Source organism: Sebastes umbrosus, chromosome 8 (genome assembly GCF_015220745.1).
Source record: "Sebastes umbrosus isolate fSebUmb1 chromosome 8, fSebUmb1.pri, whole genome shotgun sequence".
In the NCBI taxonomy this organism is placed as follows: Eukaryota; Metazoa; Chordata; class Actinopteri; order Perciformes; family Sebastidae; genus Sebastes; species Sebastes umbrosus.
In genome coordinates, this window is record NC_051276.1 from 21,278,334 (window position 1) to 21,410,285 (window position 131,952).

General features: G+C 40.9%; 5 protein-coding genes and 1 long non-coding RNA gene across 8 annotated transcripts; 3 read left to right on the plus strand and 3 right to left on the minus strand.

The window, feature by feature from the left end:
- The first annotated feature begins 1,220 nt into the window (after positions 1 to 1,220).
- adgra2 (adhesion G protein-coupled receptor A2) lies at positions 1,221 to 43,051 on the plus strand. The gene is given in 21 exon segments (XM_037776704.1): positions 1,221 to 1,568; positions 1,862 to 1,918; positions 1,920 to 2,179; positions 21,937 to 22,008; positions 33,082 to 33,153; positions 34,125 to 34,196; positions 34,294 to 34,365; positions 34,777 to 34,940; positions 35,449 to 35,662; positions 35,852 to 36,016; positions 36,097 to 36,295; positions 36,388 to 36,537; positions 36,641 to 36,802; positions 37,047 to 37,247; positions 37,384 to 37,573; positions 38,235 to 38,443; positions 38,538 to 38,665; positions 38,748 to 38,871; positions 38,954 to 39,099; positions 39,842 to 39,931; positions 40,087 to 43,051. Coding segments are annotated over 20 exon segments (4,146 nt in total). The 5' UTR covers positions 1,221 to 1,568; positions 1,862 to 1,882; the 3' UTR covers positions 41,507 to 43,051.
- Positions 43,052 to 44,616: 1,565 nt separating this feature from the next.
- Positions 44,617 to 65,701, plus strand: rab11fip1a (RAB11 family interacting protein 1 (class I) a). Of its 2 annotated transcripts, XM_037776705.1 has the most exons (6): positions 44,617 to 45,321; positions 57,186 to 57,628; positions 57,774 to 58,638; positions 60,148 to 61,782; positions 62,138 to 62,240; positions 64,090 to 65,701. In XM_037776705.1, exons 1-6 carry the CDS (start codon positions 44,972 to 44,974, stop codon positions 64,288 to 64,290), a joined length of 3,597 nt encoding a protein of 1,198 aa, XP_037632633.1. In that variant the 5' UTR covers positions 44,617 to 44,971; the 3' UTR covers positions 64,291 to 65,701. The 2 variants fall into 2 exon arrangements, with proteins under 2 accessions (XP_037632633.1, XP_037632634.1); XM_037776706.1 differs by lacking the exon at positions 60,148 to 61,782.
- Positions 65,702 to 66,772: 1,071 nt separating this feature from the next.
- Positions 66,773 to 70,483, minus strand: prlhr2a (prolactin releasing hormone receptor 2a). The gene is made up of 2 exons (XM_037778408.1): positions 69,987 to 70,483; positions 66,773 to 68,296 (listed from the first exon to the last, which is right to left on the minus strand). Exons 1-2 carry the CDS (start codon positions 70,448 to 70,450, stop codon positions 67,660 to 67,662), a joined length of 1,101 nt encoding a protein of 366 aa, XP_037634336.1. The 5' UTR covers positions 70,451 to 70,483; the 3' UTR covers positions 66,773 to 67,659.
- A 6,456-nt stretch (positions 70,484 to 76,939) lies between these two features.
- Positions 76,940 to 127,999, plus strand: LOC119493413. The gene is made up of 3 exons (XR_005207963.1): positions 76,940 to 77,273; positions 77,369 to 77,452; positions 127,886 to 127,999. It is a non-coding gene; the product is annotated as an uncharacterized LOC119493413 (long non-coding RNA).
- got1l1 (glutamic-oxaloacetic transaminase 1 like 1) lies at positions 84,632 to 95,966 on the minus strand. 2 transcript variants are annotated; one of them, XM_037778666.1, is made up of 9 exons: positions 94,349 to 95,966; positions 92,230 to 93,112; positions 91,166 to 91,347; positions 90,770 to 90,893; positions 89,133 to 89,350; positions 88,873 to 89,023; positions 87,116 to 87,281; positions 86,699 to 86,841; positions 84,632 to 85,618 (listed from the first exon to the last, which is right to left on the minus strand). In XM_037778666.1, the coding sequence occupies exons 2-9, from the start codon at positions 92,399 to 92,401 to the stop codon at positions 85,479 to 85,481; spliced, it is 1,296 nt and encodes a 431-aa protein (XP_037634594.1). In that variant the 5' UTR covers positions 92,402 to 93,112; positions 94,349 to 95,966; the 3' UTR covers positions 84,632 to 85,478. The 2 variants fall into 2 exon arrangements, with proteins under 2 accessions (XP_037634594.1, XP_037634595.1); XM_037778667.1 differs by having other exon boundaries at positions 92,230 to 93,419.
- adrb3a (adrenoceptor beta 3a) lies at positions 97,279 to 105,701 on the minus strand. Its single transcript, XM_037778664.1, has 2 exons — positions 103,841 to 105,701; positions 97,279 to 97,643 (listed from the first exon to the last, which is right to left on the minus strand). The coding sequence occupies exons 1-2, from the start codon at positions 105,142 to 105,144 to the stop codon at positions 97,616 to 97,618; spliced, it is 1,332 nt and encodes a 443-aa protein (XP_037634592.1). The 5' UTR covers positions 105,145 to 105,701; the 3' UTR covers positions 97,279 to 97,615.
- Positions 128,000 to 131,952: the final 3,953 nt, after the last annotated feature.

Consider the following 131,952-nt stretch of genomic DNA (forward strand, 5'->3'; position numbering starts at 1 on the left):
CAGTGGGAAGAATTAGAGCAAATACGATTAAAAAAAGTTATTTTTATAAAACGGTTACTATGTCCTGACAGTACTGCATGAGACAGGTAATCTGAAACAAATCATGTGCCTCTGTGTCCTCCAGTTTCCTCCAGTGCTCCTAATGGCATCTGCAAGATTTCACAGACCGGAGGAAAACAACCAATCAGAGCCGAGCTGGAGCCTGCCGTCTCTGAGCAGCTGTCAATCACTCGCGAACTCCGATCAAACGGTCAGACTAAGCAGCGCTGATCAAGTATGAATCATAATTCTGTTACTGTAATGCCTATTTCTCACCTCAAATGTTTTCAGAAACATCTTGTAGTGTACTGTTTAGCTGTGAAATGAGAAAGTTTGTGTCAGCCATGTTGAGATCAGTTGAGGAAATACTAAGCACCGCCCATCAGCCGGAGCACAGCCAATAGGAACACTCAATAGGAACGCTGTCTCTCTCAATGAAATGACTTGTGATTGGTCAAAGTCTCCTGTCGCGGGCTAGATTTTCTAAAGCCTGAAAACAGCCATGAGGAGGTGCAGAAGTCTAGTTATCTCTCAGAGCACTTGAATTACAATATGCTGAAAGGTTATTATGGATTTTTATGGAAAAATTATGCCAAAAATATACTGCCTACGGCCACTTTAAAGAGACCATTCATTTTCTAACATATGTAACACAAGTATAATTTATTATCCCTTGTCACTGACGTGCCCTCAGCTCATAAGTGACTCTGAGATGAGGCTGTTTGGTTGAGGCCAGCTCCGTGTCTGTGAGGTTAAACTGCAGCGTAATGTTTTGTGATCTATTAGACCTGGCATTTGGATGGAGTAAGCAGGCACGGAAAACCTGGTAACAGCCATATTTTGTTGATCCACTACGTCTGTCCTCATTACACCAAGCGTGATGTGTGCAAAAACGTTCTGACTACTGAAGCTTTAAAAAAAAAAAAGCCTATAAAGAAACATCATGATGATGAGGTAATAAGTTTTTATTCCCTTACAAAAGAGGAGATGTAAGGGAATAACTAAAGTACATAAAAATAGCCAACTGGACTGTGATGGAGTTTGATGTAGATGTGTGGAGTGACTTCAGGTGGTCCCATCATGTGAAACCTCCTCTCTTGTCTCTTACTGGTCTGGAGGCGCTAGGACCTTGGGGAGCAGAGCGCAGAGCGCAGACTGAACGGACGCTCTTTGGGTTGTAACTGAGTCTGAGTGTGACAGAGAGGCGAGCAGCGAAAACCGCTAGATGTTTGGGAATTAAAACAGGAGCCGATCAAGACCAGCTCACAGTCTTGTCCGAACACTTTTTTCCTGTTTTAAATTAGTCTAAATTTGCCCTTGAGAGAACGGAGACCTTTGGGATCTGGAAAAACACTGAGGAAAACTTAAAAAGCAGCGAAACAACTGAGAAAAGTTTGAGGATGTACTTTTTTTTTTCTTTTCTTTGCTTCTTCATATAGATGATCTGGATCCCCTGGATTAATTTTTGGAGTGGGAGATTGGGGAGAGTAATCCGGGCACTCCCAAAAGTGATGTAAATCTCTCTATAGGTAATTAACACAACTTTTAAAGTCAGAAAAAAAGAGGGATTGTTTATTATAGGGCTTGTTTATTATAGGAGTTGAAGACGTTTTGGATGAAACTCAACACATCCCTTGAATTTATCTGGACCAAAAGGAGTTTGGGCATGCCATGACATAACGGGACACTCTTTGGAAAACATCTGAATATTTCTGAAATGACCGGATGATGCGTGTCCATTGTTAAGGATCTCTTTAAGTTTCATTCAAAAAAAAGCTCATTCAAGATCCTTTCTGTTTCCTCTTCCCACCCACTCCTGAAGGCTTCATGGTGGAGATATGGGATGACTGGAGGCGGGGGTGCAGCTGAGGTGACATCCACCAGCCCAATTGACAATGTTTGCTGCCGGCGTTGGCATCCTCCGGCGTGTGGTCCTGATGCTGCTCCTGCTGGCCGCCTCCGTGCCGCGGCTCTCCCAGGGCTGCCCCGGCCTGCTCGCCTCCACCAGCGGCTGCAGCTGCACGGACGAGCGTTCCAAAGCGCACAGCGTCCAGGCGCTGGGGAAACGGATCAGCTGCAGCAAAGAGGAGCTCACTGAACCTCCGGATGGCAGCCTGCTGCCCAACAGGACCGTCACTCTGTGAGTCTGGAAACACTTTACTGCTGTTATCACTATATTACACTGTAAACAATTGCTGTTAATTTACAGCAGGATTTCAACAGTATTAACCTGTTATTCCTAAAAACAGTGCTTCACTGTTAATACAAAAGAAAACCTGTTAAATAGGCTGTTTTTTAACTGAACTATAATGCATTCTTTAAAAACAGCACTTTACTGCTGATCAACTGTCTAAAGTATCATAAGTAACAGTTTCATGCAGTATTTCTTGAATTCTGGGACCTGATGTGCTCATGTGAGGCTTGTACATTGTGCATGATTGGAAAATCAGTGAATAGCTTTACTGTTCTTCAATCACATTTTGTTATGGTTTGCACATACTGCTGTATCACTATATTATGATCATCCTGTTGTGGCCTGTACTGCAAAGCTGTGTGTGGGGGGCACTGAGTGGTCAGGTCACATGTGTCCTCTTGGTATGACAGCAGTATTCCTATAATATCCCATAAATAGTTATATCATGCTCCATTTCAAGCTGGCATAGTTTAAAGTGAAAGTAAGTGTGAACTATAATTGGCTGATGATCCACAGTGTTTCCATGTTACTTAACTGGGTGAATGTTTAGTTTTGATGGTGCAATTTGCATGAATGCATAATGGAAAAAGCAAAGTGAGGGTACAGTGTTGGGATCAGGCCAATTGCAAGCTGTGTGTGGGGGCACTGAGTGGTGAGATCACATGTGTCCTCTTGGTATGACATCAGTATTCCTATAATATCCCATAAATAGTTCTATGAGAAAAATGTATCATGCTCCATTTGAAGCTGGCATAGTTTATAGTGACAAAGTCATTTTCACATATATAAAATAACAGATTTTAAAGTTTCTGGTAGATGTGTTCTACCACTCAGTTTTGCTTTTAGGCACATAAACAAGTCTATACTATAATTTAAGTACCAAATAAACTACATTAACAGACGGAAATCCGTAATATTTGCAGTTTTACGCATCAATAAGAAGATCAGGTTCCCAACAAACAACGCAAGCGCATGTTTTTTAATATCTTTACACATTTTTTTGTCTTCCAAAACGAAGATCATCATAAGAGCATTGAACATATCTTTGGCATCAAACACTAAAAAAAGACAAATATATAAAAACAATGCAGTGAACGTACTTCCACGATACAAATCTTATTTCAATATGAACTTTACTCCTTGTAAGTGTGACCTATAATTGGCTGATGATCCATAGTGTTTCCATGTTACTTAACTGGGTGAGTGTTTAGTTTTGATGGTGCAATTAGCATGAATGCATAATGAGAAAGCAAAGTGAGGGTACAGTGTTGGAGATCAGGCCCACACACCCATGACTGTGAACCCATGACCTCAGGTTTAACTGTATTGAGGACTCGCTGCAGTAATAAGGCTTGTTAGGTCAGAAGTTTACATCTTGATCTAGTTTAACTGTGCAGTGGGGGGCTGCGCGTCGCCTCTCTGTGATGCATTACGAAGATCAGTGAGAGGGCAGGCTGACTGTAGCCATCATGCGGCCCTGCCTCTTTGACACAACTCTGTCACTTTAAATTTGACTCTGATCCAGCCAGGCAGCTCCGAGCTGAGCTCCTTCTTCATCCCACCCCCGCCACCACCGCCCTGCGCACATGGTCCAGCTGACTTGACTTTGCAAAAACTACAATAAACAGAAACACATTCTGGGTATTTCTTATCGGACCCTGTGCTTCACTGGTGGGTTGGCTCCCTACTTTTAATACCGTAACACCCTGTCTCACAATGGTGAGGAAAGAAAACACTGAAACTATTTGGTGAGTCTGGACAGCTATGATTCTGGGCCAGTTTAGTGTGATATATATTATAATTACAGTTATTTGTCTCTGGACAAACCTTAAAAGGGGCCACATCATGGGCCAAAAGACACTATCTTTCATGACGGATGGACTACCAATCTATCAGTGACACATCTTTTGGGGGTTGTTTTGTGTTCACTTTCTTCACAGCTGCTCAGACTTTCTGGGCTCGTTCCCACAGTATGTTACTGTCTCTAGTCTGGACTCATGACCCAGTAGAAGAAATCATAGCTGCACATGGGCACAGTAAAAAAAAAAACATGTTCAACTGCCCCACTGCAGCGATCATTTGAGGTAAAGTATGGGGATTTTCGCCCCAGGAGAGCTAAAACCAGCCAGCAGTCCATTTATAGGGCCTCATGTTTCTTGCTTAATAAAGGCAGAATAAACATCTGGGGAACACATTGCTGGAAACCGTAGGGGGAAAAAAAAGAGGCTAGGGTGGCAGTGGTCGAGGTGATTGAAGATAATCTTCCGTCCCACGCCACCATCTACTAATTTTGGTTGAGTTGTTTTTGTGCAGATGTTTAGCATTCTGATACAGTTTTTACGAGGCCGTGTACGAGGAGCAAACAATTCCGCCCGCCATTTTACCGTATACCTTTTCCTGCCCGGGAACTCTGTGGTGTCTGGAAAGTTCATTTTCCTGAAGGTTTTTTGGTGAGTTCCTCAAGTGCCCATGCTCCCATCGTTGCTCATGACATTAGCTCCAGATGTGGAATGTGAGAAGTTGTGTTGATATTCGTGTTATTCCTGACATTCCTCAGTCCGTCCGGAGACTGCAGACAGTATCCCAGGTGCAGCAGGGGAGCCTTCCCCCGTGCCCTACGCCACCTCGGTCTCTCCCTGCATCGGACGGCCTGACAGCCAGCCCTCGCCGCCCCGTCTCCTGGGGCAGCCTGGAGGAATGCTCTCCTCCATGCTGGGCAGGCAAGGGCTGGAGGACACCAGGCCCAGGGCTTCCGGGGCCGGCTGCTACGTGTAATGCACAACAGCTGGCCCCTGTGAACATTCCAGCTGAGGCCCCTCAGACTCATGGGAAATCCCAACGGGGATTTGTTTATTAAAACTATTAGTTGGCTGTTTGTTGTTCCTGCCAGCCATAAAGGAGCAACCAGTCGTCCTAATATTATCACCTCCTCCTTTGGCTCGTCGAGGCTGTCTGCGCTGCGCTTTGATTACATTACTGCGTGTCAGATTATACACTGCACCATTTCTATAAACTCACACTTATCACGCGTTTAATGATGCATCATGCTATTCTCAGCCTTCCGCCATGAGTCTTCTTGTCCCACTTTCCCTCTTTTTTCTTTATCTCCAGCTCCCCATTCCTCTCCCCTTTCCCGCCCCCTCTATCATGAGTTCATCCACACGCAGTAACTCTCAACCTAAATATTTAGTCGTCTTGGTAGGAAACTGCCATGTCCAAACTCCTTCCAGATGTGAGCCTGCGCAGGCTTGTGTTTAGGCCCTAATTATGCACGGCTGCAAAGGAGCTGGATCACTGGAAGAGGAAGAGGAGCGGAAGGGTAGAGAAGGGGAAAAGAGATAAGAGTGTGAAAGCGAAAAGTGCCGTCGTCGAGGGGCGAGCGAGGAATAAATGACGGAAGTTGAAAGGAGGCCGAAGTGGAGGACAAAGTTGAGCGTGAAGGAGTAGAAGAAGTGGGAAGAGGGAACCAAGAGGGGGAACAAAGAAGGAGAGCAGAGGATGGAGGAGGGAGAGGAGAAGCTTGGCAGGCGGTTCAGAGGGATGTGCCCCTGGAGACTGAAATCTCCCCAGCCCCTGACTAACAGATCTTCGACACTGGGGTGAGAGGGAGGAGGAGGAGGGAGCAGTGTAGCGGCATAGCTTCACTTCCAAAGCATTGCTCCATGTCTCTATTATTATTAGTCTTTTCTGTGTAAAAGAGCAACTTTTGTCATTTTGGTGGTTGAAAAAAATGGATACATATCATACACATTCAGCCTAAAGCCCCTGAACACACAGAGCAGTAATTCCTTTCCTCAGCGCTGTGTGGTGGCAGCTGGGTTTTAATGGGTAACAGGCAAATGAAGAGAATGTACAGTGGCAGTCTATGTGTGAACGTGCTGGTGTCTCATAGCTTGTGGTTTTTACCCAAGTCAAAACCGTACTCCTCCCTCAGCGTATTTTTGTTGTCATCGTTGTCAGTGACTGATGGCTTCGGCTCAGCGGTGGGTGCCAGTCTGAATGCGTGGGCACAGATGCTCAGGGTGGGGGGTCAGCATGGCCCGTCCTTGGCCTGATGCCCCCTCACCCAACACAGCTGCGATGCAAGACAGTTGCTCCCTGCGCGGATGCACTTGATCCCAGTATTTGCAAGTTGCTGGCTGGTAGTCAGGGGTTCAAGATAAAAATATTCCAACTAGGGCAGTAATATTTTTATCAGTAAAGGTCACCGTTGTTAATGAACAGTTGTGAAAGTTCCAGTTTGTACTGGGGAGGTTGTTGCTGAACGAGCTTGCTCTCTAAAGCAACAGTTACTGGCTGCAATTATTTGCTTTCCTGCCAAGAGTCAGACGAGAGGATTGATACCACTATGTCTCACTCTCATTATATCTTGTCTGTTTAATACATACAAAAAAACAAGAGTTTCACCTGTTTCCCCTCCTTCAAGTCTTTATGTAGCTTCATATTGATTGGACAGATTTAGTTACAGTTACTATGATTATGACTATAAACATGGATGATAGTAAAAGATTATTGCAAATTGTTTAATTTTGCCATCTTCGCAGTTTAGGCTGATTTTGGACAAAGCCAGGCCAGCTGTTCCCCTTGTTTCCAGTCTTTGTGCTAAGCTAAGCGTCTCCTGGCTGTAAGCTTTATATGTAGAGCTGGATGGACTGTATAAGAGGTGGTCGTAGTCACCGTGACGTCACCCATTAGTTTGTGGACTACATTTAGAGGCCTTGAGTTCGGCATTTTGGCCATCGCCTTCTTGGTTTGTGGCCATCGCCATCTTGTTTTTTTGCAACCATAAGTGACACGAGAGGGTGGAGCTTAGTACAACCCAACGCTGAATAAGGCATTTCTAGGCAACCGAAAAGGTTACAAGTAACGTTCGTGAACTGAAAACACACTGTGAAAGGGTTAAAGCTCTAAGACAAAAACGTGGACAACTCCCAGACCGGACAACGTCGTGGTAGCAACCTGTCACTCACAAGGTAGCCACGCCCTAAAGCATCCCCTGCTTTATGGTCTATTTGACTCAAACTGGGACCAAAATTCACTAAATGAACATCATGCTGTATTGGAGAAGACTTGAAACTAGCGATTGAGACCATAAACTCATGTTTACAATGTTTACTGAGGTAATAAATCAAGTGAGAAGTTCATTTTCTCATAGACTTCTATACAATTAGACTTCTTTTTGCAACCAGAGGAGTCGCCCCCTGCTGGCTATTAGAAAGAATGCAAATTTAAGGCACTTCTACATTGGCTTCACTTTTCAGACCCAGAGTTGCCCACTGCATGTGAAAGTGGTATCTATCTTCTCATCTCTCTCTCATTAAGATTGCAAAATGTCAAACTACTCCTTCAGCATGTTTGATGAGGTTATTTAGGAGCCTCAAACAACAAAATGAATCCTGAGAATGTGCTTATTCAAGGCATCCTAACAGGAGCTTTTGATGGAGAGGACAGCCTTTTTTAACCCCCCATTTGTCAGTTTTATTTGTATAAGCTTTTGGTTCCATATAACCAACCATCACACAAAGTCTGTTATCATTTACTGAAGTTTATGAGTCTTCTGTGACTCCGTTCACTCAAAGGCAACTCACCTCATCAGTATCATCGATTGGGTACAGTTTGAATCCGCGTTTCCTTTTAATCCTCATTTTATTTTCTGAGTCACATCTTCGAAGTCTTACTTGTGGCCCATGTGCGGACAGATACCAAAGGGCCAGCAGATGTGTTGGTGGTTTATGTTGGGTCTGTGAGTCAGTATGTGTTGAGATGGGAGTATGTCGATGAAACATCCTAAACAGTCATCTTATCAGCACAGGGAGAATTCCAATAGCGAAGTATAGTATAGAGCGTTGGACATCAAGCATTCCTGCAGCGATAGGGTTTATTTATGTGGAGAAAAGTGTTGAGAGGAGGGGGAGCGGCTTCTCCTCTGCACATGTTAGGTGGGGCAGCGGTCAGCAATAAATCAAAAAAGCAAACAAAGGCCCGACACTGGATACTCGGAGCCTCATACTCAGCTGCAGCACCTGCCAATGCCACACAAGCCCTGGGTTTTATCGTGCCCTCGGAGGTCAAGGTAACATGAGCGGAGTGGGACATCTCCGCACACCTACTGTAGCTGCCCACCCGCCCGTCTGGATGATGAATGTGTATTTCACTCATCACCTCGTTGTGTTTCTTGATTATAAAAGGCTGCGATATTTCAAAACCTGGCAAAAACAGAGAGAAAGTGTTGTCATAGTAATCTCATACCCCCAAGTGGCTTTTTGTTATTTTAGTTTTTCCTTTCGCACCGCTCTCTTCTTATCTTACTCCAAAAATGCCTGACTTTGACTTTTCTTTGCCAGCGCTAACTTCCCTCTCCCTGCGTCCGACCACAGCGGCCCCCAAAGTTCCTGCTCCGGGTCGACAACACATGGATACAGACGGAGATAATGGGTGTCTATAGTGGGAATGCCTGTGGCTTCTGTGTGTGTGTGTGTGTGTGTGTGTGTGAGTGTGTTTCGGATATGCTTTCTTTTGAGAACCATGACAATAGTGCAGTCATCTACTGGATTTACAGAACACACTAATGTAATCTGAGTACTCTTGAGTGACTTTTTGATTACTCTTGGGTTAAGATAATTCACGTACAAAAACATATCCACTTATATCAATATGAATAATACAACTTTACTTACAGAGGTAGAAGGTGGGTAGAGATGCATAAAATGATTGAAACAACAATAGAAAGCCCAGACTGAACAAGAGCAATCTCTTATTCAGCATTTCTCTAATAGGTCTTTCTGAAAAAAAGTGAACCTGGAGATTAGTATTCATATTTTAGGACAACTTGGCATCCTAGATTTAGCTGCAATCTCTGCTGTTTTAAAATTTCTTCACCATCATGTCCCGCCGTTATTACAGACACGTCTGAGGGAACAGCGACTCCTCGACTCGCTCATTTCGAGCCATGACGTTTAACCCACAAAGGTCTCGGGCTTATGGGAAATGGTTTGTTAAAGGAATACTTCACCCCCAAAATGATCATTTGTGTATCAATTACTCAACCCGTTACCTTGATATCTTGCAGAAAACTTTGTTTTCCTTCCAGTGAACGAACCTCCACAGTGAACGAAGAATACAAAAACAGAGAAAATTCTTGATGAATTTAAGTAAGAGGGGGCAGCGTTTAAAAACAGCAATACTATATCAAAACATCCGTTTATAAACTCTCACACAACCCATGCAGTATAATCAAAGTCTCATGTATCCAGTTGTATGCTCACTACTTCCCAAACACAAGCATTTCCGCTAAAACAGGCAACAACAAGCAGGCGCGCTACTCGTCTGGATTGTTTTTTTTGCGTTATAACAAAATGGGATTTTAAATGAGGTCTGGAACAGAACCCAGAAGTTTTGGTTTCACTTTGGCTCGCTCGAGCAGTGGTTCTCAACCTTTTGTGTGTCAAGGACGCCTCAATTGATACACATTAGGTCACGGAACCATTATGATAAGATTTTGCTTCAGGAACCTCCATCTGAAAAGATTTTGATTGTTAGACATGATCAAGACCAGAGTTTTATAGTTAGGAAGTGACACCTATGATCAGAATACTCACTCTTATGAGTCTTATTCACACTGGGCTAACTTCTATATTGAATTAAATAGTGAAAATAAACCATTCCCCATTTTTCTGGGGACCCCTGAAACTCCCTCCCTGGTTGAGAACCATTGCTCTATAGGATATAGTTTGACATTTTTAGAAATATCCTTTATTTGCTTTTTTTTTTTGCCAAGAGTTAGATGAGAAGATCAATATCACTCTTCTATCTGTCAGAAGCCTGAGCCAGGAGACAGTTAGCTTAGCTTAACATAAAGACAGGAGGAAACCACAACATATTGTTTTTACATTTTGGTTTGTGTTCTTATGAAACAAACGAGATGTTACAAAGTACTTTCTAGAGATGTTGGTAGATATGTTTTATTTTGGGACAGAGCCACGCTAGCGGTTTCCCCGTTTCTAGTCTTTATGCTAAGCTTATCGTTCATCTTTCTTTAGACGTCCATAGAAAGGAACTTCTTTTTCAAACATTTCTCAGCTGTATCATAAAACAAACGCTCAAGTCAATCACACATATTTTTAGCTACCAGTTTCACATTTACTGTCAGATTTCTGAGCTTAAACGGACAAATAAATGAACACAAAGGCACTCACATATCCAATTTTTAGTATTTAGTTTATCAATATAGATTGTGGCTACTTCTCTTAATTATCTGAGTACATGTAAACCAACCAACAACAAATTATCTTTGTAATTTCTCTGTCATCACTCCAAAACCATTTTAATGTTGAGTATGCTATTAATGTCACATAGAACCACAAGATATTAAAAATCTGTCACCACACTTGTGTTATCCATCACTCCTCCTGTAAGTACGAGTTGGTTTACCACCACGATCAAAGAGACGGAGCCAGTTGTGAAATAAAGCAATAAGCTTTTATTAAAATGTGCGTTGATGGAGTAAACCGCTGTTTAAAGATACAGTGTGAATTAATCCTTCAGCTGAAATCAAGTCAATGTTTGGAAAGCATGTTGGTCTACCATATTGTTTTCTATAATACATGCCTTAATATGATTGTTTAATAAATTCAGAACTGGTTGACGTGCAGTAACGAAGATCGGGAACGCTCGATCAAAACACTGCGGCCACACAGAAAACACAAAAACACAACCTTTCACACAGATGCCTCTGAAGACACCGTGAGAGTATCTGGGGCAGAGAGATTTTAGCCAAGCCCTTTGTAAAAAAGCAGCCTGATTTCCCAGCAGTGCAGAAAACAGAGGCTGGTTATGAGACAGAACAATGAGACAATGTTAGCCAGGCATACACCGCATTCCTCTCACTGTCTGAAACGGCTAAATTCACTCAATTGCCTCATTAAATGTGTAAAAACACTTTAGACGGCGATTAAACTGACTATTGTGTTCCTGCTCTGCAGCCATAAACTTTCCAATTTGGTTTGTCTTGACTTGTCTTTGACTCTAAATATTACAATAATTTATTGCAAACTTTACAGTAAGGCGGCGGTATTTCAACTCGAGCTCTCTGGCTGTTAATATTCATGGCAGCTACTTGTTTACGTCTTTAAAGTTCACTGGTTGCCCGGCTTCAGTAAACTGTGTATAGACGGCACAAGAAACACACTTCATGGACGGGTTCCTGTTAGCAGAACTCGATGAATTGTCTAATAAGAAGTGGGGGACCTTCCTCTCCAGAGTGTGTATTGTGTGTGTGTGTTGCCCTGTTTGCCTATGCACACACACACATATGGGAAGGGCGTGCATGGCCACAGCTCTCAAAATAGGCCTCAGTCCTCCCCTCTCTAATTAGAGACATTTCAAAAACCCAGATTTTAATTTTAGACTAGTAGCTTTTGGACCACTTGCACACACACACATACACACGTCGAACTAAACGTACACACTTTCCGTATAAATAAATCTGATAGGTCACACACTTGGGCATCTAAATCTGCACACACACACACACACATGGCCACAAACCACAAAGCCTTACTCCCTGGCCCAGCCTGGTAACCCAAGCACAATGCAGTATACTCTATAATAAGTGGTTGCACATATCAGATGCAGGAGCTCACTCCCCATATCTAGCCTCAAGGCGAGGAAAGTATGATGATAAAAGCAAAGTAATGCAAGATTCTCCACATACTATAAATCACTGAACTCATTTATTTGTTGCTTTAACATGTAAGACAAGAATCCGTTCCACTCCCTTTAATGTGGCTTCTCTCGCCCTCCTCTCCCTGCACGACGAGTGATTTACTCAATCAGGGGTTCGCAAAAATGATTTCACAAAAAAAATATTTTGCATGCAATTACACGGATGCTCCTTTCCATGACAGGCGGTAAATGGGGCTTGTAGCTTGGCAGCGTTCCCTGGTGGCTGCTACAAGCCCTCCGGTGGGTCAGGCACAATGGGCACATTCACATCTTGACATGCATTTGCCGCTAAAGTGCCTGTTGTGCTCGAGGGCGTTTAGTCCCTCTGTTGCACTCAGTGCCGCGACTCTCGGAGGACAGGCTCAGGGTGCAAGGGGGCTCCACTGGGACCGCCGGCTTCGGTGGCTCTCCGTCTTTTTACAACGAAAGGGTTAAGCTATTTGGACGGACCCGAGCGCTGAATAGTGCAGCGCGCAGTCTGGAGGCCTCTTATAAAGCACTTATTGCAACAAAGATGACACAGCCACCTCCCAGTCTGAGAGATCTCTCTGCTTATGCTCTCTTTTCATTCCTCCTCCCTGAACCTTCCTCTTCTTGTCTCTGCAGAAGTGTCCATTAGCAAGAGAGGGACTGAGAGACTGTGGTTGGGTTTCAACTGAAGCCTGACACCAAAACTGCCACCAGTCAAAAATGTACGGTCACTGAAAATTAATTTTCATACCATAAAATGAAACATAATCTAATTTATAATGTCACGCACAGCCAGCACAGTAGCAAACATATAATATACAATCCAAACACAATCAAACCATCCGCCCCATATTCATTATATTGGGGTTGGTTGACACAGACTGGCCAATATGAATTTTATACTGTTTTATTTTTTTTCCACAGCCCACTTACACACATTTCCTGAAATGAAAATTTACTTTCCCAAAACTATAAACACACAAAAAAGCCACACTTAGTCTGGCCAAACCTCAGACATCAGAGACAAAATTAAACACTCGACTGAAAACATGTTATCTTGCATCTAAATTAAACTGCAGAACACTTCTTGCCTTTGGATTATATACAGATGCTGCCAACTACAGAAACGCCACTGAAATAAGCGAAAAACTACCATAACCAACCACAATTTCACACATTTAACAATTTCAAACAACCTAATATACAAATAATGTAAAAGAGTGTGAGATATGCCAATATTTGGTTTTGGTTGTTTCCATGGTTTTCCGTGGTTTTTATATAGTCCACCAACTTTTATTACAACGGAAACAGACATTCAATAGTAGACTAGAAAAGGTGGAAAAACAGTCACTAAAATGTTATTTTGATAAAAAATCTGAATAAACACAATTCATAATAACATCGTCTTTCATTTTCATCTTTAATTTTTAAATTGGAAATAGAAATCTGTTGTGCATTCAGGTTAAAACATCGACAGCGACAACAACCAGTAACATACAGTCATGGATAGAGAAAGATGAGAAGATAATGATACTTTCGTAGTGTTGTACAGTTCTTGTAGGTTATAATAACAGCAACAGCATCAGCAGTGAAAAGCTTTGGACAGCTCTACAACACAGGATGCTTTCTGTATAAAAACATGTGTTATGTGTGTTGGCCGTCGAAACAATAGGCCTTTTTCTGGGAACACATTTTTGACGGTAGCAAAAGCACAAGTTTAAATAATGAAGTCAATGATGGTTTAATCCCTTTTAGCTGCTTCAGTTTCAGGGTCCTGGTATTGTGCCTCACTAAGTCACACTGTCCTGGATTACTGGAACACTTAAATGGAAAATAAATGTCATTAGTAACTCCTGTGTTTTACCTTCTATGTCAAGTCAAAAGGTCTATTTGTGTGAAAACGTGTAAATAATGTACCCTGATTTGTTGAAAGTCCTGAGTAAGGGATTGTGAAAACCTGTAATAAAAGGTAGGCATAGTATATAACCAGCGAACCTACTGCATGTACCAGTGACACACACACACACACACGTACACACACATCCTGTGACATGTCATGACCGAGAATTCTCTGCCACTAATGACGGTCCACACTAATTACTGCTGCAAGTCTGTCGCCACAGGAGCCCCGACTCAGCAAGGGGTTGTGTGTACGTGTTAGACTGCTGTCTATCATAAAGAGGTCGCACACAATTGATCTCTTAACTCAATTTGAAGACACTTTATATTGCAGGCTGCACTGAGTTGTTCATTTTGAAGCCAGTTTACCTTTAGACTTGGGTCAAATATACAGTATGTATATCACACATATCATATGTGATATATTTGACCCCAGACCCCGTTACGTTAATGCCTATTTCTCGCCTCAGATGTTTTCAGAATCATCTTGTAGTGTACTGTTTAGCTGTAAAATGAGAAAGTTTGTGACGCTGCCGCCATTGTGAAATCTGGTGAAGCCGATAGGAACGGTCTCTCGATGAGATGACCTGTGATTGGTCAAAGTCTCCCGTCACGGGCTAGATTTTCTAAAGCCTGAAAACAGAGCCATGAGGAGGTGCAGAAGTCTAGTTATCTCTTAGAACACCTGAATTACAATATGTTGAAAGGTTATTATGGAATTTCTTGCCCAATGATGCCAAAAATATACTGCCCACTGCCACTTTAAAGAGACCATTCATTTTCTAGCATATGTAACACAAGTATGATTATATTATCCCTTGTCACTGACGTGCCCTCAGCTCATAAGTGACTCTGAGATGAGACTGTTTGGTTGAGGCCAGCTCCGTGTCTGTGAGGTTAAACTGCAGCGTAATGTCTTGTGATCTATTAGACCTGGCATTTGGATGGAGTAAGCAGGCACGGAAAACCTGGTAACAGCCAGATTAAGTAATACTGTTTTTAATCCATGCTTTTGGTTCAACCACAATATTTTGTTGATCCACTACGTCTGTCCTCATTACACCAAGTGTGATGTGTGTGATGTGTATATAAAGAGAAATGCTGCCATGTCCACTTAGTTCTCCTCTGTGAACCGCCAGTACACTCCAAATGCAACTCTGGCAAGCAGAGCGCCGCTCAAATGGAAAGCGAAGAGGGGAAAAAGCAGTAAAACACACTGATGGTTTTTGTATAGAATGTTCTCGGCTGTAACATACACACATTAAAGTGCTCTCACACACACAAAGCTGCGCTGTTTGTGTAAAAGTGGATAATCGTATTGCTTTCAGCAGAATTTAATTACCTCTAAGGAAAATTCCCTCAAGGCTACATTATTTTCTTTTCTATTTATATGAACTTAGGTACTGCTGTGACACACACCAGCGTGTGCATTATCAAGTCAGCATTCTAATTAAACCAGGCTTAATTCAATAATGACGCTCCGAGGCTCTCATTGAAAATCGCTCTCATTATCTGGCTCCCATTGGTCTCCGGATCGGCACTGGATTTATGGCACGTTACCAATCTCTTTCAAGGGTTCTTGTCTTTCACCTCGCGTGTGGTCCTTGAGGGTAAGAGACCTATCCAAAGTTAAATGATGTTTACACAGTGGCCCGCCGGCTTGTTTTGACTCTCTTTATTACGCTGAACCTGCGTCTCTACGTCTCCGTTGGCCTTGTAGCGCTGGATCAACGCTCATGGTGGGGCGTCTAATCAGCACTCTTCACCGCTGTTTCATCAGTGACCGACATCCAACAGCAGATCCAGGTGTTTTGCTGGTGATGCTGCAGAAATGCTCTGTATTCAAAATGAAATAGTAACTATTATTAAAAGGAGTAATAATGAGCGCAGGCAGCAGATGAAGTCTTATTGAATATAAATCCCTCCTTAAGACTCTTACTCTGTGGTTTGCTGTAGAGGCCTGCAGCTACATAGAGCTCACTGTCTGACTCCAGCATGCCTGAATATTTAGAGGGCAACAGAGGCCAATTGGAATCAGAGCGTTTTACTCAAATGCATCTCATGTCCTGGATGAAATGCCAAACCAGGAAGGAGCATTTCCTGTATGTGAAACCCCCCAAAAGATTTAAGTGTTTTCTATCAGGAAGACGGGATGAAGGGTGCAAAGATATTAACACCAAGCCTTCAGTGGTAGCCGACTGCAAACAGGACATCCTGTTGAGTTTAGGTTTGCAGCATTCTCGCTGTGGTTAGGACAGGACGGTTTTCCCCTCACTGTCCCTCCGCACCAGGTTGCGATCTGGAAAGCTGAAAGGACTCCGTTCAGCTGCTCTCCGTCGGTGCCGTTCCACCGCACAGCGAGCCTCCCCAGCTCCACCACAGAGACGACTCCTCAGTGAAAATGATTGGTTGACAATGACCCAAAACCAAAAGCAGCTGTAGGAAGCATGCTGCTTCTTGACAGACAGCTACAGTTTACAACACAACGCAGGTACACATGTGTGCAACACGCACACATTATCAGGCCTTTCTCCCCTCCCCAGACCTGAGGCGATGCGCTGCTACAGCGAGACTGCCTTGCTTCCAGAGTCAGGGGGAAGAGCGGAAGTAAATCAGTGAGCAAATAGGATTTGCGACATGCTGTCATGCCCCTGTGTGGCCCTCAAAGGCTTTGTGGGTTTAGGAAGCAAATTGAGCAAACCAACAAAGTGAGTGGCACGGTGCAGGGAGGAGCTGCTGCGGTTTACTAGACAAGACTCTTTGTATGGTTTTTACTTTTTCACACTCCGCTGCGCACCAAAGAAACCATGAGCTAACACTGAGCCACGGTACTTGATACTGACACATCAGGCATACTAGTAGCAGTCATACATTTTTATTTTATAAATGATGAATTTAAATAACTTTTTACTAATTTCTTATATGCATGTTTGCACCAATAGTTAAAGTTTGTTTTGACAACAGCATATTTGTTTGGATGGATCTCTGCCAGCATCTTTAGTTAAGCTGGGGATGCAGAGGATTTTTCATCAATTTATATTACTATACTATACTTTGGATATATAGTCATTTTAAAAGATATTCCTTAGTTGGCACACAATCGCACTCTGACATTTCTAAAGATAGAGTTTTTTTCATCCCGACCGCTTCACTGTACCAGATTACCTGCTGTTGTCTCAAGGATACAAGGTTTTTTTTATTATTTCTCTCCTAATCATAACCTTTCTACAGTGACCATAATTTATTCAGAAATGTGCCGGAGAGCTCAACAGAATTAACTTTGAAGTCAGCTAATCATGGAAAGTGTGGGCCATAATTAATCTAGCAGATGCTGCTTTTTTGATATTTGCTTATTTGAACTATTTTGAGTGGACTGTTTTGGCCCAGGTTAATATGAAATTGTTGCACAAAAATATGTATGTACAAAGTTTTTTTCATAGCATTCCTTGAGCACAGGATAATATTGCAGGTGATATATTGCAATACTGTAAGCAAGGTGATATATTGTGATTTTTTTTAAATTTAGTTTTAGGAAAGCTGTCATAGTATAAAGAACACACCAGAAATAAACCATTTTAAAATATGCAAAAATAACCCATTTATACTGCATGCACAAAACTGCATGGTTTTTGCCTCAAACTGCATGTGATTATGATAAGGTGGGCATGTCTGTAAAGGGGAGACTCGTGGGTACCCATAGAACCCATTTTCATTCACATATCTTGAGGTCAGAGGTCAAGGGACCCCTTTGAAAATGGCCATGCCAGTTTTTCTTGCCAAAATTTAGCACAACTTTGGAGCATTATTTAACCTCCTTCTCGAGAAGCTAGTATGACGTGGTTGTTACCGATGGATTACTTAGGTTTTTTAGTTTCATATGATGCCAGCAACTTAAAATAATTTTAATCAAAAATCGATACAGTGTTTTGGAGAATCAATACAGTATCGCACAATATAATATCGCAATACTCGTGTATCGATATTTTCTTCCACCCCTAATATATAATATATAATTTTATGCAATATAAAACACAGCAGCACATGAAGTGGAGTGGTGATAGTACATACAGTATGTGCTTTCCATGTGTTTTTACTGACCCTGTTTAACCCCTCGACTACGAGTACACCACACGAGGGAGGGGCTGGTGTCTGCTTCTGTTTGACCTGCCTCTTTTCATATGACCTCCTCGCTTTTTGATCTTCGTGTAAATGAATTAGATGAACTGGGTGAATGGGATCCTGGAGCCTGACATGTGGCCCTGGTTGTTGTTGTTTTTTTTACGTAGATTAGAATGGATTCAATTAGCCCGTCTGATTTCTTAGAGGCCTTTTGTGGTCTGAAAGGGTTAAGTGAATGACAGATACCATCCATAGTCTGGAGTCATCACGCTGTCGTGCCATGTACCATGCAGCTTATTGCTCTTGAAAGCAGATTAACTCAATCTGCCATCTGATCTGTCACTTAGAGGGAAGAGAAGCCGCTGTGTACAGTGAGGCCTCAGTAGCAACACAGAGCAGACGCTAGGCCTCCGAGCAGCGTGGACTTCTATGATTAAGAAGCTACTCATCTTCTTTGCTTGCAAAGCTCTGTTAACCTTTGTATACTCCACTGATGAAGTGATACACTCCCATGTGCCTCAGCTGTCACCTGCCTCCGGACACTGCTCCATCTGTCTGATGGCTGTCCGGGAAGTGCTCTCTCCACAACCCCTGACCCTTGAAACCGGGTTCTGAATAAACAGCTAATTGGCTGGGTTTCCTGTTTAGCCTGATGGGAACGGCGACTATTTCTGTCTGTTTACAGAGTTCTGCCTCTCTCTCTCTCTTTCTCAGAGTTGTACTCTCTGTATTGTTTATGAAAGAACAATGTCCTTCACTTACAACTGCGCTCCAAACATGCCGTCTTTGGGGGATTATACAGTAGTGTCCAGCCTCTGCAGCTCCCCCGCGTTCCTGGAAATCTGCGCCTTTTGTTGTCTGTGGGAGGGTTTCAGTTAGCTCATTTTGTGGTCTTTGTTTATTTGTGAAAGTCAGCTTTCAAGTCCCGGTGTACAGAGTAGCAGGCAAATTGAAATATTGTGTGTTGAAATGTCTTAACTTGAGACAAATGTGGGTTTTTGTGACAGAATGATACATGTGAATTTCATTTTTTTTTTCTCCAAAAGTGCGTGGACACAACACACAAAAAAAACACATCTGTATATTTGTTAAGAATTAATTCATCCATATCAGCACATGTGCACATTCAAGCACACAAAAATCAAACATGTGCGCACTGTTCTCTACGTTTTTTTCTGTATAATAAGCTTAGTCAAAAAGAAACTATCTGTATCTAAACTGTCTGCGTTGAATTAAATGGCTTGCTTGTCTTCCAGATGTGACTTTCTCCTCTCCTATCTGTATTGAATTATTCAGGCAGTTCCGGATCTTCTGCAGCTTTCATCTCGGGCCTGCATCCAGTTTATAGGAGAGATACTGTGTGCCCAAAGTCAAGTGAGAGACCTTAAGGTCCGGGAGTCACTGGTTCAAATTCAGGCTACGCCACGAGAGGCCTGACTCAGCTTTCGTCTAACAACCGCCCCCCCAAAAAAAGTCTTGATTTAATAACCGTGATTTATTTCAATAATTCAGTGTGGATGTGTGAACATGACATGTTTTTAATTTTGTTTTCTAAAGCTAAAAATAAGGCTCTCAATTTCTGAGGCTCTCAAGTTTGGAAATGAGTTTGGATGATTTTACTTTAAATGCTAAGTAAAGCAGTCTGGTTTCAGTATTATAGTCATTATCAATGGAGCAGCTCTCGTCTCCTGATTGCAGCCCGGTTTAAAAATACATTTTTCTGGTTTCTAATTTTAGTGGATAATTGTAGGAAGATATTGACTGAGGTGTCCAGGATCACTGGAGCAGAAGACTCTCCATGTTGGCTTTCCTTTTGTTAGCTCCTTTTCTATCTTCAAATCGTCGTGGTGTTGTGGCTGTCAGTGAAGTTACTGAAGTGAAGAAGTAAGTCTGGCCGGTTTGTCCGTCCCTGTATACCAAGACTGGATGATTAAATCTGGTCATTAAGTGAGTTGGAAGGTGCAGCGCTGAAGGCGGTGTTTTTATTGATGTGGCAGGAAGCGGGGGGTGGGGGGACGGCTGACTGCTGCTGCTGAATCTGTAAATCTCACAGACTGTTCACAGTCCGCTCCCACTTTTAAAGGCGCTCACACTGCTCCACTCTCTCGATTAAGAGCACACTTAATGTTGCAAACAGCCCATTAAGCTCCATGTGGTGGAGGCGGAGATGATGTGAAACTGAAGGGTGTGTTAATGATGGCGGGCCGACGCCAGAGCGGGGCTCCTGCTGCACCCTGAGCTCTCGCTGAGGAGGTCTTGGGCAGGTCTGGGGATCCACTGGGACGGTAGAGTAAACATTGAACACTCCCTCCTGAAAATTATGCTCATGTACAACAAATCTGCAATAACAAATGGTCTTGGTTGAATATTGAAAAAGTCAATACTGACTTGAAGCATGAGACAGGATGCATTGGCTTTTTCAATATTTAAGCAAAACCACAATCTTTCCCAAACCTCTCCCAAGTGCTTTAGTGGTCTAAACTTAACAACACATTGTATTCACAATGCAAAGCCCAGTCTGGTGTTTTATGCTTTGTAGGCCTGACCATCCAAACCCGACCTCCTCCCTTCCAACGTCACTCACACCGCCTGAATTTGAAATTAAACATCTCCAGTGAACGTAATCCAGGCAGCAATTATGTTTTCTTCAAAGAGCATTTGGCAAAGCAAATCAGTATGCAGTATAAACATATTTTGTAGGAGACTGGGTTGGAAAATGATGACAACCGCCCACAAGGTTTCAAACACAGGGATGGATGCTGTTTTCTTAACATGTCAGTCATAACATCTGTCACCGTGCGTCCAGTAAGGCTTGGGCAGTCGTGAAAAGAGTAGGGCTGCCCCCGTCTTAGTCAATTAGTCGACTAATTGGTCGTTTAGGTATTAGTCCACTAAGATTTCTTCATTTTTTATGCTTTTTTCATGCTGAATGACATTTGTGAGAAACTTATGAGCACATCTCTGGTAGACACAATATTTAAAGTGGTACTTTTGTGGGATTCTTTGTGGAGAAACTTATAGATCTGTCGATCAAATCAACTAATCGTAGTGTTTAAGTTCTTTGGTCGAGGGCAGACCTACATGTATTAAAGAGTAACTTAACACCAGGCTGAAACACAGCAACCACTCCCAACAGTGATGTCACGGTGTCCCAGAGTGCACCTCTACATCACTGGAGGTCATCAAAAGGGTGTTAAGTTACTCTTTAATATATCAGTATGTTTTTTTATGTGTGTGTGGTTATTTTTGTTACTTGTGGACAGAGCCAGGCGAGCTGTTGACCCCCCCTCTGGTTTCAGTCTTCGTGTTAAGCTAAACACCTGCTGGCTGTTGCTTCATATTTAGCATACAGACATGAGAGTGGTATCGACCTTCTTATCTAACTCTCAGCACGAAAGCATGATGAGCGTAAGTCCCAAAAAATTCAAGCTATTCCTTTAAAAATCTATACAAAGGTCTGACTTTTACAATGACAAGTCCCTCAGAGCAAAGTGATTACTGTAAATATCCATTTCCCATGATCCCCTGCCAGACAAAGCAATCTCAACGTTACTTCCAGTGTGTCCCGTGGCCCTCTGCCCTCAGGTCTGATAAGAGCCCTATAAGCCAAGTGATTCACCAGTAGGGAAAGGGCTAATTAACATGGCCTGTGCCGCCATTCGTTTGATGTGGAAAGACATCCTTTTGATGTAAAAAAAACAAAAATGTATGCAAAATGATTATCAAGATTACAGCTTCCCTCCTAATCTTGATGTGCTTCTCCGTCTTTAACATTAATTGGAAACATCTTAAGCTAATGTCTCTGGTCAAGCTAATGGCGTGTGACTGCAGCGCCAAGTGGACATTTCACTTGGCTCTCATCCTCCTCGTGTGACCCCCTTCGCCTTAGCCGTGAAGCTGATGTCCAAGATAGTAACTCAGCATCATAAAATATGCTTCAGTTTATTCTCAGTGGGAATATTTCTAACAAAACTGTTTCTTTTTTTTCACAGGATACTGAGCCACAACAAAATCCGAGTTCTAAGAAATGGATCCTTCTTTGGACTTTACGCGTTGGAGAAGCTGTGAGTAGCCTAATGTACATCATCCTTTACTTCTGCTACGATGTCATGTTTATGGTGTACATGAGATATATATCTTATGTGTGAGCTGTTGTTTTAGCTTGCCTCAGCGTCTTTGTGGAGAAATACAGACAGCGTATCAGTGAGATCTGAGCAGCTCTGTGCGCTTCTATCCAATCGTGGGCTTCTGTCCAGCAGGGAGGATGATACACTCAGACTGGCTATCAGAGTTATGTCGAAATGATCACATAATTACACTTCAGTCCTTCATTATCAGGTAAGCCCCACTCCACAGGACGAGATAAGGGAGATCTCTGGGAGGAGGTGTTTGTTGGCAGCTCTGCAGACAGTCTAGCCCTCCTTAGTAGAAGCAGCGTAATCTCTCTGAATGGGGTGTGAGACAAGTGATAGACAGGTTCGTTCCTGGGGAAATATGAATGAATGGCAGTCCTGGTGACAAACAGGAAAGGAACCATAGCCGGAACTGCTGCCCAGTATGAGTAGAGAGTACAGATTAGCTCTTTGCCTTAGGTTGGTCCGTCCACCACTTTGGTCCAGACTGAAATATTTCCACAACTGTGAGATGGATTGCCATGAAATTGGGTTCAAACATTCATAATCCATAGATGATGATTCCCTGACTTTTCCCCCAGCGCCACCATGACGTTGACATTTTTGGTTTTCAATGAAGTGCCTCAACAACTAGTGGATGGATCTATTTTGTACAGACATTCATGGTCCCCAGAGGATGGATTACAATCAAGTTGAATTATAATTGACTTTGGTAATCTCCTAACTTTCCATCCAGCGCCATCGTCAGGTCAAAATTTCAATTTGTCCAGTTCTTTGTATTCTGAGTGGTAATTAGCAAATGTTTGCATGCAAAGAAACATACTTAGCGTCAGCATTTTAGCATTGTCTTTGTGAGCATGTTAGTGTTTAACTCAAACCACTTCCAAACCAAACGTCAACCTCCGGTGCTGATAAATGAAGCCAACTATAATGCCCAAATTTACAGCAGAAATAAACATGTTTACAGCCTGGTACAGAAAAGCAGTTATATCCCTGTTCATAAAAAACTATAACCCATCCGTTCAAATTATATTAAGGCTTACAGTAGGGCATAATTGAGGGCGTGGCCGCTTTGAGTGAGTCGTCACCCGGGCCACCTCAGCTCCGCCGACGATCCACCTCTTTGCTTATTTCTGGATTAACCGTGACCGTGTTGTCACTGCCAAGATAGCGACGGCCAGAGCCACCCACTCTGAGCTTCTCAACGGCGCCTCAGCAACCTAAGGGTGACGTCACGGAGACCACGTCCATATTTCATACAGTCTATGGTCCAAACAAGGAAAATTGCTACAGTAGCTTGTTGACATTTGACTTGTGTGATTGAAATAACAGGCGATGATGAGTCAGCTGGCAGTGTGAACTGATGATTAACGATACAGTATGTATGGTATGACATGTGTTTTGGTCAAAATTAGTCAAGACTGGCATTTACCGGCTACAGGCTCCTGGCTCCTAACTCGTGAGAATTCCATCTAGTATGTGTTTCCCACCAGACAAGGTGTTGTTTTAAAGAGCATCCCAGTAAAGCTTTATAGCGTCCTGGTAGCTCACAACACACATGGAGCCGCTTCGGTCTGGATACTGTAGTCTGGCAGACATACTTATTTTGTTAGTGAGGGGGTGGGTATGTTGAAGGGATATTAGTTCCACATGCCACTCAGAGCTGCCACCCATGAAGCTAACAGGCTTCTCACAAAACGTTGAAAGAAAGAAAAATATGGTAATTTGCTGCAGTTGTTAGCTTGTTAGTACCTACCTGCTGGAGATCACAGCAGACGTGCCAGCCGACAACAGAATTTGCTGAAATCGCTGTTTTTTTTATTGTCTGGCATGTGAACGCCGTGGGTGAATAGTTCCAAGGCCTTGACTGAGATCTCGCCTTGACTGTCTGGCACCGAAGACGCTGATAAAGCTGTTGACAGGAAGACACTACTACCGAGGCTCTGTGACTAATACTACTCGCGAGAACAATTGATAGTAAAGTAAAGCGAAAGTAGACCTGTAGCTTGAAGTGTTTGATGTAAAACGAGCTGATGTTGCTTGTTTTTGTAAGTGCGGACAGGGTTCCCCGTAGCGCCGCAGGGTCGGTGGGTCGGGTAACCTGAGCTTACCCACTAACTCCTTGTAGCTGGAGCGGTGATAAAACTAGCAGGGGGCAACAGGGTGGAGCTTTTCCTGCAGCTAAAAGACCTGTGAGAAAGACACAGAACAGGCACACACACACACAGAGGGAGACGTGGGCGTCTGGTGTGAGGAGAGGACACAACGTTAATCATGCAGGCCTCATTTCACTCCTCTGCCTCAACCTCCGCTGGCTCTCTGACACACAGCAGTGGAGGTCTGCTCACTCACTCTGACGTCTCCAACCTTTAATTGAGCGCCGCACAGCTTATAATTACATCTGAGCTCATGGTTAAAATTGCTGTCTGATGCGAAAAAGGCCACACCGTTGCCGTGATGGAAGGGTTTGAAGGGGATGAAGTAAGTTTAAGGTTTGGATGTGAGTTTTTGTTCATACTGTGAGATCTCAGTTTTGTTTTGGCTCCTCAGACCGCCATCTCTCCTCAGGTCCCTCTCATTGTTTCCAGTTTGTCGTCTACATGTGCTTGTCATTTAAAGCAGTAGTGAACAGTTACTCATATTATGTGGTCAGTGCTGTAATCAAAGGCCAGCCCACTAAGGCTGAATAAACACACATCAGGGAATAACACTGCATCTCTTCCCCTACGTGCCACAGATAAACACAGTCTGCTCCCTCTCACTCTCACTCTCGGACCGTCTCTGTTGTGACTCCGAGTGAAGCTCTGAGTGTGTTTCCTAGTATGGGCACCCTCGTTTCTTGTCCAGTCGTCTCAAACGGGTCTGGTAACTCTCTCGGCAGACACACTCACACCAGACATCCATTCAGAGTTGAATGCAGTCTGATCTTGCTGTTGTTAGTTGGAGAATACAGCTCCAGGGCAGGCCACCCTCCTCCAGGCCCGGGCCAGACAGTGCAGCAATCTACACAGTTAGCCCTTTCATTGGGACAAACCTCCTCAAAGCCACTATTGCCTTCATAACCTGCCAAACCACCCAAGTGCAGAGGAGCAATTTAGCCTTGTTTGTTTTTGCCCTCTTACTGGACTACTGTGTTTTTCTAGCTCTTTTAAATAAGGCTTGCCATCCAACAGCTACATTTGGATCTTGGAATACCTCATTTTGTTTCCAGCTTTTGGGATGAAGCACCAGTTGAATCATACCTGGCTTCTTTTGCTTATGCAAAATAAGTCACAGTGAAAACGTTTACATGCACAAAATATTCTGGATTTTGCCCTTATTCCGTAAAATGACAATATTCTTACTACGCTGTTTACATGGCTAATATAAAGGAATATTCCACTAACATTCCCGTTTACATGCTGCTGTGCATGCTCTGTTTAACGTAACTGGAGGAGGACTTTGGGCATGCATCTCTGTAAACTGTCGGCTACAGTTGATTTGTGTACAACGCACAGAGCTGTCCGCAACATGCGAGACGCCGTGTGTTGCAAACTGCCGTAAAACCCCCAATTGAAACACATATCCTAAATGCGGTGTATACATGTCCAAAGAATGCTCCTAAAACCTGAATACTATCGGCATGTAATACTTCATAATCCGAAAATGCTCCATTCAGAATAAAGCCTAATTCAGAATATCCAAACAGAATATGCTTTTTAGGGTATTAAATTCTGAATATTGTCATATAGTGAAATATTAGCATGCATGCAAACGTAGTCAGTGTTACACACCATCAGGCCTTCGACACTGTACCTATTTGAGCACCTCCACCTCTGTGCACGCCCTCTCTGATGGGAGCCGACGCTGGCAGCCCCGCTAACGAGCCGGGACCTTTATGAGTTGTGGACAGATCCCAGCAGCCTGTCCTGCGCTGATTTGATGCGAGGTAATGAGAATAATGAGCAAAGAGAGGGTCGAGGCAGCCTGGCTCTTGTCCAACTGGGCCCCACTGCACCATGGGACACAGGACAGGCAGGCAGGGGCACAAGGGGCCCTCATTACCAGGTCTGCTCACCCTACTGGGAGAGAGGGAGCAGAGAGGGAGAGCAGAGGGCAGCGATGATGATGGATGAGGGAGCAGCAGGGCGCTTGCAGCGAAAAGGTCTGAAAGGCAGGAGTGAGGCTTGTGGTTAGGAGTACCGGTTAGAGGCTCAGAGGTGTTGGCAGCATGATAGACTTTGTCAACAAGAGAGTCTGAAATGATCCCTGCAGTATGAGCCTACCTGGCATGACTGTACTTTTGCTGCTGTTGACTGTACTTTGAGTACGCACGGGCATGCAAGATTATTAAAAAAGCTTCCTGTTGACGTATAACAGCTTCATTCAACAGCAGGAAAGAAGGAGTTGCTTGTGATTTATGCTTGTACAGCAACAAGAATTAAGGGAAGTTTGCACTGAAACCTGTGACCAGTAAGTCACACGGGGCATGAGAACGTGCAGATTTTGCACGTCTGCATGATAGAAAATATATACACTATTATCACATCACTTTTTTGACTTTATCTGTTTTGCAAAGAGGGGAGACGACGGGCCGCTCAGTCTTTGCCTGAGCCTCTCTGAAACCGACCTTGAAATCGCCTCTGCCATTCTGAGCAGCTGGGGTTAGGAAGTTGTCCAACTTAAACAATTTTACCATCTGACACAGGGGAAGTGGAGCCGAGATGGCTAAAGATGGTATGGTGGCTGGAGAGAGAGAGAGAGAGAGGGAAAGAGAGGGAGACGGAGGGAGGGAGAGGAGGAAAGAAAGCACACTCCTGCAGTTTGTCTTATATAAATCTGAGGTTGTTTTTCTTAGTGGGAGATTAACATTATTTCCACACAGGCTAAGCAAATTACCTTGATGGGTGGGAACAAAGCAGAGGTGGGGGCAGCGCTATATAGCATGTAAAAACAGTGGAGAATGTGCGGACATGGTGAGGAGCCCTTGTGTCTAGACCCGTCTGGGTAGGACAAGGTTCAGATTGTACCAGCCCACCACTCTAAGGCCAGCTGTGGAGGCTGCACACGGGAGTCTCATTTCTCCCTCACAGAAAATTTGTGTTAGCATGTTTGCCCGCACACGCCATCAAGTGGCCCCCGGTTATAGGCAACAGTCACCTAATGAGAGTGCATGACATTAAGGGGTGGAGCGGGTGAGGAAGGGGTTAAGCGTGCTGGAGAGTGGAAACAGAAAGGAGGTGGGGGGGGGGGTGCTGCTGGAGTTGATAGACTCCAGATGTGTCTTTCAGATAAACTGGAGGAACGGGGTGTGTTTGTATTGCAAGCCTAGCTCAGTCGTGGCTCTGGGGGTTTATTGAAACAGCGAGCGAGCCCCCTCATAAGCCCATTACCAAATCGTACGCTTTATACGCCAGTAACTCTCTCTCGTTCGGCTAACTTGATATGGTTTCAATGGCATTTTTCCTCCAGAGGAACTTGAGCTTTCCCTGGACTTACTTCCCCCCACTTCCGTTTCTGTTCCTTTTCTGCTTTATTTTTGCATCTCCCCTCTCCCAGCTCACTGGGTCTCTCGCCGTTCCTCCCCCTTCCCACTCTCTCCACGCTGTAGTCCACCTACTGGCTGAAAAGTCACTCGCAGACATGAGTCTCCCTTTTCATTGATAATTTGAATGAAAGGCGTTTCCTTGCAAGTTATAATTTGCACATTGTTTCAACTCTTTGTCTATTAACTTATTGGTAAAGATATTCAACTTGTTGATGTTCGACTTGTGGGTCTTTCAGATCGAATGACTCAATTTGAATAAAAATAACAATATTTCATACATTATTATTAAGATCAGTAGGTGGAAAAACTGAAAACAAAATAGCATTTTGCCGCCTTTTCTCTCTTCACCTCTGACCGTGAAAACTTTGACTTTACATCATCTGACAAATATTAGGATCTACTGTATGTCCCATTAAAACCATAAACCTTTCATTGTATCTGACTGCTGTGCATGCTGCTGAAATTCAACGGAGCTGCCAAAGCGGGCATCGCCCCCTTCTCTCGGCCGCTCCAAAAGCCAGAAGTGAAGTCAATAACAGTCCGTGGTTCCAGAGTTTTCCTTGGCAGAATAATCTCCAGCTCGTCTTGCTGCAGACTATAGCAACATATAATCAACTTAGGACGTTTTACACTTCAAATAAAAGTGTATATTGCTATTTCTGTGCAGTTGGATCCACAGTGTGTGTTACTGTCAGTCACGAGCAGAACTGAGGGGCCTTATTCGTTTCAACCATAGCACAGTAATGGCAGTGGATGATCAGGTGGTGATTGTCAAGGAAATATCTTAAGTATGTGTCCAATGGTAATCCAAATGGCAACTGTTTTATGAATATAATATTTGGTTTCCACATGAACACAGATTCAAAGTTGATTAGGTATATCCAATCTGAGAGGAACCAGGAGAAAAAATAAAGAAAATAATCTGGGGAAGGGGTAGCAAAGCAGGAAATTAGTAGAAAAACAAGAGCTCGGCAGATCCCGGTTTCCTGTTTTGGGGGGAAGGCAGGAGTACGTTTGGGGCCGGCATGTTACAGAGCCCCCATTGTGAGCAAGTGTGTTGAGGAGTAGGGAGGTGGGGTCTGCGGGGCCATACACAGGGACGACTCTGCTCAGCGCTGAATCCCCTAACCCACCTGCCCCTCCCTACAGGGGAAAGCTAGCTAGTAAAAAAAGGAGAAAAAGGAAACTGTAAAAATAAACGAGCAAGGGCCTCTGTGAGAGACGCCAACTAGACAGGAAATGACACGCGGCACAAAAATGGTCTCCACCGACCTCTGTCAGGAACCAAGGTGCCCGTTATCCCCCCCCCCTCGCTTTTTTTCCCAACAAAACTTGTATATATTAGTTTTTGTCTTCAGGCAGTTGCTTATATTAGTTTGCAACGAGATATAAATACAATTAAAGTATAGAAATCTGCCCCGTAATGTCTTTCCATTAATAATTCCAGGAACAGGAAATTCTTGATTCCAGTCGGGCGATAATGAGTGGCCATTCCCTGGCTTCAGTCATTTTCCCAGCTCCCTCCGGGGCCTAAACAATGTCAGTGGAGCACTCCAGTCCCTGCTGCTGTGCTCCTGATAATGGAGCACTCCACGTCTGGAGCGCTTTACAGCCCATGTCTTCATTATTACCCTCTCGCTGCCCTTACAAGCACGTCGCTCCTCTCCAGCCTGCTGCATGGGGCCCAGGTGCTCATCCCATCTACCCACAGAGAAATGACTCTCCAGAATGGCAGAGGACCAGCCCCATTGATCAGGAGGAGTTTGTGGAGGGGGGGGTTAAAAAAAAGACATTCTTAATGGCAGCCACTGGTTTTAGGCCCAGCGGCAGCAGACAATGGTCCGTTCTGGGCTGGGAGTGAGCTCGAGATCTGTCGCAACCCCATCACACAGGCCGCATGTGGCGAAGCGGATAAAGTGCTGCACTCCCAAGGTTACAAAGCATAACTCTCAAAGGGGAATAATGACGTGTCAACACCAATCATGTAGCTTTTTGAAGAAGTCCATACTGCTACTGAAGATAATGAAAAAGTAACCGCGACGCGTTGCGACTTTTAACCTTTTTAACTATGATATTTTCATGCTCAGCAAGCGTGAGGCTTTGAAGTCTCTGCTATTATCCTCTCGCTTGGTGACAGCTGTTGTCATCGGCGTCGAGGCCGCCGAGCTGTGAAGTTGTTGTCAGGGAGGGCGCAGGCTACTTCAGAGGGCACACAGACGAGTCATCGCCTGAGTATGAGGCCTGCTGGAGCTACCGTACTGTAGCTTTGAGATAAATCTGGAAATAAATCTGAGAGGGTGGGCAAGTGGCGAGGGGCTGCAGCACAGATTTAGCCTGGATTAAGGTGTGGGGTTTAAAGCGCCTGGCTAGTGCTTCAAGTCCTGTTGACTCTGGTGAGCTCCTCCACATTCCCCAGCTTGGTGATAAGAGAGTGTATCACAAGTAGTGGACTGCTGATACTCTTCAGGCCAGAGCACACACAGCGCTGTGACCTCTCGAGCTGGGTATAAAGGAGCAGACTGGAGGAAATACAGATGTTTGATGTGTGTTTTTCTATTGCTAGTTGATGGCTGGTTTTATCACACTGGGCAAAAGGTGTATCTTCAGAAAGCTTGAGGTGCTTATAAACTACACACTGTCTGTGTCATGGGCCAATGTGTCTGTTTCATTAGCATAAAATCTCTGCAGCTCAGTGATGGTCATGCATGTACGCTTTAGATCAGAGAACTTTTTGTGGCCAGGGACCCCTTAATGGGGGGAACATTTTCCAAGGACCCCTCTTAATCGTAACACCGATTAAGCATATGCTTACTACCATTTGTTTTGTAGTGTCATGTACAATATACATGAAGGTCAGTGTTACACATTGAAAGCATGTGTGTGTTTGTGTGAGTGTGAAAAGGACAGACAGGGAGGGAGAGACGGTCATCAGAGAGAGGAAATAGTGGGCAGTGCCTCGTCTTTCATCGCCGCACTAATGAGCCCCGGGACACACAGGCTGGAAACAGCAGCATTGTTCTCTGGTCAACAAATCCTATACAGCTACTGACACGCAGAAATACATGAACATTCAGAGCGGGACGCATATAGGAACACAAAGATTACCATGTACATTGTGACAGGCCCACACACACATACTGGAGAGTGTTCTAGTTCTCTGTCAAACACACATTTGATTTGATTGGTGAAGTTTATTTAGTACCAAGCAATTCTTTTTGTCAGAATCATAGAGGTGGAAACGTTTCCACCTTTTTAAAAAGCTGTGAAGTGACAAGCTGGCGTGCACTCAAAGAGCTGGGCTGAGCTCTCCGAGGCTTTGAGACAAACACAGACCTCAGCCATTTGGTCCGAGGCCAGGTAGCCTTTGCTCCATCATTATAACCTGTCTCTATAATCCAGATAAGAGCGATGGCTCAGCGAGAGCGTGGACCAACAGCGAAACCCCTGATCTCTGACTCCATCCCAGCCATGCCATACCGCACCGTCTAATTTTTTACTGGAAGCTATTTTCTAAAACAGTTTTCCTGCCCCAGTTTGATCAAAATAGCTCATCTCTTGGAGAGCGGACAAGACAATGGTTAAGAGATGCCTGAGGTTGTACATGGTGTGAGGCAGCGTGGTCGAGAACAGCGGCGACAGATAATCTTGGTGGAAAAAAAAGGACCAGAAAGTCCCATGAGGTCTTGCCTACCGCAGTGGCTTCTAGCGTAGAAGTGAATTAGACAAAAATGCAGCCACAGCGTTGATGGTTTTGAGCTCCTGGAAGGAAATCCTCTTCTGCGAGCGGTCCTATGGGAGCAGGCATTTTTCATGCTGCAGCAACACAGATCGCATTCCAACCCACATCGGCCTTGTCCTGCCGATAGCCATCCGTCTCCTGACCTGCTTTAACCTCGCTATTCCCACCTGGGCAATAAAAAACGTCTTGTATTCAAAGTCTAATGCAGGTTAGCTGATGGAGAGGGGCATCTGGCTGAAGAGTTAAACACATGGGCGTGGGTGCGGAATGGGAAGAGGGTGGAGAAAAGTGCAGCGGATAGTATGAAATTAGATCTTCAAAGTAAGTTTAAGGAATTAATATTTATGGTTTTCAATGGCCAACTTTATCACAAGAGGAGTCATTTTGAAACAGCAGTTTTCAGATTCCACTATTATTTTATTTGGTCAAGTATGGGACGAGATTTCCTATAGGTGTGCAGAAATGCCCTGCGGTGTCCTACTGGAGGAGCCAGGTTTAGGAAATGTGTCGCTTCATTTTAAACTTAAAGGTGCTCTTTATGATATCCAGAGCATTAATATATGTTACGTTCCCCTCCGTTTAAGGTCCAGGGAATGGAGGGAGTAACAAAATTAATTTGTAAACCCAGGAACGAGAGAGGCTGGTAACACGATTGTGTGAAAATAATCTTAAAATGTATTAACAAAAAGTATGGTCACAAAAATGTACAAAAACCAAATGAAAACTACTCTTATAGAAAACGGGAGGTAAATACACAACTAAATAATTAGGGCCGTAACCAATAATAAAACAGTCAAATTAAAGCTACTGCTTAACAAATGCAGCGACCAACAACCCAGAAGTACTTCACTTAAATCTACTGCTCCACAGAGACAGTGAACAATCAGGTGCTAAACAAGTTAACACTACTTTCTAACAATATAGCACTAAAGACTTAACAATAAACCACTGCCGACTCCGACACACCCGTCAACCACTGACGTAACACACAGTCTCTGATACTGCAGATTTGGAACTGGACAACTTCTCCTCCATTCTCCTGCTCTTTTAAACTCTCCTCCTTGATTACTGATCAGCTGCAGCCGTGTGCTTCCACGGACTGCAGCTGCACAGGGGAGGAGGCCAGCACCTGAGGAGACAGAGAATAGGGCACAGAAACACAACATACATGCAACAAAGCAAGGCACGTAACAATATAGCGTCAAACAACTATTAGCTAAGTAAAGATATAGAAGAGTAATGTCTACCTGAGCAGAGAATGAAGTTGCTCTCCCTCTGTGTGTGTTGTAATCCAAGCTTCTCGCCTTCATTTAGCACTTTTAAAGAAGCCTTCTCTTGAAGTCTCGGTGTTATGGGAATAGTTCAACATTTCGGCAAATATCTTAATTCGAGAAAAGAGTTAGATGAGAAGATCAATACCACTCTCGCTATAGCCAGCAGCCTGTCTTTGTATTGCAAAGTAACTGGATATTGTGGTCATTCACTTGTAGATTGTGTATTTGGATGCTTGTATTGTTTGTGTTCATTGTTGTAACAATGTTTCTGAACATTGAAAAAGAGATTTTAATCTCAATAAGACTTTTACCTGGTTAAATAAAGGATATATATAAAGGATATATTGTCATCTAACTGTTGGCAAGAGGAGGCAAACAAGTCATCTATCAAAAATGTTAGAACTATTCATTTAAGATATATTATAGCATTTTCTCATCGACCTGATAATGTTCTCTCTCCTCAGGGACCTCAAGCACAACTTAATCAGCACCATCACGCCCGGAGCCTTCCAGGGCCTGTCTGAGCTTCGGAAACTGTAAGTAGACATTAACATGATTCACATTCCCTTCAGGTTCAAGGCAGCAAACATATTAACAGAATCATAAATGCAGACATTGACATTTTGAATTCAATTGTTTGGTATGAGACCAATGAAAGGAGTCAGGGTATGCAGCATTCACAGAAAGAGACAGACCCACGTATCCCCTCACAGCAGATAGTGTTATGGCAGCTCATGGCAGATGTCATGTGTTATATTGAGCTCCTGGTGTTAGTGTGACAATAAAGGCTTCCTTCACTAAGTGTTTCTGCCGATCCTTCTGCGATGTCATCTCTGGTGCCGCTCTCCCACCACCGTGGAAACCTCAGGGCCACGCACATTCTCCTCACAAGTCATTGGATGTGACAGGGCGGCTGTTTGCAGCAACTCATCGTGTCTTTCTTTGGACACCGAAGGTCTGGTTGTGGCGTGGGTCGGAGCTGGTCGTCTGTGCTGCGCCGCGTGACTCCCCTTCCCTCCTCCCCCTACTTGTGTTTTCCCTGCAAGGTCTGGGGCTTCTCAAAACAAACAGGGCGAGATAAACACATGCTCTGGACGGCTCTCTGCTGGGTAGTGTCAGAGGTGCAACAGAGCAGATCCCTCTCTGGCTGCGGCTATACATCACACTCAGAGGTGGACGGCAGAACAGGGGCCCTGCTTTTACCCCATCAGTGATAAACCTTTACTGGAGCAGAGATAAGGGAAAGTGGCAGGAACTGTGGGCATGCTTATTTACATGTTTAACATTCTAAGCTTCCTCGTAGTGGAAATCCCTATATATTTTATTATAAACAAGACCAGGAAGGAGGTCCTGCACAGCTTTACCTGTATGTCGGATTTGTAGTGTGTGATCTGATATCACAAAAACAACACAGGCATTGAAAGAGTCAAGATATCACAATCTGTGACAATTCCTCCCCCTGATTCAAAAATAACTGACACATTCCTTTGTCTTTCCACACTTTCAGAGACCTATCCAACAACCGCATTGGCTGCCTGACTGCAGACATGTTCCAGGGGTTGACTAATCTCACTAAACTGTAAGAGACAGATAAACTGGTCCCATAAAAATATTGTGCTTTTCTGCTTTTTGGGAAGCAATGGTGTTAACTTTTTTCATTTCTTGTGTGCTGCTAGGAACCTCTCTGGCAACATCATATCCACCATGGATCCAGGAGTGTTTCAGGAACTGCCGTCCCTCAAGCTAGTGTGAGTGTTAGACACTGTAACCACAACAAATTCACTCTCACAGCATACCATTCCATATATGAATAAAACAATACAAGACAAAAATAGTTTATTTTCAGTTAATATTTATTTAGCCTAGGGTTTGCTTTAACGACGACTTCAAGTCTGCACATAAGCTCAAATAAGCAATGAAGATCTATTTGACACGTAGTTATTTGAATTTGTTATTATTTGTCAATGTATTATTTGTAGATGAAAAACATATGTGAACCTAGTCAACCATAAATCCGAAGATTAGTGAATATACGGTACCGCCAGTTCTTGCATAATACAGTCAATTAATTTCAGAGTGAAAAAAATAAAACTGTGTTATGTAACAGATATAGTGTTGGGGTAGCTGTAATTCAACATGACCATCACTTCTCTCTCCAGGAACTTCAACTCTGACTACCTGTCATGTGACTGCGGCTTGCGTTGGGTCCCGGGATTCTTTCGAGGCAGTTCGGCCCGGCTGGGGGACGAGACCCTTTGTGCCTACCCCATGAGCCTGAAGGGAAAGCCCCTGCGTGGACTGAAGGAAAGTCAGCTGAGCTGTGGTGAGAGCCTGGCTAGAATGAGGCATATGAATGAGGCGGTTCACCGCTTTGTTTCAGAGAACATCAGCTCGGGAATGACAACGACAGTGCACTCATAAGATCATCCCAGAATTTTTTGAGGATTGCTGCACCAAAAAGGGGTTGAAAGAGATCCATCCCAGCAGCTCAGAAGGGACGTATTTCTGAAACTATCAGTGAGCCGTGTTGACAACTAATCCTGTGGGCTGCATTTACGAATTGCTGCTGTCTGCATCCAATCTGCTCCAGAACGGCAGACTCGTAATGGCTTCTGTGGAAACATTTAGCTGAGGTTGAGGGTAATGAGAGAGCAGCAGAAATAATTCAGAGTGATGTGTAACGGTCGTATCTGCATCTTTTCCCACCATGTCTTGTCAAGTATTTGTTTTAAAGCACTGACCAGAAGTGGCAACTGTGAATCTCGTTGTATTTAATACAATGACGATAAAACTTTCTATTCTATTCTATTCTATTCTATGTTGTCGCTCAGACGGCCCTCTGGAGCTGCACACCTTGTCGCTGCTGCCGTCCCAACGTCAGGTGGTCTTCAAAGGCGATCGGCTGCCCTTCCATTGCACCGCCGCCTTAGTGGACAAGATCACCACCTTGCACTGGCGTCACAACGGTCACCTGGTGACCTCTGACCCAGACATGGGTGTCCAGCTGGAGAGCAGCGCGCTGCACGACTGCACCTTCATCACCAGGTACAGAAACTTTAGTTACTCAGGCAATCTGACTGCTATCCTCTAAAGATGCTGTCTAAATTCAAATGTTTATAACCTTTTTGAATGGTCTGATAAACTTAAAGATGAATATTTAACCAGTTCAGACACACATTGAAGCATGTGGCGATAATGTGTTATAACGAGCTGTCTCTATCCCTCTTTATCCAGCGAGCTTATTCTATTCAACGTACATGTGGAGGCCAGGGGAGAGTGGGAGTGTGTGGTTTCTACCGGGCGGGGCAACTCGTCTCGCAGTGTTGAAATAGTGGTGCTGGAGAACAGCGCCTCCTTCTGTCCTGAGGATAAAGTTGTCAACAACCGTGGAGAGTTCAGGTCAGTTACTGTTACAGTGATTTATTATTACATACCTAAAGATTCAGCCGTCTCACTCTTCTCTGGTTCTTAATCCCCAGGTGGCCAAGGACTCTGGCAGGCATCACCTCACATCAGTACTGCCTGCAGCTACGCTACCCCTCCCTGACTGTGGAGGGAGGTATCGAGCAGAAAAAAGCCTCTCGGTACTGCGACCGCTCTGGAAACTGGCAGGAGGGTGATTATTCAGACTGTCACTACACTAATGGCATCACCCGTGTCCTGCACACCTTCATCCTGGTCAGTAGTTCTTAGGTTTACTACAATACATGCTTCTTGTTCACTAAATATTGGATTTTGTTTCATGACATCACCCTATTTATGCTTCACAGCGGCCCATCAACGCGTCCAATGCCGTCACTGTGGCGCATCAGGTGCGCACGTACACCCTGGAGGCTGCCGGCTTCACGGACTCTGTGGATGTGTTGTACGTGGCGCAAATGATGGAGAAGTTCATGGATTATGTCAGACAGCTGCGAGAGGTGAGAACAATTTAATTGCATATTTACAATGGTTATATGCGGGTATGTGTATATGACATTATTACTATCCCTTTAATGTAAAATGTCTGCGTGTGTGTTCCAGTTGTCAGAGGTGTTGGTGGAGATGGGCAGTAACCTGATGCAAGTGGATGACCAGATCCTCGCTCTCGCCCAGAGAGAGAAGAAAGCCTGCAGCTCCATAGTCTACTCTCTAGAGACGTTGGCCTGGCCTCAGCTGCACGGTCATGCTCAGGACTTCTCCATGGTAGGGACCATCATCCTAAGTTTTGTAACTTTTTTTTTTAATTTCATCACAAGCTTTTTTAACAGAGCAAGTAGAGCCTCTAGAAACTCCCACTGAATATATTTATAGTTCATTATGACAACAGGAAATACATGCATGTGTAGTTTATGAAATTTGGGAGTAATAAGTTATATTTTCATGACAATTTTGATGACAATACATGGACACAATCTTTACCATTTAGATTTGATTTTGATACGTGCAGGTGTCGAGGAACATTGTGATGGAGGCTCACTTCATTCGACCAGCCTACTTCACTGGAATAACCTGCACTGCGTATCAGCGCCGCGAGGTCTTAACGGGCAGCCCGGGAATGGAAACGTCAGAGTCCGTTCACGAGCAGCAGCTTCGTTTTCGCTGCAGCACCGGCTCCCATAACACCTCCCTCAGCAATTTTCCCCTAAAGGTGAGGCGTGAGCAACCCTTCTGTTACTACATACTGTGCCATCAGTAACCTGTTTTATCTACATTCACAGTTATCAAGGTGTACTGGTGGATTTCGGCATTAAATACAAAATTTGCATGTGTTTTTTTTCCTCCAGAACTCAGTAGCCCTGGCCTCCGTGACTCTCCCGGCCACTCTGTTTCCTCCTGATGCTCCCGCAGACTGTAAGCTGCAGTTTGTAGCCTTCAGAACCGGCAGCTTTTTCCCTCTGTCTGGGAACTCAAGCAACGCCGGGGAACACTCTCGCCGACGTAGCGTCAACACTCCTGTCATCTTTGTTGGACTAGGTGAGGAACCCTCTCAGCCTATTTAGTGATACTGCCTTTGTTTTCTCACATTTAAAGGAAAAGTGCACCCTAAAATACAGTTTGAAAGACATGTACTGTAGCATTTCTTGACATTTTGTTATTGTTATTCTTGTAGATGGCAGAGTATGATATGACATCATGTTAAAATATTTCAATTGCTGTGACACTGTAGCATAATTTCTAAACAAAAGATCAGCTATCTATAACATCCACAATAAGGTCTTGGGGTCAAACAAACACCCAACATTTTGGATTGATTTTCAAATATTTGAATCTAGAGAGAAATCCATTGAGAAGAAGAAGCAGGAAGCCACTTTCTCTACCAACAGCAGCACTAGTTGTATTTTTGCAAATGATGGAATTTACTTCTATACTATCTGAGCTACTAGACCTGACAAACCACTCACTTTTTCTTGACATTGATAATCTTTGCTATCATTTTAGCTCTTTCCACCTACATATAGAAAGCACAGTTAGTCCCAGTCGGATGTTGAGAGTCACTCGTCAAGCAATACAAAAGAACGTGAGACAAGCTGAGGGAGCACACAGTAGAATGGGCATCACAAACTGACTTATATCAAACAATATAAAAGTATCCGTGACCGAGTCCTCAGTTTAATTTCCTCCCTTTCTGTGACAGACGGCTGCAGCATGCGGAACCACTCGGAGCCCATCTGGGTGTCGCTCCGCCACTTGTCCCCCGGTACTGATGCTGTGGCAGCCCAGTGGAGCCTGAGGGCTTTGGAGAAACCGGGAAGCTGGAGCCATGAGGGCTGTCGGCTGGTCCACAGTGACAGCAGCACCTCAACAATGCGCTGCTCTATTCTCAGCAACTATGCTGTGCTGCAGGTGAGATAACCTTGAGTATTTAATTCATCACCCATCCAGGATCAGTGAGGCTTTCATTTGACCTGTGTGTGAATTTTCTTCTTTTTTTTTCTAGGAGGTGCCTGACTTCCCCAACTCCACACCCATCTCTGTAAGGGTGCTCCACCCTGTGGTCTATGCCTGTACTGCAGTGCTCCTACTTTGCCTCTTCACCATCATCATCACACACATACTACACCACAGGTACTACAGTGTATGTGCATGAACAGACTTCTCGCTGCTATTTGCGTCTTTTGCTGATTATTTTTTCTCCGCGCCCCTACAGTTCTATTCACATATCAAGAAAAAGCTGGCACACGTTACTGAACACCTGCTTCCACATCGCCATGACGACAGCCATCTACGCAGGAGGCATAAGCCTGACCAGCTACCCGGTGGTCTGTCAAGCAGTAAGTCATGAATTTACACAGTCGTTTTGTTTTGATTAGTGTGTAAGTGTGATGTCTTACCCGACTGTGACTTGTGCGACAGGTGGGCATCGCCCTGCACTACTCCTCGCTGTCGACCCTGCTGTGGATCGGAGTCAGTGCCAGGGTCATCTACAAAGAGACTGTGTGGAGAATGCCGCGGCAGCCGGAGGGAGAGCCTGCTCCACCTACTCAGCGACCTATGCTCAGGTCAGCAAGCAAGCTCACCTTCACCCACTTCCTGTACTGTGAGATTGTTGTTTGCTGTCAATACGGGTTAAGTTTTAGACAGACACAGGAGTTCTTGGCATTTCTTCTGCATGGCCACCCAAACTGAGCACCGTCAAAGTGAGTCATTGTGCCCGACAACCAAAGTCCCTCCGTTTTTGAGGAAACCTTGGAGGGACATAATAAGAGTATTGCTATAAGGCACAAAAAAGCTATAAGCCTATATGAGCTGAGGGTGGGGGAGGGGAGGAATGTATGAAACCAACATAACAGAAGCAGAGGGGGGTCGTCATAAATCTGAGCAGGGTGATTCAGGGGGTGCACTGTCTTTCCAAATATTCCTTTCTTTCTCCTTCCCTTGCCCCTGTGATCCTGAAGCTGCGATCATACACTGACCTCGCTGACCCTCCCGCCACCCCTTTTGTTGCCCACTCAGCCACGAGGGATTGGGCCGCAATAAATCAGAGACTTCTGGAGCCTATACTGACCCTCGTAACACTCTGCCCACTATGAGGGTGAAGGATCACACAGCTCTGCTCAGATTATAGACAGCCAGAGAGGCATAAAAACTGAAAAAAGGAAAATGACACCGACACGCATACTTTAAAAACATCGTAGCAGCCAAAGGTCATACAGCATCCTGTCGCACAAACAAGAACTGCTCTTTATTTCTCAAACTGCAGCTGGGAGCTTTTGTTTGATATGTTTTTCTGTGTTATTCAAGGTTCTATTTGATAGCTGGTGGAGTTCCTCTTATCATTTGTGGGATCACTGCAGCTGTCAATGTCAACAACTACGGCGACAACAGCCCTTAGTAAGAGCTTCTCTTTTCATCCTTGAGCCATTTGGCCCGTCACTTTGTGTTGTTTTGTTTGGTGCTGAAACAAATAAATCTGTGTGATATGTCGAACACACAGACGTGTCCTTGTTTCGCACTGACCCTCCTGACTTCTTCTCTGCCTCTTGCAGCTGCTGGCTGGTGTGGCGCCCCAGTCTGGGGTCTTTCTTTGTCCCTGCTGGCCTGGTGGTGTTGGTGACCTGGATCTATTTCCTGTGCACTGTGTTTCGCCTGAGGCACCGTGTGGCCAAAGAATGCACAGGAACCAGCCTGTCCTCTCCTGTGACCGAGAGCCAGCCCGCGCTGGCAGGAAGCACCAGCCTCCTCTCCACAGACTCAGCGGTGGGACCTATAAACCCTGTCGCGGTGCCAGAGGACCAGTACTCGCTGAAGACACAGTTCTTGGTGCTGGTGGCAACCCACTTCCTGTTTGTGGTTCTGTGGTGTTGTGGAGCCATGGCGATGTGGCTGACGGGGCACACTAGCTTGTTGTTTAGCTGTCTCTATGGGATGGCTGCCATGGTTCTGGGGGTGTTTCTGGTGGTGCACCACTGCTTTCGACGTCTGGACGTGCAAGCCTCGTGGCTGGCATGTTGCCCAGGCTACCGCCGCTCCCATCCTATGTCTACTTACACGCACACCTGCACTACTGGGAGTGGAGTGCAGACCTCTGAGCAGGGATCACAACTTTTCATTAACTGCCATCCACCGGGTGAATCTCATAACTCCTCATCAGCTCGGTCATCATCCACGCCAAGTGGAATCAGCAGCGTGGGTCCTGGGCCCTGCAAGCTCACCAACCTGTTACAGGTGGCACAAGACAATCCAAACAACACCTCACGTGCCCCTGTGGGCAACCACACCAGCACCAGTACTGACAACACCACCAAGCCAACAAACAATGTTCTGCCCATCATTAACTCTGCAGCCCCAGTGCATCCCCAGAGAAGGAAAGTGAGTAGCAGAACTAAACAAGGAAGCAGCCAGTATCACCATCGGGGTGAGGGCAGAGGTCACTATCGTCTCAAAGCTCTAAGGACTGCTGGAGGTGGGGGCAGCCTGGGAGCTTTAGGACCCACAGGTTTAGAGAACCTCAGTACTTCACACGTGGTTAACAAACAGGCCACGAGTGAGAACGGCAGCATCCACCACAGCCTTTCAGAAAACCAGGCCAGCCCGCTCACCAACGGGAAGCGCATTGGGGAGTCGTTGGCGACCAGCCCCTCAGAGGGAAGCGACGGGGGCAGCAGCGGGAGTCGCAAACCCTTCCCCCTGCTGCCTTCCGTGGCCAGCAGAGCGGCTATGCACGGCGCTCAGAGACGATGCGCCAGCAAAGACAATCTGAAACTGGCTGCAGCTGTGGAGCGAGACACCAAGCGCTGCTCCTACCCTTTGAACAGCGTCACCACCACTGTGCCCGGGGCCGCCGCCCCAAATGGCACCCTCAAAAACTCAGTGCTGGAGCTGGAGCAGGACATGAGCGGCACGGACCAATCCCAGAGCTCCGTCGGAATGAAGAGTGGTTTGTGGAAAAGTGAAACCACAGTGTAACCTATACTTATATGTGAACTTCTATGCATGACCTTAATGGACTAAAATGATTGGGTTATGTTTTAATGGTCTCTTGATTATAATAATTATATAATTTAAGATATGAAATCATGAGGCATCCAGGACCCTAAACTGGTACTTTTTGCCTCTGTAGCATTGTAAGAATTTGCTGTGAAATGGTAAAAAAAAAAATAATAAGGCAGGTTTTTTATTGTCATTTTCAAACATAAGATACTCATTTATTTTATTCATTTCACACACAAAAAAAAAGTACAAGATATCTCTGAAATTGGCATATGATGTTGATTTTGGATGTCTAATGAAAGCTTTACTGTTTTAGTTGTGATTTTTCTATGCATATCAACTATAGCATGAAATGGAACACACGATGGTCCATTTCCAAAGTACAGCTACATGCATTTAATCTGTGGACAACCTTTCACCTTTGTATGCTTCAAGTAATTGTTTGCGTGTGCTCATGTATGCTTTTGTATGTTCTGTGTGAGTGTGTGTATGTGTGTATGGGTGTGTGTGTATGTATGCACATACATTAGGAGAGTAATTGCATGACTGTGGCTGTACAGAATCTCTGAGTGAATTAAAAAAAAAAGCTATGCGAGACTTTTGAATATATGATAAAAGTGTTTCATTTTTATTTCTATGCTCCCACCAGCACTGACAGAGCTCTCCTTTTCTATTCAGAAAGAATAAAAACCAGGGGGAAAAACAATTGGCTTCCTTCTACCCAGTCACTTTATTCCATTTTCATTTCCAACAGAAGTCATTTTCTGGTTCTAATGCAGGAATGACTGCCCCCTCCTGGGTGGCGGAGAAACTTTTCAGTCATTGTCAGGGATCTGAAATGTGGTAGCATTACAAATCGGGCAAATCTCGCAGGTTTTGCAATGACAAACTTGTCCAACTCATGCTGACATAACCGTAATCCTTCACACTATAATTCTAGAGGTGTTGGAACTAAAAATGTCTCAAAGGATTATCCACAAAATACTTTTCACGCATCAGGGGCCTGACCAAAAAACATCACAGCATGCATAAGCTTTCTGAATAAATTCAATCAGAATGTTGCCTTCACTTTTGAGATAAAATTGCCTAAGCTGTACTTCTGCTTTTTAGTCAGTGATACACAATTCAGGAAATTACATTATCAGGAAATAGTGTTTCTATATGCAGCTCATTGTCACTGCTTTTTCCTATTGTTCTTCAGGAGGAAGTCTTCATGAAATCCAGAGAATCACATACTGTTTATTGATGTTGTTGTTAGAGGTGTTAATATGGTCAGTCTGTTGTGCATATATTCTGTGTGCAATGTGAGCTTTTTTTGATCAGCCCCAAGTAGGATGTACTCAGGATGTAAAACATGAATCATCTATTCCATCCATGTGACCGTGACTCACCTCTCGTGGAAAACAAATATAAACATTAAGATAGACTTGTCTTGTTCATGATTCAGTATGAATCTCAATGTCATCATGTTCAGGTACTTCATGCAGCTGGTGTCATTAAAGTCATCTCTGTGCACACCTTCTTTCATTGCCACGGCTTCAGTTATAGCTTTAATCTTCGCTCTCTGTATCAGTATCTATGATTTTGCTAATAATTCCAGGTTATAGGATGTATGCAAGACAAACCAAATGTTTATCTAAACATTAAAATACACTTTAAAAATACTAATGATTAAATTTAAAAGTTTTTTTTGTAATGTGTGCCAAAATGCCTGCTGTGTTGCTGAAGAATAGAGCGACTGTCAATCACATTCACATTTCTAATTATAGCTGCATGTTATTCTACTGAAACATTCAATCCGTGGAGTGTAGGCTACTTCTTCACATTACACAAGCCTACAAAAACCCATGAAAATGTGGTGATGTGAAATATTATTGTCTTAACTTCAGCCCCAGTCATGATCAACTATTAAAGGAATATTGCTTGAAATCAATTTGCACAGATAAAGTCGTGCATACTAAGATGTTAGTGAGCGATAAAAGATAAAGAGATTTCATCCTGCTCTGTTCTGGATGACTCAGCACATTCATAGCTTCACAATTAGGCCATCTGACATTAATTTCATCAGTCCCTCCCTGAACATGCTGCTCCTTGAGCTTCTGCAAGCAAACAACACTATCATATTAGCAGTTCTGGTGCACCAAAACATTCCTCTTAATAAGGAAAAGGACGTTTTTATAAGATAAGATGAACCTTTATTAATCCCCGGGGGGAAATTCAGGTGTCAAAGCAGCAAAGCGCAGGTACAGAGGTACAGGTGTACAAAAAGATTCTAAAACAATAAATAGAAATACAGAATATACATAGTGAATGAACATAGTGAATGGAGATAACGTGTACCGTCCATCAATAAAAAATGTAGAGTACAATAAATAGATGTAATATGTATAAAATGGTATATGGGATGTAGTGTAAAGTAAGTTTAAAGTTTAAAGTGCACCAGTGGTTAGAAGAGGTGGTTGCAGGTAGTGCAGATAGATACAGATAGTCCAGATAGTCCAGATAAGATTATACTTGCATATCTACCTTATTTGCCTATTGTAATTTAATTTCCTGAAATTACATATGAAGTAAACTGATTTCTGATCAGTGGCTGACTTCTACTTATTTATATAATGTTTTTATATTATTATTATATATTTTGTATACATTATTTTATTATGTATTATATTATTTTTGTATATTATATTATATTATTTTTATATTATAATTATTATATTATTTTTTATATTATTATCATATTATATTATATTATTATATTATTTATTACATTATTTTTTATAATACAATATTATTATTATTAGTATTAGTAGTAGTATATTATTTTTTATATTATTATATTATATTATTATATTATTTATTATATATTATTTATATATTATTATTATTATTATTATTATTATTATTATTATTATTATTATTATTATTATTATTATTATTATATGGTATATATATATATATTTTTTTATATTATATTAATAGTCCGGACGTCTCAACGCCCTCCTCCTCCTCCTCCACCGTCCAATCACAGACGACCTTTAAAAAGCCTGATAGAACTATCAACCAATCAGGGAGCAGTATGAAGAGTATGGGCGGGACCTCAAAACATCAGGGAAGTGTTTTCACGTAGCAGACACAAACAGAGAGGCACAAAACAAGGCAACTGTTTCTATTAAAGCCTCTTAAAGGAGTTAGTCGCACCTCGGTTATGATCCTGGACTGGTTACACAGGCTAGTTGTAACGTTAAGTTGGTTTTAAAGTGTTAAATCAACTCATATCTACTCAGAAGAGGAGGGAGAAGTACTTCAACCTGAGCTTCCTGAAGTGAAGTCAAGCTAGGAGGTAACCTGAACCCAGCAGCCACAGAGGACGGAGAAGGTGACAAACTAAGTTCAGGAACAAGTAGTAAGCTATCTAATAAGACTATTTAACTTCCCGTGATGTCTCTGGCCGACCAGAGCCAGCAGTGGTTCCCTACCAGCGTCCAGGTAACGGTTCACCAGGCTCGCAACCTGCGACCAAAGGGCAAGAATGGCACCAACGACGCCTACGCCATCATGCAGGTGGCCAAAGACAAGTTCTCCACCTCGGTGTCGGAGAAATGTCTCGACCCGGTGTGGAAAGAAGAGGCTTCCTTCGACCTGCCGCTCTTCCACCCGGGAAACGGGGACCGCTGCACGCTGTACATCATCGTGATGCACCGGGCTCATGTGGGGCTCGACAAGTTCCTGGGTCAGGCTGTGGTCAACCTGCTGGAGCAGCACGACAACGACCTCCGCAAGAAGACTGAGTAAGTGACTACTGCTGCTGCTGTCTCAACATCACTCATATAACATAACTTAACACTGTTTCACAAGAAGACATAGAAAGTGACTACTGCTGCTGCTTCAAACTCACTCATATAACATAACTTAACACTGTTTCACAAGAAGACTGAGTAAGTGACTACTGCTGCTGTCTCAAACTCACTCATATAACATAACTTAACACTGTTTCACAAGAAGACTGAGTAAGTGACTACTGCTGCTGCTGTCTCAACATCACTCATATAACATAACTTAACACTGTTTCACAAGAAGACATAGAAAGTGACTACTGCTGCTGCTTCAAACTCACTCATATAACATAACTTAACACTGTTTCACAAGAAGACTGAGTAAGTGACTACTGCTGCTGCTGTTTCAACATCACTCATATAACATAACTTAACACTGTTTCACAAGAAGACTGAGTAAGTGACTACTGCTGCTGCTTCAAACTCACTCATATAACATAACTTAACACTGTTTCACAAGAAGACTGAGTAAGTGACTACTGCTGCTGCTGCTTCAACACCACTCATATAACATAACTTAACACTGTTTCACAAGAAGACTGAGTAAGTGACTACTACTGCTGCTGCTGTTTCAACATCACTCTGAGCTTATAACTTAACACTGTTTCACAAGAAGACTGAGTAAGTGAATACTGCTGCTGTCTCAAACTCACTCATGACATAACTTACACTGTATTAGATGTTTTCCCTGGGTTTATTATTATTATTATTATTTTATATAGTACTTTATAGTATTTTTCCCCTCTTCAACCTTAATTCCAGTTTATTTATAGTGCAGCATCATCATAACATTACTTACACTGTTTCACAAGAAGACTTAGTAAGTGACTACTGCTGCTGCTGCTGTTTCAAAATCACTCTGAGCTTATAACTTAACACTGTTTCACAAGAAGACTGAGTAAGTGACTACTACTGCTGCTGCTGTTTCAACATCACTCTGAGCTTATAACTTAACACTGTTTCACAAGAAGACTGAGTAAGTGAATACTGCTGCTGTCTCAAACTCACTCATGACATAACTTACACTGTATTAGATGTTTTCCCTGGGTTTATTATTATTATTATTATTTTATATAGTACTTTATAGTATTTTTCCCCTCTTCAACCTTAATTCCAGTTTATTTATAGTGCAGCATCATCATAACATTACTTACACTGTTTCACAAGAAGACTTAGTAAGTGACTACTGCTGCTGCTGCTGTTTCAAAATCACTCTGAGCTTATAACTTAACACTGTTTCACAAGAAGACTGAGTAAGTGACTACTACTGCTGCTGCTGTTTCAACATCACTCTGAGCTTATAACTTAACACTGTTTCACAAGAAGACTGAGTAAGTGAATACTGCTGCTGTCTCAAACTCACTCATGACATAACTTACACTGTATTAGATGTTTTCCCTGGGTTTATTATTATTATTATTATTTTATATAGTACTTTATAGTATTTTTCCCCTCTTCAACCTTAATTCCAGTTTATTTATAGTGCAGCATCATCATAACATTACTTACACTGTTTCACAAGAAGACTTAGTAAGTGACTACTGCTGCTGCTGCTGTTTCAAAATCACTCTGAGCTTATAACTTAACACTGTTTCACAAGAAGACTGAGTAAGTGAATACTGCTGCTGTCTCAAACTCACACATGACATAACTTACACTGTATTAGATGTTTTCCCTGGGTTTATTATTATTATTATTATTTTATATAGTACTTTATAGTACTAGTATTTTCCCCCTCTTCAACCTTAATTCCAGTTTATTTATAGTGCAGCATCATCATAACATTACTTACACTGTTTCACAAGAAGACATAGAAAGTGACTACTGCTGCTGTCTCAAACTCACACATATAACATAACTTAACACTGTTTCACAAGAAGACTTAGTAAGTGACTACTGCTGCTGCTGCTGTTTCAAAATCACTCTGAGCTTATAACTTAACACTGTTTCACAAGAAGACTGAGTAAGTGACTACTACTGCTGCTGCTGTTTCAACATCACTCTGAGCTTATAACTTAACACTGTTTCACAAGAAGACTGAGTAAGTGAATACTGCTGCTGTCTCAAACTCACTCATGACATAACTTACACTGTATTAGATGTTTTCCCTGGGTTTATTATTATTATTATTATTTTATATAGTACTTTATAGTATTTTTCCCCTCTTCAACCTTAATTCCAGTTTATTTATAGTGCAGCATCATCATAACATTACTTACACTGTTTCACAAGAAGACTTAGTAAGTGACTACTGCTGCTGCTGCTGTTTCAAAATCACTCTGAGCTTATAACTTAACACTGTTTCACAAGAAGACTGAGTAAGTGAATACTGCTGCTGTCTCAAACTCACACATGACATAACTTACACTGTATTAGATGTTTTCCCTGGGTTTATTATTATTATTATTATTTTATATAGTACTTTATAGTACTAGTATTTTCCCCCTCTTCAACCTTAATTCCAGTTTATTTATAGTGCAGCATCATCATAACATTACTTACACTGTTTCACAAGAAGACATAGAAAGTGACTACTGCTGCTGTCTCAAACTCACACATATAACATAACTTAACACTGTTTCACAAGAAGACTGAGTAAGTGACTACTGCTGCTGTTTAAAACTCACTCTGAGCTTATAACTTAACACTGTTTCACAAGAAGACATAGAAAGTGACTACTGCTGCTGATGTTTCAAACTCACTCATATAACATAACTTAACACTGTTTCACAAGAAGACTTAGTAAGTGACTACTGCTGCTGTCTCAAACTCACACATGACATAACTTACACTGTATTAGATGTTTTCCCTGGGTTTATTATTATTATTTTATATAGTACTTTATAGTACTAGTATTTTCCCCCTCTTCAACCTTAATTCCAGTTTATTTATAGTGCAGCATCATCATAACATTACTTACACTGTTTCACAAGAAGACTGAGTAAGTGACTACTGCTGCTGTTTAAAACTCACTCATATAACATATAACTTGCGCTGTTTCACAAAATGCTGGGAACTCATTTAGATGTTTTATATAGTACTTATGAGTTACACAAAGGTATCCACTAGTTCAGACAAACAAAGCCTCTTATTTTTCCTCTCTTCAACCTTAATTCCAGTTTATTTATAGTGCAGCATCATCATAACATTACTTACACTGTTTCACAAGAGGACATAGTAAGTGTCTGCTGCTGTCTCAAACTCACTCATGACATAACTTACACTGTATTAGATGTTTTCCCTGGGTTTATTATTATTATTTTATATAGTACTTTATAGTATTTCTCCCCTCTTCAACCTTAATTCCAGTTTATTTATAGTGCAGCATCATCATAACATTACTTACACTGTTTCACAAGAAGACTGAGTAAGTGACTACTGCTGCTGTCTCAAACTCACTCATGACATAACTTACACTGTATTAGATGTTTTCCCTGGGTTTATTATTATTATTTTATATAGTACTTTATAGTATTTCTCCCCTCTTCAACCTTAAGTTTATTTATAGTGCAGCATCATCATAACATTACTTACACTGTTTCACAAAAAGACTGAGTAAGTGACTACTGCTGCTGTTTAAAACTCACTCATATAACATATAACTTACACTGTTTCACAAAATGCTGGGAACTCATTTAGATGTTTTATATAGTACTTATGAGTTACACAAAGGTATCCACTAGTTCAGACAAACAAAGCCTCTTATTTTTCCTCTCTTCAACCTTAATTCCAGTTTATTTTTTGTGCAGCATCACCCCAGAAAGTCTCTGCAAACTTTACAGAAAAATCAACATACTTCTACGTCTAATTCCACTTACTTTAATAATGTAAGACTTTAGGCTTAATATGCCTTGTACAAAGTATTTCTTATATATGTACATTCATACTTCCTGATATGTATATGTTCTTAATATGCCTTCTACAAAGTATTTCCTTTTATAATTGTAATATAACTTATTATTTTTAATGGTGCTTCCAAGCAAAAAGCATTTCACACGATTGTACTTGTATAACCGGCGTGACAATAAACATCTTGAACCTTGAATCTACATCATAAAACTTTAATGGATTCAGTCAACTTAACATGGTCAAACAGCAAGCTGAAATTAAATAGGCAGGTAAACAAACACTAGGTTGGTTCATCCCCTACCACATCCCTGGGTGTTATTGATATTCATTTGGAATTTCAACGAGTAAGTGACTACTGCTGCTGTTTCAAACTCACTCATAACATTACTTAACACTGTTTCACACAAGGCTGGGAACTCATTTAGGTGTTTTCCCTTGGTTTATTATTGTTATTTTATATTGTACTTATGAGTCACACAAAGGTATCCACTAGTTCAGACAAACAAAGCATCTTATTTTTACTCTCTTCAACCTTAATTACAGTTTATTTATAATGCAGCATCACCCCAGAAAGTCTCTGCAAACTTTACAGAAAAATCCACATACTCAGTATGTGTACTAATTCCACTTACTTTAATAATAGATAGATAGATAGATAGATAGATAGATAGATAGATAGATAGATAGTAACTTTATTAATCCCGAGGAAAATTCAAGTTTCCAGCATCACAGTTCCATAGTGCAAAACATGTTAGTAAAAAGGCAGTAAAAAAGTTAGTAGTGCAAAGTACAGAATACAAAAAAATATACCAGATATAAAAATACAAGGAGATGAAGAAAACTGTTAAAACTGAATATAGTGCAGGGTAACAGCTGTGATACACGACTATTAAAAAAGTTAATATAGTGCAGAAGAGACTGTTAAAAGTGAATATAGTGCAGGGTAACTCCTGTAGCTTAGTCTATGAAAGTGCACTGTGTGCATTATTATCTGTCCTGCAGACCGTCCTCCTTTCTGAGGGGATTTCCCTGGGTTTATTATTATTATTTGATATAGTACTTATGAGTTACACAAAGGTATCCACTAGTTCAGACAAACAAAGCAGATGTTTTTTTTTATTTTTCCTCTCCTCAACCTTAATTCCAGTTTATTTTTAGTACAGCATCACCCCAGAAAGTCTCTGCAAACTTTACAGAATGAAAATCCACATACTTAGTCTAATTCCACTTACTTTAATAATGTATGACTTTAGGGCTCTTGATCAGGGCACTCTCCAGTGCATACCTTAATTAATTTTAAAAAGAGAATAAAATATTAAAAAGGACGGTTAAGAGAGAGAGAGAGAGAGAGAGAAGAAAAAAAAGATACGATTACACACAATAGCAGACTACATATATGTAAATAGACAAAGTTGTGAAATAGAATTAAGGTTGACATTAGTATATCATCAATAAAAACTCATTATCAGTAAGCACTTCACAGAGATAATCCATAAGGAAAATGTTGGGGAGATAAAACAAACCTTTTAAAGGCTTTCTTAAATTGTTCTGGTGCCAACTTTAAAATATGAGATGGCAGAGCGTTCCATATCACTGAACCTCGGTAAATTAAACCAAACTGTAACTGAGATGTTCGACACATAAGAGGTCTGAGTTTGGAGTTATTTCGAGTCAAGCAATTGTGGAATTGTTGATTATAGGAATACAGTTCATAGAAATATGAGGGAGGGAACCTGTTCAAAGAGCTGTACACAAATAAAGGTTGAGATGAATGAGTTTGATGAACACAGTTAATAATTATTACTGCTCGTATCTGAAGACGAAAAATAGGGACGAGTTTAGTGGGATGAATATATTTTAGCAAATTTATCTTAAAAATGTTGGAATATCACACTCCTTTCACAATGTATTTATTAAAATTCCTTTTAAAAAGTAGTAACAAAGCTGCTGTGGCTAACACCTACCTGATCGTGATTTTTATTGACATGGTAATCCAAAATATGAAACATTTAAAAATGTCTTTACCACAAGCAGAGGTCAAACTTTGTCTTTTTGTCTGTATTTATCACCTGAGACAGCCAATACATCTTTGAATTTTTCATCAATAAAAACATATTTAAATGTGGCACATTTTAGCTGTTCTCCTTTCACACACACACAAAAACTCCTTTAGATGTTTGTAAGTAAACAAACAGTGTCTCTGATCAAATCAATTGAGAGACAATCATTTTAGAGCATTCCCTGATTTGTACATTTGCGTAAACTGTGAAACCTAGCAGTGAATTAGCCATTCGTCCTTGAGTTTATGTTGGCCATCTAATCAGGTTAAGTCTAGTTTTAGAGACAGAGAACGATGCAGTCTTTCCATGGCACTTTTTGTGTATACATTTTTAAATACAGGACACTTTTAAACAGGTCACGAAATGGAAAAAAAACACACACAAGCTATTAATCTTCAAAAGTTAACAGTGTCATAGAACCTCTCTCCCCTCCCTCCTCTTATCAGTGTCTGAGAGGATAAACAGAAAACTATGGAGCTGGTCGGAAAACAGACCAAGATAAATGTAATCTCAGCTCTTCCCTCTGTCTTCTCTCTCTCTCTGTTGTTACCAACTTTAACGTTTGGCTGAGACTTTCCCTTCATAAATTGGTGTGAAGCCAACACTGTCACTGCCAGCTCCCTGGCATCGATCTCACAGTTCTGCTGTTAATGTAGCACATTCCTCGGGGCTATTTACTCGCTTACAGATGCATCTGCTCACACCCAAATGTGTTACAGCTGACGTGTGGTTTTGACGTAGCATGGGTGTAACGTGGGTGTGACACAGCAGTCAAAATAAAACATTGAATTGGTGTTAAATTGGGGTATACACACCCTTTTATGTAAGGGCCATTTTAAAAATAAAGCTGGTTTAATCCTCTGACTTCCAAATGTGACCTTTGGTAAAGACTGAGTGAGGTGGTGGTTGTTAGTTCCCAGTTATCACTCAACTAAAGGGCAGCTTTGATACAGCGCTAGTATGACCTCATTCACTTAATTGCACCGTCATATCTGATATGTTATCTTGTGTTTGCGCAGTAAGGTTTTAATGGCAAAGAACATTCCTTACGCTTTCTTTTCCAAGTCTGAGCTCCTTTACTCTCCCTGCTTGGCTCACTCCCTCTGTCTCCTTTCAGATCCAGTATGCAGGGTATTGGATGTCGCTGTTTTCGCCTCGAAGCTTGTGGTGTTAGATTACTATCCTGTCCTGCTGATACAGGGTGTGACATCGAAGACTTTGTTTTCCTGCTGACAGGGAGCTGCTGACACAATAGAGTGTAGTCGAGATGAAATTAGGTTATAGGGCCGTGTATTTGAGTTTCATTGAGAATATGAGTCATTTACTGTCAAAATCATGAGACATTAAAGGACCAGTGCATATATTGCATTCAGGTGGTAATAATAATTTTAAAATTAATCAATCCAACGCTCATTTCCTTGATCACTCTATTATTTGTTTGGTCTATAAAATGCCAGAAAATTGTGCAAAATGATCATTCTTCACAGTCACAGTTTCCTAAAGCCCAAGGTTACATCTTCAAATCACTTGTTTTGTCCGACCCATGGTCCAAAACCCAAAGATATTCAATTTATAACAGTTTAGAGCCTCATACTTACTAGTGAATGTTTGGCTTTTTTCCCTTACAAACATTTAATCCATATCAAAATAGTTGCAGATTAGGTTTCTGATAATCAATTTATTGTTTCAAGTCTATTTGGAGGTACAATATTGGACAATTGTTGCAGAAGAGTCAGGTTTATTTTTGTTCAGACACCTGAGCCACGATATTTATTTTGTAAACAAAGAGCAGAGGAGTGGAGCTAAAAATATCTCCCGTCCTGACATATTTCATTTCCGTGAGAATCACCTTCACTTTCCTGCATTGACTTTAAGATGATTTTTAAAATGATATGTTATTACCTGATGATCCTTGAAAACCTTTGAAATGCAATTAAATGTTAAAGGGACTGTTTGTAACTTTTTAAGCGTATAAATGTAGCGGGTCGGCACACATGCGCGCTCGCGTGTGGCCGGAGCCTCGTCTCCGCTGCCTGCTCTCCTTCACTCAGACAGAGCGCGCGTCCTCGCTGTCTCGCTCCACCTCTAGACGTGAACGCGCGCTCACTACACACTGCAGAAGAGTTAGTTTAGCTCTGAGAATATCTAGTGAATGTAGAGTGGACGTTTGTGCAGAAATAACTGCTGCAGCTCCTCCAGACCAACAGAGGTTTTCCGTGTCTTGTGAAGTGATGGGGCTCCTCAACGAGTTACGTTGTCGTCTCGTTACCGACCGGGTGCCGGTGTCTTCGGCTGCCGGTTGCGGTCGGGAGGCGATAACGTAACTCGTTGAGGAGCCCCGCTGCTGAAGCCTGCGCTGAGCTGGAAACTCCAACACTAGGATCAGCATTGATTCATGGAGAGACCTTCGTCTGGTCAGCTAACATTACTGCCAAGCAGCTGAAATATAGAGTGATATTGTCGTTTTAGCTGACGTCTATCGCCTCACTGTTTTGAGCGATGCTCGTTCATGTCTATGTAGAGCGAGCAAGCTCGACGCTGACTTTCGTTGATTTCAAGGCCACAGGTGTGGCTGTTAAGAAGCATTTCTGAATCTTACAAATAGTCCCTTTAATTTGTGTCAGTGAGTGTTAAACCAATATATAGGAGGCATCTACTATATGTTTTATAGTTTTGACCTCTTTATTTTTTTGGAAGCCACTCTGGTAAACACTCCTAGGATAAATACAGTCTCTCCTGTTAATCATTAGACATGTAAAGAGAAGTGCCCTTGACAGTTAACAGAGGGAACCTGTCCAGCAGGACCAGTGAGCGTGTGCGTTGGGCACGGCTTAGTATTTCTATGCTAACAGAACAAAACATGTACACCCTGTCAGCCTTTTAATAACCCTAATAATGCATTGTCTCTGTAACGCCAGCTTTGCATTTCCTGCTGTAATCGACTCAGACGAGATGAGAACAACCGGCGGTCTCTTGATTGGCCTGAGAACGTGACAGTCTGTCCTTGTGCTGAGACTTAGTTAGCGATTGTTTGACTTGGCACGCTCAGTTTAGGGTGGGAAATGAGAAATGTTTGAATTAGGCTCAGTGTGACTTTCATTACATCACGTTCTGCACACAGCGCCTCCCTGCATGTTTGAAAGTGTTTGAGGAATGTAGGTTCACTCCCATGCTTGTTTCCTGACTATTATCCTCTGAAGAGCCTGCCTGGATGTCTGCTGCAGTACATGACACTAACATGAATGCTGAGGCAGTAAACTCCATATGAACTGCAGATATCTGTCTGGTTAATGCAGCTGCATGTTTTCTATTTAAATTCAGTGACCTATATCTTCACTATATCTCTGATTATGTCTTACAAGGTTAGATTGAACCTTAATAGGGCCGCATTATATTCTGCCAAATGATCAAACAGGAAATCACACAGTCACCTTTAATGTTAAAGTTTTTTACAGTTGGTAACACACATTTCTCAATACTGAGTTCACTATTTCAAAACTCTTCCGACAGTCAACACAACAGAAGTCGACGTGGACCAAACTGTGGATGAATTCATTGCTTTGACACAAAATGACTGCCTGTATTCCCACTCAAACTCAACCACCAAATCTCTGTGTATTTGCAGTCCATTTTGCACGTTTACATACTATTGTAAAAACTGTTAAATTTACGTTAAAAAACTAACATAACACTACTTTTCACACTGCAATGTGCTACATTCTGCATCTACATCTAAGAAATATAAAAATGACAATGCATTAACTCCTAATGGGGACATAAAACACTTGAGCGCCTATTTTAATTCCTTGATTACCTCTGTGAAAGATGTGCCGGGTGAGGAAAGGGGGCAAGTGAGAATGTTTTGTAATTTGTCGGGTCACAGTTGTTTACAGCCCATATTCTCCATTCCTCAACCCCACAGAGGAATTATTTTCCTCCTGGAGGTGGAAGGTTTATGACCACCATTCACATGACTAGATTATCCTCTAATATGGAGTGAATGATGGATGTCTGGACATATCTGCAGAAGATTGCCTGGGATGGTTACAAGAGGTGCGATGTGGATGAGTACTCGTGGCCAAATGCAGTGTTGACTAGCACTGTTGTATATCTACGTCTGTAGCTATCCTATACAAGTATGTATGCAAAAATGGCATACAAATGAAGCCTCCTGAAGCATGTTGCAGCACTTCTTATTCATTTCTGTGACATACTGTAAGGTAGCACAATCCATGCAATAAAGAAGTGACCTTCTTTTTGTTGTTGTGGAGAAATAAATGATACTTCAAAGACAACAGTGATACATATTGTAATGCAACCTGTTGTTAGTGTTTTTGTGGTGCTCTAGTGCATTTTGGATGTTACATTAACTGTTGCATGTTGGTAAAGTTGAGTTTGAACTGTCTTGTTTTGAAAAAGTGAACTAGTCTGAACAGAAATGTGTGTTACCAATTACCAAAAAAGGTGACACAGTTGGAGGGTTCTGCTGTGGAACAAAAGAGTTTAAAAGGGACAGGCTTGTCATAATGGGCACTTCTGCTACAGTATTAGTACATCTAATAATAGCAAGGGAACGGCTTTAATTGTGCAAGCAGAAGGTGTCGGCATGGAATGGCGCTAATTGCATGTTTTCGGCCTGGTTTTAAAAAGCGCTCTCCAGAACACTCCCCCCTTTCCCTTGCCGACAATAAGTGCTGATCCTGTGCAACAGAGAGGACATGAGGGGTGAACCTAAACAAAGCTGTAATTGTCAGGCTTTTTCTGTGGCTGGCATGTTGCTTCCAACAGGAACTGGAACAAGCTGTACTCTAGTTAATGACACCCATCAGTCTCCGGTCTAACAAGACACACATTTGCATTTGAGGTCAGAGCTAATTGGAACCAGGGGATTGACTTACAGTATGAATGTTTTGTATATTCAACTTGCATTTAACCTACTTTAACCACACCTTAAGTGAGCCCAGGGCCAACCCAAACTCATAATTACTGTATAAAGGAGCACACAGCAGTTGAACATAAGATTCACATAGACTCAGACTTACATTTGCAGTGTAGGGCTGCAACTGATAATTATTTTCATTACTGATTAATCTGTCAATATTTCTATATTGATTAATCGATAAGTTGTTTAGTTCATAAAGTAACAAAAAAAGAATAAAATAAAGAAAAGCGTGAAAGTTCCCAACAGTGATGTCGTCCATTTGCTTCTTCTTGTCCGACCAACAGAATAATAATAATAATAATAATAATAATAAGTATTATTATTATTATTGTTATTATTATTATTATTATTATTATTATTATTATTATTATTATTATTATCAATGTATTCATTAACACCTAATAATTAACATGTTAATGTATATGTCAACAAAAAAATATAAAAAGCTCAAAGGAGTAAATCATCACATTTGAGATGCGGAAAAAAGGTGATTGTTTTGCTTGATTAATAAATTAAACTATTAACAGAAATTAATCAGAAGTGTTATTTTACATAACAAAAAGTTGTATCAGAAACCGTTCCTTACAATTTAATTTGCACGTGGACTGATTTATTTTCAACTAGTGTCCTTACAAATCAACTTATTTCATACAGGTTTTAGAGTCATGTACTATTAATCTTGATAGTATGGCAGTGATTTATCTTATTCTGTCCCATTATCTGAAACAAGGTGGAATACACTGAGGTCAAGTGGAAATGTCTCCCAACGTTGCCATGTTTTTTCTTGTATTGGGGGAAATAAGTCTTAAAGGTTTAATTAAATAACCTGATAAGATGTGGATTTATTACAGTGTAATGAACAACACATCCAAGTTTTAAATGTAAAAAGCCTATCTTTTATGAAATTCCTATGATCTTGCAAAAATCCCATCTGAAACATCTGGTTCGTTTTTTTCTGTCGTTTGCAGATGGTTCAAGCTGGTGGACAAGAGTGGAAAAGAGGACAAGGCGCGAGGGGAGGTGCTGCTGGATATCCAGTTTTTGAGAAACAACATGTCAGCCAGCATGATGGACCTTTCTATGCAGGACAAACCGCGCTCCCGCATGTCCAAGCTGAAGGACAAAGTCCGTGGGAAGAAAAAGGATGGCTTCTCTGACTCTGCTTCAGCTATTGTTCCCTCTGTCAGCATTGTCCTCACAGACAGCGAGGGAGAGGCTGACACACAGTCAATCACATCACATCAGTCTGAAGGAGTGAAAAAGAAATCTAAGCTCAAAACCCTCTTTGCTCCCAAATCAAACTTGCAGCGTAACATCTCACAGTCCATGTCTACACTGGGGACTCTTCCAGAGAAGAATTCATCTCTCAGTGCCAGCCGCTCATCTGGTCTCAACGTCGACTCTCCTGAAGGTAACTTCTTTCTATAAATCTTTCTATACTCTGTGTGTGCTGTATATTGACAGTCCTGTCTTTCCTCTGCTGCACAGTGCAAGTTAAATAATGGTGTTTTACATGTCAACAACAACGTCATGCTTCCTTCTCTGTCCTCCCACAGGTAAAAAGAAATTCAAATTCCTTGGACACAAGCGGACAGGCAGCTCTGACAGCAAGGTGTCTCTGGGTGCCTTCTCCCTACTGGGTCGCTCCAAGCAGAAAGACATTGACAAGACGTGCATCAACGGCAACCATGTGTACGCAGAGAAGAAAGAGCCAGTGGAGAACAGTGGAGACACTCTCAGTCTGAACAGCTCAGGCCAAGGATCTGTGGAGGATGTCCGCAAATACAAAGAAGTCGGTGTAGATGTCCCCTCCCACCAGCATGCGTCTACAGATAGGGCAGTACTGGAGCAACAGCACCATCAAGAGGATGAGGAGGAGAAGAGAAAGCAGGCAGAAGAGTGGCGCATAGCAGAGGCCAAGAGGCTGGAGGACGAGGAGAAGCACAGGGTAGAGGTCCAAAGACTGCGGGAGGAACATGAGCGAAGACAACAAGAGGAACAGGAGAGGAAGAGACGCTTCCTTGAGGATGAAGCAAGGAGGGAGGAAGAGAAGAGAAAGCAAGAGGAAGCAGCAGGAAACCAGAGGCTGGAGGAGGACCGCCGCAGAGTGGAGGAGCAGAAACAACAGGAGGAGGCCTCCATGAGCGACAGGCTGTCGTCTCTGTTTGGAATGATCAGGAAGAAAGAGGAGAAAAAGGAGGAGCTGCCCGCAATGGCTCCTTTAAGCGAATTAGGAGATCCTGATGGACTGATCTCTGCCCGTTCCCCCAATCCGTTCGAGGACATTCCCCTCAGCTCAGACCCTCCAGTTAGCAGTGATGAAAGCCCAGCTGATGATCAGAAATTCAGCCGTAAAACACAAATGCCCTCGGCCATGGCCTTCCTCAACCGCAGTGCTAAAGTGTCTGCAGTCAAACCCAGGTAGGCCTTCCTCTCAAGTTACTCTGCACTAATGTTACGTAACAATGTGACTGTGGGTGCTATTGTTTGTTTGTAGTCACACTATTCTTAGACTCGTGTGACTGGAATTTGAATGCTGCCATCAGTAGGCATGCAAGTGTAACTGCACATACTATCATCTCTTTGTTGGTATGTGCATTTTATTTAACCCAAAAAAAGGCCTAACACTAATTGCAAAGCTAAAAAATATTTGTTTTTTCTCTTTTTTGTTGTCTATATACAAGTAAGAGGCACAGATGTTATTTAAGAAAACCAAAACACTTTGATTATTAAAGGTGCTCAATGCAAAATTGGGAGCATTTCTATTGCCTCCACACGGCGACAGCTGAGCCGGTGGCTAACAGTGAAAACAGGCATCACTGCAGACAGAGCTAACAGTGTTAAGATGAAGGGAACCAGAGGGTGGGTGCTACGCTCCAGCAATGACGCTGTCGGTCGAGGCGCCGTTATCAACTGTAACCGCTGTATGACAGCAGTGCAGAGTGACGGCCGTGAGCTAACCAGTGGGGCACGCAGCTGCGGGCAACGTCAACAAAGCGAGGAGAAGCTCAGATTACAGCATACACAGAGGGAGAGTGACTTAATTCTCTTTTCAGGTAGACATTACTCCTCTATATCTTTACATAGCAAATAGTTGTTTGCTGCTATATTAATGTTCTGGGTATCGTATAGAGCACCTTTTTAAGTTTCACCCTACACCATCTGTGTCAATGCTGAAACTTCCGCCTTGTTTCTGTTGAATCAACCTTGTGACTGTCTTGAATGACCAAAACTTCCATCAAACTGTTGATGGACCAGTTTGACCAGTTTGGTCACGATGCAGATGAGAATCTGGGAGTGTTTTTGAGGGTTCTGTGTAACAGGTTGTGGTCTGAGCAGAGCTCATAAGGAGTGACTGAGCCACAGTGTTTCTTTCCTTGTGAACGTCTTGGGTGATTGGATTTTGTTTTTTTATTTTTTTATACTTGTTTGTGGACTGAATCTTTTCTTTTTGAGTCATAATGGTAAGGTGCTTGTTCTTGTTGATGTTACAGTACAGATATAGTTACAGACTTTGTTTCAGACATGTTTGTTAGATGGCAGATAGCCGAGGCATTTAAAGTTGTTTGTGACATTTTGTTACATTTTGATGCCATGTTGGAATACCTAGTATAATCTAAGTGGGATCATCTTAAAGCAGAAGTTGTAGTCTTTTCATATTGAACGGTCAAAATGTCTCACTCTGAGCAAGTCACAGCTAAAAATAGAAATGGTAACCGAAAGACACGTGACGTGACTATTAGATGATCTGATGAGATATTGAACAGACAAAGGGTTAAATTCTGTGAGGTTGTAGATGAGAATTTAATAGTTTTTGTTGACATGTGAGATGCTAGTTAAATTGGTGACGGGTTGTACATTGGTGGAAATGACTTTAGGTGATGTGATGGTCACACTGACCTGTAGGCCTTTGTTTTCACTCCTTGGCAGATTTACTCAATCTCTGGAGTCTGAACCTGCTGACTGCCAAACCCCCAGTCAGCTGTATCCTTCCTCAGCTGAGTCCACCCTTTCTAGTGTCCCATCTGAGTCCCCCGATACTTTCTCCAGTCTCCACTCGTCCCTGGCTCCAGCAATCCCAATCCAAAGCCCGTCTGGTTCTCCTCGTGGCAGCATAGAAGATTTGTCGTCTGCGGGATCTTCACCCACCATGTCGGATAAGAGGAGAAGAGCCCCCATGCAACCATCATATGCGACCCAAAATGGAGCTCCAGTCAAGGAGGCCACGAGCCCTACAAGCGTGGCGATAGATGGGCCGCTGCCAAATAGAAAACTGTCTCTGCCACTTCCTGATTACGAAACCCTGTTTCCTCAGAAGAGACACGGAGTGCAAGGGCAAACTCGATGGGATCATATAATCGCTGAGGTCAATCAGAAAAGCAGGGACTCTGCAGAGATGAGTGTGGATGGCCCAGAGGAGCATGCACCCAGTCGTAGGACGACTTCACTCCAACAGGAGAGTCCTGCTATAAGGCATTATCAAACACAACCTCAGGAGACCAAACCCATCTCATCAAAAAAATCTGCGGCCCCAGCTCCCCCTAATTCAGTCACACCTCCATACCTTCGATCAGCAGCAGACTTCTTTCAATCTTCAAGCAGAGAGAGTCTCTCAGGGATATCCAGGAATGGAGCAAGGAAGGCGTTACTTCCACCTGCAGCAACACACACACCCAGACTAATAAGCCAAACGGACTTGGAAACAACACCAAGAAATGATCAAAGAGAAATCACTAAGAACAAGGATGCACCCACAGCCAGTCCTAGACAGAAGGCTAGTGGCAAAGAGCCCGCACAACAAGAAGATTCTGCTGTGACACCAGACAAATATATGAACAGTTACATCCAAACAGCAAGTTTGAGTAGCATGGACACAAAAGACAGGCAAGTACAGGAGAACTTTGATTTTGACCCATTCCCCATCACTGAGCTTCTCACCAAAGACCCATGGGCACAGCTGAAGCCCAACAAAGAAGCAGATGACTTTTTTGCCGGTGGTGTACAAAAAGAGCAGAAAGTTGAAGATCGGGGAATGACACCAGGAGATCTTGATTCAATCTTTGGTCAAGAGAAACAGACAGATCCGTTTGCTGATTTTAATGGCAAAGACAGTGAGTACATGAAAAAAGATGAAGATTCAAAGCAAGTCAGCCCTGTTATCCAAAAAATGAATTTACAGAGACGAAAAATGAATGTATTGTTCACAACTCCCTCAGATATTACGACTTCCAAGTCTCGACAAGAACCCGAAACAACCATAACCACAGCTTATAAAGGCCTCTCTGCAAGAGGTGGCAGGAATGAGTCCATCACACCGAAGCCTCCAGCTGATGCGAAAACACAAAGCAACTTTTATGGAGGAGAGGATCAGTTTGGAGCTGAACCTTTTAGCCCTACCGTGACTTTTACAGAACCCCTCCAGGTAGTTGTGGAGGAAGTGGAACCAGCACCTCTGGCAGGAGGTTTATCTGGGGGGAAGTCACCTTTGCGAGCATGGGTCTCACCCACTGATGTTGTCAGTGCTCAGAGTAGCAATGGAGATGGGCTAGCCGTTACTCCACGCAGGTGAGATTGAACAGGCTACTTACAAAGAATGCATTTGTGGACTGTTTATCTAGACATTGCTTGTGGCATTTGGCTGCTGCTGCTGCTGCTGCTGCTATTGTATGGGGAGGCAGATAAGGTGTTGGGATTTACCTTGGGTGCGACTAATTCAAAAGCTTGTGATTTTGAGGCGACTATCCTCATTCTGAGTTTAATTCTGAATTTTGCATTTGGATCACAGTGGAATGATTTGATCTTTTTCTCCTGCTTATATATATATGTTATTATTTTCTGTGATGTTTCTGTTCATATTGTTGTACTTTCTTGCAGTAATCCTTTTGAGGGCTTTATATTAATGTATTTGCTCTCTTTACAGGCCTCATCCTGTGAAGCCCATGAACACAGATAACCAATATCCCATCAGCCCCCCAGGTGTGAAAGACATTAAGGTCCGCGAGAGAACACCAGGGAAGACTCAGGTACTGATTTTTCTTTATACATAAATGACAAACTGGAACCAAATCCCCTCGCAGGAAGCAAATTGGATTTTCCTTCAGGAGGGATTCTGGGACACATTACGTAAACTCTCTTTTCAGCCTACAACATAATCTACATTACGCACATTTACGGGTCAACCTTTTTTGAGTTAAAGGGATGGTTTGGGTGTTTTGAAGCGAGGTTTTATGCGTTACTTATCCATACTCTGTGTATTACCTACAGTAGATGGTGGCCGTTGTGCCCCAAGCTTGGAAAAACAGCCAGGAGTACCTGCATGGGAGCAAATCGATACACTACTGTAGGTGACAGCAGCAGCAAAACATGTTTTAGCCACCAAAAAAAAATCAATATGCGTTTAAGTGTACACTATATTTAGAATATTTTCAGCTTTTTTTCTTGCCATCAGAGAGCCCTTTCCGACAGGGCACTGAACCGATGTGAAACTTGTCGGAAAGGGCTGTCTTGACAGCAAGATAAAGCGGTGAAAATATTCTAATATAACCACAGGTGTAATTAATACTATTAATTATGGTCATGGCCCATTAAGGTGTGCCAGGGCTCTGGTATTGTGCATGCTGGTTCACTGGAATGGCCGTGACACTAAATAGAGCACGACCATAATTCATTTTAACAATTATACGTGTGTTCACCCTGCAATTTCATGTCCAAATGACTGCTGTGAAAAGGACCCATTGCTTTGCTCCCATGCCGGTAATTCTATGTTTCTTCAAACTGGGGGTGTGTCTATGGATAGGTACCTCACACAACCCCACTTCAAAACACACAAACTATCCCTCTAATCCTCAGAAATGGTCCTGGTATTAAAAATATAACTTCAGTTACTACTGGCAGCTTCATAGAGAATGTTTTTTTTTTCACATCTGGAATGTTGTGGCAGTCATTTCCGAAAATATTGTTACATATTGTGCTTAAAGGTTAATTTTTGACCTCGGAAATAGCAGTTTGACAAAAAGAATTCTTATCAAAAGGTCCACTCGCCTTGTTTTTCCACTCAGCAGATGGAGTTTTGCTCAGATGTGAAAAGCCGAGCAAAACTCAATCTGCTAAGGAAGGTCACAAGATGTGTCTGACAGCTTTGACCAAGTAAACAGACCAGGTGATATGAATCTTTGTCAAATTGTTACAGAGATGGAATATAACATTCATCACTATGTTTTCATTAGTGTATAATAACCTGAAACTAAGATGTGTTTTCGTTAGCTTAGAATGAGCCCTTCATATCTACATATGGAGCGGGTCCTCTTCACGGAGTCCGCTGTGTTGCTCCGCCAGGTTTCTATAGTAGCCCAGAATGGACAAACCAAACACTGACTCTAGAGAGGGACTTTCATGTTTTTATGTTACCTGAAGGCCACCGTAGTTCTCCGACACGCTTGTGAAACTGTGGTAACGTGAGCTGCAGAGTGCAAAACCGTGGTACCACCAGCTGCCGTCTGATTTCTGTTGCTCCTGAAGTAGTGTTATTGTGGTAAGGATGGCCTCTGAGTGAGGCGAACAGCGTTACCGCGGTTTCAAACTCGGCGGCTTACATTACGGCAGTCTTGGAAAGGGAGAAGTGAGCGGAGGGGGTACTCCACAATCTGCGGCCATACCACTAGATGTCGCCAATCCTACACGCTGTCCCTTTGAAATATGTGTGTATTTATAGCGCAAATAGGGTAACACATACATGTCTAAAAAGGTCGTCTGCAGTGTATTGTCTCATAGGTCTCTTAACAGTTAATATGTACTTCAATCAATCAGTATGTTTTCTTTCACCAGTATGTTAGAATGCATTATACTGAATTCACTTCTCCTCGTTCCCTTCAGGTGGCAGACACAGTGGGAAGTGGGCCTTTCACTCAGCTGACACAGGAAGAGCTGATCACACTGGTGGTGAGGCAGCAGGCCGACCTTTCCAACAAGGACTCCAAGATCGTTGAGCTCGAGGAGTACATCGACAACCTGCTGGTCCGCGTCATCGACGAGCAACCCGGCATCTTGCAAGCTCTGAACTTAAAGCCAGAATAAGGGTAACGGCAGCCGGAGTCCCACTGAAGGACTCAGTTACGTTTGTTGTGTGTGTGTGTTTGTCCTGTTGTTGTCACTGTGTGTACTGAGAGACACAGTCTCGATGAAGGTCTTAGAGCATGATGCACTTTCTTAGTTTCAGAGTCAAATTAGTTTGAGAATGCTGGAAAATTGTCTCTGAAGTAAACTTAATAACAAGCAAGTAAAACATCTTTATATGAGCAAATGAATGTTTTGACACTAAGGTACTAGAATTTGCTTTAAAAAAAAAACTTGTTACATGAAAATGCATTCAACATTTTGATTTATATACCATGATGAAACTTGGGTTGAGCTTTATTTAATGTACTAATGATGCGGATAAAAATTATTGGTTTTTTTAAACTATTATCTGGCCTTTTTTACTCTTTACGCCGGGCTTTGTGTAACTTATTGCTGTGTGATGAATGATACATAACCTTAAACAACCATTCCAAATATTCATGCATCATCTTAATGAGGTGAGACCGTAATGTTTCTCTCATATGACTTATGATCTAATGAGTCACGATTAAGATTGTTTATATAACAAGGGCACATTGACTTTTCCCTCCACCACTGTAGTCTTATTCTTTTTTTTATTTTATTTTGTTGATCCTTTTGGCTTGCAATTAATAACATTCCTCCCACATTTAACTCACCACAGGCGAATGTCAGCTGGTTGCCCAGTCCTTAAAAACATGTCGTGCCTAACTTTGCTTCAAAGAGGTATTAATTAGAAAACCAGCAATAACTAAAAGCAAACAGCTGCTATGTATTGTATATAGTTTGAATTACACAGCAGCAGGTACAGCAGTGTTTCTCTTTCATGTGGTTGTTATGTAGCCTGTGCACATATTTTAAAATATTATGCAAGAATCAAACTCTTCTAATAATAATAATAATATTGTGAGATTTTGATCCCTGTGATGTTTGTGTTGTATTTGTAAAATGAAAACCAAGAGATAATCAAAAACCAATCATCAGACGAATGATAATAGACTCAGTATCAGTAATAACCAACCAGCCTTGTCTTTGTATTTGAACTACACTAATGAATGAACATCTATGCCTTTAATATGACAATATTATTTCATGTCTTGGCAGCAATGAAAGCAATATTAATCTCCAGAATGTACGGACCTGTGCCTTTTACAAACCTTTTTCATGACTTGTATGTCTGATTTGCTGGATGGAAAGTTGTTGTGTTGTTGGCCTCTCTTCTTGTGCCGGAGTGAGAGCTCAAAGAATGTGCAGAATGTACCGCAACCTGTTGTATCGAGTGTCCGTCGACATGACGATAATACTACAGTCTATGTAAAACTTCTGAAAGAAGTGACGCTGGGCAAATTATTGTTTTATTTGAAATAAAGACACTAATTATTTCACCACATTGTTTGTATCTGGTATTACATTTTGAGAGAAATATAACCTACATACGTAATTGAAATATGAATCTTCATAATTAACAACTCCAGTTGTTGTCTTTTTTTTATGTTAAGTAATCAAATTAGTGGCTCTCACATAATACATATAATAATTTCTCAGACCAACAAGAGTAGGAAACAAATGTTGCCATGGAAACATACATAGCATGTTTTATTGTACACAATAGCTGCCTTTCAGGCCAAGAGGCTGCCCTTCTGTGCTTTATTCATGGTCATTGAAACAACAATGTAAATGTGGCTGTTTATGTAACACTGTGTATTGTAAAATTGATCAAGAAATTGTTTTTTTAAACAAATTTTCAAACCTTACTATTTAAAAAAATAATAATTAGGTGGGACTGATGACAAAAATGGAAATACAAAACGGTATATTTATGAATAGGAAAAGTCTGGCGATGTTCTATATTTATTCTTATTGCCAACAAAACCCATGAAAAGAGAAGAACAATATAAACACATCTGTGAGTCTCACAGCTGCACTGAGTGACGTGATCCCTTGTTATGATGAACAAAGGCACTGTTCCAATCAGTCCCACATACACCATCCTGTTGCTGTAAATATTCGCTACCACACAAATCCACTGAAAATATTCCCCCGACAAAGTCTCAGTTTGCTGAGAGCTACAGTGCCCAGCTGTTTTAGGAAACTATCTAGCCTTATTTAAAAATGAAAGTATATATTTGTGACCCATTTGTAAAGTTTTGCTCCTTAATAAGAATGAATCAGCTTGGTGCTGAGAGACACAGGAAGGCGGGGGAAGTCAGAAAGTATTGAAACACATTCAGGTCTTTTCATGATATCTGTTGACAATAACAAAAATATAGAATTTTGCCAGTCTCATCCTTGAAGTCAATTAAAGGAACAGTGTGTAGCATTTAGGGGGATCTATTGACAGAAATGGAATATAATATTCAACTATGTTTTCTTTAGTGTATAATCAACTAAAAATACGAATCATGTTTTCGTTACCTTAAAATGAGCTAGTTATCTTCACGTGGTCGGCTGCCATGTTTCTATAGTAGCTCAAAACAGACAAATCAAACACTGGCTCAAGACACGGATATATGCGTTTTCACATTTTCACGTTTCCATGATCCAAACACTAAAATAGAATTTTTTCCAATAAACTGGCCTCATGTGAAAGAGACATTTCAAAATATATATATATAAGTTGAACTTATAATTTACTAAATGGAGGCTACTCAATGTGACTGTATCCATACAAACACACATGGCAGTCGACGGTTGATCTACTCTGTTCAGGCTTAAAGGGGAACTCCACCGGTTTTACATGACAAAGTGTGTTTACAGGTCTTGGCGAGTACTACTGCATATGTTAAAAAAAGTTATACAAAGCCTTTTGTGTTTCCAGAGGGAGCTGAGCAAATTTGGCGTTGATGGGAGATGAAGACTGAAAATTAAAAAAAAAATCTTAAGCTTACTAGGCCTCTGTAGCTCGCTCTTCATCTCTGCTTCAGGCTAGCGCTAACATTAGTCGTTACAAGTAACGCACCCGAATCTCCGACCAAACTGTCGGGTGCCGAGTTGCATTGTGGGTAATGTAGGAATGCGTGGAATAAAAAAAACGACATCTCTGGTTCTGTTGCATTGATCATTATCCTTTTTTTGCAAACGGTTCATCGTGAGTCCGACAGTGTTATAGGAGTGCGATGCTAAATTGATGGAGTACTTTTTTAAGCGTATTGGTAAACAACAGTGCAACAGTTTTGACACTGGGCTACTGAATTATGGGCAATTATGGTGCGCATGATGAGGCTACCATACCATCTAGTTAGGAATCCTGCTTATCTACATTGCCTGAATGTTACCAGAATGAGATGAGTATACTCTACTGTCCAAAGAAGCAAGGACTAACCAACAGCAGCCTAAAACACAGGAACTTCACAAAACCACGCTGGCTGTGGCGCAGTTGTTGGCCGAGATGCCGATGCGACGGCGGCACGTGAACATTTTGCGTAGCTCAGCGCGGAAGCGGTCGTGCAGCCAGGCGTAGAGGAAAGGATTACAGCAGGATGAGCTCATCGCACACAGGTGACAGAGCAGCTGAATGAGCAGAAAGTACCGCTTATCGATCAGGTCAATGTCAATGTCACGAAGCACGTTGAACACGCTGATCGGCATCCAGCAGACGCCGAAGGCCGCCACCACCAGGCTCACCAGTCGGAAGGTCTTGCGTTTGCGCATGCGCTGAGCCTCCGCCTGGCTCTGGGTGTGGTGGCCGGGTACGACACAGTTCCGCAGTTTGACAGAGATGCACAGGTATGAGATGCAGAGCGCCGACAGGGGCAGGACGTAGGTGATGAAGAGAGTGCTGTACGCGTAAGCCAGCCGCTCCCTCTCCTGGCCCATCCAGAACTCCTCGCAGATGGTGAAGCCCTCGTTCTTAAACTCCACGTGGTAGGTGTGAGCCACAGCTGGAGCCACCAGACCGCAGGACAGCAGCCAGATCCCAGACAGAAGGTAGGTGCACGCCAAGACTGAGATGCGCTTTTTCAGAGGATGAACTGTGGCATAGTATCTATAGAGAAGCAGAGAAGATAATAGCCTCAGTTAATCTTCCCAGTTAGATGAGATTGGATCTACTTAATTAAACTGTTATTTACAGAAACTTGCCAAACATGAGTTGAGTAAAGAGGAACAGCATTCACACGTCATCGCTTGCCAACAGCAATCAACAAGCAAAAGGCCAGCACAGCTGTTAAGCACCACAGATAATCCAGCCTCAAAAACAACTGTAGAAAGCAATCATCGTCAAGTTGACAGATTCCAACCAAAAAAAATTATGTTCACAAAGGTTTCACAAAAATCCAATCCAATTCAGCTCTGCTACTGTATCCATGGTGAACAGACAAATCAGGATTTGGGCTTCTGGCACACAGCTTGATGTAAGTAGCTCAAGACATTGGCAGTCGATTAGACTGTTGTGAGGTTATTAAATAGGCATTATCGGTCACTATAAGCACCATAGATGTGAGTCAATAGGGCCTACTACACCAATATACAATAGTAGGTTTTATCATCTATTCACATGGTTGATCACAGAACGAAGGTATAAAAGAACATGACAGCGATCGTAGTAATCATGACAGGAGCAGAAGCAGAAGTCAGGCAGCGTGAAACTCCATATTGGGTGAAGGTCACGGCGATAGGGCTTTACACCCATGAGACCGGGTTTCACATCCTGTGGGAAACCAACAATGAGTAGTTGTCTTTGTGTTCACAAGCGTTAAGTTTCACTAATTTAAGCCAAAACACAATCTCTTCCCTAAACTTAAGTGTTTTTGTTTTGCATAAACCTAAAAAAGTTGTATTTTTGTCTCCTAAACCTAAATGTTTTTGTTGCCTGAACCTAAAAAGTTTGTAGTTTTGTTGCCTTAACCTAAAGAAGCTGTAGTTTTGCTTCCTAAACCTAAAGAAGCCTTTTTGTTTGTGTTCAAAATGTAACGTTTCATTCATTTTTACGTGTAAGAACGTTGCTTTTAAGTTTCGCTTTCGCTTTTACAACGCAGTGCGCCCCTAATGACCCACATCTATGGTGCTTAGAGCGACCGATAATGCCTATTTAATTGTCTGATAACAGACAAAATAGGATCATCATCCATCCTGTTTGTCCTTCAGCCAGACAGATTTTCATTTGGAGAAACTCAAAGAATAGGGTAAGTGCACAATATCTGTTTAGAGGATCTGGAGTGTAGTGCGAACCATTTAAGAAACACTATTCCCTTTGCACATAGGTAAATGATAATGCACCCTTTAACCAAGGTGAAGAATGCTATGTCCTCCATATATATGTAAACATCAGATTGCAGAGAGAAAGCTCTTAGGGGTCTGTTATCCTTGAAATGTTTATCAATACAATTCAGAGCATTCAAGGAAGAAAATGTGGTTCTAGAAACTCTGAGTAGGTTAGGTATTTTCAGAGCTGCCATAAAAATCCATTAGATTTCTTACACATTTGCATCTGCCACTGCAATGTTGTGCAAAACGAGATAGTGACATTCATTGTGAGTAATTCGGTACCCTATTATTTCTTCATTTATGTGTAGTTTATAACAGGGTGGCTAAGTAGGTTTGAATACAGGCCTCAAGCTGAAAACCGTTTTGCTCATCTGATGATGCATTGTGTCAGTGAAATGCAGAATGCATGTAAATATTCCCCAGGGGGTTTCACTTATAGAGTCTGTCACAGTCCTCCGGCTCATCCTTACCTGTCCACACCAATGGCAGTGAGAGTGAAGACGGACACGTACACCGTCACAGGCTGGATGAGGTACACCAGGTAGCACATGAAGCGGCCAAACACCCAGCCGCGTGGGTTGAAGGCGTAGGCCAGCGTGAAGGGGACACATGTGGCGCACATCAGCATGTCAGAGAAGGCCAGGTTCCCAATGAAAAAGTTGGTGACGTTGTGCATCTTGCGCGTGCGGCAAATGACATAGAGGAGCAGGTAGTTGCCGAAGACGCCCACCAGGGCCACCAGGGTGTAGCAGGGGATGATGAGCAGCTTGAAGGACTGCAGCAACTCCACGCCCACGAACTGAGGGCTGCGTTTGGAGGAGCCGTTCTGCAGCGCCACCTCAAAGACCTGACCCCCGGTGTCATTCCCTGTCACCTCATGCATCACGCACGTTGGGGTGAGCTCAGCTGCCCAGCCGCTGCCTGTGCCCTCCATCCCAAAAGGCTGATGTCAACCTGGAGGGGTGAAATCATGAGTACGGTAACATACAGTGCATGTATTCATAAGTACGCACAGCGCTTGCCAAGCCAAGAATATGCTGAATGACTGATGGACATAAAGCCTACTGTATATAGACACAGTCAATGAATGAAATTTAATGGAAAATGTACTTTTATTATAATCCTGTGTGAATGCAGATACGCTTTACAGTTTAGTTCCTCTGTCCAATTATAATTCTTGTCTTTGTGATAACATTTTCAGTCCTGTATAGCTCCAAATGGAAAATGGACTTCCTTTTGTCAGAATACAGTAAAGCTTCCCTTAGAAACTATTATAGAGATGTTTTTCTATCATTACGTTTGAAGTCAGTTTATTGCAGTAGACATGAGGTAGGTTGTCTTATCACCGTGAGACAGGTGCATGCCTCTCAGCTATTCTATCAGATTTTCAGAACTTCGACACAAACACTGAATAATAAAGCAAATGCTGCTGTGCGACTCAGACCTGCTCTGGACTCGCATACACTGCATGTGCATTGTGTCTATGTAGCACAGCACAGCACAGGGGGTGTTGGTTCCAGTTCACATCGATTCAATGCAACGAGGAAATATAGGAAATAAGACCATGGTATGGCAACATGACTGCATGAGAAAATGAGAGAATACTGATATAAATGGTGAGCAGAGGGCTGATGAAGTCACTTTTTTTGTTGCATTTTGAATTTACCGTTGGATTGAAAAGATGATTGTGAGAATTACCAAAAAAAAAAACTGGGAAAAGAGAAAAAACGTATTAGAGTGTCTGCCAAGAGGACAGACGTCTGCTTCAGATATAAACCCCAAAATGTCCCAAATTTACTGTAATTCCCCTGATTATAACAATTCTTGGAGTTACCAGTAAAGAAAGGGTATTAACTGAACTATATGTCTATAGAATATAATATAAGCTAATTAAAACCATGTACAATAATTAATGCTACAGTATATAAACAGATTTTACTTGTTACTTATCTGTAACAGCCCACTCAGGGTCTAAGGATCATGCTTTGCAGATTGTAATGTTGTTTCTAGTTCTCAAGTTATCTCTAAATTAATGTTTCTATTATATGTTCTCTCTGATTTGACATGTTTTTAATCAAAACATCATGATAATTGAAGTGTGAAATGCACTGTTAGACATCTCACAGGATGGTCAGCAGCAGAAATAACCGACAATATTGTATATCAGATATACTGTCAACAGTGAATTCAGTCATTCAATAGAGCCGTTTGCATAACTACTCCTGTAACATTTCATCCACACACTGTTTCTGATATTCCCCTCATTAATTAACACAACATTAACATTTAAAACAAATTATAATTTAAAATTACAAAATATAATTACTGCAACCTTTCTGCCAAGTAATACCTTTGAAATAATGATATCAGAATAGTTTAGTTGGACAACCATCTGTGTAAGGTATTAGAAAATATATCTAGTCTCTCAAAAAAAAAAAGATGCAGCCTTGGAATACTGCGATGCCATTAGACGATTAAACTCTGCAGATATAGAGAAGTCTCTATCGGACATACAGACCCTCTAAAACTCATTTTAAATGCAATGATACAGAATTGACGCATTTGTTTGAATCATCTCCATCTTTCTCTTTTTCAACTCAAATATTTGACTTTAAATTACTAGATTTAGTCTATATCATGCCAATTTTGCATCTGGAATTGAAGAAAAAAAAAAGTAGCGCACCTACCGTGTGTTGATGTTCAGTTTTCAGATGATCAGTGGAGGAGAGAGATACAGCGCGCGGAGCCTCTCTGTGAGTCTCGCGCCTCGATCTGCCAAGAGTTGCGCGCTTCTCGATCCCACGTGCGTCTCTGAGCGGCGCTACATCCATCCATCCATCCATCCATCCATCCACCTGCACTCTGCACCTTTGGTATTTATTTCATGTGTCAGTATTGATCTGCCTTATAATGACTTATGTGTGACAAATGTTTTAAGCTTAAAGCACGTTGCCAGGTGATCAGCAGGTGGCTGACAGGGATGGCTCGCTCTTATTATCTGCCTTTTAACCCTTTAACCCTATATACCTGACAGCTCTGAGGACTGCACGAGCTCCTGACACGCGTGTCTCCGTGGAAGATAGTTGAGTCTGCGTAAAATCAACGGAAAAATCACCTGCATTTGATTTGATTTGCAGTAAAAATGACAAATAATACTAAGACAAATAAACCATGCTGACGTTTTTTCCAACCTTGAGAATTAAAAGTAGCCAACTTATGAGCATTAAAATGAAATAGCCATTCCATTTTGTCATCATTCGAGCACCAAAACATTTTTTTAATCTAATTTCTAAATTATTATTTTTTTTATTTTGAACAGACATTTAATTTATAATAGAAGTTCGTAACTCATCATAGTATGGACAATACAAAAGAAAATGTGATTCATTTTTTTTTTTTTAAATCTACCAACTTCAGGGTTCCAGAGGAAGGATTCCTGTTCTTAACTGTGCAACTAAAGATCTTTGACTCCTTGATAAGTTTGCCAGAACATAAGATTCAGTGCCATATTTGTGCTTGATTGGAATGTATTCTCATAATTTGGGTTTTAACAATATATCTTTCAACCATTTTTCTTCAAATCTAGCAAGAAACTTTCTTCTAATTGCATTCATCCATGATAAGTTATTACTATACATATATTGCAATTCAGATTCCTCAAAAAAAAGCATGAAGTTCTGTAGCCCATGGAGCATTATGTGATTTACTCCAAAGAAAAGCCCTCTTATTGATCCTGTATTGTGACATATTAAGCAAACGATTCCACAGTCTTTTTTGGATTATTGAACCTAAAAAAACAGCGTGCAGCTCTGTTCTATGTCTATTCTTCTATTTTTACATTCTTTGAAGCCCCATATGCCTGAAGAATATTTTAATATGGGGGAGAAACATGCATCATAAAGTTGGGAGTAAGTAAAGTAAGATCTTTACAGTACACCCAGAACAGTTACATGAACAGAAGCTATAGGCTCAAGAGAAGCGACAGTTTTCAGCATTTTTATCCTCTATGTGGGCTCACCATATATCCCTCACTATAGGGACTGCTATAAAATAATACACAATACTTAGTTTTTCAAACTGAGAAACACAGATACTAATATCAGTGATGATAAGTGCTGGGTTGCTATGGTGACAAGCACCCTTTTATGCATGCCCAAAAGGTCTCCCTGCTGTCTGAGGTCACTGCCACAGCGGCTCTAATGTTTGAACTGCCATCCTTCACCGGTCACAAATATTTGTAAAAGGGGCCGAGGGGCAGACTGATAAGGAGGTGACGTGATGTGATGTCTGAAGGTTGAGAAGCCAGCTTTGTGAGGAGGACAATCAGAGCTGGTGGAGCTCATGGTGTTTCATTTGTGCACTCTCAGTTTCTCCTAAACAAGTCATGGCGGAGACAAAAGCAATCATGGCTCTATGCTGGCATTAGTGGATTACTTCTGAATCGATAGCCTGCTTGGTGTGGAGCCAGATCAGATGACCAGGCTTTGCCGCGTTCATTTAAAGCTACAAGAGTTGTGTGGTGATCAATAGAGGTTAACTCTCCCCACTCTTCCTGCAGCATGCAGCCAATCGTAGCTCGGTCCCTTGTCAGCAGGGTCTAGTTAAGGCAGAGGACTTATTCTGGAGGTTATTGTAAGAAGTCAAAGCACAGCACAACGGAGAATGCAACATAACAACCACAAATACATTTTAGTGCACAAACAACTTTCTGACTAAAATGTGCTTTAAGACAGACTCAAAATGATTGGTTAATTTAATTGGGAAAGAACCAGCACAGGGAAACTATTCATGCATTTCTGTTTGCTCCAGCTGGAGGCTCTGACATCTGTCTGACATCTCTTGTGTTTGTCCAAGGGTGAACCTTTCAAGTCGATATTGAACAACTTGTATTCGTTTGCAGCCATTTTACGGTAGGTGAACAAGCATGTTTCTCTTCATTGATTCATGTAATTGTGACAAAAAACATCTTACAGTGGCACACTGCACATGGATCATTGTGGTTGTCTGCCTTGGCTGAGTAAAGTGTTTCCAGATTTCAGGGCTTTGTATTGCATGTTCTCAAGCTCATACATGTACGACCATAAATACTGTGCAGCTGCAGTCGTTCTGTTTGACATTATCGGCCTAATTTCTCTAAGACAAGCAGACTGTTGCTGAGGAAAAGGTTTTTTTTCCTCACATTTAAGCAGTGGTGAAAGAAATGCTCAGATCTAAGCAGTAGCCTACTACTGTACAGTGTAGAAATATTTTGTCCTGTATTCAGAATTTTACTGCAAAAGTATTAGTATTAGCATCAAAATATACTCAAATAACCAAAAGTAAAATGTAAAATGTTCCATTTTAGAATAGGCCTATGTATGGATTATAATTGCTTATGCTTTAATGTTGCAGCTGGTAAAGGTGGAGTTGATTTTAATTACTTTATATACTGATGAGTAGCTTTTGAATACCCCCTGGGGATCAATAAAGCCTTACGTTATCTTTCTATAGATGCATAGATGGATAGATAGATAGATGTACTTTATTGATCCCAAATTGGGAAATGATTGTGTTACGGCAGCAGGTTATCCAAGCAATGCACAGGAACAGTACATACAATGTACATGTCAACACTAAAGAAATATATCCTTAGAATAAAAAATGTAAAGAATATTGGAATAAACTATAAATATACCCGACTACTACAACTAGCATAAAAAAATCTAAATTATAAACATAGAATAACCCACTATATACATTAGCAAAGTGTGCAAGTTGCAATGTTTTGTTCTTTAATTAAAAAATAATTGAGGTAGTAAATGTGCAAATGTAGCTGTGCAAAATTCAACATGTGCAAGAATATTACAGACTATAATAATACATCATGATTTATATATTGATTATTTTGTATTAATAACCTGAATCTGCAAAGAAACTAGTAACTAAAGTTATCAGATAAATGTAATGGAGTAAAATTACTATATTACCCTCTCTGGAACAGTCTTCCTCTGAGCATTAGATCAGCAGACTCGACTTTTAAATCCCGTCTTAAAACCCACTTTTATAGAATGGCTTTTCCAATCAGCTGAATTTTAGTCTTTTGTATGCTTGTGTGCTGATGTGTATGTATGTGCATATGTAATTGTATGAATATATATATGCTTGTTTCTTTATTTTCCCATTCCATTGTGTTTTATTTCATTATTTATGTTTCATTGTATTCTGCTGTCTATGATGTGAATTTCCTTGGAAAGCACTTTGTGCTTTGGGCTTGAAAAAGTGCTCTACAAATATAATTATTATATTATTATTATTATTTGCCTCCAAAGCAGTGGAGTAGAGGTATAAAGTAGCAGAAAATATTCAAAATAAAGTAAGTATCTCAAAATTGTACCTAAGTAGCCTACAGCAATTGAGTGAATGCACTTAGTTACTTTCCAACACTGCATTTAAGTTTACAGCAACATTTGATATTGTTCTTTGTTTATGACCAGCAGCTGTGTCATTTTGAGAAGACAACAAGCTACTACTTATATTTTTTTCGAGTATTCATAAATTTCTGTAAGTTTACTTTTACTTATGTAGTATTTATCACAAGCATTGTACTTTTTTCAGGTTATTTATTTTTTTGGCTTTTCACGTTTATTAGATAGTGACAGTGTGAGTTATGAACTGGGGGAGAGAGAGAGAGAGGGTATTTGCTGCGATAAGGACTGAGCTTAAGTATGTGGGGCTCAGAATCACAGCACTGAAACAAATAATAAAAGGGTGGAAAAAAAGCTAAACCCCCAGATTTTATAAAAAGGAAAAGAGTAATTCAAGAAGTAAAAGTTATGGAAAAGGGAACTCAAAATAAGGAATATGGAGGATGTTTTTGAGAAGAGATGGAGTCTAACAGAAGGAAAAATATAGCTACATGGGTTAACACGCATGCATATACAGAACATATGCTTGGAGGTGACCTGACGTGAAGGAGGATGCATATGGGTGCCCATGTAAATGATATTACTATATATTTGCGCCCCCCCCCCCTCCTTTTATTTTCTATTAACTTATTTGTTTATTTAATTTATTATTATTACTCTCTTAGCTTCTATCCTAGCTTTTATTTTTAGCTTGTTATTTTCTAATCTTTAATGTTTTAATGTTTTTATAACTGTTTTAATTATGTCTTAATGTTCTTTTGCACTTTTGACGCAATGTTCTTGAATGTTTATGTAAAGCACTTTGAATTGCCCTGTTGATGAAATGTGCTATACAAATAAAGCTGCCTTGCCTTGCCTTATTTTTGTATTATTTATTTTTTTGTGAGTTTTAAAAAAAAATTCTATTCTTTCATTTTATTATTATTATTATTATTATAATAATAATAATAATTATTATTATTATTTTATTTTTTTATTTTCTTAATTTTATTTAAATTTTGAATGTTGAAGTTGTTTTCTCTAGTCTAATGTTTTCAGACAATGACAGACATAAATATAAAAGCACAATAATCAAGCAAATGAGTCCGTCTATAAGCTCAACTATTTAAAAAAGTGGTTTATAAACTATTTTAATTACGAACTGTAAGTTGCATATATGAAAACAACCTCGAAAAAAGGAAAAAAATAAAGTATAAAAAAAATAAATAAATAAATAAAGTATGTGGGGTCCCGCCCTACCAGGTGAGCCAGGTCGAATGGCATTGTGGGTAACATAGCAACAGTTGCACCACGGTTTGCACATGGACAGTTCACAGCAGCCCGGGGCTACTTCAGGCTCAACCTAAGCAGCAGGTGTGGTTATAATGAGCATTATGGTACATAAGCATAGTTAAACTATTGTATTTATCTTAATAACCGAGTGGACTGGTTATATATTCTGCTTTGAGAATGAGGATAAGTTGAACCTGGAGCAGCAGACTGAGGAGGACTTCGTACTAGTGCTCAAGACTTGCAGGGTGCCGTTCAGACAGGTGAGTAGGACCATAGATATGAAACTGTTCAATGAGTTACAACAAACACACTGCTGAACTCTACAGGTGAGGACGCCCATCACTTTGTTGCCTAGCGACGTAGTTGCTTGTGCGCAGGCGCAGTCTCTCTTTTGCTGTAACGTCTGTTTTTGTGGCTGCAGCCACATAGACAGATAGATAGATAGACAGATAGATAGATAGATAGATATAGATAGATAGATAGATATATAGACAGACAGATAGATAGATAGATAGATATAGATAGATAGATAGATATATAGACAGACAGATAGATAGATAGATAGATATAGATAGATAGATAGATATATAGACAGATAGATAGATAGATAGATAGATAGATAGATAGATAGATAGATATATAGATAGATAGATAGATAGATAGATAGATATATACAGATAGATAGATAGACAGATATATAGATAGACAGATAGATAGATAGATAGATAGATATATAGACAGATATATAGATAGATAGATAGATAGATAGATAGATAGATATATAGACAGATATATAGATAGATAGATAGATAGATACAGTAAATAGATAGATAGATAGATAGATATATAGACAGATATATAGATAGATAGATAGATACAGTAAATAGATAGATAGATAGATAGATATATAGACAGATAGATAGATAGATAGATACAGTAGATAGATATATAGACAGATAGATAGATAGATAGATAGATAGATAGATAGATAGATAGATACAGTAAATAGATAGATAGATAGATATATAGACAAATAGATAGATAGATAGATAGATAGATACAGTAAATAGATAGATAGATAGATATATAGACAGATAGATATATAGATAGATAGATACAGTAAATAGATAGATAGATAGATAGATAGATAGATAGATACAGTAAATAGGTAGATAGATAGTAACTTTATTAATCCCGAGGGAAATTCAAGTTTCCAGCATCACAGTTCCATAGTGCAAAACATGTTAGTAAAAAGGAAGTAAAAAAGTTAATGCAAAGTACAAAGTACAAAAAAAATATACCAGATATAAAAATACAAGGAGATGAAGAAAACTGTTAAGACTGAATATAGTGCAGGGTAAGAGCTGTAATACAGGTCTATTAAAAAAGTGAATATAGTGCAGAAGAGACTGTTAAAAATGAATATAGTGTATTATTATCTGTCCTGCAGACCGTCCTCCTTCATGTGCAGTTTATATTCTTTACATGTCACATTTTCTGCTTTGGTGATGTTTTATTCTACTGTTGACTCTAAAAGAAGTTTCAGGTGCCTTAGTGATCAAAGCTTGTTTTTTTTTTTTTTATTGTAGATCATTTTTGTGTAATTGTCTGAGTTGTGTCTGTTTTCTGGTTGAGTCTTTTGAAGCTACACTGAGGGAGGCAGTTGGATATTTATAATTGATGATCAGTAGTATGCACAGACTGCAGAGTCTGTAGGTTTGAACATAAGGGGTCTTGTTGCTGATGTTATTCCACTTGTGTATCCTATAAGTTGACAACTTGTAATTTTTTAATCATTGCAATCTATTTTGTAGCCTATAGATGTTCTTTAATTTAACAGTAGTATCATATATCACCCACCTTTTTTAATGCAAACCATGACCAACTTAGTACTAAGAACATTTTTTTAATTATAGTGTTTTTTAATTGTTTTTTTATAGTATTGACACTTGCAATAACGATACTTTCAGTTAATGAGTTACAGACCCTGTATACATACATCACCCATCTATATCTGTCTAAAGTGCCGTATTTTAAGATTTGTTATACATAGAAATACAAGAGAATGAAAACTATGAACAAATAGGGAGTGATCTTTTCATTACCATACATTCATAGATTTGCAAAAAATAAAATCTGGCCTAGTGTGGGGTGTTGAACAGTTAACCTAGTTTTCCCAGCGTGACAAAATAGTTCCAATTTATGGTTAACGTATGCTGTTATCCTCTCCATTTTGTAAATGTCCACTGTAATGTCCATCCATGCATTTAAAGTTGGGCTCTCCTGTGATAACCACTTCCTCGTAAAAGAGCCTTTTTACCAGCTACCAGCAATATATTCAATAAATATTTGTCTCTTTTCAGCCATTCTTGAGGGCATAAAGTCCAAAAAATAAAGTCATACTCTCCAGGCGTACATGACATCTGCAAATATCTTGTAATGAATCCCTCTCCAAAAATCAAGCTGGGGAGTTTCATAGTGGGATTCCCGAGAGGTTGTAATAAAATACCTTAAAATACCTTTTCCAACTAAACTCCCTCCAGTTTTGTGAGCTGGTAACTTAAGTACATTTTTACACTTAGCTTTTACTTAGGTACAATTTCTTTAAAGTAACAAAACTACTGTAGCCTGCAGTACTTCAGATTGGCTTTATGGTTTTGTGGAGATTTCCTTTCTAAGACTTTGTAAATATTGATGCTGATTTCCCCTTGGTCCTCAACACTTTTATCTTAAGCGTGTGGACAAAAAAATATACTAAACTCTGAAGAACTTGTGAACAATTGCAAAAGCAACTGAGTAGGCGAGTCCAGGCCCTAACGCCACTTAAAGTGGCATAACACAACTGACAAAGATCCCTATCATGGTCACAAACCGACTCTCCTGTTCAATGAAAGACACTTAACTGAATAGCTGCTCATCGGCACAACAACTGTAGAATTAATATCTACAAAAGTATGTCGTGAGCTTCTCAGACAGTGTTCCCGGCATTCAGAAAGAGCTGGTCCCCAAGGCCAAACACACATTGTGAGGAGAACAAAACTTCAAACCCTGAACAGTAAAGAGGAGGGTGATCTGATGAGTCACCATGATGTGCTTCTACCTGCAGACAGCGTTACATTGGAGTTGAATAACTCAACCTTCACAGCCTGTGGACAACTGGTAACCATTGATGGGGGATAAACATGTATGTGAATCTATCTTGTGGTATAGCCTCTAAGTCTTACATGGCTCCCATAGTCATATTATTTAAACTCAATCCACTCAATCCTTTTTTTGAGTGAATGTCTCCACAACTATTGGATGGATTGCCATGAAATTTGACAGTCATGGTCCCTACAGGACCATGAAAAAAGTCCCCTAAAGTTTCATCTTCTGCCATCATCAGGTGAAGTTTTTAATTTGTCCAATGCTTTTTGAAAAAATCCTGTAAAACTGATGACATCCCACCTGCCTCAGACGAAATGTGTTTGACTAAACATGTCATTGTCACAACAAGTCCAACTGAAATCACATTTAGTCATACCTTTTTGGAGGCAAAGATAATGTCAGCGCTAAAGGAGGCTTTAAAGCTAACGTGGGTTGTTGTTCAGCTCTGTAGCTCTTGTGTTGTGTGTATAAAGGCTTGTGTATAAAGGGTATAGAAGTAGATGATTGCCATTCCCGTGCTCACTTTTGTCTCATAAGTTGTGGCAGCAATTTTGTGGGTTGATACCATTTGTTACACAGATTAGGTGTAAAATGTAACCATTTTTGACCACTCAAAAATTCATAAAAAATTATCAATAATCCCTCCAAAATACCACATTGAGACACCAAGACCTTGAGGAACACCATAGAAAAAGGTATCAACAACTTTTGACATCTGGAGATTTCTGCAAGAATTGCTTTTTTCGGCAATTGGATGGCGAGCACTACTGTTTTAGAAACTGCTCAGAAACCCCCTTATTGTTAATATACATAGAAAAGCCATCCATCCTCTGATTGCCCTAGGTCTCTAGTTTGTGGCTGTAAATTTTCATGAGGCTGTGATTATCCTAGATGTCACCACAGGTCATTTTATACAGTGAGGTCAAGTTTTAAAAAAAGGTCTCTCTATATGAAATGGCTACTATGGGGACGAATATCATCACACATGAATACAATTGGGCTCATTGGATCCACAAGAGTCTCAGCTTTACAGTGATACCCAGTCTCTGTAATTCCAAGACCATTTATGGACCACAGTATGCAGAAATATTCAAACATCATTTTAGAATTTATGAAAACAACACATTTATACTATTATTAAATCTGCATTTTTTTTTGTCCAAAACTGCATGTGATTATCATAAAGTGGGCATGTCTGCAAAGGGGAGACTCGTGGGTACCAATAGAACCCATTTTCATTCACTTATCTTGAGGTCAGAGGTCAAGGGACCCCTTTGAAAATGGCCATGCCAGTTTTTCCTCACCAAAATCTAGCCTAACTGTGGAGCGTTATTTCGTATTCTTCCCGCCAAGCTTTCACGACATGGTTGGTACCACTGGATGCCTTTAGTCCTGTAGTTTAATATAATAACAGTACCTTCACTTCTTCACGCTTAAAAGCTGAGCCCACTACAGCCTCTTAAAGACAGTAATGTCAGCCGGCGATCCCGCGGGTCTCAGAGATGAAAGATTTCATGCATCCCTGAATCAGAAGAGGCTCTTTTGTAAAAGCATGTCCTGTCAAGCATTTCAGCGTTTAGTCAAATGACTATTTATAATTACTATTATTACAGAGGATGATATGGCTCAGGTAATTCCTGTCGTTATTGCTCCACTTGAAATGAATTGTTATGTTTCCAGGGAATAAATTGACAGTAAATAGATTTAGTATCATAGGCTGTTTTTGTTTGAAGTCAATAACGTTTGTTTACTCAGTGAGTCATGGCTAATCATTGATCACTGTCAATCAGCACATCCTCTTCTGAGTCTAAGTGCACTCGAGGACTAGGCCAGCAGACGAACGCCTAAAATCATTCCTGCACCAATGAATGACTGCTCTGGGTCCACTCAGTGGTACCAATGTGCCCTTAATTTACTGCTTCGATTGCCTACTTGCTGTGCCAATCTAGGGATATGCTCACACATGACAAAGTTAACTGTTTTTGTAATCATTTAGACTACTATCTGGCATGTGATTACTCCAACGTCACTGCTTGGATGCATGTGCCGAGGAGGAGATGACCAAGACAGAGAACACCGATTGTGTTACTTTCTCTTAATATGACAAGGACAGTTTGCTTTTCAGAAAATAACAATGGTAAGAAAAGAATCTACAGCCATGCTTAGTTGTGTGGTGTTAGCAAATAATGTCATGACCAAATCTTGGGTAACGGTGTCTAACTAGTTCTTGAAATTTTGCTTTTTTAAAACATGTATTTTTAGGATACTCGAGTATTAAATTCAGTAGCGGTCCAGTCTTGTTTGTCATACATATGAATATGATTCTTGGGTAATGCTGATATTAACTGGAAGGCAAGCAACACCTTTCTCCCATTTACTTTTGATTTTTGCAGACCGGGCCAGCTCAGTTTCCATGGTAGTATCTGTATTTAGGCAGATTCAGGTGTTATTCATGTATGCAGGGATAACTACGTGGAATATTAAAGTGCATATAAACAACTTATCCCTAACTTAAAACCTGTGAGTGTATCTGCAACACTGTCTACATGTAAGCACGCTCAGATGCAAATCAAAGGGCTCCAAACAGCGTCTAATGGCTCCGACTCTGTATGATGGTGGATGTTGATTGTCCTCGTTGTTCACCTCTGGGTCACTGAAATGAAAAGAGCGAGCGCACTGCCTCCATTAAATACCATGTCGCAACCTTGTTTTTCAGAACTAAACAGCATCCAGTGACAATAGTGTCATACCTCACAAATGAAAAGAGGCTATAAAGTTAGTTATATAAAAGCCGTATTTTTTCGGTATGTTGCTACACAGACGTGCATAATAGAGAGAATTATTCATTGATTTTTCCAGATGAGCTGCACATTTTCTGTATAATACATTCACATCAGTTGAAAATGTTTCTTAGTTGAAAGGAAATGTTACTAAAAACATCATTTGGCAGGAGAAACCTCAAGTAATCCAATACAAATACAGCTCTTTTCAGAAAAAAGGTTGCTCTGTAGTAAGCACCCAACCTCTTAAACCTGCAGAATCACAAATATTATGTTTGAAAAATCAGATATCAGATGTGATGGTAGTTATTAATATTGCCGTCCTTCACTGAGACATGAACCTGGTAAATGAGAAGAAATTAATACAAGACATCATACTGACCTGGGATATTTGAAAAGAATCAGGAACTGACATGCATCAAGCTTGTATATGAAAATATATGGTATATATATTATTTACACAAGAATCATTTCATGTTTGTGACAATGTTGACATCAAGGCTGTTTACTCAGCAAACCCAGTAGAAAAGGCAGATAAAGGCAGCGGAGATCTGTTGTGTACGCAGCATGTGTTTCAGTATATTTGAGATTTATTTTTCTGATTGATGTTGTTCACAGTAACTGGAAGGAATTCAAAAAGCATCCTTTTGCTTCGAATGCAGTAAGCAATATATACTGTTTGTCTAAGGCCTATCCCTCTGAATGTTTCCCTGGGGCACTAAACTTGATTCACTTTATATTAGATGGAGCTGTTGAGTGAAGTCTGGACATCATCCTCAGATCATGTTGTCTCTGACAAAGTAAAGCATATAGCCACACAAAGCTACTATACCTTCTTTGATTTTACAAAATTCAAACTAGAACAACTCACTGACCTCTGTTTAATAGAAGATGACTCACAGCAATACATGACATTACCATATCACCTTTTCAAACTTGACAACGTAAACATGCCAATTGTGCCCCTTTCTATTTCCAGTTGCAGTGTTTGTTAATGATTCTCTAGAGGGATGCACCGATCCAACTTTTTCAGTCCTGATACCGATAGCGATACCTGTCCTTTGGGTATCGGCCGATACCGAGTATGATTGATATAAATTTAGTGAATTGTTATTTATTATTAAAATAATGAATTGTACACCAGCAACTTGACAAAACAATCTGCAAACTTAACAGGAATTGCAATTTAGGTGTAAACCTTTTTAATGCAGCAACATATTGGTCAAAACTTAAACAGGAATTCAAATTTCAGTATATAATGTATATAGTATATAAACATAAACTTGAATTGAATAGATCGGCCCCATTGTCACCGATATCCGATCAAGCTAGTTGAGTCACTATTGACCCGATATCTGATCCGGTATCGGTAACGGTGCATCCTTAATTCTCTATACAACATTCAGAGCATTAATATAGCAGCAAACAAAGATGTAGTGAAGCCAAAAGCGAAAAAAGGGCACCCCTCTCATAATTATATATAAAAGATAAAGTTAGATACAGTAGCACACATTTTATTTACTTACATATTTATTTATTTCAATACATGTAGATGTTTAATACTCAACAGATGATTGATGGATTTTTTTTGATAAACAAGCTCTATTTTTTTATGCTTTTTTTATGCACTCTGGCACTCTATTCACATATAAAGTACTTAATTAACTGAAAAACATTTGTTTACTCTCCAGATTAATTATGAACTGTCTGACATTCACAATGAGCTTCACATTGGCTATCATTGAAAATTATTTTCCTGCCTACACTCCAAACATTCAGGGTTAAGCATAGACTGTGTATGTAGATATACAGTATATCTTATACTCTGTGGGGTTAAGCCCTGACAAAATGACCTAGTGGCAACGTCATAGACATTTTCTTCAAAACAAAATCAAAAGTATGAATATATGAATATACATTTACCCCTGTAGGTTTTTGAGCGACTGCCTGTATTTATTACAGACAATAGCAGCTAAAGTAACAACATTTAAACAAAAAGATCAGTCATATTGTTTTACCTATGGCTGACCTACTGTAGCCTATATACCACACACTGGACACCATGACCACATCCTATACTCCTGTCTTCTCACCTGAAGGGCCACTACAGCCTGGTCTCTGTTACAATTACTAATGATTGCACCTCTGTCATGAAAGGTCCGCGGCAATTCAATAAGCAATTCTATTTTGCTCTACAATTTCCTGTATGTTTACCAGCATTTTCTTTGCAATAGCCGGGCCTACAATGAGTAATTACAGTCACCTTGGAACTGAGCATTTCAATGTGACACATGAAAGGTTCGATCTAAATGAGAGTTTCAGTCGGGCTGATTTCGGTGCTTGATCAAAAGCCACATGGTCAGAGTGAAGTGGTCAGAGACAGATAGATGGACTCGGCAATGTAGTCCAAGTTCTGACCGTTGATTGCACTCACGTTTAGACAGCCACTGGGGAGCAGGTACACGTGTCTCCTCTTAGACAGAAATTCTACTTGCTCACCTTAAATATACAAAAAAACACAAGAAATACTGTGAAAGCACTTCTGTATTTACAGTATGATATCATGGGCTTTATTGTTGTTGTTTTAATGTAAAAAAGGTAATCAATGTAAATTAGGGATGTCACGAGAAATGATACGTCGGTACCAAGTTGATGCCAAAATTTTGAAAACGTCACGGTATTTGATTTTCAACAGTACGGCAGGTACCGTCAGGACTCAAGACTGACAGCCTGGGGCGATAGAAAATGTGTTTGGGACACAGTAAACTCACAATCGACGCCTCCTTTTTTTTCCCCTGATGATGCTACATTGTGAACAACAAATCAGCGTTGAAATCGGCAGAACGAGAGTTAGTTAACGTTAGCGGTTAGCTGCGTGCAGGACTGTGCTGCTTACCAGCTGCTAACAGCCGACGTTAACTAGCTCTCATCCTGCCGATTACAACATGGGAGGTGCTATTGATTTACATTGTGATGCAGGCTCTATTCAGTTAAAAATAGTATTTGTTGAAGGTAACTTCTGACATTATCATGATGTGTTCAAATGTAATTTTGCAAAATGTAGTTTTGCCTAGAAACTACAATTAATCCAGTTGTTTGAAAGAGATTTTTTTCACAGCAATATGAAATAGATAATAGAGAGGGAATTATGACCTGTTTAACTTCCTAACAAAAACCACCATGCAAACAATAATAAAGGAGTGTATATTGAAGTTCATGGGATTTATTATTTTACTTTTGTTTTTTACCGTGGTATCGAATTGGTATCGAGAATCATGGAATTTCACTGTTAAATTTCTGGTATTGTGACATCCCTACTGTAAATCAACAACATTAACAATTATTTCCATTGTTAAATAATCAAATAGACTGTAAACATTCTGTAAATGAATATTCCCTACAAATCCCTTTGATGGCACCAAAATCATAAATATTGCTTTCATGACTGTTTAACGTTAGAGCTGTAATTGTACAGGCATAAAGTTAGCCAAACATATTTAATAACTATGTATAAAGTGCATATTATATTATATGAACAAAAGTCCAACATGACAGAAACTGTTCCAGTCTGCTACTCACCTTTCAGGCCTGTAAAACAGTAGAGTCCACCTTGTTGAGTCAGGTGGTCCCAGCAACCTGGAGTTCCCAAAAGCCTCAGCCTTTCTCTCAAAATCTCTCTGATCAGCATACATCTCTCCACAATGCGCTTTACTTCTTCCTTCCTGGGAAACAGAAAAAGCGGTCAGCTTCTGGAAAATAATATCTTAAGTATAATTCAATATCGGCCAAGATCTAGTGAGCAAAAGGTGCATTCTGTAAATTAATGAATTTTGTCACTAATAGCATTGAATGCTTTTTGAAGCATTGCATGCCTGTAGCAATGTCTGAAATCTTTCCAGCCATCACTTTGGACATCTACTGATACAGCAGCAATGTGGCCGCCCAAGCCACATTCTTTAAATACTACATTATTCATTCAAAGGGAGTGTGACTCACCATTCAACAAGATGGGCCGGGTTACCGAGCAATGTGGCAACAACATGTGCTCCTCCTACGGCTGGCTGGGCCCACAGCGACCTGACTATTTTGTCAGCTTGAGACTGCATCGATAACAAGAGGGAGTTGTGCTTTAAGACGCACAGTAGGTGTCCGACAGCCTCACCTTGTGAAGGGAAGGAGAAGATGAGTCTGATGTGAAGAAACAATAGTATTGTAATGTTGTACTCCCTTTCTTATGTTTCTGTTATTGAAGTTGAAGAGGAACACGTTTGAATAAGAAAATAAGATACAGCACTCAGATCTGGTCCTGAGCGAGTGAATATTCACCAGGTCGTACAGAAACAAGCTGATCTGCCTCACAATGTTAGGGCGACCCGACCCTACTCTCTTTCCCTCACATTTCCTGTCTCTCTCCACTATCAAATGAAGGTATAAAAAGCCAAAAAAATAATTAAAAAAAATATATATAAATAAATATAAAAATCTGCCTCACAGTGAGCTGTTCTCACCGTTCATAGCTATACCTACCAAAAGTAATACACTCTAATTCGTAAGGATGGGAATCACCAGAGGCCCCACGATACGATATTATCACGATACTTAAGTCACAATACGATCATATTGGGATTTTAAACATTTTGTGATATGCTGATGCGATAGGTATTTTGCCGTTTATTAACTTTTTTCAAACTGCAAATTATGCAGTTTTCTCAACAAAAACAACAAAAAACACCAGACTTTCGCCCAGGAGACCGCTGTTGGTATCCTGTGTGAGTCCCATAACTTCCATACTTAAGTAACGCCACTTCCGCAATCGTTTCCTAAGCCTAGCCAAGTAGTTTTGTTGCCTAAACATAACCAAATATTTCAAGCGCAGTTATTTTCACCCAAACCACAATCTTTTCTTAAACCTAACTAAGTAGTATTGTTGCCTACCAACCAAGTTGTATTTTGAAAGGACTGTATTTACAGTATGTATGTCTGATGTCATGGAGGAGATCAGACATCTGGAGGGAACGTCGAAAGGGGCCAGCTGAGGTAGTTTGGGCATCTTATCAGGATGCCTCCTGGACGCCTCCCTTTGGAGGTTTTCCGGGCACGGCCAGCTAGTAAGAGTCCCCGGGGTAGACCCAGAACACGCTGGAGAGATTATATATCTCGTCTGGCCTGGGAACGCTTCGGGGAACCCCAGGAAGAGCTGGAAAACGTTGCTGGGGAGAGGGATGTCTGGAATACCCTGCTAAGCCTGCTGCCCCCACAACCCGGCCCCGGATAAGTGGAAGAAAATGGATGGATGGATGAATATATTCATGTAATGAGCGGAAATTGACATGTGTTGCTGGGCATTCAAAGGAAAACGCACGAAAAATGAGGAATAACTTTTTGTAAGATATCATACGAACCGTTGTATGAGGATACGTTGCAATGAGTTACCTAATGATGATGATAGAAAGCTCAAAACTTAAAGGCAAAAGAAAGGGTGACTGTGACTCCGTACTGTAGATATGAGCATGCATTTTCTGGCGTACAATAGGTGAGACAAACATGATTACATAGTTGCTCTTGTCTGTTGTATGTGAGCCTAACACTACCTGACTGCACAAAAAAACACAATTTAGTTCTATTGACTTTCTGTATTTTCTTTAACATCACAGATTACAGTTTGCAGCATGGGCTCTTTTTTGGCCCATGGCCATAGGAGTAACACCCATATATCATTGAATTGAGTGATATTTTGAACATCACTTTCTCACCATATAGTCCAAAGCAGTGGGAGAACGACTGAGCGCAGAGGAGCTCCAGCCCCTGCGATGCACAATACTGAACAGGCCAGGCACCCCGCTCTAAATCTCCATAGCAGAGCGCCTGAGGAGGCAGCAAGAGGAAAGGGAAAAGCCTACGCCTCTGTTGAAAGAGTGACGAGACAGCAAATGATGATCTAAGTAGGGGTGAGGAGCTACTTGTCGGATAATTTTAGCTTCTGTTAAAGAGCATAAATGTACACGTCAGTTACCATGATGAGTTTTGTAATCGCAGCCCATTGATTCTGAGAGAGGTCTGCTCCGGTTGGATAGTGGGCAGACACCGACAGAACAACAACACTTTGCTCCGGAGCCTTCTCCAAATCCTCCAGAAGCTTCTCCAAACAAACGCCCCGCTGCTTGTCATCCCAGTAATAATACTCGCGGATATCTTTGATCCCTGCTGCCTGGAAGATACCAGCCAAAGAGTCTGCAGGGAGGATCAAGACAAAACATTATATCAGATACCTAAAGCAGTACAAACTCCACATAATCAATGCTGCTTTAAGCTCCAAGGTGTAATTACAGTATAAAGACATCACTGTGAGTGATTACATTTGTTTGTTATGATCAATTCCTTTTGAAAATAATTGAATTATCCAACCTTTTAACCTCTAGATTGAGCTGCATTCGTAATGTCAGTACAAAGTATTTTTACCCATTTTTACTTATGTCATAGTAATTTATGTTGCTATGGATATAGCATGGATTCTGTCCATTGTTATCTAATCATTCATTTGTGGCATTCATATGAGTTAACCTCTAGTATTGTTTATAATATCATGTTAAAGGGACTGTTTGTAACTTCTTACACGTATAAATCACCGGGGTCGGTGTCCAATGCGCGCTCGCATATGCGCGCTTGCATGTGGCTATGCTGTTCGGACAAGACTCCAACACAAACTACACGGAAGCACCAAAACCGCAAAGTTATATCTAGTGAAGCCTGTCTTGCAAAACAGTGTTGGCTGCGGTCGGAGGACGCGGGGGAGACAGTAGCTTTGGTCTCCAGGGCCGGAGTCTCTGCGGTTCTCTGCTCCTCTGCCTGCTTGCCTTCACTCAGCTCGCTCCACCTCACGTGCATGCGCGCACACTACACACTGAAGAAGAGTTTGTTTAGCTCTGAGAATATCTAGTAAATGTACAGTGGACGTTTGTGCAGAAATGAATGCTGCAGCTCCTCCAGACCAACAGAGGTTTCCCGTGTCTTGTGAGGTGACGGGGCTCCACATCGAGAAACGTTATCGTCTCCGACGGGTGCCGGTGTCTCTCCTGTTTCCTCCGGCCGCGGTCGGGAGGCTGAAGCAGGAAAAGCCAACACTAGGATCAGCAGTGATTCATGGAGAGACCTTCGTCTGGTCAGCTAACATTACTGCCAAGCAGGTGAAGTATAGAGTGATATTGTGGTTTTAGCTGACGTGTGTCGCCTCACTGTTTTGAGCGATGCTCGTTCATGTCTATTTAGAGAGAACAAGCGCGAGCCCGACACTGACTTTCGTTGCTTAACGGCCAAAGGTGTCGCTGTTAACAAGCATTTCTGATTCTTACATACAGTCCCTTTAAGGCCCTGACAGTTTCGTTCTGTCTGTGAATGTCTGTCGCCCTGGTTTTTGGTGTGCCCCGCACCGTCTGCTCTAGTCTGCCGGTGTTGGAGGCTTTTTGGCCGATTCAGCATGTTGAATCGGCGGCGGAGCTCGTCATTGAGATAAATCACTCGGATTGGCTGTCCAGCTTAAGCGAATCAGTGCACAAGAAAAGAAACAGAAAGCAAGCAAACGAGTGAGCATTTTTAAGTCAACACACTTTGTGTTCCTTAAATGCTGTGAAGAGGAAGTGAGGTTTTACGTACCATCACAAGGGGAAGAGAGGTAGACCGGCCCGCACCAAACGGCACAGACATCATACCAGTGTCTCAAGAGTTCAGCCCCAAGACGCACAGCAGCGGTAAAACCAGGAGTCTGGACACCTAACACCTGCAACAAAAGTCAGGAAACACTAAGAGTTAAGTTATTAATATGATGCGAAACATGTGAGTACTAATCTTGTATTGATTTATTCTGAGGCTGAAGCTTGACATAAATCCATGATGGCATGATTACAGATTCCTCTGCACAGTGCGGATTGATTGGATGGTTTAGGTACAGGCTACTGCTTCATCTCTACGTCTTTATTGCTGTGCAAACTGAGGTGTAAATATGTACGTAAGCTACAATCAATAACAATGCACATGTACAGCTTGGATTACCCGGTCCTCCACTAAAGCACGAGAGCTCTTCCCCAAAGCAACCTCTGTGGCTCGCCTGGTGAATTCGGTCAGACCAAGAGAGGATGGATACTCCGGACGAGTAGTGGGATCAGCGCTTAGCTGTTGCTTTATTTTCCTAACAAGACGCAGTTCAAAGGTCTTCCCATCCTCGCTGTAATACTCTGCGAAAGACAGTTATTGCATAATGTTTTTTCATCCAACAAAACACTGAAAATTCATTAAGGAAAAGAAAGGTCGCAACAAGAGAAAACTGGGAACGAGACTCACAAAGTCCACCCGCAAATTGAAGTAACACACTATTTCTTAAATATGTGCATTTCAATTTCATTGTGTGATTTGTAGTCATCATGTCATCTAGAAACAAACAACTGGCAACAATCAAGTAAAAAGTTTAAACCAATGTGTGTCTTAAAGTACATATACTCTACTGACAATATGTTTAACAAGTTATTGTCTTAGTTTATTGCATTGTATGTCTCGATAAAGGTTGTGAACATTATTGAACCATTTTTGAAAGACTAAGAAGATAAAAAAGTGTAAAGAAGAGTGATTTTAGGATTGAGTTTGCTTACAGGTAGTATTTCAAGAGCACTCGGGTCCACCAAGAGCCCCCAGATGCCCTGATTATTTAAGGTTAAAATATTTAGCCGTAATGTTTATGAACTCCCAGATTGAGTCAGTAATTCAATTTAATAATTCAATGTAAATGGACTAACCGATGTCAACTGTTCAAGCGTTACGGTCTGATATAAAGTTGAGGGTGCCACACAGCCTTTTACTCTTTTCCTCTCTGCTCTTGTATCAGGAAAGCTAGTTAGTTTGCAGTCCTACAGAAGGACACAGGTATTCTCTGAGGCTTCTCAAAGAAAATGACTACACGACATTAGGATATTTCTGAGAAGTCCAGTCCAACAACAGATAACGTCGTCATAATTAACTGAAACTCAATATGCATCCATCTTCTCTTATTTCAGGGTTGAAACTCTAGACATGTTCTCTAAAAAAAGGAACCGTCATAAATTAACTCTTATGAGCGGACTCACCTCTCCCTGCCAGGTAAGCCTTCCTGGCGTGAGTGTCTTTCTTGAAGGCAGATAATAGCCTTGTTTCAGGACTCCATGCTTCAGTGTGGGCATTGGTAAACACAGAGAGATGACCTCCTGGGTCTCCATTTTGCTTGACCACTTTTTCAAGGCAGCTGCCGGGTCGGTTCATCTTGAACCCAGCCAGGCAAATCAGCCTGCTAGCAGCGAGCCTTTTGTTTGGGCACTGTTGCCAGGCTACAGCACGTATTTGGATACGGTCACCCCGGCAACGGTGATGGATGAGTTTATCACTTCCTAATTTGTGGGTCGGGGGAGTTTGCTTTTGCCATCACAGTGAGCTATCATCAAATAGACCAGCCGGTCTGCACATGAAAGGATCGGGTTAGGTGCAGGCGAGGGCGAGGCCAGTCCCAACTGTATTAGCTCCAGCCTCTAACACTGACAACAAATCAGCTCAAAGAAGACTCTCTGCTCCTTATTAAGGTTTGTTGTGGTGGCTCTACAAAAGGCCCTTAGCCTCCTTAAATTAATGAAGAACCAATGACTTAGACTGCAGGTCAAGAGGCATCACTTAGTGTATGTAGAATCAACATGAGCTGGATTTAATCTTTGAATATTATGTAAAGGATTTATTGCTGTCATAGGTTTCACAGATCAAACTTGCCTAGATTGTGGAAATATGTTTAATTTGTAATCTAAATTAGCTGCTGCTGATATAAAATATGTGCAGATTATATTCTGTATGTGCACCAAATCACACTTACTTACTCAGATATCAATGAAAAAGATACATCCAGCTTCCCTACAGCGTCATGCTCTTCAGGTTGTAACAAAACACCACAGTGTTTGTGCGTCACGCTTGTGGGAAATAGAGCTGTTCCTATGGGGAAGAGAATTGAAGAACAAGCATTTCATGGGGATGAAAAAGTAGCCGCGAGTCTCACAGTTATTGCGAACCAGAATCAAAGTAATCATCTTGCAGCTATTACATGGAAGAGGTTCGGTAGCTCACTTTATGAAGCTGGTAATCACAAATCACTGCACTAGATGGCAGTAGATGGCCAAACCGGGCAGTTAGTCTTGTCAATTAGTTGAATGGGAGTAATTGAAGAAACACACTTTTCCTCAGGCTGCCTCATCCACTGTACTCTGTGTTATTTCTCAGAATACAGCTCTCAGAGAATCAGCTAACAATAGAGAGAAGAAAAACATAACCATTTCTAATGTGTTTGAACTCCAAAATAGATAGATAGATAGATAGATAGATTGATCGATAGTAATGAATGATATTTTTATATTATATGAAGCCATAACTCTGACTTTATTAATGAAATAATATGGTCAAGTAGGTCTATGTTCAGGTAATTGCCTCTTCTATGTCTCTGGAACCTCATCAAATAATTAGCAGGCCTGTATTTGATAGTAGTGCAACGGTTTAACAAACCCACGGTTTAGTTTGTACGTAATTCAACGGTTTCTTTTTTTTACGGTTCGGTTTTGCATCCCTGGTAGAGATGTGCTGAGACAGCTGTCAGCAGAGAAATTAGTATCTTTGCCCTCTCTATGATGGATTTTTTCTTTCCTTGTGTGGTTATTAAATGCGTGTGTTTCTATTGCCTACGCACGGCTCTCAACATGGCGACAGCTGAGCCGGCGGCTCGCAGCTAATGGTGCTAACAGTGAAGACAACGGCAACACTGCTGACAGAGTTAACAGTGTTAAGCTGAGGGGGAACTAGAGGACGGGTGCTACGTTTCCGCAACGTCCGACAGCGTTATCAGCTGTAACCGCCGTATGAGAGCAGGGCAGAGTGGCTGCTGTGAGCTAGCCAGTGGGGCACGCTCACATGCACGAACATGCACAAAAATCCTGCCGGCCGGCCCAGCGATGTCAACAAAGCACAAAGAAACTCAGATTACAACACACAGAGGGAGAGTGACTTCATTATCTGCTCAGGTAGACATTACTCCTCTATTTCACATAGCAAATAGTTGTTTGATGCTAAATTAATGCTCTGAATGTTGTATGGAGAACCTTTAAACATCAGTACGGAATGGTGAGTGTAGAAATAAAGTGTTTTTATTTCATTCGGATGGAGTGACAGCAAAATATTTACCTTTCACTTTGTCGATTGCTCGGCATGTTTTCCTCCTATCGCACTGCATTATGGCTGCAGTTGAAATATCTGTGGGATGTCAGGTTATCTGTGTTTGCCCAGTTGTCCATTACAGTCAAACAACATAATGGGCCCAGAAACACGGGTACAAAGGTAACTGCAAAAACTCCTATACTGAAGCCACTGTTGATTCTATGACTCAGTCTTGTGGTCATCTGAGAAAAAGGCTTATAGATTATTATATCTACTACTGTCATATATCATGAGGCTATTTGTTATTAGTTTGAGTAGTGAGAAAGACGATGTCATGGCAGAGGTTGTGAACTGGACCCATTGGTCAGTCACGATGTTACCGGGATGAATCCACAATACTTTATCTAATTAAGATGCTATTGACTCGATTAGATTCAAGTATTCCTAACTGATGAGCTGAGCTCTGAATCCTCTGTTTTGACTGAGATGCCCCGTGCTTTGAAAATATCTGTCTGGCCTGAAGTCTGTCTGTATGGAAATCCTCGACCCAAGAGTTGTGATAAACGGAATACTGCGTATTTAAAGTTTAGTGATTTTTACATGTGCAATCAAGAGAAGAAAGAGAAAAATACTGCACACTACCAAAGTAGATCCAAGATTAAAAAACTTAAACAAATATTCCAGTAAAGCAACATGGTATATATTAGTATGTCATTTAGAATTGAGAGCTGCTGGATGGACATTTTTAAGACTCTTTGACTTTGACTTGAAATGTCTAATAAGACAATTTGTATTATTGTCATATAGTTGAATATAATTTGTCTATGATTCATCACCTTCACCTTATTTGCACACTGGTGAATGTTTGATTGCTTATTAAATCAACCAATATGATGAACCAAGTTTTCGATTTTTAAATATTGATTTGGGCGCATGTTTTCCCCCCCTGTATTCACATCTTATCGACTAGTCCCAGTTGTACTTTGCGCTTTTCTTTGCCCTAAAAGTTTGCCTTTGATTTCAATCTAACTCTGTTCTTGGAAAACACTGTAACAGGACTCAGCTGATAAAAATGGGGCTTAACCTCAGACCGGATAATTGTTTACACGGCTTGCTGGATGATATTTCAGTGGTCACACAGCCCAGCTGGCAGAGCTAATGTTGGTCACAGTTTGTTTTCAAATGTCTTGCATGTGGCTCTTGGTTTATTTTTTATACTCTCAAATCTTGTAAGCTCCTCTCATAACATAACATGAAGTCTGTTCAAACAGTAGCAGGGGACGCTGGTTTTGGTGGGCGGATTACTTAAAATAAGAAAGATGACGTTGTTTAGAATTATCTCATAAGCTCATAATATAGCAGTGGTTCCCAACATGGGGTCGGGACCCCTCAGCGGCTCTCAAGATAAATCTTAGGGGTCAAAAGATGATTAAAAGATCAAATATCTGGATTTATGTGCTTTGAGTTTCCCTCTTTAAAATGTGTAGTTGATCATTTGAAGTTTTGGGATTTCGAAAACTTTAAATTCAGATAAATTTAGATAAAACAATCAAGTCTTTAAGTATTCATTTTATATTGGACACTTGAGTTTTCTATCTGAAATTGTGAAACGTAAAAATACAAGTTTTTGAAATTATACCACATGAAATTTCCAACCATATTAATCCAGATAGATGGGATAAAGGTAAAATGTTTCAGTGCTTTAAACTCAGCGGTGTTTAATTTTCAACATTATGCACTCAGTTATTTTTAGGTGATTTACATTATTTATTACGGCCTTTCTTTACTTCCATAGTGGTGAGTTTGCACACAGAGAGCGCACATGACCAATGTTACACAGTTTCATAATATTTTATTTCTCAATGCAACAGATGATGTTAGGTGAATAATAACACATGACAAGGTGTCCCGATATAACAAAATAATGGATGATGTGGAGGCGATGTTTCCTCCATCAAGTCCATTATTTTTCTATAATTGGACATTTCAGAATGTGTTATTGAGCTTATACCATGGCCGCTTACCTAAGGTAGGGAGATTGCTAGTAACATAGCATGTAGCAGAAGTGTTTTGTTATGGTGGTCACCTGCAATCTGTAATACTGTACCTTGCACAATGATGTTTAACTGTTGACAGGAATTATATTTGAGTTGTCCTGATATAGGATTTTAACAGCCAGCCAGTCAGAAATGAACATTTTCCATAGCCATGGTATAACTTAGAACAATTGTGTGGATACAGAGTACAGGCTCAAAACAGAAAGTTAAAGGGTAATTTCTGTATTTTTCAACCTGGGCCCTATTTTCCCATGTTTTTGTTTCTAATTGGGGAGAACAATTTCTGAAATTGGTCCAGTATTGAGTGACAACGCTGTAACCGGCAGCTGCTCACAGGCTGCAATAAAGTGCTATTGGGGCAAGCTGGCACCGTCATTTACGTCCACTAAAAGTGCTAGTTTTTGCCATGACAAGCTCTGATTGTTATCATACGTGTCTGACATTATGGAAATAGTCATGCTCAAGGAGAGGTCTCAGTGGAAAAAACATGCACTTTTAGTGAACGTACCGTTACGTTGACGCTGCTCACTTGCCCTCACAGCTCATTTCGCTGCTGCTGGTTACAGCGTTATCCCTCAATACTGGACCAATTTCTAAAACTGTTGTCCCTATTAGTCATTTAGACACAAAAACATAATAGGATCCAGGTTGAAAAATATCTAAGTTACCCTTTAGGACTGAAAACAGACACCAGAGTTGAATATGTGAATGCACAGCCCTTTGGTTTAGCTTATATTACACTGACGAGTGTGTAATACACATGATAGTGAAGACGGCCTTGCCAGAATCATGACCTTATATTAAGTTAACTTTTGTATTTCGCTACAGATTCAGTGTATCATAAATAGATAACTTACCAGATAATATACCGTACAAAACTAGTTCATGCTGTCATTTTTTAACCACAGGCCACATACACTGTGTCCAAAGGAATGCATTTAAAACTTTAAGCATTGTCTTATTCAGAATACTTTGGTGTCAGCTAATATCTGTGAAGTGCTGAGCTGTAGCAGTCCATCTCCTGTCCACAGAGACAGTCACAGTGCTCCTGTCTAGACCAAATCAGCTGTTTTCTCTACAGTCAATCCAGTCACCTCTTTGAGGTTAGCTTCATTCAGCTACGTTTATCAGGGCCGGTGGTTGTACTCTTCAGTTTGTCCTCGCTGCTGTTTGGTTTCAGACTTTGCGGAAACGCCCGGGGAACATAGTTTGCTTCAGTAGCTTGACATTTTACCGCTCAGCCGTCCTTTTCCTGCAATGTGAAGCTGAAAATAGATGGAAAAAAAGACATGATTGAATCTCAAGTGATTAACATGTACCTAGTGTATTTTAAAAGTGGTATGAGATAGTATGTAATTAGTCTCTATTCTAAAGATAAAACAGACATTGCCCACAATGGCAGCATTCATCCGAGTATGTCACTCACATTCACTTCTTTCAATCCTATTTCTCCATTTAATTCTGAACAAATGTTCTATTTGTTGAGGGTTTTGTATAACCTTATACCAAGGTTAGCTAGCTCTCTCATTATAAACCTCATTATACCTTTGACTGAGATGTGACCCTTCGAACAAATGAGCTTTTCTTCTGTGTATTATGACTTGTTGGCTTATGCTGCTCACACCCTGTACGGCATACCAGTTTCTATCAGATAAGAAAGCTCCAAGACAACAACAACAGTTTGCTGTCTTACAGGTTATTTTCCTTTTTTTTTTTCTTGCTAATAAAGACATTGCAACGTTGCCCTCTTTCTTTTATGCTTTGTGAAACTCTTTGTGAAACCTTTTTTTCTCCAACAAGACTGGAATTCTGATGCTATCACCTCCACTGTAGGCTGTACATGTCTCCACAGGAAGAAATAAATTAGAACTGTAAGCTTCACCGAAACGTGAATGCATACGGGAAACAAATCTGCAGGAAACAGTTCACAGCGTGGCTTCACCAAAATTCCCATAGTGTTATGAAATCAAACCTTTTTTTTCAATATGTGAGAAGAATCACTGGAGTCTCTTCAGTGATTTTAAGTTGGTGCATTTGGACGATTTAATGGAAAAAGACTGCGGAAACAATATTATTATGTCCAGTTCCACATTCTGTTGAATCTCACATTCACACATGAGTTGATGGATTATTTTAAATCACAAACCACAGACATACAGTAGCGCGCACATTCTTAGTAGTCTCCATTTAAGTAAAAGGAGCTAAGCTCATCAAAGTTAAAGTCCATCCATCATCTGTGAAGCGTCTTTTCTGTCTTTAAATCTGCTGTTTAAAAGGGGGATGCAATTAGAAATCATTTAGTTGACATGATTTTTGAAATTTAAATAAATAACAGGAACACCTCTCTAATGCATTGCAATTCAACAGCATCACAAACTACAGCCTCCAAAGTGATATAAAGTAATTTTGTAATTAAAATGCATTTGTTTTAGCTGGTGTATCTAATTAACTGGCAACTGAACCAGTGACAGAATTCAGCTGCTGATGATTTTTCTTCTGAAAAGGTGTGTAAAGTTGGGCTGAACGTTAAACAAATGTATTTAATTACCAATATTGTGAATCTTTTACCACCCTAAATTTAATCTCAACACAATTTTCAATAAATAAATAGCCCTAATGACATAATTAAACTAAGAACAGCCTGCAACAACCAGTGACAGCTTACCAGATGTTTAACCAGCCAATCAGCCCCAAATCCAGAATTGTAAACTAGTCGTATGATAAAAATGTAAAAAGGCCAATACTTAAAGTTCCGTATCATTATGTAGATTTTAGATCAAATTGTACATCCATATTTCAAAGTGCTAGTTATTTTATAAAAGTTAAAGTACCTCTGAGTCATACAGTGAATCAATGTATTAGATGATGAGTTCCAGTTATTTAAATGGTTGCAATCATCCATTAGTGGTTAAATATCTATAGCATTAAAGTATTGATATCTTGAATTCTTCTGCTGTTACTGTCTTGACATATTATTGATTTTAGCTGCTGTTGTAGGGATACAGTAAAAAGAAAATCCAGTCAGGGTTTATTGCTCTGTCATCTGTCCAAACCGAGATAATTTAGAGTTCTACTGTAGTCAAGTGTTTGCTCAACTCCCGGATGCCTCCATTTAAAGACTGCTGTAGATGTGCGTAGAGTGATTGTTTCTGATATCAGCCAGGCTTGAAAGGGAGTGTTGGAGGTCTCTCACAGGTCACTGCCACCATGTTTTGCTTTATCCTGCTCCTTGTTTCATGCTCTCTTAGGCTTGATCTCGCTCTAAGCTAACTAAATGCACATTATGGAAGTTGGGTCGGAGGCCCCGTTGTGAGCATGCTGCAGAGAAAAGCTCAGAATTACACGGTTCACAGCACAGGGGGAAAAAAAGCATCAGTACTTTGAAACCACACAGATCTGCCACACATTAGCAGCTCGGTGTGAAAAGCTTGTCAATCACAGGCTCTGCTGCAAATGTCTGTCACCAGTCCAAATTCCTGTTTAACACATGATTTACCCTACATGATACTTTAGAAATAACTTAAATCACTTCCATATTTACTGCATGTTATATTTTCACACTCATATATTGCAATAACAAAGTGTCCTTTATTACGGCATTGGGAACTCTGGGAGGATTCAGTATGCTTGTGTGGGAAATACAATTACTTCTACATATTTAGCTGCTATAATGATAGTTTGTTCCAGTAACACACGGTCATTTATAAACCTGAGATGCCAGCATTGTAAACAACGTGTCCTTTTAGATTTGTTCTCATGAATATGTCTGAGATATTTACACGATCATTTGGAGTAATGAGCCACTTGTAGTGTCTTTACTGAGTCAGTATTTATACTGGAAATTATGAAATTCTCCACCTCCATCTCTCTGTGCTTTGTGTAATGTCTGGTGGTTATTTGTGCTTCTATTTTTTGGTTTGCCACAGTTGAACGTTCACAAGCTGAGAATAACAACATATTTATTTATTTTTTTATGTCGTGCAGATTTTTTTGTGAAGAAAAAGAGACAAAAGAGTCCATAAAATGTATTTGCACGGCTTGTTGTGACCCGTCAGCTGTTGCTTCAGAGCTAAATCTGGACAGATCAGCCTTGTCCCCGTGCCATCAGTGTCTGCTTTTCCCATCCGATCTTGTTCATGTTTATCCTTCTAAGATGGAAAGTATTTTAGTGTGCATTATGGCCATGCAAACCCATCTTTCGTTCAGTTTTTATCAGCAACATGTTTACAAGTCGTCTCCTCACGGCCATCTCTTGATACTTTAATCGTGATGCACCGGCACAGCTGGAGCACACAACATGTTTCCTGTAGAGTATGAGCTATAATAATGATATTGTTCCATGATCTCACGCAGGAATAATAGTCCTGTGTCTTTGCTCTAAACCGGTCTATTGGACTCTTCATTTAAGCTTCACATTCACATTGCAATTTAGTCCACAACCTAGTTGGCTGCTGCTCTTTGAAATAAAATGTCCTGCTCTCTGTTAGCTTAATTTTAGTGTTCTCAATCATGGATAAACTGTGCTAACAAAATCCCTCCGCTCATAACACACAGGGATGCCTTCCAAATACATGAAGATTTTGTCTTAAATGCCTCCAATACACGTATTAGGACTAATGCAGCAGCCGCATGTTTCACTTTAAGCAATATGAGGAGACCGCTTTTAATTCTGTGAGAAAAAAAAGTCACGTGGACTGGTCAACTTAGGACATTTGCCTCCACTGCCACTTTGATGACCAAAACCATCACGGATGATGAATTAAACAAGCTGTTATGAGGGGAATCTGAGAAAAATTGGACTTATCATATATCACATGGTGCATACGTGACAGAAGCTGGAGGCTGCTCTGGGTGTTGATAAGGGCAGCAGTGATATGCCTGCATGTATTTCCATGAAAACAAAGTAACTGGTGATAATGCAGTACAGTCACTCTTCCCTAGTAACCATTCATGTCAACAGTTTCCGCCTCGCTTTTTATCAGCCCTGCCACGGTGCATCAGCTCCTGGCTTAACTAAACCTGCTGTTGCATGTTGTCCCAGGGTTTAAAGGGAATAAGCTGCTCAATTGCTCTTTTGTGTCGCTGGTTGCGTAGATATAGAAGGTTGACTGAGGCCTAGCATGGCATTATTGGCACTCAATAACAAACCTCTTCAGCAGTCCAGACTCTACCTGGAACCGGTTGTCATATTCCTTCATTAAACCTGTCTCACGGCTGGTCTCACTTACGTTTGAAATCCAGCTCAAAGCGCTGGGTGAGTCCGCTGAGCCTTCCCCTTGGGGTGATTTACTACAGATTACACCAGGCTCCTTTTAAGGATGACTTTTATATGCTCCTAAATGTCTCCCGTTTTATATGTCTGTAAAATTCCACTGAGAGGATGTAAAGAGAAGAGAAAATCATACAAATATATATTTATAGTACAGAGTAAATATTTGAAATGAAACATCCCTCTGTTGTATTACTGGATTACTCTTGGGAGGGCTGCCGTGTAAGAGCTGCCCCACTTGTCAAATGAAACTGAATTATGAGTTGTGAATTCGAATTTTATGCTCTGAAATTGAAAGCACATTACTGAAATTGAATGGATGGATTTTAATCTCAATTTCAAACTCACAGAAGCCACAATTTGAATTTGTGACGACAAAACGTCACTTAAAACCTTCAATTGTGACACATGTTGGAGACCTCAATCAAACTTGGTGATTAATTATTAGTTATTATGATAAGTTATTATATTTTGAATTTTTTTTTTTACTAAATTCAAATTCAGAGCACAAAGTTCAATAATACAGCAAATATTGTAGATTAACATAAATGGCAATTCTTATGTCATAGATATCCAGAATTTACTTAATAGATAGAAAACTTTCTTTAACACCTTTCTAGGATCGTTCTAGAGTTATAGCATAACTCCTAATTATTACTACATATCTTCCTCTATTCTGTGACAGGCCCGCTGTCAACCTGGTGTGTCCCACCTAGCCCATTAAACCCGTGTTAACGAGCTGTTCTCATTGGCTGTCAGTCTTGTAAACAGCCTGTCCAGTTATGGGGGAAGTCTTGTGCGTTAGTGATAAAGATTTATCTGCAGCAAGGGGTGTTGGCCAGAACACACTGAGGCCCACTGACAGGCAGAGATACACGGTAATATTTGGAAATGTCCTCAAACGTCACATCGCCCAGTGGTTTTACAGAGTCACTTTACTGTCATCTTTGTCATTATGGCACACCGTTTTCAGATACCAGATAATAAAATTGACCAAAAATACTACATATACAGTATGGAGGTTTCTATAAAATGCAAATTGATTAATAATATTGTTAACTATTATTAATTAGTGTGCTAAAAACATACTACCCACCCAAACAGAGTACCAGCAATATCTTTACAACATTAACATCAGCAGGACTAAAAAAATGATTACAGGTAACATAGTGCAGTAACAGATACAGGTACAGACCTGAAACATCAATTTAATCATGCATGAAGTTTCACTTTTAGTTTTATAATATTGTAACAACCCAACAGCAACCAATGCTTAAAAAAATATTTATTTTTCTGCACTGTTCCACTCCAATTTATTTTTTTCCTGGAGCAGCACAGTGATGTATTAAAACATGTCCAAATATGGCTTTCTACTTTTAGGAAATGGGCAGTAAAGCTACAGTTTTCTATCAAACTCCAAATTTCAAAAATGTTATCTACATTCTTTGGACTCTTTTTGATATTGTATTTATTTTTATTTTCAAGATATATTTACAGTAAGTGTCTACGATGCCTAGTTAATGTCTTTACACTGTACATGTTGTATATATCATAGAAGTATATACAGTATGCACAATACCAAGAGGATGTGTAGATAAGTAGAGGTAAACCTTTACAAGCCAATAATGGATTATAATTTGGTAAAAGGCTAAATATATTTATAAGAAAAAAAAATTCAAACTTGTTTGAAATGTTTGAAACTTTAGATTCCCTGAAAATGAAAATGGCTTATTATTTTCCATTATCTTTTTTTTGTTTTTATTATTTTATTAGCAGCTAATATTGAAACAAGCACACGAGTACACAGACGTGTTTTTATCATCATCATTGTGCAACGCTTTACTAATCTGCAACAGGATGTCCAAAAGCAATAATGGATTCTTCGTGACATTGATTCTACATTGTAAGTCGTCACACCTCTGCTTCACTGAGCAAATGACCTGCTCACATGTCACATGGTAGACCTCTGATGTAACACTTAGCTTTACTAATGAGAAAAAAGGAAAAAACAATGGTGAATAAGAAAATAGATTTCAAACCAGTGGCCACGGTGACACAATCCCTGATTTACCTCCCTGTTCTCTCAGTTTCATAGAGATTTGAAAGTATTTATGTTTCTGTAGAAACATTTTAAAACATTCAAAAAAATAATGTGACTGTGTATGTAAAATAAGATAAGACGGGGGAACTTACAATTTGGTCTCAGGCTCTGATGAGTCACTGAACTGTGTGCTGCCGTTGGACTGCAGAGGATCAGGGAAAGCCTCCTCACTTTTGCTGCTTCCATGACTCTCACTGCCCTCAGTCTTACTGGTCGGAGACTTTTGGAAAGAGCCGGCTGTGCCCGACTCAGCCTGCGATAGAAAGCAGGAGCAACGAGTCCTCAGCTCTTTGTAGAACGTATTGAGCCGCTGGGTGGACAGCCACGGACAGCCCAGCAGGTTCTTGAACGCAGTGCGAAACTCAGGACTCCTGCAGTAGATGATGGGATTGAGGCCGGAGTTGATGTAACCCAGCCAGTTTAACAGTCGAAAGATCCTCTCTGAGGGAATGTCTCTTACAAATGCGTTGATGATGTTGGCGACGAAGAATGGCAGCCAGCACACGGTGAAGGTCCCCATGATGATCCCCAAAGTCTTGAGGGCCTTGTGCTCTTTGATGAGCACCAGCCGCGACGGCCTCCGCTTGACGCTCTTTCTCCGCGCTACACCGCTACAGCTGCTGGAGCCTGCACATGCCGTCGGCAGGACAATGTTGATGTGGGGGCCAACTTGCACCTGCGCTGTCGGGTACTCATTCTGGAAACGCATGCGGTTCTTATCTATGAGCTGGACCTGCCGCGTGGCTATTAGAAAAACTTTTGCATACACAAATATCATTATGAGCAGTGGAATGTAAAAGGACACTATAGAAGATACAATAGCGAAGGCCCTGTTGGTCACAAAGTCACAGCATGTCGGGTTATCGTAGCACTCCTTCGCTGCTTCATCATCATTATCACGCCAATACCCTTTCATTATTGGTACAAAGGAAATTAAAGCAGACACAACCCACACTAAGCAAACTATTATTCTGGCACGCCACTTATTGAGTAGAACCTTGTATCGGAGCGGCCTCGTGATGGCTATGTACCGATCCACTGCTATGACGCAGAGCGTCTCGATGCTCGCTGTCACACACAGGACATCCACAGAAGTCCAGAACTCACAGAACGTGTCGCTGAGCTGCCAGTTACCCGTCACCACGATAGTGGCCCCCAGAGGCACCACAAGGACCCCCATGATGAGGTCCGCGCACGCCAGTGACATAATGAAAATGTTTGTTGTCGTCTGAAGCTGTGAAGTACGAGCTCCAGCGATGATGACCAGCAGGTTTCCCACCACTATGGTCAATATGATGACGACCAGTAGGATGAGGCTCCAGGGTCCTTCCGCAGTGTGGTACGGCTCTGTTCTGTTGATCACATAGGATGCTGAAGTGCTCAGGTTAACATCCATTATATTAAGCTCAAGATGTGTTTTTTCACGTCAAAGTTAACAAAATGGAAGAATCCGCGCTTCTTAAAAGCATCATAAATCTGCTCACTAAATAATAGTCATTCTTTACTTTGCAGTTACTGCTTACATTTCACAGCCACAGAGTCTTGTCTGGCGTGTGTTCACAAGGCAGTAGTGGCTTCCCATGTTTCCAGACGTGATGACCAAGACGTGATTGTTAGTGGAAGGTCTACTGGTGTGGGCAGCAACAGCATGTTCTCCAAAAAGATGTATCCAAACTGTCCTCAAAGCTCAAACAATATTAGTTCACGGAGTTGCAGCACTTTCATGAACCCAGGAAACATTAACATGAAGTGGAAAAAAGTTTTTGAGAAGAAAATCCAGCTGTATCCATTTAAATATGTCCACTGGGATTGGAGGATAGTTTGCGGTGTTTTGCGCTGAATCTTGCATGAGCTACAGTTGGACTACTGGAGATCAAGCGACACTAACGCCGTTGCAAGAACCACCAGAGTGCACCAGAGCGGCTCCCACTCTTTCTTTTGCTCTCTCTCTCTCTCTATCTCACTCTCTCTCTCTCTCTCTCTCAGTGCAGGTTGCCCAAGATTGTATTGGCTCTAATCACACCCTGGCTGAAGGCAGAGGGGAGGAGTTGAAAAGTGTGCCGAAGAAGCCGTACAGGGCTCAGTACCCTAATAGAGCCACACACACATAGACGTACATATATTACTACAGGACAAGAACAATTTGCAAAATGTGTGTAACATGTGTCAAAGTTGCAAAATGATCTTTGTGACACACACTTTGTTTGAATTGTGTGTTTAAAAGTGACCATCAGCCTTATTCTTTAATGTCACTGATGTTGTGTTGAATGTAGCAGCTGCACTAAGCTTGTTAACCCATTAACTGTATCTATCACTTGACTGTGTCAACAATGTGACGGGCTTTTCCACTGCTGGCTTCTGTCCTGATGGTCAAATGATGCTGGATTGTGTCAAACACGCACTTCCAAGGCTCAACAACATGTTTTGTCATTCATTTGAGCACCAGCTTTGCAGTAAACATAAAAAATATTGGACTCTTTTGATTAAATTAAGCTGTTTAATTGTGATATTAGCTCATTATATCCACTTTAATACGGCAACTCCTGAAGGACTCTAAAGGCTTATTTGTAATACAGTTTGTGGTCAACTTTGCAAACCACAAGGCACGAGGCACCCCCAACTGTGGAGAACAGGAAATGAGTGCCCTCCCTTTGACTCAAAGCTGTAAAAGAAAATAATAGATGGCTATCTCGCTGTTACTCAAGCCGGTGCATTGAAGAAGAACAATCAGGGAAATGCCTTCCATGCGATTCACTTCAGATATCCAGCTGCGGTGCTCAGCTCTCTTGTCACAGAGCAGTTCCTTCTTTGGTCCGATCAGCTGTACAGCTGTGATTGCTCTGCGTTCATTCCCACCTTGCACTTTACTTCTACTTAATGAGAAGATAAACAAGAGAATATCTTTCATACCTTTCTACATACCTTTCATGAAGATTTTTGCCTTGAATATTCCAATGATTTTTGATATATTGATATTTCAACATTTCTTCTTCAAAACAGCGAGGATAAATATTTTTATATTAATGAATGTATCAATTGACACATTAGACACAACAGAGCAAGGCTAGCTGTTTCCAGTCTTGAAGATTTCCCCACTGTGGGACTAATAAAGGAATATCTTATCTTATATTATCTTATCTTAAGCTAACCAGCTGCTTGCTCCAGCTTCCTATTGAACACGGTGACTTTTTCTTTGTGATTTGTACTTTAGATATATATCATATTTGGGTAATTAAATGTACTGTGACAGACACACTGAACATTTCACAGACTTCTTCATATTATTGAACGTGAGTTGTTATGTCTACAGTAGCCTACTTAGGTAGAAAGCTGTCTGCATCTGTACTTATTTGTTGCCAATAAACGTCACTCCTAAAACAAACGGTCTTGAGAGAGAATGTAATAGATGTTTAATCAAATTGTGTTGTGGCATGCTTTTGTCTGCCAACATATACGCAAGGTCTCCCTTCCCTTTTGCCCCATTTAGATTTAAATGGCTTTTTATTTTTTTAGTCTGAGTCACTTTGTCCCTAATCTGACAGGAAGTTGTGGAATTGTGAGTACATTCACAAAAGGGAAAAATGGGCAAAAGCAAAACACTGGCGCTGATGACCAAGAGGCCCCTCTGCCCCCTCCCCTCTGTCACTGCTGTGGAGCTGACAGCTTGATAAATGCTCATTTGTCTTTGCGTGAGAAGATGCCTTTGGTGGACCGGGACCTGGTGCTAGTGTAGTCAAGCACGGCAGCTGGCACAAGAACTATTGTTGATAGTGGAATCGGGCGCAACATCTTTCTCACCATTACAGAGTAAATATTGCATAATAAGTCATTTGCAAGAATAACTTTATACATTTTTAGTTTGAGATTTCCCTTACATACATGTATGATGTAATTGACCAATTAAGGCCAAATGTGTGATGTCTGATCTGTTTAATCATGTGCATATCCTTCAGATTAACATAGTCCTCCTCACAGTGGCGGACTCAGGCTGCATGTGGTGGGGAACCAGCTCAAAGAAAGTTTTCTAGCATGTACTGTAGGGCAGCCTATATGGCACTGCATACTTTTTTCTCCATTTTAAGGCCACCCTAGAGGGCACTGCATCACATTTTTCTGCTGGAAGGGCACTTTTATCATGTTATCTCCACCGATAGGTCACCTAGAGGGCACTTTTATCATATTATCTCCACTGATAGGTAACTCTAGAGGGCACCTTATCACATTGTCTCCACTGATAAGTAACCCGAGAGGGTATTTTATCACATCTTCTCTACTGGAAGGGCACCCTAAGAGGGCACTTCATCATATCTTCTCTACTGGAAGGGCACCCTAAGAGGGCACTTCATTATATTTTCTCCACTGATAGGTCACCCTAGAAGGCACTTTATCATGTTTTTTTCCACTGGAATAGCACCCTAAAAGGGCACTTCATCATGTTTTATCTACTGGAAGGGCACCCTAGTGGTCACTTTATCATATTTTACCTACTGCAACGGTGCCCTAGAGGGCTCTTTATCATGTTTTATCTACCTTAGGGGCATCAAAGAGGGCCCTTGAGTCCACCACTGCCTCCTCACTAAAAATGTCTGCAACACCCTCACTTGTTCCCTGCTTTGTGTGAATTGAGTTGAAACTTTTGGAGATGTATTTGACAGCACCTGCATACTTCCTCTGGGGGAAAAAAAAAACGATTTGCAGTGTGCAGTACAGTCCGGGATTCGCTCAGTTCATGATGGCAGGCTGTAAATCACCAGAGCAGCCATAAAGCTTTAGAAAGCCTGTTTATTACACGCTCACTCCCCACATGCACTGCACCTTGGGAATGTTTCCCTCCTCTCCATGGAAACCTCAAAGGCGATATGTTCCAATCAGCTCGTATTCAAAAAACTTCTGGTATTTCTCTGTCAAGACTAACAGCATATAGGGAAGGCCTGATCCGTGGCAGCCATCTGGACTTTACAAGCTTACATTTCAATTCACAACGCAATCCATCTGGTCAGTGCCAACACTCCCATGCTAGGAAAAGTCCACGCAGTCACTCTCCCACTCATGCCAATGGAGAAAGCCTGAGGGTGTAAATCTTGCCGACATCAGTTTGCTCATATTCAGCAGGAATGATAACAGGCCATTTGTTAAACACAAGATGTGGATCTTTCAATTGAGTGGCTCCTCAAGGTGTTGTTTAGTTCTGCCGAAGTGCCGACCATTTATTTTCCGGGAGGAGACAAGAGAGACATTTAATGTCTTCAACCTGTCAAACAAAAGTAGAACAGGAGCCAGCGGTATGAGTGTGAACATGCAATACAAAAAGGGGTCAAGCTATTCCATTTACAAAAGAATCCACTTTTAATCCGACCGCACAATCTGTTCATGATCCTACATGTTTAAGGACTGTGATCGAAATCCAGATTAAATCTAATTATCATTTTAATATAATAATAAGCATAACATGTATTTTGACATATGTCAAGAATCTGAGGATAATGAATCGCGGAAATTTAATTTGACCAGAGAACATTTCTTCGTTGTGTGCATCCTGTGGGAGTCAAAGCTCAAAAGCAGTTGTCCGGCCAGCAGATATATAGTATGAGATCATGTGCTGAGGTGAGAGGAGGGTGGTTTAGAGGCCGAGCTGTTCAGCCTTCCACAACTATCATGTCGTGGGTAAATCGCACTCATTATGCTCTGAGTGGAACCACATGCTGAGATTTAATTGAGTCTCTTCTGGGGGCTGTATACAGGGAATGTCCCTCCATGCACTCTCAGGAGAGACTTCCAAGACCAATGTGAGGCTATTTTTGGGGCCATCTTAAGTATTTCATTTCAAAAACCACTCTGAATGCATACCAATGCTTCCAGTCACAGGCTCATGCTCGTACAATGAATGAAAATGTATTGATTTCTGAGCAATACTGACAGCCCCTTTTGCATAATCCACATCTCAAAGAACAAATGTCTCCTGCTTGTCTTTATAATATGCCTTTGTGATTACATTTAATAGCAAAATTTGCATCCACCTCATTGGCATGTTTCATCAAAATGTATTTATTGTACACCTTCAGTGATACAATGCTCAGTATTTTGTGAAGGTATAGTTTGACATTTTGGGAAATACGCTCATCTGCTTTTTGGTGGTGAGGAAGATAAGAAGATTGTTCTCATTTCTCCTCCAGAAAGCAAATAAGCTTATTTACCCAAATGTTGAATTATTCCATTAATGATATTTTCTTTGTTTTTCTAATTTTTATCCCAGTCAAGTATGATGGAGCCCAGAGTGCGCTACTTGCATAATTATAGACTTTCACCACGTTTAATGATTCTGAGCTCTGATTGGCCAGACTCCTGGCTAAGAAGAGATGTATTTAGATCAGTCACAAAATGGAAGCTGTAAATGTCAAAGCCGGCAAGACAAGTTAGTAAATGGGATAACAAAAAGTTATTTTTCAAAGTAATTTTCCTTTTCCATTTTAAAATTAAACTAACAATGTACTTAAGAGATTTTTTTTACTTTAAGTTTTATAATGCATCATTTTAATAATTAATTACTTATTTTATAAAAAAAAATTTCACTGGTCAATTCACTAATTGATTATAATGAAATAAAAGTCTATAATTCTGGTTGTGCACTGTGCATCCATCTGTTCATTTTTAAAATTCCTGTTCAGGGCCGTAGCAGATCCCAGAGAAAAGATTATTCTGATGTGTGGTTTATTTTTTTAACATAGTTGCAGTGGCTGCTCCGTCAGCAATTTGCTGTTTGCAGGGACATTTGTTTGTGCATGTACTGTACACATCACAACATATGATGATGTGTGTCATACATGTGTATGTGGAGGAGGTTGGTGCCTTTATGTTACTTCAGTACTGTCTACTAAGTGAAATCCTCCACCATAATGTCTCTCCATAACGTCTCTCCTATAGGCAGCCTGTTAATTAAATGTCCATTCTTTAACACGTAGGATGCGTTGCTTGTGTTTTCTTTGGGAGTGCTCACAGGCCACAACCTAATGACCAATAGTTACCTTGTGTGCAAAACAGGACACATGCAACAGGCAGCAGGCCAGTCGATGGATGGAGTATGTTGTTCGGCTAGTTTTGAAAGCAAAGCGCTGTCACGACACATTACGAATGATATCCGTGCTGGCGTTTCCATTTGGTAAACACTGAAACAAAAATAAATATGGCCTGCTTTGTCTTGCTACTTGTGATATTCACATCTACTATCAGGTTGTAAATCTGCGAGACTGTTGGCGATGGTCATTACAACATGCTATTAAAAATCCATACTGACATTAAGGTCTGCCATGATTGCTTAAAGGCAAACAGTAAATTAGAGTCAGACACTGGCTTTATATCTTAATAAAACAAGAGCATTGCTCCTGATCATGCTCTGCATCAGTGTCAGAGTGAGGAAGGCAGGAGTGCAGGGTGCTGGCGCCAGAGACCGAGACACACAGACAGAGAGAGGAGGGCTCTGGTTCAGCTCTTATCTGGTCCTGTGGGGATCAATGACTACTGCTAGGGTCAGCAGCATGTTGGTCCTCTGCAGCCGCTGGGAGTTTAGTTGACATTAATCACCATAATTGTTCATTACCACCTGTGATCTCACTGAATTATTGATGGCAATCCCGGCGAGATCCGCCAGTAGGTGTCAGGTAAACATGCCAGATAAAGATTAGCCGCATGGGAAGTCTTGATAACCGGAGTTGTGACTCTTCAGTCCAAAAGAAGAATGTGAGGCAAAACACCAGACAGTCAATTGAGCGTAGGGAAGTAAAATACGGGCACAACAACAGCACAGAGCAAATATGGGTAAAAGTGTGTGTACTTTTTAAGGCCCAATTGACATGTTTAATACATTTCCCACCTCATTAAACATTTGCAAAGCTTTTGTATAGACCTGCATTTTTTTCATCATTGTGAACCTCCTCCTCTCCCACATTGCTATGTTTTACCACACTTTGCAGTATATAGTATCCTCATGTGTGTGCTGAATGCAAGATACAATATAGGGAATGATTTTAAACCCCCAGGGCCATCCTAGCTTGTATTTCCAACATATTCCACAGTCAGCATCCATCCGTTATCTATACCCGGAGTTAGGGAATACCGACGCTGAGTCTATCCTCTTAGCACATATTGGGCAAAAAGCTATTCACACTCATGGCCAATTTTAAGTTTCCAATTCACCTGTCATGTAAACTGTGGTAGGAAACCCAGGAGAGGATTTTCTGCACAAAGGCACCATGATTTGAGCAGTCTTTGAATCAAATTCATTCAATTCAATTTATTTTTATGTAGCGTCAAATCATAACAGATGTTATCTCAAGACGCTTTTTATATAGAGTAGGTCTACACCGTACTCTATAATTTAGAGACCCAACAAGAGATCCCCCCCTTGAGTATGCATTCTTATGCAACAGTGGCAAGAAAAACTCCCCTTTGACAGGTATAAACCTTGGGCAGAACCTGGCTCTAGGTGTGCGGCCATCTGCCTCGACCGGTTAGCACTGTTGCCTCTTGCTGTGAGGCAACAGTGCTAACCACTGACCCCCCTTATAGTCGACACATACTGTATGTATATTTATAAAGCCATCAATTGTTTACATTCTGTTTTCTGTTCTTTTTTATTTGCTTATTTTTACTCAAATTATACAATATACTATAATGTATACACATCTTTTCATTTGAATCATTACTGTGGCTGCTAATCCCCTGATTTCTCCCATATTGATAACTTTGGTATTTTCTGACAGACAACAAGGGATTAATAGACCGAGAAGAGAACAATGTTAATTTAAACACCACAGTTGCACATTCGTGAAATGTGGTCCCTGAGACTTGAGAACACACTTTAATAGTTGTTGAATGAGCGCAGAGCAATTTGTTTGTTAAACTGGAACAGGTTTGAACAGACTCAACATTATGAACATCATGTTCAAGATGGTAAGATACGGGTAGTTCTAGTAATCACCTTGTTATCCAGTCATCCCTACCCTCCAAATGATCGCAATCTAAAGATACAAGAGATTTCATGTTGTGGCACCATGTGGAATTGAAAACAGTCGATTTATACCACATTTGTATATTCATGTGTTTAAATTGTTCCAAGCTAATACCTTTGTGTCTATCCACAGTGGTCATTTTGCACAGCAAACTCCCGTCGCCCTGCTCTAATATTCCAAACATTAGTGAAAAATGAGACACTGTGCAGACATTACCTGGAGTGACGTGCTGCCATGCTCCAATACACAGTGTGTACAGTCATACATTTTCCAGACTATAATGTCACAGCCCAGCGCAGTGACTGAGCAGTTTGGGCCTTGCTTAATAAACAAGGTGTACCACCCATTTTCTCTGGCTGCATGGAGTCCACTGTATAATAATTAAGACACAAGAAGCCCGTCAATCAGTCTTAAGATGTTTTTTTTTTTGTAATAAGGACATAAACAGTCCTTATTTGGACTCACAGAACCCCTTTTGACTGGCCTAACCAAATGTTTCCACACACTTGTCATGTACGTTTGCAAGCACAGTGCCTCTAGCCACAGTGTTTCAAGGCAGGTCATTGTATCTTGCTTTGCACCACACCACCCACATTAAGTGGCCTCATTATAGACCAAGTCATTTATTGTATTTTAAGGGTCAGCTCTCTGAATGATTCTTGGAGAAAGCTGTTTTTCATGCAGCTGCGGTCTATCTTTAACCAGGACTTCTCTACAATTAATACGTGGAGATTCGCCTCATAGAACAGATGAAACAAGCACACACCCATGTATGCTGCATTCACTCGCACTACTACACGTACATCTTTGTTCAGTAAAAATAGTGTGCCTTGACTAACCTTAGGCTGAACCCTCATCTCTTAACCTTAATGCTTATGCTAACCCAGTCCCCTATGTACTACATCCCAACACCCACGCATAAGCACTTGCATACATCTATACAAAAGCTACAGTATATGAATTAAATATGTACATATTACTCTCACGGGGGGAAACCCATATATGCTGGGAATGACCTCCATGGAAAGTAGCAGAGTAGCAGATAATCTCAGGAGAGCTGGGACAAACCTATGCAAGTCAATGATGTGTATCTTTTATCTGTAGTATATAAAGTATGTGCGTCATGTGTTCCCATGGAATAAGTCATTATACAGTTTGTCAGTAATATACTATACATTTATTTTCTCCAATTGAAACCCCACAACAGTTTTTTTAAATTTTCCATAGAGTTGAATCCAAATGTCTTTAAATTTAAGATTAGAAGCTGAACAAAGATAAAATGCACACAGATTAACTAGATTTGTTTTTGTTTGCTTGTTTTTAGAAACAGGGATTAATACTATACCTCATTGCAACATACCCATTCTGATACACAGCTTTTCATGGTCAATTCAGTCAAGTCAATTCAATTAAGTTCAATTAAGTTAGATTAAATTAAATTAAATTAAAAATCAAATCAAAGTCTATACATTTTATTTAGATTAAATACATTTGAAAATTAAATAAAATCAAATGAATTTAAATACATTTTTAAAATGAGATCAAAGAGAATATATCAGTTTAAGTAAAAATAAATTACATCAATTAAATCAAACTAATTAAAATAATAATTGATTCATAATTTAATTATAAACAATATAATTACTTTAAATAATTAAAGTTAATTCATTGTAAAAAATAAAAAATAAAATAAATTAAGTCAAATTAATGTAAAAACATTTAGTGAATTTAATTTTAAAGATTAGGTCAAATTAATTTAAGAAATGTATTTATATTGTGAGACACATTAACTGCAGCGTTGTAAGCAGGTCAGTGACTTAGCAGCTCTGGACTGCCTCTAACTGCCCCTAACATCTCTTAGACTTGGAAGCTACTTTTAGTGCTAAAATGTTTTGTAAATTAGTCTTAGATCCAAATAATCCTTAGGAATTAGGACCAACACACCCCTTCTTTTAGGGGTTCCTCCTGACTCAGCTAGTTAGCAGGTATTACTTAATTTAATGAATAAATCGATGGAAGTAAACCAACATTAATGTGGCCTGCAACTTATCACATCACATTTTTGACGAGTTGCAGGTGACAGTGTACCGGGGAATAATGAACAAGGCTGTGTGAACATTTTGACATGTTCAGTTGAGCAGTGCATACTGTTGCCAACTCGCCATTTTGCCAGTGAGAAGCGGCCAAATTCAATCTCATCTGGTGTACGCTACACCAGCCTCGTCTTTCTGCACACTGACAATATGATCGGTTATGTTAACATAAGAAGAAAATGTATTTAATATCAAGATGACAGTTTAAAAAACAAGCCAATAGAAGTGGTCTTGGTCTCCATGTACCCCTGTGCCGTGTTGATTGTTTTGAAAATATAGCTACCAGGTTGATAAGATTTGTGCCAAGGCTTTTTTAATGAAAGGGAAAAAAATGAGATAAAAATGACTATGATTTTCTGTCAGATGCTACCAGGCAACATTAGAGAAAGGCAAGTCAGACATGATAACCAAACATAAATAATACCTGTCAAGCAATAACACAGAACCTATTGCTATAAGAAAAGGCAATGATGCACCTTGATCAATAGAAATCTGGTTTCATTTTCAATGTCATGTATAGTATTGAGGAATCTTACAATGGCTTGGTTACATAATATTTACTGTAACTAGTGCCTAATGGGTCTCTGTTGTGAACCCATAACATAACTCTCAAGTCAATTACAAGCCACTGATCTCAGATGGGAGGGGTGGGTGGAGGAGGGTCAGAGCACTGGGCTAGGAGGAAATCTGTCTAATAGTTGAAGAATGGCTGGGTCATGTATTGTAAGGGACTGTATGAAAATGAGTATGGAAGGGGGAGATTTATGTGCTTTTCCTTTTTGCTAAAGGGATGGTAGACTGATTTTTTTTCTCATCCTGGATTTATATCATATTTCAGCTTTCCCTTGTAAGATTGATTTTATTTTTTAATCGAACCAAAAACCTTTTATGTTTGCCGCGGTTAATAACACTCGTCTTTGGCCTTATGCAGCGGAAAATAGTCTCTGTATTAGGGCTTTGTTTTTCTCACCAAAACCAGCAACTTAATTTGATTTTTTTTTAATTAATTAGATTTAACTTAGTTTTTAAAATTAATTTGATTTAACTTTTTTTAATTTAATTTTTTTAAATAAGTTGATTTAACTTGTTTTATTTAATTGTTGAAAGTCATTTGATTTAATTTTTGTATTTTAAAACTTGACTTGATTTTTAAAATTAATTTGATTTACTTAAAAATAATTTGATTTGATTTAATTTTTTAACTCTGCATGTCTATGCCTTTCTCCTCACATCGCGGATGTCAGCATTTATTTAGCATACATTCTGTTTCAATCTGTAATTAAATACACAGACCATAGAATAATAGGAAATAAGAAAATGGAGGCCATGCATTATTAAGCCTATAGCATCTGCAGAATCTATCTTAAATGGAATTTGTTCATCCATCATGGCGTCATGATTATGGCCAAAATGATATTCACGATTATTTTTATCAGTATTTTGATCATGATTATTAATCACCATTATTCGTTCATTGTAGGGGCAAAATATTTTTACTTTTTTTTACTTTCACATTTAAATAAACAGACTTCACTTCCATGTTGTGCTTCATTCCTGCTAATGTAATCTTTGCATCAAAATAAGACTTAATCATCAATCTTATTCATTTTTTTCACCCTATAATTGCTCCTATACCCTCTGCATATCACTGCCTCATCAAACAATACAAGCTTAAAGCCTGTTATAATCAGCAACGCTGAGAACCTTTTGACATGGTTCCATGCTCAAGTCTTGGGCTCTTGAGATAAGGATGGATAAATTAAACTCGTAGATGTGTTAAAGCAGCTATAATCAATATTTTTTATATTAAAATTGGCATCCATGACTACTTGTATGTGAAAGGGCTGGTACTGATGGTCCCGCAGAGAATTATCACCCAACTTTGCCGTTCCCCTCAGCTCCACGAAGCGTTCAATGAAAGAGAGTAAGGGGTCAAGCTAATTTCCATTGGTGCCCACTAGTGTGACTGCACCTTTAAGACTGTGTTAGCGGGCTCAGCCCCTGGCGCCATGTAAAGCATATTGTAATAAGGCTTAACATGCTGATTGAAGATAAAGCTGAGAAAAGGAAATGTAGAGGAAGGGGAACTGGGTTGTGTAATCTAGTACTGAATGATCCCTCATTGAGAAGGACAACATGCTGTAGTGTTATGACTTTATTTTTTGGGATTATGTTTCTTGAAATAAAATCATGGTCTGTGTTATTACTTTTGGAAAGCTTCATGACAGTATCTCTAATTGGTGATCCCAGGGGGCTTTAGTGGGGGGAAGACAGCATCTGCCTTCCTTTGTTCCTAAATTCCTGTGTTGCACGCAAGTCCCTTGACATGCTCACCTCCTCAATGCCAGTCAGACTAAGATTAGAAGGACACACCTCGACACTGCTTTCTTATGCAACGTTTCCTGCAAGAATCTTGACCGGCCAGTTTATGCTTGAATTGCACTGGGGAGACGGAGCAAGCAGAAAGGATAGATATGAATGTCAGAACGCGTAGGTGGAGGAGAAGATAGGTAGGAGAGGGTTTTAGTCTTGTGGTCGAGACAGCAGAGGGACACGAATGGCATGAAAACACGAGAGCGCGCCATGCGATAGCATCTCTTCAGCCGGCTTCCTTTTGCTTTGGAACATTGCTGGCATTGCTAATGGTATATGTAGGCAGTCGACGAGCTTAGACCTGTTCCTCTGACTTTTAAAATAGAACAGCCCGGTCCCTGACTGTGTTTGGTTCTTCCTCTGCGGCAAAGCCAGTTGAGTGCCAGCCCAAAAATGCAAACAGGACATCTCATTGCTTAGGGGAAACCAATTCTCATTATGTGGGGGGAAAAAACAACAACACGCCTGGAGAAACATGTTATCCCAAAGTCATTAGAGATACTGCCTTGTCACTGAGCCAGACTGTAGTTTATGCTGCTGTTTTTTATAGAGAAATTGGCATAAAATGCTCAACCTTTGCTTTGTGCACTACATGGAACAACGTCCACACCATTAGACACCTCACTAAAACCAGACAATGTAGCACAGTGTCAGACGGATTTTATATTTCATCTACGTGGATATGCACCTTCTTTCTCTTTGGAAATTTGCTGCATAAATTTACGAGGCAAAGTGTTTGTGCGGCTCATGTTTGATGCAAGTGGTGTCGACAAGGTCAGCCAAAAGGTAGAGAAGTGGGAAATGGAACCACGATAGCACAATGTTGATTACATTTTTGGACAGTGGGACGGATTTTAATGGAATTACATGTCATTGAGACTTTGATTGTTCCTGTAATTGCCATCTTATCAGCAGCAGGCTAATGGCAGTGTGATCAGGTGGGCAGGACCACCTCCTGTGTGTTTCTCTGTGGCTGCTGTAGAAACACATCAGATATTAATGTGTGATACCGGGTGAAGCAGAGATAGAAATCTGATCTCTCAAAATGTTCTTTGGAAATGACAACCCAGGGCCATTTGATAAATGTGCCCAGGGACTAAGATTTGAATGAGACTTCAGTCACACAAATGAGGACTTAATTTGAGTCTTTATTTGGACTTGAGTGCTCTGAGACTTGAGGTTTTGACCTTAAAAATTAATAAAGACCACCATGCAGGTCTTGCATCATAATGGGGTCAGGCCTATGGTCCCTCATGAACTTTTTGTACATCCCAAATTAGCTCCTATGTTCCTTCAACCCCATGTTCCCTCATCATCATCCCTGGCTCATGTTATGCTCTATAACCTTTTGAGATATTGTGCTAACAATATCCAATAGCTGACAGTATGACATGTACTCACTGCCTTCGTTGGTTGGGTTTGGTAGGTTTTGGCATGAGGAGTGAAATTGGTTAGGGTTAGGGTAAAAATATTACAGTAAGCCAATCAGAGGCAGAGTAGGTCGGATCATTCCTTCGCCATAGTAGGAAAGAAATGCGATTAGGAAGTATTTTCAGAGCAATGGGCGTTTGTTTTCAGGATAACAGGCTGTTGGACAAATGGGTTTTTGGTTTATTAGGGTTTTGGAATAATGGACCGTCAGAACAATGGCATGGCACCGGTGGAGGTACTGATCTGACAGAACATAGGGTTGAGGGAACATAAGACTCGCTCCAATAGTAACACACTTAGCATATTTTGCATCATAAAGACTCAGCTATGTAAAAAGAAAAAATGAAAGAAAGAAAAGACACAATCATCTGCATCTGGAACAGTTAAGTTTCGGGCCTCAAAACCAAAACAATGAGCTCAAAGATGCTAAAACACTCTGTAAAGCTTAGGGTGTTCCTGTAGGTTTGTTTACTTTGCGCAACCCCTTTCACATACTCACAGTAATTTCAACCATTGTTTAGATAAAAAAAAATATAAAAACATCTTTAAAGACTTTCTGACTTGTAATATGCTTGTAAAGACTTAGAACTTATTAGCTGTCTCCGTATCTTCAGACTTTATTTGCCCTCAAAGACTACTCTGCATGAGCCACAACTTAAATAGGATGTTAGGCTCCTGTTACAGTATGCAGCAAGAAATTAATCTTTAGAGCAGTTTTCTGTGCAGAGTTTCCACCCAACCAACAACTTCAATCCTTCATGAATGCGTTTCTCTGCCCTTCAGTCTGTCAGCTGCAGAAATCTCCACCTCCCATTGCTGCTGCAGCAGCCTGGTGCCGGCAGATTAGACCTGGAGTTAGCAGAAGAATTGTCCCCTTTTGAACTTATTTTAATGGCACTAAATAGCAGCGCCAGGCTAAATGGGCACCTAATAGCCAAGGGGAAGTTGTTTGCTGAGATATGGAAGCAATTGCCTTCTCTCGATGTGACTCTTTGTATGTATCTTAAGCTTATCAGCTCTGTCAACAGTGTTATATTTAAATGATCTGTTGCTCTTGTGCTACACATATTGGACTGAGGTAAGAAATAAATTCTGTGTTTTCCATGTTTACGCCTCCAGCAGTTTCTCCATATTCTTGTGATTGAGCCTCAAGTCCCGTTTTCCTCGATTTTCTGTTGTCGTTTTTGTTGCATGCCATGAGAAAATAGTTTTGGTTGTAGAATGGCTTTCCAAGGACAGACCCAGGTTCAATGAACCTAATTAGTGTTACAAAAGAAATGGGAACAGTGTTTCAATGACTACCTAGAGTTGAAGTGAATTGCCACTTGGATCTTTATCCATTGCTTTCCCACGGCTACGTCATTCACTTTAAGTTGGAATGATAATAAGTACACAATAAGATTATAATAATAATAATTTTGCTATAGATCTGCTGTTTTTCCAAATCATTGCCCCTGAGTCCTGAGCATGCACAAACCATTTTGTAATGATGGTTTATCCTCAGTGTGTCTATAGGGACTGTGAGGTGAAGAATGCAACAAGCTAAAGTGAAAAGATTTGTTCATAGACCATTTTTTTTTCAGGTTAAGCTCAGTAACTAATCTTGAAATTGTGTGATTTTTGCAAAGAGGACCTTCCCACCAAAAGACAGAGGCACATATACTGCCAAGAGACCCTGTAGTTTAAATCAAATAAAGTTATCTGATTATCCTGTCTGTTGGCCACTTTGAGTGGATGAGAAAGCTTGTTTTTGTGAGAGTGCACTGAAAGAGATGAGTTCTGCTGGAGTTAACAACACCAATAAAAAGTACATTAAATATGCTTCAGTGATTTCTCATGCAGTTTTGGATCACCCACTCTTCTTATTGCATAAAGAAAGTTAATGCAGGCATCTACAGCGAGCCATGGGAACCAGAGAGAGCTGTTCTTTCTTTTTCAGTCTCCGAATTGGACTGGATTAGAGTGAGCTCATGGTCTTTAAGTCTGCAAGTGAATTGGTCATACTGTATAGCAGTAAAGTCAAAAGGTTTTGCAAGGACAATTTCATACTGTATTTCCGAGGTAGATTTTACATAGCAAATTAAACATTTTCCTTCCATCCCTCTTTTGTCTCACTCTGCTGTTCTCACGCTTTCTGTCACAGACTGTCCTCTAATTGAATTCCTCCTTTATCTGAGAGTGAAATCACGCTTGATGCTTCCTTCTTGAGTTAGAGCTTCCTGGGTTGCTGCCTGTGTGGTTGTCTCCAGTATTCCCTTATTCCCCCCCACCATGATGGATCCCTGATGCTAGGAGGGCAGGTCCAACATTACGCCACAGACGATTTGATGCTTTAGAGGTAGGCTGGGTGTTACTGAATACAACAGGGTCCAACGGTTTGGTGTTTTTGTATTGTTGCAGGCTGTTCTCGTACACCATTCGTATATATACCTACGAAAAGAAATGCACTGTAATTCGTATATATCCCACGGAATCAATTCATATGTAATCCACGTAATCGCGAACCAGGAAGTATGAAGAGCGACGAACGCGTAGGGAGGAGGTTAGGGTGTATGGGTGGGTCAAAAAACACTGGACTTAGACCGTTGTTTGAACCCTGTGTAAGTCATGTAACATCCACACTTATATTATGCCACTAGTTGCCTTAATGTAACCAAGTATTTCAAGTGTAGTTATTTTAACCCGAAACCACGATTTCTTCCTAAACCTAACCAAGTCAATCTTTTCCTGAACCTAACCAAGTTGTTTCCTGGGAAGACGAAAGTTTATTTTGAAAAGACTGTAAGCATGTAAGGAGCGTAAATTGACACGTGTTGCTGGACATTCATAGGAAAACACACGAAAAAAGAGAAATAACTATTCGTAAGATATCATATGAACCGTTGTTGGTAACATGTAGTTGAATTGGCCCATGTTGTATTGTCTGACTGCGTAAGATTCTGACCTCACCTTGAGCAGATGGGGCAACTCACAGCCTGATGTCGCCCCATGACCTGCAGAGGTCACACTGCAGTGACAGTGTGACCTCTGTTACTGCAGAGGTCACACTGTCTCCATCCCCATTTTATCACCCATCACCAACAGAGCTGCTCTGCATGTGAAAACAATTAAATATGGTGTGTTATTAAGTCGTTTAAAGGTGCAGTGTGTGGGTTTTGCCGGCATCTAGCGGTGAGGTGGCAGATTTCAACCAACTGAAACTGAAAACACGAGGGGCCCTCTCTAGAGCCAGTGTTTAGTTTGTCTGTTGTGGGCTACTGTAGAAACATGGCGGCTGGCTCCGTGAAGAGGACCCGCTCCATATGTTGATATAAACGGCTTATTCTAAGGTAACAAAAACACAATGATTATATACACTGAAGAAACATACTTTGAATATTATATTCCATTTCTGCCAATAGATCCCCCTAAATGTTACACACTGTTCCTGTAATGAATACCACATACTACTCAGAAATGCTGCTCCGGCTATTATTGTAGACACTACACTGCTGTATGACAGTGTATCAAACTGTTAATTCATAACAGGTGCACACTCTCATGCTTGTCATTGACAATTTCCAGAACCGCTGTGAATCAAGTTTCCCCCGCTGAGCTTTTTTTAACCCTCGCTGCGATCGTGGCACAAAGGAAATTTCCAGCACCGCATGTCGCCGTGTTGAATGAACGGTGTTGCCGTGTGTGTGCTGTGTAAACTCAACCTCCATCTGTGGTTCAGGTAGAGCGCAGATGGCGAGATTGCAACTGACCACGCTTTGACCCTAAAGCCTTCCAACCAACAGCATCAACTCAACTGCAGGGGGAAAAAAAAATTTCACTGTGCATGAAAGCCACATTCAACAAAAGAGACTGACTTGTTTTGTAACCCTTTTCTTGGCCATCCTGGTGTAGATGAGTGATGATCCTGGCAATCTGTTCCGCCTGTGAATCCGATTCCGAGGCAGCTCTGAACACTCTGACGGGACGTCATAACATTATGAGGACTGATTTTACAAAAGTGACTCAAGGCCTTGTATACATTGTGCAAACTTCTTACATGATGTCAGCTTATCTAACAACATTAATGTTAACTTTAGCTGCAAACATTTTTATGTCTGAGTGAGCATAAATAGCAAGTCTTTGATCAGGCGATAGAATATCCGCTGTAAAAAAAAGAAGAAGAAAAACAGCTGTAGTTGTTAGTGTGTGGTCTGAGCCTCTCTCTTTTCCCAAACACTGTATTGTGTTTGCCCTCTCTGCGTTGTCTCCCCCGGGCTTTAGGGAGTGACCTGGGTCTGTGGGATGGTATGCCGCTTTAGTCAGGCGCCGTTTGTAATTCCAGACACATTACATCAGATGATCAGATTCCTTCAGGCTTTCATTCCAGATCAGATAAACCTGCATTTCACCTTACACCTTCTGCCCTAAGCCTCACATCCACCTGCAGCCGGTTTGTTTTCCAACTCGAAGGAACGTAATGAGTCAGCATCAGTGAGACTGTGAGCTGATTGGACATCACGACATACCAGAGCGCTGCGTCCTTATCGGCACATAAATTATGCTGCTTCAGAAATATGATGAAAATCTGATGTTTGTGATTAAGCAGTGCGAGGAGTAGGCCTCAGCACAGCTGGCCCAGATGGATTTCAAGGGGAGCAGATCGGTTTTTAGACTTGTGTAATACGCTTCACCGCGATAGTGGCTGCAAAGCACAGAGGCTTGTTTTGGTGAATTTAGTCTATAATGGCTGAACAAACAGTGCTGCATTCGCGCGGCTAGCATTATCAGCAATCCAGGAGATAACACAAGCCTGTTTTTACTGGAGGACACAACGGGAAGCAAGGACTCAGGATGGGGATAGTGGGGGTGAAGGGTGGGGGGGTACATTTTGAACTTGGACATGTCTGGGTTTCTTTACGCCAGCATGATTAATCTCACACATACACTGAGAGTCATGGCCAAAGGGAGTTTGTGGGAACTTTGCTCAGACCAAATGGGACTCCCCAGTACAATTATCCTCTTCAAAGGCTAGTTCCCTTGAGACACAAGGTATATATATATATATTCTAAATAGGAAAACAAGAGATTGTTGCATAAATGTATATATTTATTTGTAGTGCCTCTAGGGGTTATTTTAGGCCAAGCAATGCAGTTAACAGTTGCTTGTGAATTGGCACATTTACATTCCAGTCTTGTTCTCAGGCACTCATGCTGGGTTTCGACATCGCCAGTCTCTGGGTCAGTCCTGCGGGTGAAATCATAACTACTGAGCTGGCATGTCAACTGATCCATCTCCATGGCAACTAAGCAAACCTCATCTGAAGCTCGGGGGGGGGGGGGGAAGCCACTTAGGCCCTCTCTACATGTATACAGATATTTTTAAAAACGGATATTTTCCTCTACATTTTGGCCTCGTCCACATGCACACAGAGTTTTGGGTAAGAAAAAAATCGTATATTTTTAACAGCTCCGGTTACTTTGTATTGGTCTGGACATATAAAATGGAGCGTTTGGGAAACAATGACATCCTCTCCTCATTTCACGCATGCCCATTGTTGCTTTGTGTAATGAGCATGCACCAGAAACAATAACAAAGATGGCGGACTATCCGTTTTTTTACGTTTTGTTAGCACTGCTCAGACTAATTACTACTTAACATTTGAAAAATGTTTGGAGCACTCAGAACGGCTATGGACATAAACCTGAATGACCTCCCTTTTGTCATTTATGCATGTAAAGAGACAGTTGATGACAGCAGAGTGATGACAGTCATGCAGTTCGACCAGGAGTCTCAGCCCCCCCATGAACAATAACTGTTATCGCACTGACTGTAATGAAGCTGAAAGAAAGGGAGTGAGAAGGGTGGCAACAAAATTCCTTGACCCTTAACTTGTGATCTCACTTGTGGTTACATGTAAATATTGCGGCGACTGTTTGGAGTTGTTTTTGCGTTCCAGTGTGGATGGAAATATTTTGTAAAACGAAGGTCGTGCGGACAGATTTTTTTTTTAAACAGAGAGGAAAATATCTGTTATTAAAAATACATGTAGACAGGGCCTTAGTGGACTCAGTGAGTTGGTATGTTTTGCCAAACTTATGTTGAGTTAAAACAGACTTCTTGTTTGCTTATTTGTGCAGCAGCATAAACGAAACATATTGTTATTTAGTAATTGGTAATAAGTGCTTCCTTATAACTCTGAATCAGGGATTACATAATCGATAATATTGTTACTCAGACTGCTGGATACAAAGTTAATGAACCAATTTCTGATAATTATTTCCTCCTATCTGAGAATCTGCGTACTGGCCACTTTCTGATTCACTTTTGCTATTAATTCTATGTCCCATGGTTCATACTGAGCTGTTACGAATGCATTGCTTCATGATGACCTTACCTAACTTGAACAAAATGTACTGGAAAATAGCCCAGAATAAAGTATTTTCTGTATGTTCAGCCTGTGCCTGAGCATAATCTGAGCATTAATGACAGCCTTGAACAACTCTAGCTGTGCAAGCAGCTGTGCTGTCAGAGACGACCTTTGCTTCACTTTCATAATATCAATAAATAGACATTTTTAGTTGTGTATTACATGTGTTAATGTAATGTATCAGACCCAGTGTATTGGGCCTTTGGACCTGTAATGGTAGGTTATGCAAGTATGATCGAATCTCTGGAGAGAAGCTGTTAGCTCCTTTGGTTTACATCACATTAATGGATATGAGTTCACCACAGCGCTGTTAGGGCCAGTGACATATTGTGGCACTCTGCCAGCACAGTTCAGCTCAGTCTCAGTCTCTTCCCTCAAGATAATTGACATGATAACAAGACACATTAGACATTCCTAATTAGATCAGGAAATGGTCTTCTGAGGACATTGAATTGCGCTGTATAGGTGCTGTTGTCATTGGAAAAAGTAAAGCTGACCATGTACTTCATGCTGTCAGCAACTGAAGGCAGCCAGTGTTTGGTTTTGGCCCTGTAGGCTAAATAACATTAATGACGTGCTGATCCTAGAGTGGGATGAAATGAGTTGTTGTGTGTCTCTTGAGGTAAAATGTACTTTCTGGTGCTTTTCTGTGGTGACTGTACTCACTCAGGACACTCAGCCCAATCTCATACTTCATTAATCCTTCCCCAGCCTGATGCTGCCTAGAACCAACGATCAATCGGAAGAGGGGTTATCTCAAATTGTCACCACTTTACCCACCCATCTGGTACTGTGATTTATAACCCACAACAGCAAAGGAAATAACGCAAGGAAATTGCTTCTATGTGGTTTAGTTTGATCAAATCTGCTGACTTCTAAAGGAAAGAAACACATCACTCTCAAACAGCAGGTAATATGAGGAGACAGTGATTTATTGAAACCGTCAGAGACAGAAACAAAATCCAGTTTCCAATCCCCCCCTTTTGTTTATAAATGACAGTAAGTATTTTTACATATTTCCTCTGGATCAATCTTATCTGTCCTGCTGATGAAAATGAATTAAAAACATGGAGACAAACATTTCTCCAGACACTCACACAGTGGAGCCAAGCTTTGAGGTAATAGCTTTCCCACAACAACATGCACTAGTTTGTTATTTGAACACAGTCAATTACTTCTGTTTAGTAAGCAATTACTCTGTGACTCTATAAACTTGCAGATGGGTCATCACCTCTCTGTGCCACCTCAAATGAAAACATCAACTTTGACATCATTATAATACTATGACATATTATGATCCAGCTCGAGGTCAGTTTAAAATGACAGCTTTGTGAATGGGCGCTTGCTGAAGTTTGTCTCTCATCGATGGGACTTAAGGTATAAATTCAGTTTATTACAACGTTGATCCTATTTTGTAGTTTGGGCCATAATGTTGATCAGTTATGGCAACATTGCAGTAGGAGAGAGATATGGGAACACAGCAACATCACGAGCAAAAAGTCAGGTGGGGCAAAAAACATTGTACCATCAGCAGGTTGTAAACAAACAAACAGTTTTGACAGATAATGTAAATCTCTTTATTTGAAGGTAAAACTATGAATGTTGACTATAATCAGTCGACTAATCGGTCGTTTTGGTCTCAGTTGACTAAAATTTCTTCAGTCAGTTAGTTGTTTTTTGTGCTTTTTCATGGTGAATGACTTATTTCTGAGAAACTTATGAGTACATCTCTGGTAAATACAAGATTTAAAGTGAGGCTTTTGTGCGATTCTTTGTGGAGAAACTCAGTTTCACAGATCTGATTAAATCAACTAATCGATTAGTCGACAAAATCATATGAGTGTTAGTCTACTAAGAATTTCTTTGATCGAGGACAGCCCTAGTGCACAACTATGCCAAGAATGGTAGGTTAAAGTTGGGAAGTACCATATTATTATTACTGAGAAGAATGATGGTTTAAACAATGCAAATAAGTATTAAACCAGAATCATTCTTTATAAAATTGCTTTCATGAAGTGGCATATCAGAAGATGGGCAAACATTTTGGACCGGTCACCAATCCTCATATCAAATATTCTTATATGTTTCTAGCAATACAACATCTGTAATCCACCTGTTTTGCATATGTTAGGCTTAAACTTTAAGAAAATCCATCCATCCATTATGTGTAACTGTAACTATACTATTCAGGGTTGGGGGGGGGGCAGGGTTGACATTCACACCCAGGACCTTCTCACTGTGAGTTCGTAGCATTAATGACAGTGCCGGTTGTTGAAGAACACATTTTATATCATCGGCTATGTCTATATCAGTAGCAATGTTTTAGGTCAATATAAATTTCCAAATCAATTTCATACATACTTTTCCGCAAAAACAAAAAAAACAAACAACTGCATTAAAACACTTTCATATAATCAGCACAAGTCTGGGTCTTATTTTTGTAGTTATGGACATACTTGGGGCTGGAGTGGACGATAATCGAAACAAGCAGTGCCATGATTAGATCGCTTTACCAGATCTCCACAATAATTATTATTTTCCACTTTACAGTAATCTGCCGTGAAAACGTGCAGCGGCATATAAACTGTTCCTGAAATCAGGCTCTTAGCAGGAGAAAGCATTATCCTCCTACTGCCTCTCAGTTTGTTATTTCAATCTGGAGGGCCTTTGCCTGCCAGAAACCTGCGTGTTATTTTCAGAGAGATGTCAGGCTCAGGAAACATTGCTGATGTGCATGACAACCCCCTTAATGCCTGCTTCAATTCACACCATCCATCTCATTTTACAGTGACTGATCATTTGTCTTGTTTGTCAACCTTTTCCCTCAGCCAAGCATGAAGTAGGCTTTGACGGAGTATCCTCTCGAAGCTCGAAACTCCCATCTGCACGCACGCAATGAAGGTTCAGTGATGAACTTGCTTGACCTTCACAACTCTAAGTAGGTACTCGTTGTATTAGACCCCTGGCTGCTGGTGCAGGTGAAATGTAAATGCATCATTCAGATTAGCATGACGGCATCAAAAAGTCATATGTATATTTTGATCTTTTGAACTTTGGAGCCACAGTCAGCTTGGCCAATATAGAAGAAATGCCTATATAGGTATTGGGAAAAGAAAATTACTACAGGCCATGCAGTGCTCCATGCAGTAAGCTAACTTTAAACTAGCTGTTGATAAGGAAATACCATAGACTGCATATATAAATATAGATGGACGACGTGTCTCCACTTCCTCCCACTTTACAAAAGTGTAAGCCAAAATATTCCGGATACAGGAGCTGCCATCTTGAGATTTTCACGTCATTTGGAGCCTGAGTCTTTGCAGTAGTGATCGGGGAGCTGGAGCCGCGGTATCGAGGTCCCGCCCACACACCCGCTCAAGCCAATCACGAGCCGAGCACGGCCACAGCTTGTTAGCGTGAGCCACCTAACTGCTGCATTAGCACCACGGTAGCTGCTTGGCAAGAAAGACACAACAACTCACCATAATATCTCTATAACTACATTTATAATCAAATTGACACATGTTGTTTTACACAGACTCGTGACTGTTTCGGAGCCTCCGGCTGCGACTACTTCACTCGGAGCAGCTGTCAATCACAGTTGTTAATCATGACGTCTCACCCCCTTTTTACATAACATCAAATAACTAATTAAAACCAAACTTATCAGAAAAACATTTGAACATACACCAGCATGATAAGAACTTCCTAAAATGACAGAAACTATCTTTGAGAAAAAGTTATTTGACGTGTACTTTGACTTTTTAGTCGCCACCAGGGGGCGATTGAGATGTTTTGGCGTCACTTTTGGGGCACTGTCATGTCGTCCAACTTTATAGACAGTATGGTAAATACCTTCAAACTGTAGGCCGACTGCTTGTTAAACCTCAGAGTAATGTTTGTGTTATGGCTAATTGATTACATTTGTCAAGTAACTTGTCCAACGCTGCATATAGTGCATCAAATACAGATCTCTAACCTGTTTCTGAGCTATTTTAACTGTATAATACTGAGCTGTTATTGATGGCAAAGTATACGTACATTAGGATTAAATACCACTAAACCCCTTATGTAAATGTTAGGTTGATATGACATGGTTTGTCAATGCGATATAGGTCACTGTAGTAGATGAATTGCTTTCCCTCTCTATAATTAGGCCTAGGTGTCAATCAATAATACGTTTCTTTTACAACTAATCTCTGTAAGCACAAGATAATAAAGTTATATCATCTCGAAAAATGACAGTGGATTCTTACAGGAATTCTGGCAGTAGAAGTAATTATACCGAGCTGAAAGTTCATGTCGCCAAACAGAAAAGCAAATTTACCAACTGTAGCTGGTTGCTCAGAAACAACAGACTTGCATGTTCCATCTCATCTCACAGTGCTTTTCAGCTTAGAAAGTGAAGCCAGTGTTCCCTCTAATTTTGGCTCAGAGATTGCTTCTCTGTGGGTGATTAAAAGGTGTTTCGTTGGATTTTCAGTTGATGAAAATTGCCGCGTTGTTAAATGCAGGACATTTTGCATTCATCACTTTGGTTTGTGCCAGAGGACTTTTCCTCTTTGTGCCACTTGCTGAAAGAAACTACAACAAAACCAGTCATTTAGAGTTGTATGAAAACCTATGCAACCTATCTAACCTAACATATGACTAAATCTTTATTAATTTTGCAAAAAAATATTATTTCACTTACTACGTGTATAAGTGTGTTGGAGAAATTTGGGCAGAGCTACAGTGAAAACTACAAATCTGAGGAAGAAAAAACGATTTTGATTGGTTTTAATATGGATTGTTTTGTCATTGTAATCATATGATAAATCTCATATAGAAAAAATGCTTTTTTTTACGACTGGACTGATGTTTATGTTAGTAGAAACTTAAACAGTGTGCAGAATATCTTCTCAACCATCTGAACCATCGTTATGCAGAAAGATGACTATACGACAGCTGATTCTCCAAATCAGGCGTGTCACACATGGAAATAATGAAACCATCCATGTGTTGTGGTGGCGCCATCATATCCATTTTGCCGTTGAAGTGGCCTCCAAGGTCTCCACTGACTAGTTGTTGGCGTGATGGTACTACAATCCATCAGGGGTTTGTTGTACATTTCAGGAATGCTGTCTGTAGTGCCAGAATGTACTGTAGGATGAAAGTGGTATGGATATCTGTTCCGGTCACTTCGGGGAACAGCAGCTTTTTTCTAGTGGTGATGTCTAAATACAGTGTGAACTTTCCACGAAAGATTTACCACATCTGAGCTTTAAGCATCTGTTATAATCAGCACTGACTTCCCGGTTTGTTTGTTTTTTTGTCGTATAATAATAATTACAGCATTGGCATCATCTGTAAGGAATTACTGGAGTTAATTTGAAATGATGGCATGGACCCACATAATTTAATGATAAAAGAAAGGAAATTCAATCAAGAAAATTAAAACCAAAAGGAATTGTCAAAGTGCTAATTTTATTTCCTAAACCACTCAAGACATAATCGGTGCTGAACCACTGAATGAATAGGAATACATATTGCATCTCCAGGTTCCAACAGCACACATGCATACATCTGTTATTAATGACTGTGGTATTAAACCATATTCAGTTGATTTGCTGGGGTGAATTCTTTATTGATGCAGAGATTTAAACATGTATTTATATACGAGAAAGCTGGGAGAGATTGAAATGGCCTTTGCTTTGACAGGTTCCCCACCAGGATGGTGATCTCCCTCAGGGTCATCGCTGTAAACTCTGAGAGAATCTGTTATCACAGAGACGGACAGCAGTTTCTCGCTGGGATTGCTCAGTAATCCACTCTGATCAGACATCGGAAACTAGGGGTGGGAGAAAAAATCGATTATGTATCCCGATTTTTTTCTTTTTACAATTTTGAAATTGATTTTTTAATGCCAGAATCGATATGTTTGCTTTAAACCGGCCATAGCAAGCAGAAACCAGCAGATACGACCTTCACATCTTAAATCCAAAGTGGTAAACACTAAACATACAGTAAAGTATGGAAACACTTTGGGTTTCACACATTTCAGGAAAAGCAGAGCTAGACATCATGGCTAAAGCTGCATGCTAACTATGTCATGGACAGGAAACGTTATCGTATTGCGATAACGTGTAGTAAAGCCAGCCGTCGCTCTCGTCTCCGTGGTCAAATCAGCCGACGCTACAACTGTAGAGCACCCATATACTGACATTTATGTTAAATTCAAATGGCCCCGATGGAGCCGACCACGGAAGTAAACACGTGAATACGTCCGGTTTTCAAAATAAGGTGTTGACAAAGGGAACTGTATATACTACATACATATATGGAAATAAGATTGATTGGATTATATCCATCAGAATTATAAAACATTACATGTCCCTTATAAATTACAAAGAAAATACCACTAATTTGTGACGGAAATGTCGTTATTCTTTGATTTTTCTTTGATTCTTTGATTTCGTGATATCGAATCGCAATACTTGTAGAACCACATTACTTAAAAATCTAAATATATATCGAATCGGCATCCAATTATCGTGATAGTATTGAATCGGGAGATGGGTGTATCGTCCCAGCCCTATCGATAACCAAAACAAACATTAGACAATTCAACACTGGAGGGATAATGTTGATTTTACTGATCTAAAAGTTTATTATTTTAGATCATATTAGGCAGTATGACCATAGCTATTCTATTCTGCTGTGATCAATTTGAGAAGGTAATCCTCCTTTGACCCTCACCAAAGAATATTACAAATACGTACATGATGAAATGCACCATTTGAAAATGAGTCCCATGACATGACAGCCAACCGGTGACTCTTTCTCTACAATTTAAATGTCATTTCCTCGTTCCCGGGAAAAAGAGTCTTATCTTTTGAAACAACCGTCTCTGTTT

Bases quoted from the DNA above. Each gene is read 5' to 3' on its own strand.
- rab11fip1a (XM_037776705.1), top strand. From the start codon at position 44,972: ATGTCTCTGGCCGACCAGAGCCAGCAGTGGTTCCCTACCAGCGTCCAG. The intron at 57,629-57,773 runs GTAACTTCTTTC...GTCCTCCCACAG, and splicing joins CAACGTCGACTCTCCTGAAG to GTAAAAAGAAATTCAAATTC. The intron at 61,783-62,137 runs GTGAGATTGAAC...CTCTCTTTACAG, and splicing joins CTAGCCGTTACTCCACGCAG to GCCTCATCCTGTGAAGCCCA.
- prlhr2a (XM_037778408.1), bottom strand. From the start codon at position 70,450: ATGGAGGGCACAGGCAGCGGCTGGGCAGCTGAGCTCACCCCAACGTGC. The intron at 68,297-69,986 runs GTAAGGATGAGC...GCTTCTCTATAG, and splicing joins ACTGCCATTGGTGTGGACAG to ATACTATGCCACAGTTCATC.
- got1l1 (XM_037778666.1), bottom strand. From the start codon at position 92,401: ATGAACCGACCCGGCAGCTGCCTTGAAAAAGTGGTCAAGCAAAATGGA. The intron at 89,351-90,769 runs GTACGTAAAACC...TCCTCCCTGCAG, and splicing joins CCTCTCTTCCCCTTGTGATG to ACTCTTTGGCTGGTATCTTC. The intron at 89,024-89,132 runs GTAACTGACGTG...CTCTTTCAACAG, and splicing joins CGATTACAAAACTCATCATG to AGGCGTAGGCTTTTCCCTTT.
- adrb3a (XM_037778664.1), bottom strand. From the start codon at position 105,144: ATGGATGTTAACCTGAGCACTTCAGCATCCTATGTGATCAACAGAACA. The intron at 97,644-103,840 runs GTAAGTTCCCCC...ATCTATTTTCAG, and splicing joins TCAGAGCCTGAGACCAAATT to CTTCACATTGCAGGAAAAGG.